The 124870-nt window shown below is 41.4% G+C and overlaps 2 protein-coding genes across 7 annotated transcripts; both read right to left on the bottom strand.

Annotated features, from left to right (window-relative positions):
• Positions 1-6034: 6034 nt before the first annotated feature.
• On the bottom strand, positions 6035-37511 carry LOC102097047 (potassium voltage-gated channel subfamily A member 5). 3 transcript variants are annotated; one of them, XM_065034346.1, is made up of 3 exons: positions 33318-37511; positions 9129-9257; positions 6035-6733 (listed from the first exon to the last, which is right to left on the bottom strand). In XM_065034346.1, the coding sequence occupies exon 1, from the start codon at positions 36750-36752 to the stop codon at positions 34821-34823; it is 1932 nt and encodes a 643-aa protein (XP_064890418.1). In that variant the 5' UTR covers positions 36753-37511; the 3' UTR covers positions 6035-6733; positions 9129-9257; positions 33318-34820. The 3 variants fall into 3 exon arrangements, with proteins under 3 accessions (XP_064890418.1, XP_021154119.2, XP_064890410.1); XM_021298444.2 differs by lacking the exon at positions 9129-9257; XM_065034338.1 differs by having other exon boundaries at positions 9129-37511.
• A 252-nt stretch (positions 37512-37763) lies between these two features.
• LOC102095164 (very long chain fatty acid elongase 4) lies at positions 37764-69517 on the bottom strand. Of its 4 annotated transcripts, XR_010466944.1 has the most exons (10): positions 55698-69485; positions 54689-54808; positions 54063-54128; positions 52218-52405; positions 51053-51133; positions 50133-50192; positions 48629-48743; positions 47740-47867; positions 45578-46357; positions 37765-40431 (listed from the first exon to the last, which is right to left on the bottom strand). XR_010466944.1 is itself a non-coding variant. In XM_065034361.1 (9 exons), the coding sequence occupies exons 2-9, from the start codon at positions 54693-54695 to the stop codon at positions 46187-46189; spliced, it is 816 nt and encodes a 271-aa protein (XP_064890433.1). In that variant the 5' UTR covers positions 54696-54808; positions 55698-69485; the 3' UTR covers positions 37764-46186. The 4 variants fall into 4 exon arrangements, 3 of the variants coding, with proteins under 3 accessions (XP_064890433.1, XP_064890443.1, XP_064890449.1); XM_065034361.1 differs by having other exon boundaries at positions 37764-46357; XM_065034371.1 differs by having other exon boundaries at positions 37764-46357; positions 50133-50189; positions 55698-69483.
• Between the last annotated feature and the right edge of the window lie 55353 nt (positions 69518-124870).

Consider the following 124870-nt stretch of genomic DNA (forward strand, 5'->3'; position numbering starts at 1 on the left):
ATTGAAATAAACTCATGGGATATTGGAGTAACAAATTGTGTGAGAATTCTCCACTGACAGATGGGATTTTTTTTCCCCGCAGTCTTATTTGTGACTCTCTGATGAGCTGTTTATACGGATAGCTCAGCCCCAAACTCTTGCAGATGATTGTAAAGCTTGAGGGAGCTTCTGTTTGTAACCCCATAGCCATGATATGCCCCTGCCTATCTCAGTCACGTGGATCTTTTTCTGTTACTCATATTTGGGCAACTTCTGAAACATAAAAGTTCTTTCAAAATGACTACAATAATCCTCCTACTGAACAGTTACCTGACAATCCATGTTAATAAGTCATTATAACCTCTAGCTCTACAAAAAGCTGAATCACAGAAATATGTGAAGAAAAACAGGTTTCTAAGTACTTTGGTGAGTTCACTTGAAAGTGAATAGCAGATACCTGGCAATTTGGTCAGCTTTGCATCCTTTTTACACTTCAGGAGAATGCTCTTCTCAAAATGGCATTTTGCATTTCTTCTTTCAGTTGTTTAAATTAATCCAAATTACTGGTAATCCTTCAAGAGGTCTGTAACCCCTATGCAGCTGAAGACTGATAGCTGTGATCCATTTGTAAGATAGTTCTTTGCTACATATAAATAGTACCGAAGCTGCTGCAACCCCTTTAGTTCCCAAAGGCTGCTTAGCTTATTCCTCACTCCTTGACACTTCTCTAGCAGCCTTACTGGAGCTTCAGAGTCACTGTTAGATTGAAGAGTTGCCTGTGGCACAAAAGCAAGTGCTCTCCCGTGCTTCCTAAGCAAGAAGGGAAGCAGCCACTCACACTTCATTAACTAGTGGAGTACGCATCTGTTTCTAATTTCCGCACTAGCATGCATTTCACTGATGAGTGGGAATAGGGCAGACCCCAGGATTACCAGAGGAAAAATAATTCCTGCTTTCTGACCTCTTTTCTCCCCAAGCTACTTTAAGTTTTATTCACTATGGATAGAAACTAAAGGGCCTTAACTCTGCCAGGACTCAGCATGGCCCAATAAAATACTTAACTTAGTCTCTCCTTCCCCCGGTTGATAGAAAGGGGAATAAGGGGTCTTTCTCACTAGAAGACCCCTCTGCCACAGCACTGATTCTTCCACTGCCAAAGTAGACCAAATTTTGCTAGTCACATGCAAAAAAGCTCCCACATGGCCATAATTCTCACAGTCCATTAACTTAGCTTGACTCAAAACACCAGGTTCAACTCTAGTCTGAAAGGCATTTTTGAACCCAGAAGCTTGTGAGCACAGAGCTCCTCTGCTTTGACTTTATGGCTGAGACAGGTTCAGGATCTGGGCAAAAGACTTCAACCTGCAAATGAAGTAGGATACTCACTGCAGAACAGGACCTGTCAGTTTCTGCAGCTAGGAAGATCGCCCTGACCCCATCCAGCACCAAATACAAGTTTTCCTCCTTTGCCTTCTGCAAATCACACAAGTGGGGCGCCCCTCTGGAGCCAACAAAGAGAGCTGCTGTGGCTGCAGCTGCTGCTGCTACTACTGCTATCTATGAGGGAGGAAGGGAGAGGGAGCAGTGAGTGGAAAGAGACTGGCACAAGCAGAGTAGCTTTTTCTGCAAGCAAAAGCTCTCCAGCTGGGGCTGCGTGGGAGGGAGCAGAGATTCTGCCAGCAAGCAGAAAGGTGGAGGGCTCGTCGTGATGTGGTTTTGTTTTTTTTAAACACAAGTTAATTTTATTCTCCTATAGTCCCTTCCTCACGTAGAGCTCTTGAAGATAAGAGTCCACAGCACTTCAAACCATGTTAAGGAGAGGTTACCCAACTGGGCAGACAGGGACTTTATCAACAACCTCAAGCATTTTAAATCCACAAGGAACAGCCCACCCAATAGCATCCCCTCCTTATCATCAACAAAATATATTTGGTCATTATCAGATTTCTCATTCTAAGGCAATTCCTAGTGTCCTATATTTGTGTCCTACAGAACTAGAAAGTATATGGGGCTAGATGCATAAGAGACAGAAAAATGACAGCTGAGATCCTTTCAAAGTTGTGGATATCTAACATGATTTCAAGGGGGGTGGGATATGAAGAAAGAATCATAAAAATACTCCAAATAAATAAAACTCCTTATGCTTCATTCCCACCTTCAGTTTGTCTACACTCAATGAGCAGAGATGACAGCAGCTTCAACTCAAGGGCACTGCATTAGTATTTTCTGCCCACATCTGCTGTACCCAGGCTAAAATGCCTCAAGGCTTGCCCCAGCTGTATGTCCCTCACAGTGCAGTTAATATGCTGAAAGGCACTGTGTTGGCCTAATACTCTTGTTTACACATGTTTCTGCTGTATTCTATTTTCTGCATGCCTTTGCTGTAACCTTATTTACCAGCCTTTCGGCCCCAAAGGTAAAAAACCAAAATGAGATACCAAGAACAAAAAAAGAAAAGGTGGGAGACTCACAGGAATGCCCTTGCTCATCTCACGTAGGCAGTAATACAGTCTTTCACCACTGCCCTTGCTGCCACGTGACAAATTGCGCCTCTGTAGCAAGTATTTCCTGAGTTCTGCCTGTTTTTCCAACTGGGCAGCACAAAGTAGAGGGATTTGTGGAGTGACAGTTAATTCAGATAATTGTATTTTCCTGCTGCCTGTGTAACGGAAATGCCAGAGCTCCGGGGGCAGAGGATTCCACGTGCGCTTGCATGCCTTATGTAGTGCACCGTATGCCCGCAGCTGCCCTTCTCTAGTCCCATCTGTTGGAAATTGATGTTGATTTTGCTCATCTTGCCTCCTAAAAAACCCAGCAATAATAATGAATGAACTTAGTGTTCAGTAAAGTGTTGGCAGCTGATTCAGCCGGGCATATTGCAGGCATGCGCTCTGCAAGGTTTCTTTGCTGCAAACACAATCATAAGTCTGTGGATGTGAATGCTATGATCAAACACCCTGTCATAGCCAGGCCTTTGCACCACACTGGCCCCTTTGGATTTCAGTTTATCACCTTATGTATTATTAGGAGACTTTTCTGTTGTGTTTCCTGCCTACCTTGGACTTTTTCCTGTGATTATAGGCACAAAGCCCAAGCAAAGGGCTAGGAGCTGGTTAGGGTCAGTCAGCTTCTAAACAAACCCCCTTTTTCAGGTTGCAGGTGTTTTCATCTAAACTGAATTTTTGTTGTAAATTAAGAGCTGATAAATAGAATCAAAGTGATTTGATTAAACTAGTCTGAAATATAAGTTTTTTAAACCATTAATATATTTGCTGTTTTAGCTTTTCATCCCAGCCCAAAGTGGAAAGCATTCTCAGGATCTCCTAATACTCAAAGAATGAGTAAGCCCAGTTCAGCTACCTATGTGCTTAGATCCTGGCATGCAACATCACAGGCTTTCAAGTTTATTATGGAAATATTGATCCATGTAGATGTACAGGTCCTACTAGAGCAGCCCACATAGGTAAGATCATAGTTTTTACATTATTATTTGTTGTTATCCTTTGCCTGAAGGTTTTTTTCCTTGATCAAGATATTCTTTACTAGAGAAAAACAAAATCTACTTCATCCTATGGCAGACATTTAAGGAGGAATGTCAGAATCAGAACACATATCCTCCTGTCTCCAGTCAATCAGTTTTAGGGGACTTCCTGAAATAGGGGCTGCACCCTATGATAACTGTTTCTTTTTCAAGATTTTTATTCAGGCTGTGCTTTGCTGGTTTTACTACACCAGAAAGTAAACACAAAGTCCTGGCTGGGTTTTTTACCAGAAGAACAGTGCAAGAAAGGTAGGAAAAGAAAGGCCATTTGCCATACTTAATAAAGCAATTTGTGAAAGCAAACAAGTTACTCCAGGAGGTTGAAACTTGTTTTGTGTCCTCTAATAATGGCAAGAAAAAGTTAGAAAGAAATTAATGAACACGGTTTTCACAGAACAGCAGTAATACTTGGCCTAAATGAATTATGTCCTGTAACTATTAACCCTAATTACAAGTGAGCCCCAGCTGTTTGTTTACATAAATATATCTTGTTACTGATTGGAGATGTCTAGATGTGTATACTATATCTCCAAGATGTAACAGCTGTCAGAAGCTGTCATTTGTATGTACAGGAGAAAATATGACCACAGTCAACAGTGCAGTGAGGAAGATATCTCTTGGTGTAGGTAAGTCTATAGAGTCAGATTAGTCACCTACCATCATGACCACTGTCATCTCTCATAGTCCTCAGACATCTCATTGGAGGTCCTGTTGCCCTTTCCTTGTGGCAAGTATCCTACAGAGTAAAAGACTGAATTGGTTCAGACTTCATTCCATTTAAATGAGGCACTTTTCAATTTATATGATTTAAAATCCTGAACACAGGCTTGGCATGCAGCATTAAATGGACAAAGATGGGAAATGCCTTTCCTCCTTGAATATTTTGTAAATAACTGTATTTGATGGAGTTTTACCTGCAGCAAGGACATGTTCCCAACATATTGAAACTCATAGAAAATTTCCTGTTGACTTCACTAAACTTTGGAGACCCAAAGGAATATTAGAGCAGCAAAGAGCTACTGTTGTAAAATGGCCTCAAGTTTCTCCTGGCAGTTAACATCTTATAACAAATATGCCAAGAAAAACTGAATTTCCACAAAGCAGAAGAGACATTGGATGGTTTCATGTCCTTGCTCTGAGGGATTTTAATGTCTATGAATGCTCATAGCCCACAGAAGTTTGATAAGTTCACTCTAAGATCAAAGCCTATTTCCAGACTCTCAAAAATCTATTCATTAAAGCCTCAGTCCTGCATCTATTTATGCATGTGTGCAGTCTGTTTATGTCATCTAGGGCTACACTTAAGCACAAAATTGAGCATCTTGCTAGATCTACCCACTACAAAAGAAAAGCAGAGAAAATCATGGGAGATGTAAGGAACCTGAATATCTACATGGCAAGGATGAAGGTCAACCAGTTAAAAGCCTCAGGCTCGCATCAGCTCATAGATTCCCCAGGTCAAGTTACTCTTTTCTTTTCCGTACTAGTGAAAAATACAAATTCATTTAAGAAGGATGTGCTTCATATAAACAAGGTTTTTAAATGCAGCTGAGCTCTCAGGTTTTCAGAACGCATACATCAGAAGAGCTCCACTAATGTCAAAGAACCTAGGCTAGTTCATGCCAGCTGAGAATCTGCCTTAAGGTCCTACACCATTCAGTTCATAAAGAGCATAGGAAAGTAGTGTCCTCACACAAATTTCTCAGAGCCTTCTCTTTTGTGTTAACTTCAAATGACGGAGCAAAACAGCTGCCATCCCTTGGATCCGCTGCTGTGGTGCTCATTAGGTTCATACACTGAACTGCCATTCATCAAAAGACATTGTTTTTGTCTGTGCTCAGTCTCAAATGTAGGGTCCATGAACAAGTCAGTAGAATGTGGATTCTCACAGAAGTTTTAGGTACTGTACTCAAATTAGTATTTCTTAGCTTCCAATGAGAGCCAGATCCTTGTAACTCATCTAATATATCTGCTCTCACAAAGAAAATGCATGTTAGTCCATTCAATGTAACCCAAGCCTTTGCTGTTCCAGGTCAGTGGCAGGTCTCCTGGTCTTCCTTAATCATACAGTGACTGGCAGCTCGGAAAGGTTAAGCTAGCACTCCTTAGAAACTTGCATATTTTGTGACAGAGGACATATTGCAGTCATTTATTTATCCCTGAGGTGCAGTGTCATAAATTCAAGTGCAGCCTGATGATATGGGTAACACTTCATTGGCTCACATGGCTAATATCTGTTCTAAACTTAGGCATGGTGAAAACTGAAATAAAGAACATACTTCTTTATGGAACAGAAAAACTTTTCAAGTCCAAATAGCCTTATGAAGAATTGTTTCTGGGCTGAGCTTACTGCTCATTGGTAATTTTTTCACCATCTCAGATCCTACATCAAAAAAATTTCAGGCTGTGACAGATGTAGATTAAATAAAAACACAGATTAACCCATTTATAATTATCAGTCATTATTATTCAAAAACTGTTATAATTGTTACACACATCTGATATGGTTCTGCAGAATGGGGGCAGAATTTTATTGAGTTATAGATGGGAAAAAGGCATAGAAAATACAGGTAATGCACATTTTTGAAAGAGCAATATAAACATAAACATAAAAATGTTCAAGTCAAAGTCACATGAAAAAACAGACTAAACTTCAGATGCATTCTAGACTTGTATGTACAGCTTTTTTATGCTAAAAGTAGAAATACGAACTCCAGAGATGCAACACATCTCAAGAATACAAAATAAATAAACAAAGATGAATGCCAATAATAGAAAAAGAACAAACACTTGAATCTTCTTCCAGAATGATGACAAATTTTGGTAAGTAAGAACAATAGCAGAAGATACCCAATATATGACAAGAACTCATTTATTTCCAAACAAAATCTCAAGTAGTAAAGTCTTCTTGTGCCTGGGAGTAAGTTCAAAGCATTTAAACTTTTATAGAACCCCTGCACACTCCTTATGTGGTGCTAAACAATTACTCTATGAGAGAAATCTCCAAGCAGAACAGATTTTCAACAATTTGAATGAAGACATCCAATTCACTGAGAACATATGCTTGATTGGGTCATCATAGTAATTTATCCAGGAAAAAAATTTTTGGCAACTTCTAACCCAAGGTGACTTGACAACAAGGAATGAATGGATTTGGTTTCAGTCTCTGCAGCAGTGTCTTCCTAATGGTCATTATCTGCAGGAGTCAGACTTCTGTAATGCAAAAAGCTATAGTAAGTATCAAGAGCAAATCATTAGGCTCCACACTCTGGTACAGAATTATGGCTTAGAACCAAGTGAAAGATGCACCACTGTTTCACTTTCCTTTGAAGGGCAGTAATATTAATTCAGTAGACACCAAGCAGCATCAGTGCTTTTCCTGCTGGTAATGTCTTCTTCATCAATTTGTTTGCATAACCATATATCCTAGAGAAAAACAGTATTGTTTCCACTCTTACAGTTATTGTAAATTAGATTTTTATGGTAGGCTTTTCTCTCCAGAAAAAAAAATAGGTCAGTTCCCCTGCAGTAATATACACAATCCAGGACCTACGTTTCTGCTTGCAATGAATTCACTGAATGCAACAACCCCTTCAAGCTGGGTGTTTGCACATATAACTGACCATATCAACTGGTCAAATGACTGTTTGCAATGGACAGCTTTCCCCTGACTTCAGAGCTGAACCGAGGCCTAAATACTTAAGCCTTTTTCTACTTCCAATCTCCCTCTCTGGAAATATGGACCATAAATATCCTGTCCCAGGAGATTAGCCTTGGAACTTTATTGAGCTTAAAGTTACGTTCAAACAATGTCCTAATAAAAACAGTGGCTATTGAATAGTAAATAAAATGTGTTCCAAGGACATCAAATGGTGATTACAACTTCCATTTTTGTATAACCTCAAAAAAATTTTTCTTTACGTATTGGAAAATAAAAAGACTTGATACACGAGAATAATTTAAACAGATTGAAATATGAATGTAAAAACTAAAAGATTGCTTAAAAACAGTATTTTAAAAACAGAAAAGCTATTCCCAAGTAGCTTCCCAGGCAGCCTCTGTAAGACAAAATAGGAAAAAAAAAAAAAAAAAGAAAAAAAAAAAAAGAAGAAGAAATAAAGAAATAAAGAAAAAAAAAAAGATAAAATAAAATGGATTTTTTCAAAGTTGTTTCAAATTAGTGGGATCAAAGAAATTGATTTCAACAGGGTCTGAAAGGGAGCAAGGAGTTTCCAGACAAAAATTGCATACCTAAACCATACTACATTGCACACACACCTACCTTAAATCAAGTGACCTTAAATTGATCGTGATTAAACGACGTCTTTTTCCAGTGTGTGCAAATGTCTCACTTCATCAGGCAGCACTGGAAGGGCAAAGAGGAGGGAGAGCCCTACAAAGATTTGTCACTGGCATTCTGAGTGCTGTAGCACGGGAAACAAGCAGCCACCTCACTACTTGTCAGAAAATGTTGCCCTGTCATTTGTTTGTATGTTCCCCAGTTTTGGCGAAGTTCTCCACAGTACTGACAAAACCCTACAGTGATTTACATTAAAAAAAAAATAAAAATAAAAATAAGCATATTGAAACCCATTTGAAAGATTTTTAACTGAATCCATGTGAAATAAACATTTCTCCCCACTCCCAAATAACAAAGAGCCAGCTTCTATCAAAAGAGCTGTCCATATGCTAATCTGCAGTGAAGACTCAGTGCCAAAGCTGGCACCCTTTGAAGTTAGGAAAAGCTCCTGCTGTCTTTATGATGCCCAGATTCCTGAATGAATTGAAAAATAACATGGTAATAGGCTTCCTAAGCTGCAAATAGCTCTCTGAAGATCACTGACTTGCTCCAGTGATTATAGCAGATGTCAAGGTGACAGGGTTAGATGCTTTAACTGAAATACTTCAAACTAGCTGAGCTGAAAACAATAGCTCCCTAGAAGGGCTTCTGATTTTGCTGAGAGTGATCTCAGAATGAAGTTCAGCCAGGACAGAATGGCAGATTTGAGGAGAAAAATAGAGACTCACATTTCAAAATAAAATACCTGGCTTTTCTTTTGATTTTACTGATTATACTTTTTCTACTTTTTTTTTTTTTTTTCCTACTGAACCACGTTAGCTAGAATCAAGGTTGCATTCTATGTCAGTTTTTCACAGTATTTTTATACTGGGCGAAGAAAGAAAAAAGGAAGGTTGGGAAAAGAAAAAGACTTTAAAAGAGACATAATTTCAATTTTTAATAAATAAATACGTTCATTTGATGTTAAATTAACTGAACTTGATGTTTTCACATAAAATGTAAGAAATATGAATGTTTGTCAGAAGTGGCATCTTGATACTCTTTGATTATACATTTTCTAGTGCAGCAACTTCTTGATTAAGAATTTTCAGCCAACTTAAAGATACAAGTATTAGAAGTCCCTGCAATCTGGCATCCTGAGCCATAATCTTTCAGAGTAGCATAGAGAGATCTGTTTTGAGCAGTAGGGCATCCATGGTATAACATAGTAGTATATGTAATACAAGCTAGGATAACACAGGGTAAGAGATTAATAATCTGCATCATACCGTGCTCTGTTATTTTTATCCTGCTGTTTCTTTCACTCACCATCTCATGACTCACACCCTCCCCACACAGGAATTTCTGTCTCAGTCTCGTGGCTCACTGGTGTGTTACGGAAGATGATGTTGTGGAAAGCCATCTGGAGAATAGTGCTACTGCATGAGCTCCAGGTCACTTTTAAAAACAAAGAGAGACAACATCACTTACTGATTTATCGCACAACTGCTCTGACTACTGTAGCCGCTTTAGCAAACTGTCCTCAATGTTTCTGAGGGTTGCAGTTCTTCCTGTTTTTACAGCCTTGGTGACATAGCTGGATTATAAAGTGGTGAAAGTGCTTCAAGTTACAGATAGTCACGTGGAAAGCTGACACTGCACCAGCCATTAGAAAAATTACAGGACTTATTCTGCGAGGTGATAAAGGGCTCTTGTGAGACAGGCTAATGAAATTCAGCATCAGTAAAAGAGCTGTTCCTTACACATGTCTTCATTAACTTTATCACCTCGGGGATATCATCTTCAATGCTACACTAGACAAACCATCAAGAATCTCTGCTCCATGAAGCCAAACCAAGGTTACCTGATATGGGATGAAAAGGCCAGATATACAAGAGGAATTTAAATGCTTAAATTCTTACTAACTGCATGCATAGCTGCTATGATCCAAAATGTAGAACATCAAAATCACAGTTCAGTCTGCTGCTGTATAATCCTGGACTCAGTGGACTCCGTTTCCCAAGTGCCTGCACTCTGGCCTCTGTTTAAATCCAAAAGTAGCATGGAGTTCACTGGTGAGGAACCTAAACTCTACTACAACCCAGAAATAGGGGTGATTGAAGGAAGCATAATTATTTTCTTTTACCTCCTAGTTTAATTTTAAGAGCACTTGCTCAAGAATCTAAATTCCTTCCTTTGTCTGCCTGTTTCTGAACTTTTATCTCCGTCTTCCTGAGCGCATTTTCTAACCAGGCAGTAGACAAGATCACAGAGGGTTCAGTCTTTATATGAACAAGCAAATATTCCCTAGGCTAGAGAGAGTGCTTCAATACCATTTGAATCAGCAATTGGACACCATATCATACTTAAAAAAATATTCTTACCAGGAAATAACTAGTAAATGTCAGGCTAGAAGGTCATGTTTTCTCCTTTTTTGCCCTGTCACTTCAAAAAATGAACTTCATTGGAAGAAGTCAAAGAAGTCTTGTCCAAAGAATATCTACATCTTGCCAAAAAAGAAAGGCATTTATGTGGCAGAAAGGGAATAACATCCTAACTCAGGGATGAGAATTCCACTCAGTAGCAAGATTCCTCTTACACAGGTAGTGGAGCAATGAGCTCTCCAGGGACCATAGTGTGTATCTACCCAAAGTAATCTGCCTTTTCTCTGAGAAGGTAGGTAGGAGTCATCTTGGTTCTAGAGCAAGGTCAGCAGAAGGATCATTCATGCTCCATTGTGTTAATCCAGTTTTCACAGAAAAGTGCACCAAAGGATCTCAACTAGCCCTTCATCTCATGTTTTAAATCCCCTGGCCTCCTGCTTTTCTGTTCTATCAAATCTGGTTATACAGGTAACACTGGAAATATAAAGCATGTTTTATTTCTGTGACTGTTTTGTTCTCCAAATTTGTCTTGTGGCAAACTCTCTATCCTGTCACCTCAGCTCAAGTCCTTCATGTGGATTTCTCTTGGTGACTCCGAGAATAGTGCATGAGTCTTTTGTTGGTGAAGAGGCCTAGTACAATAGTGAAACTTTGCTGCTCAGCATCCAGATGCCAGCTCAAGTCACCCATCACATCGTCTGCTTTTTCTTCTTGTTCATTCCCAACATAACTGGCTGCCTGGAGGGCAGCAGATGTGCACAAGAGAGAAGGAAGAGTGAAGGCTTGCATATCCACACCACATTCAAATGTCATGTCTTCCCTGAATCCAAAGGGCAGAATCTTCCCCCAGTCCACCCTCAATCTAGAAATGTGACCTCAACACACCAGTCACGTCATTTCTCTCAGACAATTCATCCAGCTAGAGGACAAGCAATGCAAGAGCCTGAGGAGAGCCTGAGAAAGATGTGATTAGTGACCTGAAATGAGGCCTGTGCAAACTGCAGTAGAAGCTTCCACTAGAATCTCTTCCACCAGAGTCAGCACCTCAGGACAACAAATGCTGCTGTAGTTTGAAAGATGATTACCAAAAAAATAAAGAAAAAATAAAAAAAAAAAAGCTAAAGCTAAAGGGAATTGGAGCAGCCAGAGAAAATCTTGTTAAAGCAGCAGTGTCCTGCTGTGAGCAGCTGTGAGCTTTCTTGCTCCTTGGTACTACTGACTTAAACAACAAGTTTTTGCTTGTCAGACTCATATTAGCAGTCTTTTAGAGTAATGTAGTAATGTTTGTCCTGAGCTGTTGTCTCTTGTCCTGAATTTGTATTTGTCTGCAGCTGTTCCAAGCTGACTGTACAAATTCAGTGGAACTTTTACAATATCTTACTTCTCAGCTTTGTCTTATCATCCGAGAGGCACAAAAGGCCAGGAAAGCAAGTGCTCAGAATAGCCAGGAAACCACCTGAAAAATTCACATGAGATTGGTGTTGGGTCTCTGCACTTCCTTCCTTGTCTCCTACTTCCTCCCACTTGTGTTCTCCAAACACAAGGAAAGGAAGATGCAGTTAATTGTGCTCACTTGTAGTCAACTGGTATATGGAACAGAGCAAATAATAAAACGTTCTGAGTTGGAAGGGACCCACAAGGATCATTGAGTCCAACTCTTGTCCCTTCATAGGACAACCCCAAGATTCACACCATGTGTCTGAGGGTGTTGTCCAGTTGCTTCTTGAACACTGTCAGGCTTGAGGCCATGACACCTCCAAGGGGAGCCTGTTGCAGTGCTTCACCACCCTCTGGGTGAAGAAACTTTTCCTAATGTCCAACCTAAACCTTCCCCAGCACATCTTCCTGTCATTCACTTGGGTTCTGCCATTGGTTGCCAAAGAGAAGAGATCAGCACCTGCCTCTCCTCCTCCCCTTGTGAGGAAGCTGTAGCCATGATGAGGTCCCCCCTCAGTCTCCTCTTCTCCAGGCTGAACAAACCAAGTGACTTCAGCTGCTCCTCATACAGCTTCCCCTCTAAACCCTTCACCAATGTGACACATTTTCTTTGGAGGATATTTGGTCCTCAGAAGTGACATTTTTCATGGAAACATGCCTGTTTCAATTCAGAATTCTCTGAGAAAGGCTTTCTCAGTCCGATGGGAGAGAGGTTCTTTACTACCTCTAGCAGACAATGAATCACAGTTCCTACAAGCTCAAGCAGGTTGGTCTTGAAACATCTCTTTTTGATAGCTGCTTGTACATGTCTCATGGGCCACAAGGGTACTGTAGGCTGAAAGATCACATATCCTGGATGGTAATTGTATAATTTTTCTCTGGACCAGCCCAGGCATGTTGCTAACTGAAACAATGCAAAGAATGGTCTCATTTAATGTGACCTCACAAGATATCACTGAACACTATCAAACATACTGCAGAAGATCACAAAAGAGAAATTAAAAGGGAGGATTCCTGTGTCTTGCCATATTCCCAGATGCAGCAGCCAGGAGACCAAAGGCAGCTTGGCCTACACTATTCTTTGATACATGTTAGGTGCTGGATGGGATTGCTTGTAAGGAAAAAAAAAAAGTGCAACAGTAGAAACCTAACCCTTTAGCAGATATCCACTTGGAACTTTAAAGGGCCATTTCAAACCCCAGGTTGGCAGCATTCTGATTAAGAACTTGAACCTGAGAATCTAATGTTGTTTATAGACCTGAGACTCTCACGCTATGAAGTGTGCTATCATCTTTTCATCTCACACAAAAAATCAAATAGTTGGAGTTTATAGAGAAAGGGAAACAGAAATTATTGGGTGGGGAATACAGTACACAGTGAACAATAATGTGAAGTGTACAAGACTTTGGTCAGCTGCCTGTTAAATAGAGCAGCCCACATTTTTTTCTCACTGCTTCAAGCCTTCAGGAGGTTTCACTCATCTCTGATAGCCTGAGACATCAAGACCAACCCCATTCCCCTTCCTGATCATTCAATGAGAAGGTCAGTGAAGCTCTGATTCTCTGACTGTTGGTGTGTGTCAATACAGCCTTCTAGTTTGGATATTCACACCCTTACCTGAAAAAATGTCTTTTATCACTGTTAAGTCATAAAGCCACACAAGTAATTTTTTCTTCTGAACTCATCCCATTTTAATCTTGTCCCTGGGAAGTTTCACCCTTATCTGCTAGTGGATTTTCCAAACTCACTTTAAACAACATTTTTAAATTCTAGAAAAAAATAAAACTACCAAGATTTTCCTTTAGTGAATCAGAAAAAGGAGTTGGGACCTAAAAGGTAAACTAAATTCTAAAATATATGTAATCACTATAATTTACAGATAGCATTGATCACACAGCTTAGTATCTGTAGATTGCATCCCCTGTAACTGCATCTTCATGGCAAATAGAGGCCCGCCATTGGATATACATGATATCTGACACTGAAAACAACGAAGAAGGATGTTAGTTCCTTGCTTGGTGCATCACTCGAAAGCACTTAAAAGTTACTGATGCAAGATTAAAGTCTTAAAGATAAAACTGAATCTTTAAAGTGCAATAATTTTGCCTTGAACATCAAGCATAACCAGTTTCAAGACTGTACTATATTTGGAACAAGAATTAACAGGAAAGGAATCTGCAAAAAACAAACATCACTACTTGATATTTCAGCACCAGGCGTGTGAGATATTTCTCTATCTTACAAAGAGTTTCTGTCCTAAGAGGAAAGGATCATAATTTGTTTTGTTAAGAAACTAAAGGTAAGATTTGGCCTTCCCAGTATTAACTGATTTATGCAAATTTTGTACTTCTGAATGAATTACTTGCCAATCTCACTGCATTTTAAGTGAGATCAGCACCAGATGGAGAGCAAATGGACTTGCTTATTAAAGAGTTTTATCAAAAGAGTAACTCAGCAAATATACCTCTGAAACCCAGTATTGATATTGAAAAGTCTAACAAACTTTCCTAAGAATGTAGTTGATGCTGTGACAACTCAGTTTTAAGTTATTGACAGAGATCGGTATCCCCTCCTTGAACTGTGCTCTGCCTAAAATAGAAAACTGAGCTCAGTTCTGACCCCCGTGAAGTCAGTGGCATAACATCAAGTATCTTCAACTGCCTCGGGAATGGAACTATTGTTTTTAAGACAGACACTGGCAATTGCCTAAGCTGCACACTTTGACTGCCATGGTCAGGGTTAGATTAGCTCTTTCATTTCCATGCATGCAGTTTAATTAGATCCACCCTGATATGTTCAGTGATATGAGAGCAATCATTCTGAGGCATCACTTTTCCTCTGTTCCCGCTTCTACACAGGTTCTGTGAGGGCAGACTTTGTGAACTAGGAATGTATACCAGGAGCACATTCCCATCAGGAAAACACAGGGTTCTCTGAAATGGTCCTAAACTCCCTTAACATAATGTGGTATCAGGTCAGGATCCTGGTTCTGCATCTACCAGCTGCCTGTCTACAAAGGGAAATTCAGGCTGGCAAGGCGATGTTGAATCTGACAGCATATAACTTCAACAGGTGTTGCTAGAGCCCGTAGGAAGTGTTGTCTCTCTGAGCTTCACAGAGGCTGTAAAAACTAGTGGGACAGATTGATAAGGCAGCCTCGCTAACAGCTGTGGTAGTTGTACAAAGACCCAGGCCATTCACAATCAAAAAAGAGCAAAAGATTAAAACATGTTTCAGCAGAGTCCCACACACACAAGACACACAGTTTTACTCTCACTGCAACACTTGAACATCTCAGAAATAGGATTATTGCGCTCAGAAAAGCTAGGTCACACAGTGTCCAAAGGAGTCCTTAATCATCATAATAATCAGTTCCTCTTAATTTAAAGTGCTCAATAGCCTAGCTTGGCCTCCTAAAATTTGCAGAAACAACTAGATCAACACAAAAGGACACTTATAGGAATATCCAGATCATCCAGAATTATAAACTACAAAAAATAAAAACATGGAATAGACTGCTATTCCAGATCTCTTTTCAAATACTTTGTACTAGTGTGGCATGTTCTGATGCTACATCAGGCCTTTAAATATCAGTTCATTACTTACAGCCCCTCAGATAAGTTTTCTTAAGGAAAGTCCAAAAGTCTCATTTGCCTCAAATTCCTTCGACCTTCTGCAGCTCAGTTTTTTCCAAGTTAAGCATTACTTACTGACAATGACACCCAGCCTTATATGACGCCACGTGATACCTTTCTAGAGAGCACAGAAACAGACCGAATCATAATTTAGGCTCAGATCTGAGCGTGAATAATAATTACCTCATTCCCACCCTTTTTCAAAGTGTGTTGTCTGTGATTTTTTCACTAGTTCAGAACACAGCCCAGACCGAATGCTACTCCTTCCAGCCAGCAGTGGGAAAGTTTACTGAAAGCAGCAGCAGTTCTATTCGATCCTACATCTGCTGAAGCCAGTTGCAATTTTTCCATTCAATTCTACAGTGGAAGAAAAGGCCTTCAGAGTCCAAACACAACTTGAATCAAATAAGGGTGGAGCAGGCATCTCTCCAGCCCAAGTTCCAGTCATCAGCGTGTTTTGCAGCTAAAAATGGTAAAGTTTTTTCATACCTTATAAGATTAAGTTACTCTTCATTCAATACCCACAAAATTTGATACGAGCTATGATATATCTGCATATTGAGCAGCACAGGTCATTCTCCATGCTATTTGTACTTCATCATGGGTGATGAACAATTGCCTTCCAACACCCTCTGATGACAAAAGGAATTTAGCACCTAAAAAAATATTGCTCAGCATCTTGTTGAATTGTGCTCATTGTGTATAGAAAATTGTAGAGATGGCATGTCTGATTTCCAAAGACTTTCAGTGTATTTCCTGACTTCCCAGATGAGATTTTAAAATGGGGATTATCTACCTATGGAAAAAACGTCTTTATTGCAGTTAGTCCCTGCACATTCATTCTCATTTAAAATAATAAAGATCAAATCTGGTTTAGTATTCTGAAATGAATTAAGTTACACTTAAGTCTGGCCTACTTTATTCAAAACATGATTCTTTACAGAGGGCTATGTTCCATTTCAAGTCATCACACTTCAGATCTAGTGGGTTTTGTTGGTTTTGTTTGTTTGTATGTTTGTTTGTTTGTTTTGATTCAGGCTAGGCTTCTGAAGTGTTCCCATGAAGACGAAGCCTTACAGCTTTAGAAACATCCTATCTTCAACTCTGGTCTTTCTCTACACCAAGAAAATTGCTGTAAATTCCTGATTGTAAAGCCTGAAGAGCCATAGGAATATCCCTGTTACATACAATGCATTTTCCTCAAACAAATGCAGCTGCACCAAAATACATCAAAATTCTGCAACGGAAACTGCAAGAGGATTCTCAGAACATACATATACTGTGTCAATGCCCCAGATAACACTTCTGTTCTCAAATACCTTACGATTTATCACCTATGGGTTATAAAAAATTGTAAGGCTCAACTATTTGGGGATTTGCCTTTTTCTTTCTGGAAAATACGCTTTTGTAAGATATTCCTTGCTTTTAGCCTGTGTGCTTATAGCATTATTTTGAAAAGCCACCAGGCAGATGGTCCCCAAATGTGAGTTAATAACTTGTGGGTAGCTTTTGAGGAAGCTTTTTGAAATCTCTTCATGCAAAATGATTTTGCAAACTGCATGCATGCCATTCTTTGGCTGTTCTAGCAAACTATTTCAAAATGGCCAAGAGAAAATGGCAGATTATTATGTTCTATTTGTTTTGCAGCAGACTGTTACATTTAGTTTGCAGCAGTAAAAGAATGTGAAGGGAAACCAAATAATGCACAAGGCTTATACTGAAGATTTGTCTAGAACATGGAAGTTCTCACTAGCTACAAGGCCAGGATGTTTGGACCTCCGCCCACCTTCTGCAGCTCTTCTACAGCATTTCTTACCATTCAAAATAAGGCTGCCTTTTGACAGAGCAGGATAGACTGAGTATTCAACAATCATGAGTCAGACTTCATAGTGCCATAAGATTAATATAAAAATCAGATTTCAAATGTGGGGGTCTTCCTGTTCACCTTTGGCTTGTTAGAGATACTATGTTTTTCACCTGGTGTAAACTTAGAAATAAACCTAGTGTCTGATCTGGTGAGCATCTCCCAGTGTTTTTGAACAGATTTCATGAGAAATCCATCATTATACTGATGTCAAAATGCTGCAGTCTTTCTTAACAATGGCAGCAGGTAAAATGCCTTCTAATCCCTACACGGATTAGTCTGTATGTGAACCAATCAAGTTTAACTGCCCTGCCTCCTGGATGATCCATAACTTTAGAAAATAGAGTAGAAAAACAGAAAATATAACACTTTCGGTTGGAAAGGACCTACCAGTGATCATCTGGTCCAACTGCCTTGGTGACAACCAATGATAAGACAAGGGGCAATGGGTACAAACTGGAACACAGGAGGTTCCACTTAAATGTGAGAAGAAACTTCTTCACAGTGAGTGTGACGGAGCACTATAACAGGCTGCCCAGGGAGGTTGTGGAGTCTCCTTCTTTAGAGACATTCAAAACCCACCTGGACACATTCCTGTGTAACCTCATCTATGTGTTCCTGCTCCGGCAGGGGGATTGGACTAGATGATTTTTCAAGGTCCCTTCTAATCCCTAACATTCTGTGATTCTGTGATTCTGTGATTCTGTGATTCTGTGATTCTGTGATTCTGTGATTCTGTGCCTGAGCCTTTCAGAGCTGACTGAAAGCTAAAGCGTTTTGTTAAGGGCATTGTCCAAATGCCTCTTAAACACTGACAGGCTGGGGGCATTGACCACCCCTTTAGCCAGTCTCCCTCTCAGTAAAGAAATGTTTCCTAATTTCAAGTCTGAACCTCACTTGGCACAGCTTTGAATCATTCCCACATGTCCTGTCACTGGATACCGAGAAGAAGAGCTCAGCACCTCCCCTTTCCACATCCCTCCTCTGGAAGCCGTAGAGAGTCATGAGGTCACCCTTCAGCCCCATTTTCTCCAATCTAGACAAACCGGAGTCCTTGTCCACTCCTCATAGGACATGATTTCTAGCCCTTCCACCAGCTTTGTTGCCCTCTTCTGGATGCATTCAAAGACCTTTGCATCTCTTTTGAATGGTGGGGCCCAGAACTGCACGCAGTGGTCAAGGTGAGGCCACATCAACACTGAATACAGCAGGATAATCGCCTCTTTTGACAGGCTGGTTATGCTGTGCTTGATGCACCCCAGGGTGCTGTTTGCCCTCTTGGCTGCCAGGGCACATACCACTGACTCATATTGAGCATGCTGTTGACCAGCACCCTCAGGTGCCTTTCTTCAAGGCTCCTCTCCAGCTGTTCCTCTCCCAATTTATACTTGTGTCTGGCATTATTCTGTCCCATGTGCAGAATCCAGCATTTTGACTTGTTACATTCAATCCCACTGATCATTTCCCAAGGCTCCAATCTATCTGGATTCCTCTGCAAGGCCTCTTGTCCCTCAAGAGAGTCAACAGCACCTCCCAGATTGGTCTCATCAGCAAACTTACTAATGGTGCATTCAACTTCTGCATTCAGATCCTTGACAGAACTGCCCCTAGAATTCAACCCTGAGGAAAAAGAACCTTGCCTCAAGGTATTAAAAAAATCAGCTAAGAGCTCCAAGTTGATAGTAACAGCAAGTGAATTTCTTCTTCAAGCACAACCAAACTTCCTACCGTAAGGGACCAGGAAATAACACTTCCTTCAGGAAAGAGCCAAAATCTGGATGATAAAGAACAAACTCCAAGGTGTACTTTCTTCTCAGAAATCAGTAATTGCTGGTACATATGTATCTATATTAAAACAAACAAGCAAACAAACACAAACAAACATCAACAACAAAAACACAAACAAAATAAAACAAAAACAAACACAAACAAACAAGAAAATCACAGCTGCTTCACTGCTTACAGCTGTCATGAGGAGAGGCTGAGAGAACCAACACACAAGGACTGTTAGCCACATTTCTTATGGCATCATTTGAAGGGCCTCATCCACAGCATCAGTAATGAACACAGTATAAGAATCTAAATAAAACAGATTGCATTGGCTAGACCAGAAGGGTGAAGACTAGTGATCAGAGCAACAAACATGTTTGCAGATAACACAGAAAAGTGCAGGTAATAGCTATCTCACTAGAGAGCAGTAAACTGATGGCTATTTTGGCTAGTTGTACCTTACAGCTTCGTTTTAGCTTGACTGCAAAATGTGGGCAAAAAGTGTGACTGCATGTCCTTATAATTAAAGTACTAGCCTCCCCATCAGGAAATGTGCCGTCTCTTCTGCACCCCAGCACTGTGTGATCCTGGGAAAGTTGTTTAGAGCTCAGTTATGTTTTTCAGGTCGGGTCTTAAACACAGCATAGTAACGTGCTTTGCTTTGCTTTTCTTCCTGCCCATTCTCAAATCAGGCCAGAAAGTCCTATAGCAAATGCCACTGGTGAGTATTATAGGCACAGATAGTTGGTTAGTGAGTAGCAAAGAATCAACCAACTCTTTGCAGAGTGCTTTATGCTTAGAAAAGTGAATAGAATGAGCTATTACTCAGCTCCAGAGAAGCAAAGGAGCTGCAGCTAGTATAGCTGCTGTGCAGGGATGCTAAGGGGCATGCAAGACAATCTACTTAAACTCAGACTACTTAAAGTCTGAAAGTAAAGGTTCAGTCTTCTTGTAAACTCTTCCATCCCTTCCTCCTGCTCCTCCAAGCTCACCACTGCAATGCAGCGGGAAAGGGCATGAGCTTTAATTTCAAGATTTTGTTTCCTCAACTTGTAAAACACCAGGATGGCATGAGATGGACCATGACAAACCTGACCTCAAAGTCTCTGAAATCAAGAGGGGTCTCTCTCCCTGCCCCGCTCTCCAATTACTACAGACTTTAGAACAAGTTAGAAGCCTGAAAAATGTTCTGAAAGTACTGCTAGAAGGAAGGAACTGTCTCAATATGCAAGCCACTATTCACCTTATTTCTAAGCACAACACTGTTTCTCACTGTTATTCTGTAAATCCCATCTAATCAATTTTTGCTACACTTCAGAGAAGTCATCTGTGAACATACCCTGGTTGATGGTGCATTTCATTCACCATCTCTTTCCTGTTTTGATAAACAATTTAGGAGACCTCATGCCACAGTTTTCCCTAAGAGAAGTAGTATTAATTCAGTTCTTTCCTTCTCCCATGCAGTCAGCTACCTTTACAGAAGCTGTAAAAAAAATATTTTCTTGAAGGCTCATGTCCTTTTGCCAAATTTGCTTGAAAACAGCCAACAAGCAAAAGTTACTGATAAACAAAAGAGCGACTAAAAAACCTTTGTTTCCTTTGGAAACCACAAAACCCTCCTCCAGATGAATCAGAGTGAATCCAGTTGAGTTCAACATACTGTTTTCTGTAAGCTGGTATAATCTATTTCTGTGGTGCTCCACGCAGCAGTTACAATCCCACCAGCAAATGATGTGTGAAAACAACTGTATGTAAACCTCGTGCTAAGACCACCACTAAGCCACAGTGTCCCTGTGTAGGGAGCCATTCAGAAAATAAACCAGTCTAGGGAGCCCAGCCAAGGCCAGAATATGCACTTCATAGCACATGGGTTGGTGTATCCAGCACCAGGCACAGCCCCATCCACTTGGCCTTGTCAACACATGAGAGTAAGGAAAACAGAAGAGAGGTGATGATGAGAAGTGAGAAGGTTTAGATTGGATATCAGGAAAAATTTCTTCACTAAAAGGGTTGTCAGGCACTGGAAGAGGCTGCCCAGGGAAGTGGTTGAGTCATCATCCCTAGAGATGTTTAAAAGATATGTAGATGAGGTTCTTATGGACACGGTTTAGTGGTGGATTTGGCAGTGCTAGGTTAACCATTGGACTCAATGATCTTAAAAGTCTTTTCCAACCAAAATGATTCCATTATAATGATTCTATGAGAGACTGCTGATTCTGCAAAAGAGAGATAGTGTTGAGAGAATGATGGCATGCAAGACCATGCTGTAATCAAGCATTTTGCCATTCATCAGGGGACCACAGAGGGACAGCTGCATGCAATATGCCTATTGAAGCACAGGGAGAGCTGCTGCTCCTATTGAGCACTGACCCATGGGGCAATTCAGCAGATTCTACTTCTCCCAGAGGCATACTGGGCTCAGCACTGAGCTCAGCTGGAGCTGCAAGGCCCTGCCACTCACTGAGCACTGTTTTGCCTCAGTGAAAAGCACCAGCTCCTGGCTCCAGGCTCCTACTGAGATCCAAATTCAACAGAGCCAGCAACTCAGCAGGAGCTGGCTGTAGCCCTGGATATAGACATGGCCAATCTGTTCCCAACGAGCACAGATATTGCACTCGTAGAGCATGTCCTGCACTGGTTTAACCCCTGTACAATGTCCTGCACTGGTTTAACTCCCTGTTCACTTAGCATGGTCTGCTTCTCTTCAAGGAAGAGCAGTACTTGACCTGCACTGTATGAAAGCCTTCTATCTGTTAACAAGACATTTGCTCTGATGAGGCAGTTAAAATGCGCATACTACAAAGCCTATAAAAATTATTGACATTCATAGCACCATTAATCAGCTGCACTTAGCCTCCAAATTCCACAATCTCGCTGTGAAATGGAAAGCTGCAGGCTTGATTCACTGCAAATCAGATCAGCTCTACCCTATTTTGTCTCAGTCACGTCAGCACCAAACTGGAAGGAACAGCCATGGATCAGGCAAGAGATTTGTCTGAACCACTTTGTTTTGTTACCCTCACAGTTAAACCTTGCAAAATCCATTTTTTGCCAAGATATTTTGTTGTATTTGTTCCTCCCTTTGGGAAAGATGCTAATTGTCTGGTTTTTGTCTGGTCAGAAAGAGGAATTGAATATTGCCTGAAGGAGTCACAGCCTGGTGGAATTCATTCCTGCCCTTTCCTTAAATTAAGAAGGCATGGGTTGCACACACCTGAGTAGAGACACTTCATGAGTAAGTCTTCTTTTTAGTAAAGGTACCTGGCTCATGTTTCCTATTCAAGAGAGACTAAAGCTTTACAGAATCAGCGGTTGGCAGCACTCCCAGGATATTTTTCCATTCGCACACATTTCTAAAAATGTCAACGCCAGTCCAACCATTCTCATCTGGGAAGCCTGACATCACATGTACATTAGCCCCCCCCAAAAAACAAAAACAAAACCAGAAAAACCTTAAAATGCAAGCCCCTTCTAAAAAGGAAAACAAATTCAAAGTATGTTACATTGGCTCCTGCCTCTGAGCTCTGTGCAAATAACCAGAGGAAATTTTGCAGTGTGATTTCACACCCATGACAATTCAATTAGAAAATCAGATGAGGGAACAGTATGGGTTTCACTGATGAGAAGTGGATGGTACGTAAGATTCTTATTCAGGCCTGATTCCTGTATGTTTAGGTTCGTTACCCAACAGCAGACAAAAATTCCCAGGCAGGGCCTTAAGTGCCATGCTTTCTTTGCAGTCCTAGAATTAAAACCAGAGGGCTAAACAACACTACATCTGACTGTGGGAGTGCTTCTCCAGGGAGGAAGCACTTTGGCTTGAGCATTTTGTTCCAGTCATCGGTCTCCAATTATTTTCTCTTCCAAATTTGGGCCCTTCACACACCTTCCCAGCATCACCTGCTTTGACTGAGAAAATAGTATAGATAAACAAGACATGCTACGCTACCATTTTGCAAGCTGAGTTCAGGCAATAAGAAATATTGTTTCCACACTCTCTTCTCCCCACAGCACATGCTGTCAGCATGCTATCACTGTAAGAGAGATCACTATTTAATTTGGTCTGTCAAGACTCAAGGAAAAGAAAGGATATGCTGCTGCCCTCAAGTCTATCTGAGTAGGATTCTTGGAATGGAACAAAAGTTGACTTCAGTACGACTAATCCATAATTACAGAGTAAACACAGAGCAGGATGTGCTCCTGAAATATTTTCTATACATATTTCACTGTCCGTGAATGCTGCAGTAACGACTTTACGACTTCTCTCTGTAGGGAAAATTAATAGAAGGACCCCCTCCCCTTACTGCCTCCAATTATGATTTTGTTCTTTTATGTCCAAGATGTGTCTGGCTCTTGAATTATCCTTTTGCATTCTTGCAAATCTAAATGCTTTTTACATGTCCATTTTAAGTATGTATGCTGCCTCTAAATTACTGAATAATACATATATATGACAGACATAACTTTTAACCTCACTTTTGAAAAAGTCTTTAAAGACTGATAACCTGATGTAAAAGGTTTCATCAGACTTTCCAAGTGGTGGACCTCAGCATTCCAGACCCCAAGTTCAGGTGGTCTTTGCTAAAGACCCCTAAGACTTGACAGCCACATTAAGCTACTTGCCCGTTCATCTGCTGGAAGAAGCTACCTCCATAGCAGAAATTCCTCAGCCATCAAGTTCTATTGTCCAGAACATTTTCCATTATCAAACAGGCCTTCAGTAATCAGAAGTCATATCCTGCCACTCCTATTGAAGGATGACAACCTCTGTCAGAGGAGTGAGACAAAGGAGAAAACAGAGCCAATAGGAGAAGGACTGTGTTCACTGGAAGATCATATGGGATGCTTCCGTATAAAAAAAGTAAAAATTGAAAGCCACTGATAGGTTCATTTGTCCCTAGTGGTCTCTTCAGAGGGACTTGCTTCTCACCCACTTTTTGGGGTGGTTGGCAGCATTAATATCTAATATTATTGCAACTGAGCTGCAAATATAGTGTCAGAAAATATTTCAAGTGGAAGTTTACTTCTAGACATGCACTCTTCTCAGTCTATCTGAACTCATGTTCTAGTCCCTGGGGATCACACCAGAGCTGGCATATAAATTCACCTTGAATTTACAGAAGAATTCTAGTGGTGATCCACTTCCTGCCCATGCTGGGTGGTCCATGGTTCTACAGCACTAGAAGCAGTAATACAGTTACACACACCTGGAATAGTTTTGCTTCCAGTGTTACATCCAAGATCACAGTATTTTGTAAGGGAAGCCTGGTCATACTTTCAGATGAGTCCCTACTTGCATGCACCTTTTTCTGAGGATATCTCAATGGATTTAGAAATGTAAAAGCCATTTGGAAGCCAACAATGTTCAGAAAGTACAGATTTGTTTTGACTTCTAGTGATTCCCCTTTCAGGTCGCAACTACTTTAGGACCAAATTATGCTTTTAGCATATATGCAAAGGGAAGAACTCTTAACCCCAGAAGGGCCTTGTCCATGTCAGGTACAGGCCAGGCAAACATCTGCATAAAATAATTTACAAGAGGTTGACTACCTCTTTTGGAATGAGGCTGGCTTCAGTGAGATCTCTGCAGGTCTCATCCTACCTGAACTTCTTTGCATACAGTTAGGAGTGTCTCCCCACTCATTTCCTTGTTTGTTTGTTTGATTTGGTTTTTAATTTCCAGTTATTTTCTAGTGAAGCCTGACAGATAGCAAGAACAGAGGATGCTCTTGGCCACCAGGGCCTCAACCATATACCAGTTTCTAAGCAGAATTACAAGATGCAGTGACTGAAACACAAGGTATAGCCTACACTACGGTTGTGCAAACAGGAAAATCAGTCAGTTTAAAACCAAGCAACTGCTCTCACTGTCAGATTCGCTTGTGCTCCTCCATTTGCACTTAGAAAAGTCAGGGGTTTGTGTAGTGACTCTTAGTATGGTTGCATATACATGAGCTCAGGTGGAAGCAGAATTAGATGAGAACATATTTCTGCAGAAATAATTGTGCTCAATGAATAGATACTGATTATTGTTTAAGGTAAGAAAGTACCAGTCAGGGAAATGTGTAAAGCTTTTCAGATACTCCAAGAAATTGCCTGAGGGCAAGATGCCATATAGCATCAAAGCAAGTCACACTTCTCAGCCCTAAGTGTGAACTGAGCAATGTCTACCCTTGTCAGCTAAGCACTTTGAGGGAACGTTCCCAGGCAATTAATCACAATCAGCTATCCTGTTGAAGGCTTCTGGTCACACTTGTAAATCTGTACCACAGAGCTCTCTCCCAAATACTTCCTAGGCACAATCTGGGAATCAGCAGAGGCCAGGAACTCAGCCCATTAGGCAGTCTGCCTCCAGCCACCTTGTTCTGGAGGAAGAGTCTAACAGTATGAACCCAGGCTGTTGCATGCCAATTGGCCTCAGTACCAGAGAATGGTCCTGGGCACATTTCATTTTCTAATACAGATGCAGTCAATATCAAGCTCCTTATTAAGAACAGAACCTACATCATTTTTCACTAGAAAGAAGCACTGCAAATTCCATTTTGAAATGCACAGTGTTTCCAGGTCTTCCGGAGGGATTGCTCTCTCATGCTTCAAAATTCTATGCTCCTCAGTCTCTGCTCTGCTATCAGTACGCATCACTGAGATCCTTCTTACATACCCTGGTATTCTTCCAGGACCTGCTTAAGATGGTTTCAATCCAGAATGGCAAGAACTCTTTCTCTCCAGATTGAAATACCTTGGCTACAGAGTTTTTACCTACAGAGAAGTTTGGGGCATCTCTAAATAGTCAACATACTGACAGCAGAGTCACTGAAGTTAGCATCCTAACCCAAAAAATGGGTCATTTAGAGATACTCTGTGTGAAAAGTAGGTTATTGGAACCTGACTGAAATTTTGCTATTTACTGTGACTTACTCCACGAGGCCTGCAGGAAGGTGCCAGTAGATCCACACTTCAGCACACTCTCTTAAAGACAGATACGCCTATCCTTTCTTTCAAAGCACTGAACAGACTTTTAAAACATGATCCTGAGAGATATTGAGATATTGTGTAGGTATTTTGCCCAGTAGCTGAAACAACACTGGGAGCCACCATGCCTTTCCTAGGCAAATGTCCTGATATCTCAGGTACAGACTCCTGGTCTTCCCTTTGCTTCTTATTTGGCTCCTTCAAAGCACAGTGGCTAAGCTTTATCTAGAGGGTATTCCTTCCCAGGGCAATCTTTGTCACCCTCTAGACAGATTGTTTCTTCACATCAGTTGTCTTGCATGGCCAGAATTTCTTAGCACATTAAAGATTATATTTCCTAATTGAAACATTCCTAGAGTTAATTGCATAATACCAAAATAATAACAACAACATGTATTTTCACATTAACCTTTCTTGTCTTTAAGTAAGCCTCTTATGGAGTACTGCCTTGAAAATTATAGTGTTTTCTGAACTAAGTAACTTATAAAATCTGCTCTGCAAATTCACATTAAAGCCTTTCCTCAATTACACCCCCTCAGATTTTCAAATCAGTTTAAACAAGACAGAAAAAAATTATAAGACTACACTGCTTAAATAATTCAAATAATTTTCATCTGTCGGCACCCCCACACACACCTCCAATCACATGCATTTCTACTTAGAGTTTAACAGGGACTAGAGAGAGGAAGAGGAGGTGAAAGAAGTTTTAAATTTGTTGAACTTCCTTGAAAGAATTAAGTATTGTCAAATGTAGCTAATCTCTACTAACTCTGAAGGGAGCGAAGAAAACCCTAGCATGGATTTCTGAGTTTTTTACGAAGTGCTAGGACATCACGATTGAAGTGCAACCACACCAAAGAAGGAATTTTAATGTTACCAATCTCTGATCCCTATACATACTGCAGAGCCTTAGATAGCTATGCTGCCAACCTAGTATATTCAAATTGCACCACTTCCTCCAGTATCTTCATACAAACTGAAACCCTGAATATGAGAATTTATCATGCAACTGATTTCTCATGAGAGGAGCTGCAAGGTTTCATTGTACTCCTCACCTACAGGAAACAGACCACACAGAAACCACCACTGCCTAGTCTGGGTTGGAGATGTGATCTGACAGAAGAGACTGTATATTTCAAGAATATTTATCTCCAAACTGACTTTGTAAGAAAACTGGAGAAGGGTAGAATTACTGCTGTGCTGAGAGGGGAATTTTATGGATTTCCATCCAAGGTGGCTTCTCTGAAACTGAAGAGAGGCAGCTCTGGAATGCCCAGCACTATTCACATCTACTACATGCAGCAGCAGGACAGCTCTGCCACTTACTGCTTTGCAGAAATGACTGCTACCACTGTCGCATATATTGTGTGATAAAAGCAAAAGGAGAAAGTGAACAACGAGGTACTAATCCAAAGGGCAAGAGCCAGGGTTATCCAAGAACAAAATAACTAGAGTTGGAAGAGAAGACAAAAATGCAAATCACTCCTATTTTCAGAAACAATTCTTCATCTTGGATCTACATCTTCTCAGATAATATCAGTGAAGACCAGGGAACCCCGAATCTAAGTCATTACTCATGTGAGAAGGACTGCAATGGGTGACATAAATTACAGAGGAAAAAACAACACAGAATGCTAGAAAAAAAAATTATCTTCAGCTATGTAAAGCTGTTTCCCACAAGATCACAAATGACCATCTCCACAGCACACTGAAACACAGAAATGAGATATACATTTCTTTTTTCTTTTTTTTTTTTTTTGGTCTTCTGCATGTCAGAAAAGTGTTACAACCTACAACCTGCACTGATTTATTTGAAAACATCCTTCTGGTGACAGTGAACATGAGTGAATTACTAATGCAGAATTTGCAGATTAACTTTGGTAAATTCTAAATTCTATCTGGAAAATTATTAATGCTGCAGTAATCGTATAGCCTATGTATGCTGGGAAGCCCGTGCTCTAATGGAAACACTTTGTTGCCAGCTAAGAAGGTTATGGATTTGACTACTAGACAGGTATTTCTGAAATCAGGTAAATTCACTGAAAATTCAAAGTAACATCATTCCATCGGAAAGGGTAACCTCATTTTCACATCACAGCAAGTCAAATAAGGAGAAATCCACTGAAAACAAAGGATGTTGCATCTCTTTCAGAACAACGGAAACAAGATTGCAGACAGAGCCACTGGATTTAACAGCACTGTTTTGGATTCACCCAGACATCAACAAGAAAAAATTCAGGTATCTGTCCCTAGCACAAAGTTCTTAAAGAAAGCCCCAAAGCTGGCAATGTAATGCTAGTCGTAAGTTGGACAACCTGTTCATTGTCCACCAAAGTGGGATTTTAGGGTGCGGAATAGCAAACTCTTAGCTGAGTCAGATCCATCACATTGGCAAAACCATGTAATTACCTTGCAGAGGGCAGCTGAGCTGTAAATTCAATGGAAAGTGGCACAAAGCCTCGTACAAGCATGGAATCAAGTCCCACGCCTTTACAGCAGTGGGGAACAAAACAAAATTAGTGCTGATACTGTGGTGAGAATCTGGAGCTGTAGCTACTGTGTTCCATCCTTAGGTGATTTCAACACAGCAATGCTAACTATACAAATATGTTTACTTGCAGTACTTATGAAGAGAAAAAAGGGGGTTCATGTCATCAGTTGGTATTACTAATAAAAGAAAAAACATGCTTCCATGTAAACAAGCCGTCTTCCAGACACTGTTTCACAATAGCTCTGGGACTGTCTCTGGTTCTGTCTTTTTCAGCCCTGGCAAAAATACACTACAGATACCTGGGAATCAAAAAATACCAAATAAGAACACTACATTACTAGATTACAGAAGTGAGAAATCACTTCAATATATATGCTAATTGTGTATGAATGCTGTTCTTTAAACAAGTTGATATTTATCTTTACAGCTTCTAATTCCAAGAAATTATTTAGCCATATTGCTATGAGCTTTACTTTTTTCTTATTCCAATTAACATAAAGCTTTTTAATTAATATGATCTTAATGATACCATACCCACATGTTTCACCATGTTTCATCATACAAATATGGAGGTTGTTCTGGTCAACGGACCCACAGGTAGCTACTGGAGAATTTCTGTGCTTGTTCATACTGTGAGTTGACATGCTGACATCAGACAGCATGACCCAGGTTCACTGAAGAGTATCAGCAGCCTTAGGTCCCAAATTAAGGCAAGAGCAACAGAAATTTAACAAGCTGACAAGGAGAACTGGGGAGCAATTAATGCATACAGCAAGAAAGTGAAAAATAACCAAAACCAAACAAACAACAAACCAAACCCACAACTTACAAAGGCTACAAATACACTAAAATACACTAAATGCCATGTTCTAAAATATTTTGTGGTGCTGAATATTATGTAAGCCTTCACAAAATGATTTTGGAACAATGATTTTGACTGGTTTTAGGTGAACTTTTTGTAAATAACTTTTTTATTTCATTTTTTTTTATATTTTTGTAACTTAAGAAGTTAGCTTACAGAGGGAGATTACTTGAAACTGCACCAAAGGCAGGCAGATGATGTTAAAGCTTTATCTCACAGATCCCTTGCTGCCCCACTGTCCTGAACAGGATCAACCTCACTATTAGTGGGGTCTCTCCAGTACACTGACTACTGTACTGTACCGATCCCATCAATGGCCAAGTAGCCAGGCCAAAGTCTTGAGTAGGTCTTTAAAGCCCTCTTTTTATTATTCCCTTAGCATGGCAGCAATCTGCTTGCAGACCCCTGCCAAATTTCACTACTGATCATGACATCTTGTCAAATGACCTGAACAAGCCTCAGCCAGGTAGCTACATTCCTCACTATGACTAAGCGGCGTTGTTGCATCTCGCTAAACGGTTTTACCTCAGAACTAGCTTCAATGATACTTCTCAGAAGCGTAAGGCTTTTTGTGTACATGTATATCTTCTGTGAGACTGAAAGTGCACTGATATTTGCTTTGTAACCTAATTAGAGGTGAATGGCAGTGCGTGAAGAAGGGTAGATACTTCAGAGCACTGCTCAGTGTACCGCAAATGAAGAGGGCCCATCACCACTACCACAATAGCGGTGTTTGCAGCACAAGAGGCGAGGGAACAGCCAGCAGAAGTGCCGTTTTCTTCTTACAGAGTCCAAATAAAAACACATATAAGAGGGATTTGTTTGTGCTGCTCAAAGCAGCATTAACTCTCCCTCGGCGTTCAGTGACCCCACCAGATGGGTCACAGTACACAGATGCTGGCACACAGCCCTTGCCTGCAGAGCCACCAAGAGCCATGCAAGAGACCAAAAAGAAGTCCACAGAGTGAATCTCTGTCCTTCCTTCCCTCCCTCCATAAAATCACTTTTTAGATATGCAAGTCCAGCCAAACCCACTCATTTCTGTGCCTTTGCTAGTCCTCTCCCCTTTAAAAGGCTCAGTCTTCCCTTCCACAGCCTTTGCTTTACTATGTTTGTATATAGAAGATTGTACTATTGTTCATAAAGTGCTAGGAGATGAATGATGTTATATAACTGCTAGTTACTGTTTTATCATTTTTTTAGAATGATGGAAAAGTAAAATGGGAACATAGACTCCCCTTGGGGACAGGCTGAGCAAACTAAAGTTACGTTACTGGTGATCAAAAAGAATATGCACTTCAGCATCCCCAAAATGAAAGAATGGAAGGGTAATGCATTTCAGTACATACTGTCTCATACAAAGTGACAAGCCATTAATAACTATGGCATATAGGCATGTGTGGCATGAGAAATCTTCCGTGATGTAGTTCCTAGTCACAAGAGTTTGTTGTCTTTTTTCTTTTTTACATTTGCAATAATTTGCTATTCATTAAGCTCTGATATCTTGTGGCTTTTGATATTCCAAAGAGATTTCATTCAGCTGGCTTTTCATTCCAGGTCAGCTAACATAAAATCAATAATGATTTGGACAGATTTCATTCTTGTAATGAGCCTAGAAATGGCATACACAGCCTAAACTCTCTCCCTGATTCACATTTAAAGGAGCTTCCTGAGTGATTTGGTTCTCTCATATTCTTTTGTGGCAGAAATTTGCATTGGCATGCGTCAAGGCTTCTGCACTGTTTTTATCCCAGGCACAGATACATGCTGCCTGCTGAACTCAATGAAGCTTCTCAACACTGAAATCGGTTACACCACAAGCAGGTTCTCACTGCTGAAAAGTGCAACTATACACTCATCCAAGCCGAAGTTGCAATTCTTCATGCAGACAATCCCGGTATTCAAGTTTGCAACTGATCGTGTCAAGAGGACTGTTCTGATGAGCAGGAACCAGCTCTCTTTCTATAGTAGGAATCTCATGTTCTGATTGCAGTGTCCTGCAGCACCACTGGTTTTCAGGCTCACAAACTGTGCTATGTACCTAAAAATCTGCACCAAAGTGCAGTGGTTTCAGCAGGGTATGTAGTTCATCTTTAACAATCACAAAGATCTAGACTGCAAAGATCTTGTACATCTATAATACCTGCTGAATGATGCTTCACTTAAATATGTGCTTAAAGCTGAGCCCATGATAAGTGCTTTGCTGAATTTTCATCTAACCCTGTTTCTGGACATATTAGTGCCTGGCAGTAACCTGTCTCATTAGAAAGCAAATCCTTTACTGCTCTGTAAGACAATAGAAATTACACATCCATGTAAAGAAGGTGTCAAAGTTGAGTTTGCCTGATCTGTGCTTGACAAGCTTGTTAAAAAGCCAAGCCAAACAATATTTTCAACTATATTTTCAGACTAATTGGTTTTCTTTTTATTGGCAAGTTCTGTTGTTTTATTATGGAAAACGCAGCATGTTCAAACTGAAGGTCAAGGAATTATTTGACAAACTTGCATACAGCCCTTTGCAGCAATCAGGGAACTTTGCTCTCACAGAGCTTGAGCTCGATGGGGACAAATCCTACTTTCAGCTATAGCAGGACACACATGCTAGAATCCAGAGCTGATTTGCAGACTGGCTCCAGTGGGAAGTTAAAGCCCCCTAGCACCTTGCAAGACCAAGTCTTGTGGTATTTCTGCAAACATAAAGTGAGGTTCAACATGCAGTTGTGATAACCTAACAGTTCACTGCCACTGAAGGGTGAAGATTCCACTCTTCCCCGTCTCCTCACTTCCCCACACCACCAACCTTCCCCATCCCTTCCTCACAGTGGCTCTGGCACCCACTTGCTTTCCAACACACAAACTGACAGAGGAGTATCTACTTTGTTGCTGTGTTGGGATTTTCTGCCAGATTAGTGAGTTCAAGCAGCTCCTGGAAGAGAAGGCAGCACTGGTACATGTACTTGCACAAGGACAGAACCACTTCAGTTTATGCAACAAAAGGGCACACAATGGGAGGAAGAAAACTGAGAAGGAAGGAGGAAGACAAGTGCTTCTCTTTTGATCAGCAATGGGCTTCTAAGATCAGCTAAGCCCACTCCCCACAGCCCTGATCTGCTTTCACCTGCATCAGTTTTACACCAGTGTTACTCCACTAATTGCAACAATTACCATTATGTAATTCATACCATTAGCATACAGAAGTCCTGGCCATAAGCCGGGTTTCACTGCTAAACAAGGGACTGTATATACACATTGCGCACAGCCCCCCCATCCCCCCCCCCCCCAAAGCTGACAGTCTAATTCAGCACAATGTGCAAATGGAAGAGCAAACTATGGAAGATAAAAGCCGTCAGGAAGGTGAGGGTAGTAGAGGAAGACAGAACCAAAATTTGATCCTGAAAGACTCACTGAATTGTCAGGTAAGTCAGATGGATGTAATCACTGAAAGTAAATCAAACTATTTGCCTTAGTAAAAAGCTTCACTCTAAGTCCAATAAGGATCTAGATAGATCTCAGCATGTGCAACAGACAATTACACCACTTCTTTCTTTCATTTTAGACTCAGTCTCACTAAAGGGCTAATTCTGCACTTCACTTTGATGCAAAAACCCTCACTAAGGCAAACAGATCTGCTCGAGTCTGGAGTGCCACTGGACTGGGCACTTTGTCTTGTTGCAGACAGTTTCTCAGCATATTACAGCATAATTCTCCATCTAAACAAACAAGAAAATCAATCAAGAAATCAACATTTAAAATTAATGTGAAAGATCCTGTTCTCTATTATCAGATTCAATTTCCTTCCTCCTCACCCCTGGGTTTTATGGTGAGCTTTGTGACAGTTCTTTATACCTAACATGAAAAATACTACTTGCTTGGCACTTACCATGCCTGTTCCACTGGATAGGAAGGAAAAATATAATGCATTTGCCATTACCTTTAAAGAGCATGGTAACAGACAAGTAATTTGTGTCTGAATGAATGTCAAAGTGCTGTTTTACAAAGCTGATTTAAATGTATCACATTGCATATACCTGAGATACTTGCATAAATTATAATCCTGATTTAATATTTACTTAGTTGCATAAGAAAATTTGTTAGAAACAAACCTTGAGTGTTGACAATCAAGACTTCTTTCTCTGCTACTCTTGCTGTGCCACTGTATGTGGTAAAGGCATGAAACATCCCTCAGCAATAAAACAGAAGTTTGAGGGGAAAACAGAAATGTTCTTTGCAAGAAAAACAGTAATACAGCTCTTTGATTTAAAGATGCAACTCTGTGTCAGTCTTCACTAGTAAGCTGTACAGTGCTGTGTTATCAGGATGAAGAGAACGTGTCACTTGTCTTTCAACATCTTAACTGTAAAATCCACAGCACTGAAACGGTTTTGTTTGGAAATAAAGAAAAACAAGGATGTTTTTTGATCAAAGGTGATGCTTTCCATCTGAGTCCAAGATATAAGCCACGCAATGGTTATTTAAGTAGCACGGCATGCCATGCTGGACTCTAAGTGCCATCCGTCTCCCATCTATGATAATTAAAAACAGTGAACTGTGTACACAAATGGTATGGATACATAAAGGTGACTGATATACATGTCAAAGTAATCTGGAGTGTACAATGAAAACAATTTTGTAGATATTGCACTCATATTCTATTTTGTTGTTAATCTGTCCATTCCCTAACGCTTTTGATCTGTTGTGCACTTGGATCGAACCAGTAACAGCTGACAATATTTTTTTCTTTTGGTCTCAAAACTATAATGAAGGTATAAAACTGTAAAACTACCAAAAAAAAAAAAAAAAAAAAAAAGCTGCACATACATTTTTTGACTGGGGACAGCAAGCATAGGACTGAATCATTTAGAAATTCTGAAACAGTAAGGTAATTAATAAAATTATTTATAAAGAAGTATATCTACATTATTTAATAATTTAAGGCTCACAAGAAACTAACATATTGATGACAATAGAAGTTTTCTGCTACAGGGTTAAAAGCACCAAATTCACTTCACATACTAGATAACGACATCTGTACTGATCACAAGTGGAAAACTCTGAAAGTGCTGATCTGCTAATGTTCCTAGTGCTTTAATGATGTCGTATTTCCCAGGAATAAGAAATTCCCTTTTGACCATAAATACAGTTATACAGGTATAAAATATGTTGGAATAATTTCAGTTTGAAACTACAGTACAAAAAACTTCAACCTCCCTCCCCCCCAATCCATTCATTCTCCACACACTCATCCCCCAACTCTTTAATACTAAACTTGGAGCAACTGAATTGGTTACAAATGACTCATTTAAAACGAACAACCATTTGCTAAAATAAGTTTCTACAAATTACATTTTGCACTGTCATAATTTACCAGCTCCTGCATCATGGAGCGTAGCTTATTCTTAGTCTATTTTAAAAATAGGTGACCCTTTGTGTCATGGAAAAAGAACATAAAAACATGTATTCCTGGAGGACTGCTCAGGACAGTGATCAATTTATAAAATATAGCCTAATTTAAAAAACTAACTGGTACCAAAAAGAGCAGTTATAGTAGCAAGTTTCTGACACCAGCAAATCCTTCTGCATCCCTGAACTCTAACTCTGTCTTCTCCTTACAGGTCTGTTTCCCTATTGGTGTCCAGACAGAGAGCATAGAGGGATTTTCTGAGATCTACGTTACTTTTAGCTTTGATATTGGTTTTCTCTAAGGAACTGGTGCCATTGTTGAACCCCTCACTGTTTTCCAAGTGCACAACAGATTTGTTCAAAGAGTTTCTACTTAATCTTCTCTTTACATCTCCCCCTGCTGTGCTGCCCTGAGCACTACTGTGTTCATCTTTGAGAATAGGTTGCTCTTCATGATCAGTCTCTCGGTGGTAGAAGTAGTTGAAGTTGGATACAATGACAGGGACAGGCAGGGCAATGGTGAGCACACCTGCGATGGCACACAAGGAACCCACAATCTTGCCACCCACAGTGACAGGTCGCATATCCCCATAGCCCACAGTGGTCATGGTTACCACTGCCCACCAGAAAGCATCAGGGATGCTGGAGAAATGAGACTCAGGGTCATCGGCCTCAGCGAAGTAGACAGCACTGGAGAAGAGGATCACCCCAATAAAGAGGAAGAAGATGAGGAGGCCCAGCTCTCTCATACTGGCTTTCAACGTCTGTCCCAAGATCTGTAGCCCCTTGGAGTGCCTCGAAAGCTTGAAGATCCTGAAGACTCTGACCAGGCGGATGACTCTGAGGATGGCCAGGGACATGGCTTGCTGCTGTCCCCCACCCCCATTGCTACCACCAGCCCCAGGCTGCTGCTGCTCATGGGCCAACTCAGTGCCCAGGGTGATGAAGTAGGGGATGATGGCCACGATGTCAATGATGTTCATGATGTTGCGGGAGAACTCAGGCTTGCTGGGACAGGCAAAGAAGCGGACAAGGAGCTCAAAGGTGAACCAGATCACACAGGTAGTCTCAATGATGAAGAAGGGGTCAGTGAGGCTACTGGGTGGCTGCATGGCTGGGGAGTCCCCGGTTGTGCCATTCAAACCTCCACTTTGTGGAGGAAGAGGCACAGGCATCTCCCTCTCATCCCTGAATTCTGGTAGGGTCTCCAAGCAGAAAGTGATAATGGAGATAAGGATGACCAGCACAGAGACGATGGCAATGGCCCGGGCTGAGCTGGAGCTCTCAGGGTACTCAAAGATGAGCCAGACCTGGCGTTGAAACTCGTTGCGGGGCAGGGGCTTCTCTTCCTCTTTGATGAAGCCCTCGTCCTCCCGGAAGCGCTCCATGGCCTCCTCACCCAGCTGGTAGAAGCGGATCTCATCGGCGAAGACATCAATGGAGACATTGACAGGCCGGCGGAGCTTGCCCCCTGACTGGTAGAAGTAAAGGATCCCATCGAAGCTGGGCCGGTTGCGGTCGAAGAAGTACTCATTGCGGAGCGGGTCGAAGTACCGCATACGCTTATCCGGGTCACCCAGCAGAGTGTCGGGGAACTGGTTGAGGGTGCCCAGCTGGGTCTCGAAGCGCAGCCCCGAGATGTTGATCAGCACCCGCTGGTGGTGCATGGCGCCCCGGTTGGCCGCTGCCGTCGCCGCCGCCTCCTCCTCCTCCTCGCTGGCCGCCGCCATGGCCATGCCCCGCCGGTGTCCCCCTTCCTCCGGGGGTCCCATCTCCACCCCCGCACCGGGGCGCGGGGCGCGCGGCGGCGGTTGGGGCGGCAGGGGGGCTCCGTGCGCTGCCGCCCCGCCGCTGGGGCTGCCCGCGCTGCCGCTGCGGCGCCTCCCGCCGCCTCTCTGGGGGACCGGCGGGGGCCGCTCCCGCTCCTCGTCCGCCGGCAGCGGCGGCGGTAGCGGGGTGCCCTCCTTGCCGTCGCTCAGCCGCGGCGCGGCGGCGGCGGAGCCGGCGATGTGGAGCAAGTCGCCCCGCCACCGGGCCCGAGCGCTGCCGCCGCCGCTGCTGCTGCCGGCCGCGGCATCCTCGCTGCCCGCGATGGCCGTGGCGCCGCCGTTCTCCAAAGTCACCAGCGCGATCTCCATGGGCAGCGGCGGCAGGAGGCTGGCGCGTCTGAGGCGGCGGGCATGCTGCGCTCGCCTCCCCGCCGCCGCCGGCCACCTCCGGGCGGCCGCCCTGCCCTGCCCTGCCCTGCCCGCCTCCGCCTCACTGCGCGGCGGCGCGGGGCCGAGCGCGGCCCGGGGGAGCCTCCTGGGGACCCGGATATGAACGAGCGATCATTATATTATGGTCACTTGACGTCAAAAAGGATTCCTTCTCCTCCGCGCCCCCATGCAGGCAATGGCAGCCTCCCTCGGGCACCGGGATCCCGCATCCTCCCCCGCCCCGCCCCGCCGCGCCCCGCCTCGCGTGGGGTGCTCCGCATCGGGGCAGGGACACGCTCGGTGAAGCGGATCTCAGCCCTCGGAAGCGGGACGGCCCCCGGTGGTACCCACAGGTGCCCACAGGTGCCGTCGGACCGCCGCGCCGAGGGGTGGTTTTCGGCAGGGGCCGCACGGAGACCGCTCCTGAGACAGGGCAAAAGGGGTGGCGCGGCCGCGGGGACACCAGTGGCCGGGTGGGGGGGGCCGGGTCGCTCTCCGTCCCTTGGGGCGCGGTGGACACCGCCCGCTTCCCGGCCCGCCCGGGGTCGGCCCCCCGCCGCGCAGCCCCCGCCCCTGCCGCAGCAGGGGATTACGGTGCGGCCCCCACGCGTGGATTACTCGGTAAAGGGATTCCGCACAGGGAGGGCTCCGGCTGTAAACCCCCATTCACCTATAATGAAAATCATAATCGTAAACCCCGGGGATTCCTGGCGCCTCTTAGCATATCCCCCCCCCCCCCCCCCCCCGCCTCCTCCCAGCGTAATGAGAACAAAGGAAGGGATTGGGTATTTTTTTTTCCGCTTTGCTTTGCTCTCCCCCTTCCTCCCCTCAGTTTATCATGGAATTGGTGCAGCTCCAGAAGGTGCTTCCTAAACCAGCAGACGACAAGGTTTCTGCCAGGCTGCCTTCACATTTGCCTTCACAAACGGGACCGTACTTTCCCTTTCATGCACAAGGCTGATACATTTAATAGATGTACATTTTATTAGAGAAAAGGAATTGAAGCAGCTTTACACAATGCCTTCAGTTACAGTTTAGTAATACAATCAATGCTAAGATCTTATTTTCTATATTCAAACCATGGACTCATCTATTCTAGTCAAGATCTAGAGTGAAATATACTAAATATATATACAAATACTCTAGGATGAAAATTTATACATATATATACACCACCCTGACCTTGGGGAGTTTCTGGGTTTCTCACAAAATTAAATTAAGTGAAAAACTATTTTGCCTTCCAGTTGGCATCCCTGAAGTGACATTTTTACTGAATCCTTATGGTGGTACTCACAGCTCCATTGAATAGTTTACCTAGATTCACTGAGATTAGTGGGTTTTCACTTAATTTAAAACATCACCTCTGCCTACGAAATATGCTTGAAGATAATAAAAACAGTGCCAAAATACAAAACTGTAATTATATTAAATAGTTACTGTAAGTGATGATTTGCCCATGACATGTTCTATAATGTACCTCTGAGAACCGAGCACAGAATCGCTTCACCTGTGCGGGTGAAGTAAAGGACCACTTTACTCACACAAGTAATTTGTAGAAGCAAAATTACAGGTAAGTTTTCTAGAACAGCCATTTGAAAATAACAGCCCTTTGATTCACAATTATTTAATTGAATAATGTATCAAACCCGCAAACTGTTGTATAATACCCTTTAGGACTAGCACACTCTGCAATAAATACAGGCATACCTGAGCGCCCCGACATATAACAGCTGATTTGTTACCAATGCATGTCAAGGATTATAACCAGAGGAAAGGCTTGCACAATGGAAAATTATTCTGTTTTTCCAGTTCTGTCAGCTCCTTTAAAGAAAGATATTCTCCCTCCAAATCTTGCCTCAAGAATAATAATTTATTTCAAGAGAAAATATCCCTAGTTAAGTTAATCTAGATCTCCTGTAGGCAATGTCAGTCAAAATTAATACCTTGCACCCTATGAACTGTGGTGTTTGACCATCTGTCATGGAGGCACCTGAAAACCACTCTAAGCAAATGTAAGCTTAAACCAGCTTTGATTTGGAACTGAAACCAAAGAACAGACCGAAACCCTACAACAGAAACCAATATAAGCCAGGGGGTAATTCAAAATCTATCAGCACCCTGGCAACACTTAATAAACTGCATGCTTGATGTACCAGTTGGGGATATTATTACCATACAACCACAAAAGACTGATGATCCACAGCGTGTTCTCACTCACTCAAAAGAGAAGCCTCTCTCACTCAAGGCTACCCAGAATAAATAATCACTTGTCCAGAGGTGGGACCAAGGACTCATTCGAGGATATATCCAGAAGAAATAATCGCTCACCAAGGAGAAAGTGGGGACACACAATCCTGTTAAGTCTCCTTAGATGGCATCCCCAGTCTAAGGGTAGAGCTCTGATAACAGTCCTGATGCTCTGAGAAGACCACTTCAAGCGGGTCTTCAGCAGGGGTGCCATTTATAGCTTGGTTTGATCTGACTGTGGCAATAATGAGCACGGTCCAGAAGCTTCTCTGGGCCTGGGCACTTTGTTGGCTGAGGACCCTGACTATTGACTAAGCTCCTCCTTTATCCCCCAGCTGGGGAGGAGGTGAACATCACTGTTCAGTGTGCCCCCAGGGGAGGGGACATAATGGTCGGCATCCACCAAGGTGCATAAGGGAGGATGGCCACAGTGGGGCACAAAAGGTGCTAAAGAGCCACCAGTTGCCCTATTGAAAGCTCTGGACCTCATCAGGGTGTGTTCAACTGCCGCACCACCACAACAAATACCTTCGGAGTCTGCTCAGTGAGCATGTCCCTTTCATAGGGCCAGTCACAGGCATCCACTGACACTCAGCTGTGCTTCATATGCATATAACCAGTAACACAACAGAAAACAGATAACTTGCCAGCACCTGTGCCTGCTCACTCACCTCTGTACTTTTTTATATTCACCGTGCTGGTCCTGTGTGTGCCCTCCTTCCTACCTGTAAAAGTCCCTTCCAGGGATCTTTTCCCACAAGGGTCACGTTTAGCCTTTACTCGCAATCACCATTCGTTTATGTGACCTGCTATTGCATTACAGGAGTCCACACAGGCTCTGGGAACAAACCCCAGCCTTCTAGAGGGACATACACATGCCATCCATCACAGATCTCCCCTTTTCAAGCATCCCTCTTAAAAAAAAAAAAAAACAAACACATCCATTCCCAACCTTTTTCCTACTCTTCCCTTCTCAACCCTAGAGGCACTTTCAAAAATTTCCTTATGCAGTAAGTATCCTCAGGACTGTGGTAGCCAGCCTTCTGGAGACACAGTCTAGGGGGGCTGACTGTGGGCACTGTGCAGAGTGGAAGAAGGTGCACAGAGGGCTCATAAACTTGCTGCTTCTCAAGGGGTTGTATCCATTCTCCTGCTTCTACATCAACAACAGGGAGCAGCACTTCTTTGACGCCTGGGAGAGATTATGCTGAGTTTAAATTCCCCCTTTATTAAAATCCAAGTTTCTAGCCCTTCTTAATGTTGTGTTGCAGTGTTCACATCCTGTATTTGCAGGCAGATGCGATTATGCTAAAGTGCAGGAAAAAATATAGACTTGTCCACATTCATCCTTCTGAATGCCTCTCTGAAAAGCCTATGAAGAAAACGTACATTATTAATTGATATGGCAGGAAAATACAGCTGCTCTGTATAGTGGATGTTCTATATAGCTACTTCGCAGCTTTAACAATTCTGAGAATCTAGTATGGTATCTGTATATGTGGATACAAAGGAATAGAGGAGAAAGGAGTGAGGAGGTGATGTTAAAGGGGAAGAACATCTACTCCAAAAAGGGAATTTACAAAAGGCAGTTCTTATTCAGCATCCCTGGTTTTCTGAGTGTGGTGAAAAGACTCTGAACACTTTTTGAAGAGCAGCAGTCCTACCAGAAGAATGCCCAGGTACTGGAGAGAAAAGATGACATGCAGAATAGTGGGACATATCAAGTGCTGACATGTGCTACTAATGTTTTAAGCAGGTGCTCCCTGACAAAGAATTTACTTGTCCCCATACTTGTGATTTAACAAAAAGTATTTTCTACCCTGAGCAGATGCACACATGTAATCAGTCCCATCCATTCCAGCACATCCACACCAAACCTTACAATTCTCTCCAGCTCCCACTGGCACTCAGTTCTTCTAATCCAGTTATAATGCCTGTTGTCATCCCCTCTGACTGGAATGTGTATTTTTTTTTTCCCACATCTGGTCCACACAGCATTAGTTGCTTATTCTGCAGCCTCATTTGCAGGTTTTCTCCCACAGCTGTAAATGGGACTCCCCTGGTTAGGCAACATCAAGGGACTGCCTAAATGTGGTACTTCTAAGATTCCTTACTTTACCAGCTAGCACCTATTGAGAGTCTCACGCAAGTTTTGCAGAAGAAGAAACACTGTGTAAGCTAGAGATTCTCTTATCTTCCACCTGAAGGCAGATCTGTGTCACAAACATTACTTTACCAACCCCTCCATGAGGAGAAGAAAAGCACCATACCCTCATGCTCTGTACAGCATCATGCCATGGACATGAATAATACATGTCCATGCTCAGACCTGTGTAATCATGTATGTCACATATGAGGCTTCTTTAACTGCCTTCCAACTGCCTTCCATCAGCATTTTTAGCTTTTCACTAGCCTCCCCCTGCTTTTGGATGCTGGGACAGATGCAACTGCCTGATTCAGGCTGTCATGGGTTAATGAGCAGCACCCAAACATGCCATTATGCAGCAGGAATGGCAGTGATGTGACTGCTGGGAGCTGTCATTCGGTGGGACACTGCCACAGAACAAAATGAGTGACCCATTACATATGGGGCCTCGCATGTTAAGGAGCAAGCCATGGGGGTAGCCTGCAGAGGCTGCATTCATCTACCTCCCCACAGACACACTGAACATGCTCTGGAATACCTGACTACAGACACCTTGGGCACCTCTTTTCACAAATATTCCTGCTTGGGCCATCCCTATTACTGACAGTGACTGTGGAGCTGCAGCCTCACCAAATTAAATATGCGATGCTGAAATGTGGAGAGACATACACCAGCATCTAGAGGCTTGATCTGCCCACAGCGCTTTCACTCACTGGTGGCAGGACTAGACATGTCTGCTTTTGACACCTTTGATGGCGACAGTGACCCCACAGTTGTGCCTTATTGCTCTACATGCGTGAACACTTTTTCTTCTCCATGTGTTGAGCAAATAACATTCCCATCGTGGCAGATGGTGAGGAAGTCAGTCTCAAGCCCAGAAGAAACCAAAGGGGTTAAAAGCAAATCTGTGCCTCCTCCACTTGGTTAATTCCCCAGCAGTCTGATCCTGTGTTGAGATGATTCAGGCCAGAGAGAGAGACTGCCACAGTCCCCAAGGGAGACCTCAGAGAAAAGACTCTTATTTCCTGTTCAGGAGGATTAAGTATAAGGCCATTGACAAATCACAGTAAACATCTGGATGTGAGCACTCCATCTCTCAAGGTCTAATCCATGAAGTTATTAATTAATGAATTCAGCAAATTCACACTGTTCTATATATAGGGTCAGCTGATCTTTTTTAGTGTTTGGCTTGGAGGTGTTTTACATCTGGATCAACAGATTTTTATTTATTGTACAAAGTAAACTACTGTATTCTAGTGTTGCTTAATTAATTGTTTAGAGTAATTATTCTGCCGTTTTTAAAAACCATACACTGCCATATTTTCTGGTAGTATCTATATATAAATCCAGTACTTAAAACCCAGCTATGTTCCTGCATTTTATATTGTTTTGCAATTTTAAGTCCAGGTTCCTCTGGAAACTTACTATCACACACTAATGGAAAAAACATGTAATTGATTTTCTTTTCTGCATTTTATTTTGATTAAAATGAGAATCCCTGTCGTTTATCTTCAGAGAGAAAGTAAGCATTGAGTAAATGGTCTGGTTAATTCAAAAGTAATTTGATCAGAACATCCATAATTTACATTGACTTGAATAGTAGGAAAGATGCTGAGCACTAATGATATCAAGCTTATTCATTTAAAGAGACTACTTGCATTATGCTTTACATCTTGTGAATGTGAACTACTCTGAGAACACATAATGACACACATTTTATAACGGGGAGACCTGCACACAATTCTCCCCCTAAAAGTCATGTATTAAGCTCAAATAACACTACAATCTGCTCAAATGCTAAGGAGGCCATGTAGCTGAGTGCACTGTTTTTTCACACAGCTGTGCCATTTTGTTTCCAGTGCAATCTGCAGGCTTTGTCGTTGATATTGGTGGAATCAGCTTTTGGCCCAGAGGTTTTTATAAATCCAGCTGTGACAGGATATTTTCACTTCACCCTCAAAGCTTTGGATGCTGCCAGACAGCATGAATCATCCAAACTTGCAATGTATAATTTCCAGTCTTTTTGACCTAACAGTGCATTATCCTGGTGTAATCCTTAACTCGAGGGATGTGTTCTTAAAGGGGAAATCTCATTCTGTGCTTTTATTCTCTTTGAAATTGCAGGAGCATGTACCTCTACTCTCAGGTTTTTGCTTCTGTCACAACAGGATGCCCCAAGTGGACAGTGAAAACTGTGATATCCCGTTATAAAACAAAAGAATGAAGACAAGTGAGTGCAGTCGAAAGGAGGAAAGAATCAAGACCTGCAGAGCCACACAGATATATCTATGCAATTTTATCCTCACTGCTAGTGCAAGTACACTCACAAATGGATTCTGTTTACATCAATGCTTTTGTAATGGCTGTACTCGATACCATCCAAAGCACAGTGTTTCTGGGCAAACTTGATTCCTGCTTATTACCCAACTGAAAATACTTCATTTTCACCCTATGGCCATATGACAAAAAGCTCTTACCAGTTCAAAAGTGCAAGATCAGGCCGCTCACTCGGGCTGTGAGGAAGAGGGACAGTAATAGATAGATCAAAGGTTGCATGTCTGGGACAAATAGTTATGGTGGTGTGTGAATTAGGTGATCAGCCACTTATTTCAAGTTATCTGCAGGCAAATTGTTACCAGTGGTGTGGCCAGTCACAGTCCAGAATCCATTGATATAAGATCTCTTATACACAGACACAAAATTCATAGGCTACTTAAAAAAAGTTAAATGACATGTTTACTAATTTATCTGTCTTTCAAAGCAGTGGATTTGCAGAAACATTGGATTAATCTCATCCAAATTTCCTTCTAATTTCTAATTTTTAAGCAGTCAAGAATTATGAATGAATCAAGGAAAATCAAAATATGTGATGCTTACTCTGGTATAAAGTTATTAGTGAAGCCCTTGAAATTAGTACCTACAACCTTAAGAAGTTTATGTGAGGGGAAACTGAAGTTGAGACCTACCCATGATCCCCTCACATACAGGGAAAAGAGCTAAATTCATTAGGTTTCTTTGTAAGCACAGCTAATTTGTCCAGCTGGAGGAAAGTATGCTGTACCTTGAAACTAGGGGCCCAAATGTACTGATGGTTTAAGCAGGATAAAGCCATAAGGGCATCATTAAATGGACAGGAGTAATGAAATGACTTTACTTCCACTAAGTCTTCAATGCTGAGGTGGCCTCTGGGGAAACCCTCAACATGAATAAAGTGTGTTAGATACACGGCATATTTTTTTTTCCTGCCTTACAAAATAAAGGATAGATGACCCACCCAGAGGCTTATTATTTAAAGCTTTAACAAAAGTAGCATTCTAGTAAACAGGAGTACTATTTATATTTTAAGCAGCATGGAGAAATATTTGGATTGAAGAAAAACAGCTAGCACATAGATAGATGTGAAATAAGCCTTGCCTTGCTTTTCATACTCACCAGTGAAAATGAGAAGAGAGACTATATGAACACAGACTGACAATGAACAAGTTGCATTTATTTTGCATTGCCACTAAACTCCAGGTTTGTATGGAGCATAAAGTTTTTTTTTGTGTGCACCAATTTGCCAGGTTGAGGCTAGCATCTAATCCTCTGGACATTCCTAGAGGAGTTAAAACTTCTTTACTTTTGAGGTGAATTTGTCTTGGCAGTGGTAAGTCATCCAATTCAATAATTCTAATATTCTCCTTCAAGAGTTTTATGTTTCAACTGTGAACGAATCACTGCTTCATAATAATAGTTCTAATCAACAAAGGTAGACTGCAGTATATAAACACCACATTTTAGTCTAAAACCTGAATTTAGCATTTTCAAAGCACTACCATATCAAAACTTTAACAGTATTTAACTGTCTGTAGATGAATATAAGTGCCAAAAACTATTTGCAGTTGATTTAAGACCAAAAAAGGAGCCAATAAGTGATATGATAAAGGTAATGGAGCTATGCAGCTTTACACTAGCCAACAAATTTTTATTTTATTTTATTTTATTTTATTTTATTTTATTTTATTTTATTTTATTTATTTTATTTTATTTTATTTTATTTTATTTTATTTTATTTTATTTTATTTTATTTTATTTTATATTAATACTTGGATAAGTTGGTAGTGGAGAAGGTTGCTTATTGTGAGGTAAAACTTAATCTTTGATGAGAAGGAAAATTTTCAAATGATGATAATAATAATAACAACAACAACGAATTGGAGGAAAGAAGTTATTAATAGGGAACCTCAATCTATTATTTCTATTTAAAAAACAGCATCTATAAGGAGCAATGCCAAGTAGTTTTCATGCATTAAAAGTTCTCTATTGTTATGTAAGAAACAAAAGACAAACAAGTATTCCAGAAAATGGTACATGATGATAACTACTGCATTACCTTCTTACTTAGAAACTTAGTTTCCTTCATGTTTATGCTGATATAAAGTTAGAACATCAGAGCCGTACAGCTGTCATTCACCTCAGTCCCAGTGGGAGCTTTCTGAGCAGGAAAGGCTGCGATGCAGTGCATAGGTGAGTGCCTCCTGCAGTACCAGTGAGTTCCTGGCTGCTACTGTTACCTGAGCACTGCTTTCAGTCTGGAGGTACCTGACGCTGCCTGATCTAGAAGGATAAGCTGAGATAGTCTTATGAATGCAAAGAAACCCTCTGTTATCCTACAAAATGAGCCATGGTTGGATGCTAGACCTTGCAAACTGAGCTAACAGACAGAAGGAAAGGAGGAGATCTTCTGATGCTTATCTCACAAAGGCCGCTACGTTGATGACTACTTGGCTTGGCAATTAAATGTGCTCCTCAATACCTTAATCCCTGAGTTTATATCATCACTCTTTTCTTCCTAACTTGAAATATTTGAAGGCAACCATGACTCTGCATACAAGAGCCTCACACATAGTCCAGAAATAAGTTTTCTTCATGCAACCATGTTACAAGCAGTAGAGAATGTGCAAGTTCATCAGACCATGCTGACTCTCCTCTTTGATTTTCTTTAAGTTAGTTTCTCCTTCTTTCCCCTAGTGTAAGTCCAATAGTAGAAGTGTAGGAAGAGAGCAATGAGGCTGAGGATGTAGAGGAAGACTGCAATGTTGAAGCCATCGGGGAATGGGCATTCGGCGAAGAGGTTGTAGGAAGAATGAACAGCAATGGCTACAAACTGGCACTGGAAGAAGGGGAAGAAAGAAGCAGCCAGGTTAGGGATCCTACATGAGACATACCCCAACTGATCATTTGGTCCATTATAAAGAGTATCACCACATACAGTGTCCTTAGGCCAGAGTACCACCTGCTTGCCTCTCCTGATATCCCTGAAAAACTTGTCTTTCAAGCCCAACAGTTTTCCCAACATGAAAGGCTGTAATGTGTCTACCAAACATTGAGACTTGCCCACAGCTGCAAGGAGCAGGTTTGGAATCCAGCCCTTCCCGCCTAGGAGCAGACTATTGCCCTTGTGCCACTTCTCTGCCATGGGCCAGTAGCTGAAATCTTGGAACATGGAAAATGAACATGGGACACTCCTTCTTTTCCCTCATGGCAATCAGATTATTACACTCATAACAATTTTGATTTGCATTTTAGGTAACAGAGAAGAAGTACAGATGCTACTTTTATTCATTTAGACATTAATCCTTTTTATTATTATTATTTTTTGCTAAGTCACCTATCTCAATATCCTGAAGCAATGAGTTCTACCTACTGAAATTATGTTAAATAAAAACTGATTTTCTTTGTTACATTTTGCATTAAAAATACCTTTTCATTCATGAAATGCTTTCTTGTTCTGCTTTCACCATTCAGGATAAATAAAATTCTCAACTAGCCTTCAGTACATCACTGTTTTACATGTACTCTAACCCTTCTTCCTTTTCTCTGGTAACTGCATACTTTTTGTTTGCAAAACCTCTCTTTGTGTGGAATTAACTCTCCCACATGCTTAACTATAATTGTTGTCCTTGTCTGGAACATTGCTTTTATGCCGTGTCTTTGACCAACCATAGGGTTGTCAGGACTTGTCACCTCTCCAGAGAGGAGGAAAAGAAAACCCAGAGGGATTCTCTACAGAAAGAGTAAAACATACTTAACTCCCCACTGTTTGTCTGCAGTTAGACATATTTTTCCTTTTTGAAAAAACAGAATGAAGGCTGCCCAATCTCCTGCCCTGGTGAGAATCCAAAGTTTTCCCAAGCTACTGCCCCACACCTCTCAAAATCAAGCTGTGTTTTCAGACCTCCAAAGGGCTTTCATATACGACAGAAAAGGGAGAAGTTTAATTTTTATTTTTTCTTTCTCCTTTCCATTACAAAGATGGGGGCTTATTAGTTGATGTGTTCACTGAAGTCCTCTTGCTAGTTTTCTGAGTACCATTCAGAGCTGGTCACCAACCAGTGCACTTCTCACAGTGGTACATGAGGACACCTAAGGACAAGGTGATTTCCATAAGCAGCCAACAGAAAGATTTGAGCAAGGCAGGAGACAGAGACAGACAGGAGAGGCCATCACACCCAAGACACAGGAGTGCAAAGATGAACACATGGAATTAATTACCAGCTGCATGATGGTTAGGTAACGCTTCCACCATAGGTAACGATGCATCTGTGGTCCCAGGCTGGCCAGGGCATAATAGCCGTACATGAAGATGTGTACGAAGGAGTTTAGCATCCCAATAAAGAAGGCTGAGGGGTAAAGAACTCAGAATGAACAAGACACACAAACCATTCAAGACTAATTCTGTGGTGATTTCACAGCCACTATAATGATGGTTTCAAAATACATCGTATATCTCCTATGCATGAACCTTCAATCCAGACTCTGCCTAGGAAGCATGTCATATTCTCCTTTCTTCTCTCAGCATATATCCATCCTATATCTAGTGTTCAGAGAAGAACTTCAAAGGCAGAAAATTCTTGATCTTCTGACCTAAGCATTTCATACCATTTTCATTTCAAGGCCATGTTGCCAAAAGGGCTTCCCAAAAATTAATACCTCAGAATCTTGTACAGGGCCTACCTATAGTGGTCTAGTACTCTGTGTCAACTTCATAGGCTTCTCTTTGGTGGACCAAGATGGAGAAGCAGTCAGGATACAGACCCGAAAGGAATGAAGACCAGGCAGAGCAGGAGAGCCAGAACCTGGGCTGAATGGGGACTGACAGAGCCACTGGTCTGGGTGGAGATACAAACAGACCTTGTACAGGATGTTATTGTTTCTGTTTGGACAAGAAATGACTGGCACATTCTTGTTCTGGATGAGGCAGTGAATATAGCAGCCTAAACAGCCCAAAGAGCTGAGCAGATGGTAACAACTGAAATGCACACATTTTTCACACTTTCGGAAACAGGTGAGCTTCCTACCTGCCAGTCAGCCCATCTGCACTGTTTATGCTGTCTCCACAACAGAAGAAAAACAGAAACACAAGGTGTTTATGGAAGCATACCTTGTCCTCCAGGCACATATTTGACCCCCGACCACCAGTTGAACAGCATAGTCCCATGGTGGTACACATGCAGAAAAGTCACCTGTTCTTGTTTCTTGCGCAGGATAAAAAAAACCTGGAAGAAGCCAGACAAAGGAAAAACTTAAGTTGATGTGTTTAGACAAAAGATTTTACATAAAAGTGATGAGAACAATTAACTGTGATTTTGAATCTCCTAAATCTATTTCCTCTGCTGCAGATAAAAACTGGTGAAATTCAATACGTGCAATAGATCTTATATTATTTGGAATGGGGAAAAACTGGAGGGTAGAATTTGGTCCATAGAGCCCCAACTATTTTTATCTTGTATTCAGGTCCCAAGGCCGAAAGAGGACACATTTGAGTCTCTGACTGAACTTCCATGTAATTTGCAGGTCCTTGGGTCTGCTCCTTTTCAGGACATAGGTTAGATGTTTATTGGTACCAGAGAATGATCCAAAGAAAGGTGCTGCGTGGAATGCCCAAACCCTTCTGGAATTTGTATTAGTAAAGATAATTATTTTGTCACATGAACATGTGTCATGTCACTGTATTTCAGCGTGCACTCACACAAAAAGTGAATTTGTTTTTCAGGGACTCAGGACTGACAAAAAGCTGCTTTTGTTGCTGATGAAAACAGAGAGAAAATTGGTCAAGCCACTGGCAATAGGCCTAGGAGGGCTCCGCATGCTGATTCACTTTTCAGACAGTGTGTTTTCAACTTATCCACCAAAGAGCACTAGATTGTGGAATCTTAAACAAACCAGGATACAACTTATTCCTGGTGAACAAGCAGAGAAATGGGATTCCCTTGTTATTTCAGTCAGCTATTTATAATATAGGAGGAGACCTGAAGACAAGCTATAAGATGGCACTGTCTTCAGGTGAACTTTCAATTACCCGTGAGACACAAACCTTTAACCCCCAACTCTGGGAAAACCTGCAGCGGCAAAAATATCAGGACATGTACATTCACAGTTTCTTTACTGCCCAGCTAATCACTATTATTCAGTTAGACAGGCAATGGCAGATCCTGTCTGGCAGCCTTAACTAACTGCTGGCTATGATTTTGGGGGACAGAGCAATAGCCACAGAGAAAGCTTCTCCCCTAGCTCTGTGGATAGGAGGGAATGCCCACCAGCAGGAAGGGTGCCAGGGAGTGAATGCACACAGCTACTGGGACAGACACGGGCAAAGGGGAGGGCAGAGATTTTTTTTTTTTCTGGAAAGGAGCTTTTGAGGAAGCCTGGCAGTATGGTACCCAGTAGTGGTGCTGGACTCATGCAGGTCAAATGCTGTTTCAGCCTTATTCTCACAAACAGGCAGAGCAGAACAAATGAAAACAGAATTTACTGAAAAGCATCAACCAAATCAACACAGGATCAACCGAGGACATTAGCTTTTGGCATCTTGCCCCTTTCTGACAAGGAAGTGATTTATTTACAGCAACCAGTCCCGCTATGGAGCCGAGCTGAGCCCTCCTTACCGTATCAAGCAGCTCGATGACTTTGGAGAAGAAGAACCACCAACACACTCTTGCCATCTGCTGGGCATCACAGGGAAACGCTGTTAGACCTCAGAGCAAAATCACTTCTCAGTCTCACTGCCTGAGATTTTCAACTATGCATTGTGTGAACACTGCCCACATGGGATCAACAGCAAAAGAGGAAATCTAAGGGGCTCTTTTAGGACAGATGTTTGTTTGTTTGTTTGTTTGATCTGGAGGTGGAATGGCATTCAGGGTTGCCTTGACAGGTTAGGTGATTGGTTTGCTAAGTTGCTTGCTCTTTGCCAGGACAAGGATGAGCTGCTCAGAAACTGTTTCTAGCCTGATGGCAATTTCTGAAAAATTGAAAAGCTAATATACATTCTTGCATCTGCTCGAAGCCTGATTATATCTGGAAGTAAAGCATAATAGCTCTGAAATAAAAAAGAAAAAAAAATCCTGCAGTATTTTGGAAAGCTGAAGCCGAAGGGACCCACCCACCCTGTGATGACCAGACAAGGAAGAGTTTCATACAAATCCCTCTGGTAAAAGAAATGTTGAGTAAGATTTATATCCTGCAAAGCTGAGGATATAAAAATTGGCTTTCTCACTGATAGTGATCAGTCAGAATCTTTATATAGTCAATGGAAAGAGTCACACATATTTCAGAGGTAATTCGCAATATCTATACTAGACATATATCTTCAGGTTGTAGGACCACCCTCCCTCCAGTGATCAGAGAGGGCTGTGTTGACTGAGATAATTAATTTGTAGAGAAATAAAGTAAAGTGAAATAGTTTTACGAGCAGAAAACTGGAGCAAAAGCCTTCCTAGGCATGCAAATTGCTATTTATGAGCAAAACAATCTGCATACCCATGGGAGGAGCAGAGCCCCAGGCAAGCTTTGTATAGAACTGTACCCTCATTCCTAGTTCGCTTCGGCTGTAATCCACTGGCTGGCACAGGTAGCTGTAGTTGGCCAAGACTGAAGTTACCAGAAACTGAAAAAAAAAAGAAAAGCAATAGAGATCCATTTTCTGTTCAATGCCATCTGTTCAAAAATGATGTACATATTAATGCTAAGGTAATAGGGTCTCAATCTAGTACTCACTGACAGAAAATCCAAGCAATCTATACAGTTGAACAAATAGCAAAACAAAATACTTCACATCCTCATTGGAATCTGAAAAATTGGGCTGGGTGTGTTTGTACCTCTTCATGTAATCACTGGAGTGCTCCAAAATGCTTCAGTGGGAACAGTGAAATCTAGGTTTCAGAATCTCTCTCAAAATACAATGTTCCTTTGCAAAGATCCCATACCATTTTGTTTTGGTGGTTACATTTGCCTGTTAACTGGAAAACCAAAAACTCGACCAAGTAACCAGTATAACTGAACAACCAAGCGCAGATCGAGTAGCACTTGCTAAAAAAAAAAAGAAAAAAAAAAGTAATTTGCTTTAACTAAGTGTAACAATTGTGTTATAAACTTTAAGGGCAAGTTTGTTGACATCAAAATGTTTTCCAGACCTATTTCAGGCCTTGAAGAGTTTTCAGTGGCAGCTTACGTAAACTAGGGAAAGGCTTCTATTCTGGAAAGGCTTGTGCATTGAGAACAAGCAGTAAACAGTATCATCAATACTCTCAGCAGCAGGAAGCTGCAGTGTGCTTGGCACTCTTGGAGAGGACTGCATAAGTCTAGAAAAGCGGTTCTTATTCTCAGAGATGGTTGCCTCACCAGCCAGACCTGAGGCAAAATGAGGAGGTTCCACAACTCTGTGTCTACCAAGGAGATCTCAACTTTCAACTCGGTCATTCAGGAACCTTCCAATGCTATTTTTATGACTGAGAGCAAGACTGAGAAATGTGAGGAAATGAGAGTAAGTTTGAGAAACAGAAGGAAATAAGGTATGCTTTAGAAATAACACTTTCAACAGGGCAATACTCCTTCTCTCGTGGCAAAACATAGACATGTGCAAATCGGCTCCCACTCCTTTCATTGGAGTCCATCAGCAAAAGCTGTTGAAATGGCTCTGACTTTCAGACACTTCCCAGATGCTTACCTAGGCTCCAATCTTGTCTCCTCACCTCGTAAAACATGTAGCTTGATAATGTCATCATGGCTAGATTGTAGGCAATCAGTAGGCCTCGCAGCTTCAGTGGTTTCCGATGACACATGTAGAAGGGTCCCAGAGCCACGACAAAAAGGTAAGAGGCAAAGAGAAACGTGACTGGAAGTGGAGAGTGGACCAGAAACCATGAGTCTGTCCTTGGATCTGAAAAGCAAAACACACAGCCAAAGCTGGCACATCCCATACACAGTATGGCAGATATATTTAATTACTTCCCCTCAGCATGCTCTTTGCAGCTTGCTCTCTGGCAAAAAGAAAATTGGTATCTCATGTGTTTGTACAAAGCAGTACCACAGTCCTTCTCCTACCCTGGAGCTCCATGTGCCAATTTCTGCTCAAAGACACCGCATTCAGGTTGGGAGCGTAGTACTAGCAAGCTGCTCTGCTCAGCACCAGTCTTCTGCAGCACAGCAGTCAACAGACCTTGCCTGTCACGAGCTGGAGCCCTCACCACAGGCTGCAAGACTGTCCCACACACTGGTGAAAGAAGTAGTTCAAGACACATGCAGTAGGGATGCGCAAAACAAAACCAAGAGTTCTTGGATTTTCAGGAGTGGAAATCTTTACAAATAAGTGATAAAATAACTTCAGACACTGGTGCTGTTTCCTTCCTGCCCCACAATGCTCAGGACACCTGAAATTCTGCATCCCTCCATTTTTATATTTATAGGGTGGACTCTCTTGAAAGCATGCCATTTCACTGGAAAATGACAAAACACTTCTCCCTGCTAAAACTGCTCTTAAGTCCTACAGGAAAGGGAATCTCAACATATTGTCTGTCATGCCAGCTCCTCCTAATACTGCCTCATCCCTGACCCACAGAAATGCAGGATACATTATATCTGCAAAGAAAATCCAGTTCCCATCCATGCTTTCCTCTTCTATTCCCATTGTGGTCATTGATCTGCTAAACTCCCTCAGCATCTTCTTTTGCTTCCTTACCTGCCAGTCCCAAGTCCCAGACCCTTCTCACTGTTCTAGCCCCAGGAACCTTGCAGAAGTCCTCTGCTGAATTTTAGTCCTTGGCTAACTGGTGAGCCCATGGGCATCAGGGTATTTTTTTTTAAATGCCATCTGAGCCCACATGACTCTGCTAATTCATGTCCCTTCTAAACCTGCCAGTTCTTCACTATTCCTGTTATGGGCTATGTCGAGAGCTCTTTAATGTTCCACTTCCAGATTTAACAGTCCATCAGCAGTCCTGAATCCCAATTTAGACTCTCTTCTGAAATTCAAGTTCTGAAACATTTACAGCCTGAGCACCATGTCCGATGTCCTTCTCCCCATCAAAGCCACCACGCAGGCCTGCCATTCTACCTTCATGCCATTTTCTGGCTTTTCCTTGCATTTGAGGATCCAACAGAGCCCTGTGGGACCAAACTGGACCTGCAGACCTCCAGCTGTTGAAGATCTGAAGTCTCCTAACTGCAAAATATCAAATCTCAAACACTGAGGATTGGTTTCTGTCAATACTTCATTTGATAACAGGTTTTACTGGCATCCCTGAGCAAATATTGCTCATCATCCTGTCAGAGTCTGTTGTACATTGAACAGAAAGCTGCTGAGAGTTCCCAACTACAGACAGGGGAGATCCCCCATCCCTTCATTCCTTACTGTGATCCAGCTGAGAGTCCCTGAGATATATTTCAAGACTCAAGGAAAGTTTGTGATCATGGAGAAGTGAAAATCTGCCTAGTAAAAAAAGGTGATCTCATGTGAGGATCATATTCCTTCTAGGTTTGTTCTTCATGATCATGCTATTTATGTAGAAATACCTGTTTAAGAAGGCATCTCTACCTACCTCCACTTTCAAGGACCCAGTTGTAGAATTCCTTAGTTTTCTCCCAGGTTGAAGCCATCACAAGTTCTGGAAAGAAAATAAAATTAGCATGCCCAGGATCAGATTAACTCCATTTATCCTAGCCTTGATGAAGTCTTGAATAAGAAGGTTCCTTACACAAAAGCTCAGGACTACAGCTAATGAAAATAAAATAGTTTGCTCTCTGTAGAAATTGAAATTTTGGACCAGGATTAGAGTAATGTTTTAAATAGGAAAGAAGACAAACTGCTGTAACGATTAGCTGTTTAACTTCTATTTCCGGATTTTGATATTTTGTTGAAGTTTCACCTCTAAAAATATTATAAGTAGCTGCATGCAAAATACCAAAGCCAGAAGCTCTGTGTACCATGTTGGGAAATCCATCACATGATATTTTTTCTAAAGCAATGTAGGCACAGCATTCACGCAAGGACACACACCAGGTGGCATAACTGCATCCTTCTGCAGGCATTCCTGGAGATTCACAATGCTAACAGGCACTTTGGAATTATTTCAGTACTGCTGCAGCTCCAAAGATGTTAACTGAGCTATGGTAGTTATTTGGCTCTCCGAGGCCCAGTTTATATATTAAATTTGTTTTGACTTACCTTGCATGAATTCAATAATATAGTATATTAAAGTAGAATACTCATATATAATATGATGCTCCTCCTCTTCTCTTCTTTTCTTTAGCAGAGAGACCTTTTCGATGGCATTTGGAAGCTCACCTAGAAAACACTGCAGTTACTTTCAACTGCTAGTTCTCTTCATTAGCAAATACACAGGACCAGCTTTCTTCCACTTCCATCTCCTCCTGGTACTGAGGAAAGCATATTTTCACCTTTGACTTTGCATAGACTGCTGAGTATAAAAGCATCCATACCTCCTTTGGACCTGTCCCCTACTCTCCTGTGCTTGCTGGGTCCCTGCAGCACAATAGCTTATGCATTACACGGCAGAGGATACTGTAGTCTAATATAAAGCCTCTTATACTCGTATAAATGTGTTTTAAGGAGCGTTATGAATAGAAACAGTTTCTTAATACCCAGATCACATAGCTCCTGGAACTACAATTGCACAGAGCATGCCTGGCACTGTTTACTAACTGTACTTTTGACTTTACACATCAGGATAAAACCTTTTAAAATTAACAAGGCTTTGACGTACCCCAACTGTATACAGATTTACTCTGGAGAAACATAACAATCAACAAAACTTGCTATACCCACACCTCTGCAGACATCACAGCCTGACATGCAACTGCACACACAGCACTGTGTCAGTGACAGAAACATACTTGCACAAATTTCTCTCCTGCACAGAAGCCAAACCTCTTTTTGGTATGTTTTTCTGACACATATCTGGAGACCCTTAGCACACGCATGGCTGATACACATCCTGACACAGAGACACACGCCCTTGTAATCCACGCAGAATCTGCCAGCAGAGATTAGTCAGTGATTACCAGCTGGCTCAGAGTCAATCCGGCACAGATTTCATATGGTTACATGCGCTCAAACATTCCATACACATTCCAGTTCATTCCATTCCCTTTGCTTACTCCGAACCATCAGCCTGTAATGAATGGGAAAACCCAAGAATTGTGAACACACTTACCCCAGAGGTGCAGCCGGCTTCTAGCCTCCCTTTGTTCAGGGTTGTCCTCAGCTGTATGCTCCTTTCACTCTGGGCGGACGTGGCAAGCAGCAAAACAAGAAGCTGAGAGAGCATGTGTCATTAAGCAGACACTGTGCTCAGCTTTCTTCTCCGCAACTGAAGGTGAGTATGTCACCTGCTGGATCTCACACAGATGCGGTGGATCTTCACGCCTCTGAAGAATGTAGCACAATTCAGAGTTTCCCACTATAAAACCACTGTGAGCTGCAGGCACTGTGGTGTTGTCTTGTAACTTTGCCAGGGTGGAGGTTACATCACATACTCCTCCCCCTCCCTCTCTTGCCTCTCCCCACATGATTTATCAGATTAGGGGACTGAGAAGAGGAGGAAAACAAATGTGGAAGAGAACTGGGATTCCACAGGAGTGAACACTGACTTTTAGTGTCATGCTTGGGAGTCTGGCCAAGTAGGAATCAGGCCAACGTTTCTTCTGCAGGTTTCTTCAGGACACATCATGACAGCTTTTCAAACAGTAAAAGATGAGGAAACATCCCAGGACAAGACCCTGGAAAAAAGTCTGTTTGGAGCACTCCTTCAGTCCATCATAAGGAGCTGTCAACGAGCCTTTTGTGTGCTCAAAATAAGTCCAAATCACAAAAAGAGGGAGCACAGAACAGTGGGACCACCTACCCACTCACTCAGGGAAGGCAGAGCAAACTCAGCTGGAGTCACCCCCTCATGTCCAGACTCAATCCCTGGAGGAGTCACATTTACTATTTGTAAACATGCATGGAAAAATGTTGAGGGATTTGAAAGTGATACCAAGTTTCCCCCTCTGTCATCTCCAGCAACCACAGAATGGAAAAACACAGAGAGCCTTAGTTGTCAGTGGCTCAAGTCAGTAATTGCAGTATATGTGATGCAGTCCTGTGTGGAGGTACCAATGCAGAGCCACCAAGAAGTAACACAAAACCTGGTGATGGGGTTCTGCTTGGTCACCTGGGGTGTAGATATGCCCTCTTACTTTCCCAGTGGGTACAGTTTATTAGAAGAACTCTGAAAAAAGAGGGTAGCATCATATCTTGTACTACTGTGTTGTGTTTGTCACCAGATACGTGACAAGCAAAACACCAAAGATTAGCTTTTCAAAGCAGGATAATTAGACATACCATGTGATGGTAGTTTCTTGTTGATGCTGCTGGACAGTTACTGTGTTTCCATGACTGGTGGAAACTATGAAGGAAAGTAAACAGATACTTTTGGAAAAGGTTATGTAGGGTCTAGGCTTCGCATTTTGAAGGTCAGGAGGTCAGAAGAACAACTCAGTTTAGGAGAAGGTTTGACTGATCTTTGATGTCATATTCATTAGCGGGTTTGTTTTTTTGTTGTTTTTGCTTGGTTGTTTTTTGTTGTTTGTTTGGTTTTGGTTTTTGTTTGTTTGTGGGGTTTTTTGATTTTTTTTTTTGTTTTGTTTTTGGTCTTGTTTTAAATCCACTTTGTTTTTAACTCAGGTTCAGAGAGACAATAATTGTTAACTTTACATACCATTTTTTTTGCAGAGCTTCCTATAAAGGCCCTTTATAAGAAGTCTGTAATTGCTCACTAACTAACAGGTTTTGTTTCTAAAGTTTTGGTGTCCAAGTCCTTAAAAAGGTTCAGTGATTTATCAGTGTGAATCAATGGCAGTAATAAATCAGACCAGCCGTTTCTACCTGTGTTTTATGTGTAGATGGGACTGTATTTTATTAGTCCTCTCTGGCAACTTTAAGTAATTTTTGCTGAGCTATTTGTGTTGACGTGTGAGATTCAGAATTACAGACACATACTTTCCCATCAAAATTTTTTTCCCTGGTGAAAAAAATGCAGATGAAGTCAATTTTCACAAAAACATTTCATTTGGGCCAAAGTATTTTATTGTTCATGTAAACTGAAATAAAAAAAAAATACCATGAAGCATGTTCCATTTTTTAAAACCTGCCCTGTTCCTGAAGTATTCCCAGTGGTACTGTTGCAGATGTTCACTAGCACAGCTGGCAGATGGAGGCATGACATCAGTAACATGGTACTTTTACACTCCAAGAATGAGTGTCCTTTGATGGATGTCAGTACAGCTGTGAGGGCAACTCTGTGGGGACTCCACACAAGAGCCCTTGGGGCTTTCAGATTAATCAAAAACTCAGCAGAAAAAAAAAAAATTGCACCTTCACTGATTAGGGAAGCTCTGAATGCCAAAGGGAACTGGATTTTTCATTCAGTGACTTGTCAAGAAAAGAGGGTTTTGCAGCAACATAGATTACAGCCATAGTAGTAAGCAACTCAGTTATGTACAATATGTGACAAATCAGACAGGTCAGTGAGAGATTTAAAAGATTGTATGTTCCAGCTTTTTAAAAACCTGAATATCTCCTGCTTATAACATGGGTGTTTGCCACAAAATCATTGTCAATAACAAATATCAACAGTAAAATGATTCTGAGAGCTTCTAGATAATGCAGATCTTGTTATTTAGTCCTCTGATTGCTGTTCCACCCAAATGAAACTATTAAAAGCACAAATTAACAAAACAGACCTGTTTCAATACTTGGGAAAGACAAGGAGTAGTGGGCCAGATTCATCTGGATATCCAGGCTGTGTCATGCTGATGCTCTCAACATGCAACAAAGGCTTATTAGATTTGACAGGCCTGTGTGCTTTGTTTTTTCTATCTACACATCATATGAAGGAGATGTACTGTGGTTCACATCTGAAGTCCAAAACCTAATAGGTTCTAACCTCAGCTCTTGTAGCAATGCTCTTTGTAGCTGCGAGCAATGTAATTAACTCTCTGAGACCAAAAATACTTAGCCATCCAAAAAGTTTATTTTACTATAGATGAAATTGCTTGAAAAATGGCAACTGCTTCCTGCTGTTAATCAAGCTGTTACATCAAATTTAAGACCTATTTTTTACTTTTCCAATCTTTAAGACATTAGTATGTTATTATCTCAGTTACTCACTGAATCCAGGCCAAGCCCTCTAGGGCAGGTAATTCTCAGATTTGATTTCCCATTGAAGTTCACTTTCACAGTGAGCCATGCTCATACCACACCAGTACGCAAAACCAAACCTGCCTGAAAAAAAATGACTAAGTTTTCCAATCAAGCAAGCTGACTTTCTTCATCAGCTTCTAAACTGCAGGGATGCACGGGGTGATAGTGAAAGCAGTGAAAGACGAGATCTCTTCTTCAGTGGAACACATGCTTAAGTGATATCGCCAGCCTGCTAAAATTAATAAAACACTGAATAATAGCAGCAGGAATATCAGGCTGGATTATAGACTATCAAACCAGTTAAGGCACCACAACCTTAACTAGCAGTATACATTTTAAGATCTGAGGTGGCCAGATACCTTCTAAAACTTGCGTATACCTGGCCCTTGGAAAACCTGAATGACATCAAATCCACTTCATGTGCAGTTTAACTGAACCAAACCTCTCAAGTGTTTTGTGCATGCAGATATTCATATGTAGGGTTTGTTATGCAGGTATTTCAAATTACTTGTAACTTACGTATGAAACTCATGCCACCTGACCAGGGATGAAGTCCAAAAGAAGATGCACACCACCAGTTGGCAGTATATATCTCAGGTGGCCCTTTCCTGATCAGCTTCATCTGGCATGGAGGTTGCTGAAGGCATAGAAAGGCTTCAATAAGATGTAAATGTCATAGCTGCAAATGCCACAGCCCAGGAAGAAAGGCAAAAACCCCCGAATCTCTCATGCAGCTCATATCAACATCTGCACTTTTGCTGCACAAAGTCTACAGCCACTTATTGGATAACGTAAGTCTTAGGGTGAGTGTACCTAAGTTATGAGAAGTCCAAGGACAGGATCATACTGTTAGCACTACCAGCAGATGAAGCACTACTTTGCTCCTTGGCAAGACTGGCCCCCAAAGAAAACTCTGGACTTCTGGAATGGCATCTTCATGAGCATATTTGTTGAGGGAGGTCTATATAATCTCCCCTGCTCTCTACTCTTTAACAATCACATCAGATTTCAATTGTTAACAACAGAAATAAATAGCAGCTGTTTTTATGAGTACTCTCTCAACGGGTAACGTAATAATAGATGTTTTTACAGCAATAGAATTTCCTGCAGAATAATAATTGAATGACTCAGTTTGTTTTGCTAATATGAGATTACTAGCTCATATATTTTTTCTGGAGCAAATCAGTGATTTCAGGTGACAATCAACCATAATTAAAACACTCTGGTAACCTAACCAAACTTTTCAGTATGTTTGGGTCTAGTCCACAAAACTCTTGTGCATGAAAAAAATCCAAACATTTCTTTTTAGAGCAAACAGAAGCCCTTAAGATGCACAGTGAAGCAACTGAAGGAAGAAGCTCCTTTTGCCTCTCACACCATGCAAACAATTGCACAGATATTGGAAGGTTTAACACAGATCACAGGAAGAAAGGTTTTGTTAGAAGTACTGAGTAGCCTGTCACTATGCATAGGACTGGAAGTTTACAGCAGCTCTTGTGCACATTATGGCCTTAAAAAACCAGGATTTTAATTTTGCCAGCATAGATTTTTCAGTTCAATTATTCTGCATACAATATATGAAGCATACAATATATGAAGCATACTCTGTGATCTCAGAAAAGTCATTCAGCCACTCTGTGCCTCAATTTCCAAATCTATAAAACAGAAGGAACACTTGCCTATCTATCTCACAGGAGCGTGGTGAAGGTGACCTGCAGTTAGTGTACAGCCATATGAATCAAGTTGTGCCCATTTGGGTGCAAAACCAGGGCTCTACCTCTGGCTCTGAGGCTAGAATCTTTGTGATCTTGGGTAAGTGATTTCAGGTAGGAATCACCTTACAAGACACTTCAATTTAGGTGTCTAAATACAAGTGTATACATCTGATTTAGCTCCTGTTATACTTAGGGCAACTCTAAGGACTGATTCAGCTGCCCACACATAGGAACCTATGACATTCAGGGTACCTTAAGGTATCTCACCTCCAGTAGGTATCTCAGTAAGGTATCTCAGGCTCCAGTAGGCAAAAGACTCCTGCAGGTTCTGTGCCGAATCTGTGAGCTCCACATGGATATCAGAGCGATCGTAACGCATCTCCAGTGGCACTAGATACCTATGTAGTGGCATCTGAATTGAGTCTTCTTTGCTTCTACACCCATCTTTTGTCAGTCTGGACTACTTACTTGACCAGTTCTTTGAGGTAAGAATCTTCTCTCATTATGTGCTTTTTTGACCAAGCATCAGTCTTCGTTGTAGGAGTCTGAAACAGCCCTGTCTCCAAAAGCACATTGCCAAACAACTGCTAGGTCTAGAGAACTCAGAAACCTTTGACTTTCAACTCAAAATCTACTAACCATTCATCATGTCTTGAATCAGTATTGTTTCAAAATTGGACTATGATTGGTAAGAAATTAATTAATGCTGATCCCAAACACCATTCAAAAACCTCCCAGAAATGAGCTGAAAAATATGTCTTGACCAATCAGGTAATAACAGCCTCCTATTAAAAGAAACTAACAAAACCAACTAACCAAGCAAACAAAAAGAGCACTTGCAGCATTTAGGGGTAGTGATAACAAAGGTGGAACTGATGAGCTTTCATTTGGACATTAGGTTGGGGATTATCTCATCTAGTTTTACATGCCCAGTTTCAAACTGATGAATTCAGGACCTAGAAATAGTTACACAGAGAAATAGGATTTTCTAGTAACCTACTTATCTGCTGTAACTTTGATGTCAGTCTTAGAAAGGAGTTGCCCTCTGGACTTGCCCCTCACTTTTCATTTGTTATAGGAGTCACTGACAATGAACTCTGAATCAGGGCAGTAAAACTGGAAGGAAGAATCCCAACCCAGTGGATGCCAGGAGTATTGTTCTAGTCCTAGAGCTCTACAGAGCACACAGAATGAGCTAGCTTGTTCAAAGCCTCTGATATAAATAACATATGGGTCTCCAAAAGCAGACCTCCTAGTATTTACAATATACCTGAGCCATGGGTAGAACATATGTTTAATTGGTGCTGCAACTAGTGCAGTATCCACATAAGACTACAGTGCTGTGGCTGTCTGCTTTGGAATGATGACCCCTGTCTATTGTTTTTTTAATCCAAAATTAAGGTAATACAAAACCTTTATAAACCTCTCTCTTTGTAATACTTGAATGTTTGAGTTCTTTTGAGAATTTTCCTCTTCCATTTCATTCCCACACAAAACAATCAATGGCACTGAACTGAGAAATTAATTCTGACCAGCTGTTCCTATTGAAGGATAAGTACATAATAGTACTTACCACTGAGCATCCACTGCCATTGGAGAAGGGATTTTTTTTCCTGCCTGTACCCTACCTTCGGATATTTCTCCACTATGCACACATAGCTGATCAAACGTGCCAGTCACACTAGATGCTATTTCAGAGGCTGGAGAGAGATACAAATGGTACACAGATTTTGTGCAAGCCACCTACAAATAACTGGGGTTCCCATTATAGGAAAGAGGATGCTGTTGTAATTGAAATGCTGGCATTAGAAGCAAATAATGGGCATTCTGAATTACCACATCAACATCTGTCAGCCTCATAAGGATTCTGAAAGTCTAAGACATCTCTCCCTTTTCTTGTTCGCCTGGCAGATACCCATATCATCTTCCCAATGCAAAGATGTCTATACCAAATTGTCTTACCTAAATCTCTCTGTGATGCCAACGTATTTTCTTCCCCTTCTGTTTCAGCCCTACACCTGGAGAAACCTCCCCACAGAAATGGGTGTGGCTATTGTCTCACTCTTTTTCATCTTCAAATCTTTCACTCTAATTATGCCTGCAAATCGCTGGCATGTGGTGGTCAACAGGCAACTGCCAAACCAGGATGTCTCCCTAGCCCTTACCACTTCATTTTCCCATGTTGCTTACTCCTACCTTTATCCTGTCCATGTCTGCTAAACACTTGATTGTGTCTAACATGCAGATTGCAAGATCTGCAGGGTACAATTCCCCATGCAGTGACTATCAAAGTAATTATAGTAGCAATAAAAATTGAGGGTGCAAAATCCTCCTTCCTCCTTTAATGATCTATCTGCTCCCAGTGATCTGGAAGCCAAGTAGAACAGATATTTCTAGGAGCCAGAAAGAGAACAATTCAACTTTCCAACTTCTAATGGTGGATTGTGTAGACAATAGGTAGTACACAATGTTCTGATCTCTGTTCTTCTGATGCAATTAATGTTTGGAAAACAGCAGATACCTTCCTGAAATTGCCTTACATTTGCAATAGAAAAAAGATTCAGTTTTGTTATAGCATGTCCTTAATCTCTATCTGTGCATAGCCTATGTCAAATAGAAGACTTTGCTTTGAGTTAACATAACTCATAACAAAAGGAACAGTGATGTGAAATCTTTACTGAAGCAACACACCTTCCTTCAAACTGAAAGGGTAGCAACTTCCTGACTGGGAAGGACTTCATCTGGATTTCATGCACTGCCCTCACAGCAATGAAAACAACGTGGAAGATCACTGGGGAAAAAAAAATAAATATGCTATTCCCCCTCATTTTATAGCAGAAAAAGGATGCAGTTGTGACTCTAGACCTGACAGGTTCCTTAGGCTAATGGTGAATCAGTCAGTAACTAGCAAGGTCACATGCAGTCAAACGGCTGCAGAGCTGCACTGTGAAACTGAGTGACGTGAATCCTTTGTAACTCCCTGAGGTGTTATGAAGCTTAATTACTGTTTACATATGCTTGGAGATCTTCAGATAAAAGACAATATGTTCATGGGAAGCATCATTAATAGCACTGTTGCTGTTGGCTAGTACAGTCCTCATAAAGGTGACAACAAATTAGCCAGAGGAACACACAGGAATACTCTCTGCTCCTGCTGCAGTACACGCAATGGGAAACCTACTCGTTTCCTTTCCCCTGCAATAGCACTATGTACTAGGGAAAGTTAACCTAGCCTATAGCCAGAGGTCTTGTCATATTTGCAGGCTATAGGCCAAATCCTGAGTGATGATGTGGACTAGCAATCCTACTTTGGTAGCTCAGTACACTTCAAGCTGAAATATACTTCAGCCTTCCTTCCTGTCTTAACTACTGTAAGAAGTTTGCAACTGATCCATTTGGGACAGTACACATTCCTGGGCTTGCGGTTTTGTTCTTGTTGCCCTCCAGTGTGTTGGAACACAATTTTCTATACACCAGTATAAGAAGCACTCTTAATAACAGCATATACTCCTAACTGGAAGTCAACACACTACCCTTCTGTGAAGAAAATGCTTATCTCTGCCAAAGGAGAGACAATGCAGTACAAAGCAGACACTGACATTGGAATGAAAGACTGTTTCTGAGTATGCAGATCACATACCTTTGTCTCATCTGTTTGTTAAAAAATGGATGGTGTACAACTTGTTCCCTCCATGTCTAACACATCAAAGAAGCCTTTCAAATGACTTTCTGTCATGAGGAGATTTAGACAATTAAAACATGATATAATGACTGTAGAGCTAGCAATGGCCAAACTAATGATATAAAGAATCATAGGATGTCCTGAGTTGGAAGAGACCCATAAGGATCATCGAGTCCAACTCCTGTCCCTGCACATGACAACCCCACAGTTCACACCGTGTGTCTGAGGCTGTTGTCCAGTCTCCTCTTGAACACTGTCAGGCTTGGGGCCATGACTGACTCCCTGGAGAGCCTGTTCCAGTGCTCCAGCACTCTCTGGGTGAAGAACCTTTTCCTAATGTCCAAGCTAAACCTCCCCTGGCACATCTTCCTGACATTCCCTCGGGTTCTGTCATTGGTCACCAAAGAAAAGAGATCAGCGTCTGCCCCTCCTCCTCCCCTTGTGAGGAAGTTATAGCCACCCTGAGGTCTCCCCTCAGTCTCCTCCAGGCTGAACAAACCAAGTGACTTTAGCTGATCCTTACATGGCTTCCTCTCCAAACCCTTCACCAACTTTGTAGCAGCTAAAAAAAAGAGACCTGTTTTTGCAAAAAAGTGTTCACATCATTTATGGGCTTCCTTAAGACTAAAGAGATTGTGCACTCAGATTCTAAAACTATGCTGATGGTTGATAGTTCCACCTCTGTACTAAGTAGGTAAAGCAGAAGCACAGATTTAAAGGTTTCCTGCTGCTCCCTGCAAAATTGTATGCTAGGTATGCATTTAGGGCTCTCATAAGTGAAAGCATGTTGCCAGCATAATTAGTCATCAGGCTCGTTTGTGCAGTGCCATAATTGCCCTCCACATAATTCATCAGTAGGCCCCTCCCACCCCACTTACAAATAGATTCACTTCAGGATTTCACAGCCTCTCCTGCCCCGCCTTGTTCCCCAGGAGTAACAGCTTAACCAAACAACAGCTGCCACAGTAAAAGGTGATGAAGTCATGTGACATCAGGGTACTTGCAGTCATATTCTAGGAGGCTGGTGATACAGCAAGAGAATTTACTCAGCAGTGAAGGGCAGACAAGAAGGTTTCCACCCCTGTGAGAGGCACTGATTAGTCATAAGGGTGATAGACCAATTGTAGTCTTAAATTAACAGAATAGCCTGCCCCTCAGCAGTATCAGGGAATCAATTCTGTTCAGTTCCTTTTGTGTCAGTTAGATGGATTATCAGAGAGATCATGTAGATCTCAGGCAAACATTAATCCCCTGTGAGCTACCTGGAAGTCAGCCATAGATGCCAGGGCTCGGTTGTGGACCGGGGACTAATGCCAGTTATTTTATTATCTTTTTTTTTTTTTTTTCCATGTAGCCCGGAGCATTTATTCATGTCTCAGACATCACAGTCTCTTTTGCTGTACTTGGGAACATTAAGCAGCTGCATCTGCTGCAAAAACAATGTTTAAAAAGTTGGTGTGCGCCATCTTAGCAATAATGGCAGGATACCCTGCAACTGGGCTATTGGGCAAAACAAAGTAATTTTTTTAGCATAACCAAGTACTACTGAATAGTATGGTGGGGCTTTTCCCTTCTCCCACAGAATTTCCTGAACTGGCTATGATTTCATCTCACTGGAAAGAAGCTGAAGACATTAAACTTGTCTTTAAATATAGCTATGAACAGGTGTGTGAATATAGGTAACGTGAAGAGAGATTGTTTCCAAGCTTGTGGCTGCAGATTGCTAGAATTTAACTGTGGGTCATGTGTGGGAATGTTTGATAAATGTTGTTGCTATTTGTACCAAAATGGTACAAATCACATGTCACATAGACAGGATAGGGGAGCGTAACAGGGAAAGCCAAAAGAAAGCAATAAATGAGTGTCTGAAAGGATGAGCAGGTTCTTTTTTACTCTACCAGACAAACTTCAAGAACATAGATTCTTCCTCCCCTGCCTGATAAGGAGAGATAAAGAGAATCTAAAGCAATTTAAGCACAAGAGAATGCATCTTACAGTAACACATTAGCTTCCAAATATGACGTTCTGACTTAAATGCCTACCTCAACAGAATTTTACCTTCTTCTGCCATCACTTCTTTCATGGCCTGTGGTCATACAGAGATTTTGATGTAGATTCTGCTTATACATCCCCTTAGTCACTTGCCTTCCAGAAAGACCCTTTCCAGTCTGCGTAAGTTTTACTCCCCAGTTCTTTATTACCCAAATATAAGCATTCTAGTTGTTCCTTTCTGACGCCTCTCAAATTTGCCTAATTCTTCACTAAAATGCAATGACCGACGACGAATCCCATCATCCAATAAAGAACACTTAAGTGGAAAAAAGGGTGGAATAACTTATCTAACTTCAATCACTTCTGACACTCCTCACTTTTTTTACATATAGCACTCCTATCAGCAATGTTTAATAAACCATTAACTCCCTTAAAAATATAGTAAAATGCTAAGATTGAAGCATTCCTGGTTATACCATGTCAGTCCAGTCCACTACAGCCCACAGCTCTCAGTTATTCCTGTGTGAGCCAGCTGTGTTTATCTTCACTTTCTCACTGATATCACTCCTATAAAATGGGACTAAATTTCTTACAGGCAACCTGTGAGCCTTACCAGCTCACTGACGTTTATGTAGTATTTTGAGATTCTTCCATTTAGAGAGACTGTATAGCAACCACTGGCCTTGTTACTATCAGTGTTTAATATATGCAGGTATTCCTATCTCTGTTCTGCCAAGCAGACATAATTTTGCCCCACACTTTCAATCCTGTTTGAGCTTCATTATCACTTTCTGCTTAATACTATCCGAAACACAGGGATCATTACCTTTACATTCTCCAAATAATCACTCTTTCTGTTCTTCACCTGCAGTTCTCTGATCATTTGAACATAAGCTTGAGAAGAAAGAAAGTAGTAGAAATAGTACAGAAGTCTAGTCTTGGGAGGTATCAGTTCACATCATGTTTATCTCAGAAATGAAGCTATGTTTGAGAGTATTATCCTTATTAAGAGTGAAAATTTATGATTCACAAAAAACGCCCAAAACAAACCAACAAACAACCCTCTGGGTGCTGATTAATCACTGTCTTGTACTTTGTGCAGGACAAATAAATTTGTGCTGGGCACATGAAGTGTTAAATGCTACCAGATGAGGCTAGCAGGATGATGTGCTCCTTCACAAGGACTGAAAGGGAGATGCTGCTGGACAACTTACACCTGTAAATTTGTCAGGGAGTTGATACCAACCAGGCAATGGCCAGACTTTGAGATGTACTGGCAGGGTTCTGTGCACACACAGACCTGGCAGAAAAAGCAGTGGTAAGGCTTGAGCCTCAGTATATACAGTGTGGCGTGGATGTAACCTGCCAGATTCACAGGGAGGGCTTGCATTCTGCCTCTTCTGGCCACTGCAAATAGCCCTTGAAATTAATCAAGAGTAGAGCTATACACTATGTACTTTTCTCCTTTTTAACCTGGTTTACTTTATCATTGTGGTTTTCAGATTAACAGAAAATTGTCACTGACATTTCTGACCTCTGTAGAATTTCCATTTCCCTCAAGTGAGCAAACTAGCAGGCCAAATCTATAAACAGAAAGCATTATGCAATTTATTAAGATTGGAATACCTAGCATCAGGAATTGTTGCAGAGATAGATCCTAATATACATATTTTTTATTTCTACCACTAGAGGCCTGTAATGTGCTGTGTATTTGGCAAAAGCCATATTATCTGTCAGTGTTACAACAGTACTGTGAGTACAAATCTGCACAATATTTTTAAAGAAGTTTCTACATATTTAATTTCAACTTCTGAAGGTAGCTTTCTGACAATGACAGAACAGTTCAAACAAGCAACTATTCAGTGGTTTAATATGATCATAAGAGGGGACCCTTAATAATCAAATCAGATACTGTTTATGCATGTGAACACTTTCCTCAGACCTCTTTAAAACTCACTGACTGATCCCTTGTGGAATATTGTTTAGATTGGGATCTACTGAACAGATACCGAGACAGCTAGTTTCAATTTATGAATAGTTAGAAATTTAGGAATATTCACATCTGGTATGTTTGTGCATTTGATTTGAAGATACGGCATACCTGACATCTTCCATGTTGTTGGTAGTCTGAAAAAATAAAGTATCTTGCCTGTGCATGAAGGCTATACTTAATGCTATTAGAGAAATATCTTTTTCTTCTAAAATAGTCATAAGAGATGAATATTTCCTAAACAATAGTGCTGTTTACAATGTTTGGGTGTTTTGTTTTGGTTTTGGTTTTGTTTTACATGTTGATATGGCATTTTGATCATTCTGCTTTGCTCTGATAGTGCAAAATTCTCCTCGGGTATAAATAAAACTTGTATGTGGAGTTCAGAGGAACAACTGAGATCTCTGTAATTGAACCTCCATGGGTGAAAACTAACTGAGCATTTGGACTGGTGGTTTTCTACACCTGACATCCCCCAGGTTGTCACTCCAGGTCTAACAGTTACTCCCTTATGAGCTGGCCATAGGTACATGGGTAGAGCCACTGACATTTCACAATACTAATTTCAGGGCTCCTGCTTCATACTGAAGAGCACATTTCTTCACAAGTCACCACACAGCTTTCACTGGAAGTGTTTGCAGAGGAAGATGAGAGCTGGTAGCAGAAATCACTTCCTGAGATAAGATTCATCTCACCTAAGTTTACCCACCTCTAAGTTAGATGTCTTCAGCAAACCCTCAGCAAGTAGAGACATCCTAGTGTTATTAGGAGGTGAGTCACTGTGCCTATCTGTCAGATCTACCATAGGGTGGCATGAATCACCCCTTAGCAGTGCCTAGCTTTTTCTACTAGCACAAGGAAGAGCCTAAACAATTAACTCAGGCTTTATGCTGATGTATCAGATAGTTCAAATCAGGCTAAATGTCCATTTTGCTGCCTGCAGTCTTGTATATTGACAGCAGTACCAAAAATGCATGAGTCTGAAGCTCTCTGCTTAGGGGTCTGTGTGGTAATTTCTCTCTTTGAAACATAATGCAAAGCAAGCAAAGTCTAGTGTAAAGAAATTGAGTTTCTTTGGAGCCAGTGCTTCCTTCTCCTCTTCTGTGGGTGTAAATGACTACACAAAACATGGGAGAGTCAGATTTACCCACAACCCCTGGGCCAATGCTCTAACAGCCAAGTGAACATGAGTAAAAAGGCACGACTCAGAGATCCCCATAGCAGGTGCTGTGCTTCCCTGCTCTGCCCTGCCAATGTACATGGCACTGCCACCGTCCCTCTCTGAACAGAGAACGAATGTTCACCGCAGAGTCTGAGAGCAGAGAGGCAGTGATAAAGCAGAAGGAGGAGGGGGTCTGGGAGGTGGAAGCGCCTCCCTTGCCACCCAAGCCAAAGCCTGAAGGTGACTCATCCTCCCCTGCACCAGCTCTTGCACAGCTCCTGTAATAAGGAGCTTCATGCACAATTTTTCCCTTCCTTCCCTTCTCCCTTCCTTCCCTTAGAGGTGATCCAGAAAGACCTCCTTCTCTCTGTGAATGACTTCCCTCACATTCCCTCCTCCAAAAGTGGTCTTTTCTGCTTGGTCACTGCCGTATCCAAGCACTGTTATTATGCATTGCTCCAGGCACTGTACGAGCCTTTAGTTATTCACTGCAAAACTGCAGAGCAAACCTGACACGCTTGCTAGAATACGCACTCCAAGTTAGGTTCTCAGCAGATATAAACTGATGTGGCTCCAGAGAAAAGATGACCCCAGTGCTCACTTTGTGACTTGAGACAATAAATGCAAAATGCCCCTGTAAAGATTTTGAAAGCAGACTGGTTTTAAGTGGGTGCAGCTTTGCTGATTTTAAAACTGTGCTGCTTCTAATTCACACCAGCATGGGCATGTTCGATAACAGCTTCATTGTGTGCTTCAGTGCACAGCAAAACCCATCTTCCTACGCACAGAAAGGAGGTGTCTTCTAAAATTAAACGTCATTCTAGTTAGCATTGTAACATGCTGAATTTTCAAATTGAAATATGGAATATAAGCATATTGAAGAGCTGATAAACAAATCCTCAGGGCTGAAGCTTCAAATAGGAGAATACAGCAAAGCAGAATTTTGCTGCCTCTCCCCAGCTGTAGGTTTGGTGCAGTAACTCTAGGGAACAGGGACCAAGCCTCAGCATCACTGGCACCGTTCTGTATTTACTTTTTCTGACAACACAGAAGAGTCAGAGGACTTGGTGACCCTGGGAAGATAATCAGCTTCTAACTCCAGGAAATTCTCACCACAGGCAGCCAGTATTCCCTTTCTGGGGTTGCTAAAGAATACAAGCATCACTGGAGTCATCGGAGAGGCTAGCTTTCTCACTTTCTCAAGAGCACATCAGTAAGCTGATGCAAACATTGCAAAAAAGATGTGGAAGTACAGAACCATCCATTCTCAAATCCTAAAACAAGTCCTTTAGTCTAGTTGAGGCTGCCCTTTAGGCAAACAGCTTAGCTTTGCACACAAGAGACTAGCTCCCTCAGCTGCTCTGAACAGGTGTAGCTGGTCTGACGTCAGGGGAGACCAGCTGGGGCTCAGGTCAGACCTTTCTCCTGGGCCCATATGTTTCACAGGACACCAGTGCCATGTTGTTGCATTTTAAACAGTCACTCAACTCCTGTAATTAATAAAAAGCAAAACTAAACCTTCTGGCAATGGAGGCAGAACACCTCAGTGTGACTTAGTTGAGAATTGGTCCCCTCCCTACACAGCACTGAAAAAACATGAAGAGCCATCAGACAAAAGGCAGGTGATAAACAGTCCAGCAACCAGGGCCAGGGATGAAACCTGCCATCCCAAATTTGATTTTCATCACTAACTCTCCAGTATGCTTGTTTTAGCACTTCTGTAAAGCCCTTGCTTTCTCACAGGAGATGGATATTCACTCCAATATCCTTTAGACAAGTCAGCTCAAACCACCACTGAAAGATGCACAAGTATCACCCTCCCTGCTTCTGCCCACCTTCGTTGGGAGGGAAGGTGATCATGCTGTCTTGCTGGAGACTACTAGATTAAGCATTTGTACTCTGGAGACATTTCCTCATCCCCCAGTCTCTGTATAATAAACCAAGCCTTGAACATCAATTTTACGAATGGCTTCTAAATAACACAGATGACGAAAATACCTAGAATAGGCCAAAATTAGTTGCATTTTTGGGAATTCAAGCCCTTATTTTTTGCAATGGATTTTTGCCACCTCTGTAAAGTGTTTAAATTAGCAGTTGGATTAAACTGAGATCCTCAGGTAGTCATTATAGGGAGGCAGACACCTCTGGTGAGAACCCAGCTCAGATGAGTTCCGAGATGCCCTTTGCAGGTCCTTGTCTTTCCTCAGAGGCCACAGATGGGCAAGGAGTCATTAACCTATTTACAGTTCATAGTTATGCAGAATTAATTTAGATTGTAAACATGAAGGAATAAAGTGTCTGTTTCTAGAAGGGCTATCATAGCCATCTATATCTCAGCAGGTTTTCCTGTGGAGCCTGGACCTTCACTAAATAACAGGTTTGGATCAAAGCTGACTCATGCCTCACCAGTGCACAGTTAGCACTAGATTTATCTGTACCTGATTGTGCAGATATTTCCACAGGCTCCTGACCTGATACAGTGGGATATGTTTTGACTAAAACGTCCTTTTTGAAAAACAAAATGAACAAAAAAATAAACAACAAACCAGACTGAAATAGCAAAACATAAAGTGAAAGTTCAGCTTTAATAATTTTGTGTGAAAAATCCTCAGAAATTTTTAAAATTACTAGAACAACATTTGTCCAAGTGAAAAAGTGAAAATGTTGTTTCCCTAATTTTAGGATGACTGTGACCTTCAAATTTTATTTATAATTAACTTCATTTTAAAGTATTTAACACATTAGACAAGATCTGAATATAAATAAAATATTTCAGACTTTGCAAAATGCAATTATTCCAGCAGAGTCATGGACGTATTTCAGACTCATGAAACCCTAGCCAAAATATTCTGCTTAATCTATGTTGATTGTTATGAAGTCGCAGCAGGGGATATGCTGACGAGATAAAAGGAAAATAAAACAACAGTGAGAGTGGTGCAGTGCTGGAACAGATCCTCCAGACTTATGATGGAATCAGCATCCTTGGAGATTCTCAGACTTTGACTGGAGTGAAAAGCCACCTGTCATCAAGCAGGAAGGAAAGTTTGCAGATGAACAAGGGGTGTGCAACAGCTACCCATGTTCTGGAACATAAGTGTAGTCAGTGCTTAAAGGCTGCAAGCCAGGAATTACCAAATGTTTCTAACCCTAGATTAGCAAATTATTAAGGAAATAAAATAGCACAGACACTCAAGCAAACCCTGTCTTTTAAATGAAAAGAATTGACCACATCAAATTGCAGTTGTGTGAAGCATCAAGTCTTTCGGGAGCATCGTGTACCATTACCAGTGCTTAAAAAACATCTGTCAAATGCATGTTTTGTCATGACACTGATAATTTTAGTGTAAAGTATGATCGTTCACCTGCTTGACAAGAGAAAGTTGGTGGGACTCATAGGAAAAACAGACACATGTGTGCAAATACACTCACTCTTATTAAGTACATACATGAAGAGTGTTATTTAATAACAGAAGTTAATGCAGTAAAACATATGTACATGTGAAATAATGACAATTTTCTGCCCTCATTTAAATTTCTTAGCTTATGGATTTCTGGCACTTCCAAGCACTTGAAGGGGACATTCATGTGCTTTTAATAAGAGTCAGTCCTGTCTCTTGTTGCTATCTTAAATGCACAGGAAACATTTCCTCTGTGAATCCATATGGACCCTCTGTTGTAATTCTCTATGCATAGAAGATGACAATATTTCCTCTAAGAAATAATGAGCATCCTTATATGTCCTCACACTGCTATATCCTGTAGGATCCCCATGAGAATTTGTAGCAGCTTATTTATCATTTGTTAGTCTAACTCAAGGGGATTTTTAGTGTGAAAATAGTCCTTTGAACATGACAGTCTAGTGCACACCATGAGGGTTGCTCTGAGATGCAGGCCAAGATAAGCCTTCGGTGTTGCTGATATTTAGTTCAAGAACTTGGACTCAAAGACTGATAATTTTTTTAGTATTTCTTTAAATGATATCTATTAAAAACTGGAGAGGAAGGGGCTGTGAGAAATTTGCTCTTTTTAATAAAATCTTCTCTACGCCGCCATAGTACTCAAAGCAAGAGACTTACTAATGTTTACAACTCCAGAGTCAGCATTGTTAATTGAATTCATTGAGGCTGTGCTGATTTGCACCATCAGAGAATGTGACCCCAAAACATTGTGTTTAAATTCAATTACCCTCTCTGCTTTGTGTTTCTAAACAGCAGAATACTAATGAGAAACAAACTGCATGCCCCTCAACAGTCACAGAATATGGTGGCACAGACCAAGCTGTTTGGCTGTCTGTGCATGATCAGGAGCAGGAGACGAAGAGACAACATATACAGACTAAGTCTGTTTGCTGATGACAAACTGGAGGTAGATGGATGTCATAGAATCATTTCATTTGGAAGACACCCTCAGGATGATCGAGTCCAACCATAACCTAACCCTAGCACTAAACCATGTCTCTAAGAATCTCATCTAAACACTTTTTAAACACCTGAAGGGATGGTGACTCCGCCACTTCCCTGGGCAGCCTGTTCCAATGCCTGACAACCCTTTCCGTGAATAATTTTTTCCTAGTATCCAATCTAAACCTCCCCTGGCTCAACTTGAGGCTGTTTCCTTTTGTTCTACCACTTGTTATTTGGGAGAAGAGACCAACACTCTCCATGCTACAACCTCCTTTCAGGTAGTTGCAGACAGTGATAAGGTCTCCCCTCAGCCTCCTTTTCCCCAGGCTAAACAGCCCCAGTTCCCTCAGCTGCTGCTCATCAGACTTGTGCTCCAGGCCCCTCACCAGCTTTGTTGCCCTTCTCTGAACTCTCGCTAGTACCTCAATGTCTTTCTTATGAGGGGCCCAAAACTGAACACAGGATTCAAGGTGGGGCCTCACCAGCACAAAAGTACAGTGGCATGATCACTTATCTAGTCCTGCTGGCCACACTATTCATGATACAAGCCAGGATGCTGTTGGCCATTTTGGCCACCTGGGCACACTGCTGGCTCATATTTGGCTGGCACAACCTGCATATCTCCCCCAGTAGCATCACGCTAATCCCACCACCACTGCATCTTTTTACCAAGACACTTCCTCCTAATGGAACGCTTTAGGACACTGATATGGTATTTGTGCTGCAGTAGGACTCACAAGACAGTTCTGCTGTAGGAAGTAATGGTCCTCTTTTCTGTACATCTCTCTGGGACTCATCCCAGCAATTCAGTCTGTATGACAGTTTGCCCCTAGAGACTTAACAACCTATTGCCCTGCTTTAGACATCAACACATAACCTTCTGCCCACCCCACTTCCACGGGGTTTGCTGGCTGCCCATACATTCAACTGCTCTGCATAAAGCACAGTTAATTCCATGCATAGTGCCCTGTAATTCAGATGAATGCTGGTTCACCCTGGTACTGCTATTTGTTTTCACCTCAGAATTGCCTTCTTCCAAATTATTTCTATTGACTTGGTAATTTAACCCTGGTCTCCCTTCACATGATTATGTCAGTCCTAGAAACCTCAGTTGACTTTGTAACAGAACAGGTCCTCTTTTCTTGTTCAAGGGTGCTTTCTAGGGTGCTGTAAAATTCCTCACAAATTCTCCTGCACTGGAGGTATCACCTGGAGTATCACCAGATGTCACTCTGCTTGGATGCAGAATGCTGCAACACGCCATGCATTTTTCATGGTCACAAGCACAGAGAAGCAAGTTGCAATACCAATAAACTGCTTGCTCATTCCTCCTGCTGTCTGTTGTTCATAAGAAGGACAGAAGTCATAAGGTGCAGTTATAAGCAAAATATCGATGTCACGTTCCTATGTGATTCCTATCAAAACAGCATGGAAGAACTTTGTGGTCTTTGGGGCAGAACCTTAGAAGAACGGAAAGATCTATCTATATGTAGAAACTGAGACACAGGGTACCTTCCAGTTTTCAAGAGGAAACAGAATTTTAAGGTGTCAAAGGCATTTTATATGCAAGGGGTTTTCCACCCCCCAGTCCCTGGAATGAGCTCTGCTGAGAATGGCCAACTTGAAATGCTGCCTGAATCCTGCAGAAACAGAACAGGCCAAGCTGTCAGATGCTGAACCATTGGTAGTCATGCTCCCAGAATGGCCAACAGCTGCCACTTTGACAGGAATCCACCATTGTTTGGTGGTATTTACCTTCACAGGACAGACATTTTCTGCATCAGGGAAAGCAATTGAAGCTTTCAGAACTCTGTATGTATGTTTATTGCTTTTTTGTGTGTTCAAGAATTATTCATGTCACACCTTATACTCTGACTCAGCTTAATTAGCATTGAAAAGGTCATCTCACAGTAACTTAGGTAGATGAAGTACAAGATGTCTTAGACCATTACCCTTCCTTGCTATAGGAGGGAAAATCTAAGTACCTCTATGCTTGCACTTGACTAGGTTTTTGGTTCATGGAGATGCCCTTATATTGGCTGTCGTTGTTTAAGATATTGCTACCACTCATGCTGCAGTCAGAGGTTAGTTTCCCTGTGTCAGGGGAAACAGAAGTGAACATATGTTGGCTCTTTGGCTGTCATTGCATATATATGGTGTATTAGCTTAAAACATCAATCATACTTTGTTTAAGTGGTCAAAACAAAGGTGGCATGCAAAAGTGAGGCTTCTGTAAATTTTACAGCTTTACCTGTAGCCAGAAGAATAACATTCCAAAATAGTGCTTCTCTTTTTGTATGGCTATGCAATGTGTTTGAAAATGAGTAGAAATCACTGAATTAAATAGGAACACTGGCTCTCAAGCAGTGTGCTCTTGGACATATCAAATTTAGTAACGTGTATTTAATAGTATGCCATTAAGATGATGTTGAGTTGGCTTTAACCTCATAAATCACATATCTCATTGCATGACCTAAGTGGATTGTTCCAATTCTGTTTCAATATTATTTCATAGCCTAGGCAAAGATATCCCTATATAGAACAGACTACTTTTAATAGAGTTCAAGCCTATCTCCTACAAGTACAGCTTTGTCTACTATTTCTATGTCTCCTCTGGTACCTCTCAGATTCTGAAATGGCAAATGTGAGGTAACTATAATCAATTATTGTTTTTATTCTTGCTAGCAACAAAATTCATCATGGTTTTGCTGTCTATAGAGTGCCTGATCATCTTTCCCAGAACTAAGATTCTATGGAAGTGTTCAACCTCATTATTTAAGGATTCACTTCAGCATTAAATCCTAACTTTCAGTCAGTAAAACTCATTGTGGTTTGAGAAAAACTGAAAAAAATTACAGGAGATGAACTAGAGAGGGTGATCCACTGGTACTGGTATGGCAGGGGCCCCAGCCCCAGCCTAGTGCAGGGATCATAGTCAATAGATGCCTAGGAGGGCAAAGAGTACTTTGAATGGTAGCTATGTCCAACAGAATTATTCATTCTCTCAGCTCCAATGTTCCCCCATGTAGCATATGAGCGTGTTCACAGTTGTACTTCAGCCTTCCCAGGCAGCCCATCTCCATACTGAGAAACGGACAGATGATGAGGGAAGCAACAACCTGATGAAGAACGAGTGAAATGCCAATTGAGTGTCACTTGGCAAGTGCAGCACTCAAACAGTAAATCTAGTTTGCTGGCAAAGAGGATAACCGGTGCAAGCACATTGAAAGTTTGGCTGTTTCAAGTAGATGGGGGTCAGTTTGGTGGATAATTTGACTCAGTAGTGAACAGTCTCTCTTGGGCTGACTATGAAGGCAGGATGAATTCAGATCACGAAGGAAAGACTTGACACGCAAATTGCATGGATGTTGAAGACTGCAAAAGAACAGTGGAGAGAACCAGACACCTATTTTTACAGGCACAGCCTCAAGACACTAGCTGACGTGACATGATAGCTAGTGAATGCAACAGTTCTCCAGGGTCTTGACTCTAAAAGACTGAAGCTGACCCTCACTGTTTGGTCCAGTATGCCAAGGCAAGCAGGCTCACACAGCCACCTCTTTCACTTCTTCCCTTCTCCTAGAAACAAGGGTTTCCTAATGGTCTGAGGAGCACAATACACAAGCTTTCTGCCCTTTATTTCCTAGAGGAACTGGTTTTGATCAAGTGATTCTCATGTTTTTTGTGAGCACCTGTCCTCTGCCCTAAGAATAAGCTCTATACACATTTCAATAATTGCTTATGCAGTCCAGATTATTCCAGAAGGTTAAAATATGATAGGGGAAATACTGATAAAAGTATCCAATGCAAATGGGAGGCATTGGCTGGAGAAAGTCCAGGACCAGAAAAACTCCAGGACCAGAACAGCAGACTCAGGAAAGAGAAGGCTGCATAGAGCCCTGAGAGCAGAGTCACAGTCAATCTGTGTAAATGTCAGTGTTGTGCAGTTGCCTCTCAACGTGAACCTCATGATGGGATTGACGAGATCATGTCTGGGTTAAAGCAGAACAGTGCTTAGAGCAGGGGGTTTCTTGCCTCTGTGCTGGCTTTCCTTCATTGCATGATCTCATAACCATGTTTACCTCCAGAAGTTACCAGCAACACATTCCCTTAGAAACACCTCTCTCACATCTGTTTCCACCAGCACTCTCTTGAATTTCAGAAAGACTGCTCAAGGAAGACAGAAAAGCACTGGAAATTATTGTCCTCAGTGGTCCTGGGATGCAGCTTACCAAGTGTGTAAGCATGGCCAACTCTTGCATGCACAGCAATACATAGCTCAGTTGGGGCTAAACTCACTTTCTCTCAGTGTCTGCTGAACTGATGCTCACCTATAGCTCAGGATTGGATTGAAGCACGAGGGTGATGACACATGATTGGAGGCACTTCCAGTAGCACCTATACAAAAGAAAATTCAGAGAGGAACAACTGCCACCTACTGGAGCCACCTGTAGCAGTACAGTCACTGTGAATGTCACCTCTCTGCCATCATGGAGCACATTCAAAGCAGTTGGGGTTGCCACAGGTCAAAGAACACAGCAGCAAAAACAAGGCAAAGATAATCTGCCAGGTATTAGTGAAAAGATATGTGTAATAAAAGGTCAGCTAGTTCAGGAGAAGCCCCTTTGATGTTTTAGATCTGCCTGACATCTGAGAAGTCAGCTGCCTTATGGAGTTGGCAGCAGGAGCTGCTGTTTTTATCAGGCTCTTTTCCCTGTGCCTGCTGCATGCAAAACAAGGACATACTCAGCACTGCCAAACAGCCAGACCTGCCTTGAAAACCCTGCTTGTCAGGACAAGGGCATTTCAAGTCCTGCAGGACTAGTGCAGTCAGTGCTAGGGAGTCATGTTTTAACACAAAGAGCCCAGAGTTCATTGGTATTCCTGTTTCTCGGTCAGCCAACTTGTATGTCCCCTTCTCCAGCTAGGGCTGGCAAACAGCCCTACTGCTGGGCTGTTACTGCTCTGCCTCCCACCCATCAGCAGCTAGCACAGACCCAGCCTTGCTAGGGGGGTTAAATGCCTGAAGACTTTTGCTGGAGTCTGCATGTGGATCAGTATCACAGTATCACACAGTATCACAGTATGTTTGGGATTGGAAGGGACCTCAAAAGATCATCTAGTCCAATCCCCCTGCTGGAGCAGGAACGCCTAGGTGAGGTCGCACAGGAACATGTCCAGGCGGGTTCTGAATGTCTCCAGAGAAGGAGACTCCACAGCCTCCCTGGGCAGCCTGTTCCAGTGCTCTGTCACCCTCACTGAGAAGAAGTTTCTTCTCAAATTTAAGTGGAATCTCTTGTGTTCCAGTTTGAACCCATTACCCCTTGTCCTATTATTGTTTGCCACCGAGAAGAGCCTGGCTCCATCCTCATGGCACTCACCCTTTATATATTTATAAACATTAATGAGGTCCCCCCTTAGTCTCCTCTTCTCCAAACTAAAGAGACCCAGCTCCCTCAGCCTTTCTTCATAAGGGAGGTGCTCCACTCCCTTAATCATCTTCGTTGCCCTACGCTGGACCCTCTCCAGCAGTTCCCTGTCCTTCTTGAACTGAGGGGCCCAGAACTGTACACAATATTCCAGATGTGGTCTCACCAGGGCAGAGTAGAGAGGAAGGAGGACCTCTCTCGATCTACTAGCCACCCCCCTTCTAATACACCCCAGGATGCCATTGGCCTTCCTGGCCACAAGGGCACAGTGCTGGCTTATGGTCATCCTGTTGTCCACCAGGACCCCCAGGTCCCTTTCCTCTACACTGCTCTCTAATATGTAATTTCCCAACCTATACTGGAACCTGGGGTTGTTCCTGCCCAGATGCAGGACTCTACACTTTCCCTTGTTAAATTTCATTAGGTTGTTCCCCGCCCAACTCTCCAGCCTGTCCAGGTCCCGCTGGAACTGAGAAACAACGGGTGCCAGCCAGCTCAGAAAGTTATGTCCTTCAGAAGGAAGGTGGGGAGCAAAACCTTCGCAATCCTATTTTTTGGACCCATAGCACAGCCTTACTGCTTCTCACCAAGTCAAAGTCTAGCTTCAAGGAGTATGGGCTACATATAAACCAGTAAACTGTCAGTCTCAACATCTGACCTGGCTTTATTTAGTGACCACATCTTAACATGCTTTGGGTATGACTACTTGTATTTGGGGAGGGCATAAGGAGCACCTGAGTGCAAAGTTAATTCTTCATTAGAAAGACACTGGTTGGTTTCTCAGCTGGTAGAACAAAGAGAGACAGATGAAGCCCTAATATTTTATCTGAATAGAACTGGAGCCATGTACTTGCACGGAGAGGAAACGGTGCTGCCAAAAACTGCCAAGAAAAGGGCTTTGCTGTGCTTGGGTTTCTCTGAATTAGATCTGTTTGGCGATGTGGAGAGCAAGCTGCTGCTACAAAATCTTTCCTATCCAGAGAGCTCTTGGTAACATTTTCCTCATGGTTCCCAAGCTCCTCTGTCTCCCTTATTTTTGACAGAGGGTAAAGGAAAACTTTCACTTTGAAAAACAAATGCATTCTCACTTCACCCAGCTGCATCAATCCCAAGCCTTTTGCAAAATAAATCCTCTCTGAGGGACTTCACTTAAAACAGAAATCCACTGCCTTGTTCCTCTGGGTAAAGTGTTCCAGTCCTGCCCTGAGAGCTGCGTCACGGCTCATCTCAGGTCATTTCATGCGCAAAACCAGCATCTGCAAAGTCATCTAGACTTGGCTGTGCTCTGCTCTGCTGAACTGAAGCAGGTCCCTAGCTCCACAGCCACCAAAACAGCAGGGCAGCAGAGAGAACGGTGCACAGGGAATTGAGGCATCCCTGCCATGACCTTACAAAGTCAGTGAGCTCATGGTGGAAAGGAACCAGCCTCTCGCCCTTTCCTCTTTTGTAAGCCAGTCTCCTGTAGTGGGGCACAGCAAATGGCACCTGTCATGGGCTTCGTTTTCAGTTCCCCAGTTGCTTTGCTCCCTCTTCATCGCTGGTGGAGGACAGGAGAGGTTACTGGATCACCTGGTCATTTCCAGGTGTCATCATGCCCCTGACTACTATGACTTAATTATGGGAAGTGGATTTGGCCCAGTTCCAGAAGCCAAGGACTCAGGTCTGACATCAAACAATTTATCTCCCTGAAAACTCAGGTCATGGGCCTCTGCAGCACAGGCAAACACCTCTAGGTAGCTCAGACTACTAGCCCACTTCTGTCCCTTGGTCCTTAAGGGGCAACTTCACCTTATAGGATTTTCCAGGTAGGAACTTCTGAGCAGAGCCAGATCACTATGAAATAATCATCATGCACTCCTGAAAAATGAGCTAAAATGTCTTTTTATATAAACAAACAAACAAACAAAAAAAAAAAGGAAGGAGAAGAGGAAAACACTAATTGCATCTAGATTAACCCATGATGTCAGTATTGCACTGATAATTATGCCAAAGGTCTACTTTTTTAAAAAATAAAAAGAGGATATATTCTTTAATCCCTCACCTATTCTAACACAAACTAGGCTGAAAGGAATGTCTAGATAGGTGTGTGCAGCCATTTCACATACCTGTAACCCCCATATCTTGTGTCTATAGTACTCTCACGCTTACATAAGGGAGAGGGATGAAAATCTCTGAAGTGACAGCTGCAATAGAACAGATTACTTTTCCCCCTTCTCATACTGACATAGAGTTCCCATCTGCTAAACTGAGAACAATTTCACTTGAGAATTGCTGGTCTTACAGGATCTACTAAAAAGTCAGAGATGATTTTTTTTTTTGTCTGAGAAGCAGACAGAAGACTCCACATTAGCGAGCTGCACACTCCCCACCACTGGCAAAGGAACAAGGAGCTCAGGGGGTACATGACAGCATTAGACAAAAGAGCTGGAGAAAGCTACCCCTGCTGTGAGTGCAGGCATCGTTCCCACTGCAGGAAATGGAACACTAGGGCAAGGCTTTCTAGGGACACGAGGATTAGCCGGGACAGATAAAAATGGCAGTAACAGAGAATGAAATACAAGCCATTCATTGCAAATTTAATTCTTCTCTTAGTGATGCATGTCCTTTTCATTTGCAAAGCTGGTGCTGTCACCAAGGTCAACACAAATGTACTGTCAGCTGCTGGAAAGTAATGGAAAACTGAGCACTTCTGAATGTCCTCAGGATTTCTGATGGGTTCTGCAAAAGCACACAGGGCTTCATTTTCTTATCACAAACCCCACTTGTACAGCTAAAGAAATGTTATCTGTTTAGGGTAGAGAAGACATCCCCTCCATTAATCTGCTCTTCCCTCCCACCTGGCCCCAACCAAGAAAAGTTATGCCCATACAGTGCTAACACAGAGGGTTAGCTGGAATTTTTGAAGAGGTGAAGAACATTGCTCCACTGGTCCTCCTCTCCTAGGCTGAGATGACCTGGATTTGTTCTCTGTAGTCCACTCCTCACACTAAATCACAGAGTTGCTCCAGCCAGAGCAATACCCAGTCTCCAGCAGTGGTGTGTGCCACCTCTGCAGGCAGCTGTGGATCAAAAAGGTGGCAGAAGAGAATACTGGTAAAAAAGCACTTCTGAAGCTAGTCAGTTCTCTGAAATGTAAGAATATTGCTCTTGCATTGTCTGCCAGCACCATGGCACTGCAAAAATCATACTCTCTGTAGGCACGCTTCAGAACGGGTGGGTTTCACCATCTGTCTCCTGTGCACTGTAGAGAGCACAACAACTCACTCTGCACATGCTTTGGCATGCACCAGCAGATAGTAATGTCTTCAGCTCTGGCTCAGGGTGGGCAGATGCAAGCAAACAGGATTTATCAATTCATTGCTGTGTTGCTTAAGATTTGCATTGGTATAACTCCACTGAATTCCAGAGACCTAAGCTGCAGTAATACCTTACTGAATCTGCTGTTCCTTCACCTACACCCCCACACACACTTCCCACTCCAGCTACAGCTTTGACACAATGGCCTGTGGACAGGTGGGTTTACAAAGCAAAATGCTTTAAGAATGAAGGACTAGCAGAGGAGATGTCTTGGTGAAAGTTTCTTTCCCAGTGAAGCCACCTGTGTAACGTACTGGTAAACCACAGCATCAAAGACCAGTGATAACACTTAACACCCAGATAGTGATTTTTATCCACAGAACTCATTTCATCTTAGAGAAAAGGGCTAAAAGTGTTACCTGTAGTTATTGAATGGACCAAGGAGGGCAAACAACAGGACCCCTGACTCCCAAACAACCCATTTCATGCCTTATAGACAGTATAATTATTTATGAAAACCAACATAGAGCTGGGTTAAACGAGATGAAACTGGCCACTAGGTCTTCTTCTCTCCAATGTAATGTGAGCAGATGATGTCACAGATGTCATATTTACCGATACTGCCAATTTTTCTCTTAGCAACCCTGACAGTTACCAGGAAACAACAGGATATCAAAGCCAGTTGCCACACAACACCCACCTGCAAAAGAACAGGAGAAAGCTTATCTTGACTCTCCCATCACTTCATAGGTAAGGCAACATCTCTACTCAAGTCACAGAAATCCCAACAGTGTAAACCAGACCCAGTGTTCCTGCCACCTCTGGTCTAAAAAAGGCTTTGACCATCTGGACAGATCACCAGTAGGCTTGGTATTGCACTGCATCCTGCCACCTCCCAGGTGAGGTTGCGAGGGAGCAACATGAATGCTAGGGAGAGGTCACAGTTTCTTTAATGGCTGGTAAAGCAGGAACCTTGCAAAATACAGGATGGCAGAGATGTGTCAAGAAATCCAGAAACACCATTGCTGAAAACCAATACACAGAGGAGGAAAAAGGAACCTCATGCTTTGGCTCATTGGATGACACCACAGCATATTCTACAAAGAGCAATAGCAGGGAGAGGGCAAGAAGCATTTTCTTCTTTGTTGTTTACTTGGCACATTTCAGGTCTTGAACAATGCCACATAAACCTACAGGACTGTGTAAATTCTAATTTTGAAGGATCCACCATTCGGGCCATGGACTGAGAGTACCAACATCCCACACAAGTGGAGACAGGCAGATTGCTTCAAAATCATACAGGGGATTGTATACCTAGCCTGGCAGCTTGCAGTTTTCCATTGTTTCACAACAGGCACTAATTTTCTGTTCACTTACACACAAATGAAAAACACTAGACCATTTGGCTCCAACCAGCAGAGGGCACAAACATACACCTATACCTTCCAGTCCATTATATTAAAATTGTTAGCACATTTCAGAGACATCCATCACCATGGTCATTTATTATTTATCTAACTCTGGAAGGATATCAACCCCCAGCTGCAGCTGAGATCATCAGAGGCATTCTTCCTCCATCCTATCTGATTGAAGAGCAATGGAAATCCTGGCTGGGCTTTCTGACTGTGGGAACCATGCCAGTTGACCTCACTTGATGCATTCAACAACCCTATTTATGTAACCACACAGCCTTCCTCTGCCTTGGGGCAGTTGGCCAGGAAGCTGATGGGTAGTCTGGAATTACAGTAAATTTAGATATGAGGTATGATTTGTGTTAGGAACTGGGAGTGTCTTCTTATGGCTGAAAGAAGCAGACCTGTATGTTATTACCAAACCTATAAGGTTTACAAAGAATAATATTCCAGATGATCTCCAGAGAAATCAAAGTCTTAGATTTTCTAGAGAGACTAAGAACAAAGATCTAATTTAAATTCAATGAAAATGAATTTGCTGCTTCTCCTTGGTAAGTCCCAACCTGAACAGACAAACTCAACATTTAGCTTAAAACTCCAAATACCAAACAGGGGACAGTAGAACTGGCATTCATCTGGTGACTTGAGCTTTCTCTGATATTTAAGGCAGACTCAGTAAGGAAAAATTCTCTTAGTGAGAAAAATTCTTTAACAGATTCCTTGTGATTCACTGTGTTCCTTGCTCCATCTGTTTCTCTTGATATCCAATGTAGCTACACATTAACCTCACATTTTAAGAATGAATTATGAAGGCTACAGCCAGCTTTAGACTCTGCAGTGAAAAGGCTCCATAAGGCTAAGCTAAAAGAAGTTAACACTTCTAAGTGGTGTCTTTCAGCACAAACCTGTCAAACTCTCCCAGTAGTGCAACTCTGGAACACTAGCCTGTTTTAATACACAATAAGCTATGTCAACTGTTTGCATCTGCTGTGTTGCCATTTCTTGGCTTTTTCTTTATTTTCCCTTAATCCTTTCCACTTGTGAGCTAAACCTCAAGCCTGAGTCCCTCATTAGCCCTACAGTCACAAATTCCACCAGCTTGCACTGTTAGGAGCTACTGCCTCTTCCCATTGCACACCATTCACCTCTCATATATCCAAGCTCAGCTTGAAGTTCTCTCAGCCACTAGCAGCTGGAAGGTTCTGTGAAAACACTGGTCATTCTTTCTGGCCTTGAGTCAGTCAGTGCAAGTCAGGCCTGACACAAACTGTTGGAGAAAGAGAGGAGTTGTGGAGGTGCTTTGTGGCACACCACAACCCTCAGGAGATGTTGCACCAGGGGCAGAACGTTGCAGAAGACATTTTTTAACAGTCTCCTCTACTGCATGGGAGGTAACTGCTTCTAGCACAGCTCTGTCTATCTCGACCATCCTGTATTCTCCAGCCTGCTTCTTTACCTCATGGAAGCTCACAAGCCCCCTTCATTCCCAGCTATTGTGGGAGGCAATTCTGTGACATTCTGCACCAAAAAAATCTCATAGTTAGATGGATAATCCCAGATTAGAGCTCATCCTTAATTTTCAGAGGAAATATGCTGTCCATGGTACCACACAGTTCTCACCAACCCAGTCCAATTGAGCACAATGGAAAATCATACAGGAACCTTCATTTTCAAAGAAGATAGATTGGTAGCAAGTGGAAACAGATAGGCAAATTGTAGACATCCTTTCCCATCTCTGAATTACATTTGGAACAAGTTGAATTTCAGTAAGCAAAGTTTCAGTTGCGTATCAGTAAACAAAATGTAACTCGTGTCATTTGAGCTGCTATACAAATAGACCCACCAGACAAGTTCTTATTATCATTGATACTTGTGATATAGTAAATAATGGTGATATAGTAAATAATGAATTTTCACCTCTCTTAACTTGAGGCATTTGATATGGCCATCTAGGCTTCTAGAATTAATGAACAGAACCAGACTTCCAGGATGCATCTTATCTCCATCATAATGCAGAAACCTCCATTAGACAAGACAACCCATGCTTTTTGTTTCTGGATATCATGGGAGTTGAGATAGCTTGCTCAGAATTAAATCTCTGTGTCTTTGCTGTAGATGCCTACAGTTAAATGAGGCAAATCCTGTTTTGGTTGCCTCTGAGATTGTAAAGCAGTACTCTGATTAGCTTTGTATCTGTGGAGTTATAATTAAATGTTTAATGTATCTTGGCTCCTTGGAGACTTACGAATTTAAGGTTCTACCCAGGGCATTTTATATTTGACTTGTCTAATGCCCATCTTAAAAAAAAAAAAAAAAACAAATTAATTGCCACGATCAACTACTTAATAATAATTTGTGTAGGAGAAAGTATTTCTAAATCCTCATTTTAGATTAATGTCACTATTAATCTGCAGTTGCTTTTTCCTAACTCTTATAATACAATACAATTGTTATTGTTTTGGCAGCATCTTCCTTGAAACTCGAACCAACAAAGTACCCAGCTCTCGAAGAGAGCCTATTATCTGTCTGCCATCTCATCACAGCTGCTGCTCATGGATATTGATTATTAGCTAATTATCCAATTGACATCCTCTCAGTTTATTATTTTGTTAGAGTTTATCATGAGATCTGTCAGACAATCCAAAATGACTTAATTAGCATAGCACTAATAGTTGAAGACTTCAGATGAATAATAAAATACAAGACATAAATGTCTTATCACACATTCTTCCTACTTCCCTCCTGGTGTGACAATGCATGGTGGATGATGCCTCAGAAATCTGTTTCCCTTCTTCAGCCCAGAGACTGCATCTGATTGTAACTAATTTTGATAATGAAAACATTGCTAGAAATAAGGCTAGAAATCAAAAGAAACATCCTTGTTTACTGGTACTCTGAGAGTCAAACCAAACCAGTCCTTCAGTAATCTTGGAAGGTGTCAATTACAAGAGTCGACATCCTTGCAGCACTATTGTGCAAGTACATCTTCTTTATCTCCAGTGTGTTACTGGCTCAGCTTTGAGTGGATTTTCCTGATCAGGATAGCACCAGCTGGCCTATAAACTGGCCTTGTTCTCTCCTTAAAAAAACAAATGTATTTCATAGACATTACATTCGAGATATATCTCATTAGTTTTGAAATATTCAAAACACAAGCGGACTAGACGCTGACCACTCTGAACTAGATTTGAAGTTAGGCCTGTTTGAAATAGAGAGTTGGTCAAGATGATCTCCACAGGTCCCTTTTGAAGTAAACTTTACTATGAGGCTTTATGTCTGAGAGTTATTTATCATTTTACACATAGGCAAATGTGAGGTACTGCATCTGCAACAAGAGTAACTTCACAGGGCAGAATTAAGCAGCTTTTAAAATCAAGTGTCCTGGTGGACAAAAGCTAAACATGTGCCAGCACTGCATCCTTGCAGTGCTGAAGGTTAACTACCTAGCAACCAAGAAAGTGGAAAGCAGGTCAAGGAGATTGGCTTTTACTGTCTGTTCGCTGAATTGAGACTACTGTGTCTCATTTTGGGTTCCCCAGTTGTCATAGGTGAAAAAATAGCTGGCATTGTGAATCCTTACAGGCAGCAGATAATTTGTTGCGTGTGTGTGGGCAGGTGAACATCTGAAACTGGTTAGACTCAAGAGCAATTCTGCTACTTGCTAGTTGAAAGAAGAGGTGCCACTAAAAGTACGATTTTACATTAAGAAGCAGAGATCTTGGAAAGAACAAGATGAAGCTCTTGATTGGAGGAAAGATCCCAGAAGTGGTGGAAAATCCCAGAGAACAGATTGCTTAGTGGAGACTAATGCTCAGGGATGTCCAGGAATCTTGACCAGCAACCACTGAGACTGTCACATGCAAGGGGCTGCATAGCAGGAATTGACCTTCCCAGACCAGCAGTGACCTCCTGCCTGCTGGGAATCAAACTTTAGACTAGGGATTGCAGCACTGAGTTGAGGGGAGCAAGGAAGTGATAGAGTACATGAAATAATCAAGAAGAATAAGAGTTCTAATGTCATTGGTTATTAAATAAACCCCAGCTGAGGGATCTTGGTTTGCAGAAGAGAAGGTCTGAGGGATCTGATTGCTGCTTGTCACTACTTGTTGGCAGATTATAGATAAGAGGGAGACAGATCTCCTCAAAAGTGCATAGCAGATGATAAGCAACAGGCACAGATGGCAAAAAGTCAAATTTGACTTAGATATAAAGAAAAAAATCTTCCCCTGAGGATGGTTCAGCACTGAATCAGATTGCCCAGAGAGCTGTGGAAGAAGTATTCAAAGTTCAACTCGACAAGGCCCTGAGGCCCCCAGTTGAGCTCTGAGTTGGATCTCTGAAGCTCACCGTACTTTGAAAGGTGATGGTACCAGGTGACCTCTAAAGGTCCCCTCCAGCCCAAGTTACTATATGGTTCCATAGTAATTTGAATGTACAACCACCACACATAATATTGTAAATAAACTAAAATACAGATAATAAAATTAGACATAAAGCCTATGAGACATAAAATGTTATCAATAGGCTTAAAGCAGAAACTACAGCATACAAAGGATTTCTGTTCTCTATAACTGATGTCAGTACAACACTCTCGATAAAAGCCTGCATATCAGACCTTAGTGCACAGAAGATGCTTCTCCTTGTCTTCTCCCCAGCCCCACCTCAGCAGGGCACATTTGTCATACATGCCACACAGAGCTGATGTACACATGGCACGTTTGTAAAGATGTCCTACTTATCCCCGAGAAGGGATGGTTTTACACAAATACTATTATGCAACTTTAAATTAATTTACCCTTCAGGTTTGGGGATAACTATCTGCATAAAACATTTTCACTTGTTTGATTCAATATTCGACACAAACTACACTCTGCTTTGGCTTTGTGAAACAACCTCAGCCAGGTGTGATTAAGTTCAGTTCATAGATCAACAAACTTGAATCTGTCCACTCAGTGCACAATAGGGCAAAACTTTTGATGACACCCACCACAGAATTTTCTTTTTAAGTTTTGCTTTGATTTATTTATTTGGGCCAAACAGAATGAAATGAGCAATGCACTTTGAGTAACCTTGAGCTAGAAGAGTTGAAACAATTTCCAGAACTCTCAGGGTACAAATGAAGTACCACCCTGCCAGCAAGCTCTTTTTTCTCTAAACCAAGACAAAATCAGATTACAAGTTTCCTTACACAGTGAAACAAAAGCATAAAGGTTTGTCACTGAAAAGGTGGTGCAAGATACACAGTACTATGCAGACAAAATTCGATGTTGTATAATGAAGTTGGTACAGTTACTGGTTATCATAAAAGTTTTCTGGCATGACTAGCTTAACCAAGGCTCATGTGTAGCATACAAAGGAAAAAAAAAAAAGACCATAAAAGCTAAAACTACTTCTATTGTACATGGTTGCCAATATTTTAGTGCTAATAGAGATTTGCCTATTCATGCCAAGAGTGAATGTGGCCCAAGGTTTCCTTCAATGGTGAGTAATTTCTACCTATCACTAATTGTTACATGTGGGCAAATATGGACCAAGTTGTTCTCCAGAATGATTTTAATATGGTAGCATTTTTTCAGTCTACAGGAAGTACTATATATTTATTTGGCTTGAAGACTTTAAATGCCTTCTTTTGAAAGCAAGAGAACAGGGAAATGAGGTCTTCTGCAATGCAGACAGTGCATATTTGATTATCTCCCTTGGATTAAAGCTTGTTTTTTTCAATGAATACTTCCAAATTTGCTGTAAGCCATAGGTAGGTCCATACATATATACATATATAAGAACACATATACAGGCATCAAATAATTCAAGCAAGATTTAGAATACAAATACAATCCTCACTAACAAAATGGGAAGGTTTCAAAAGCAGAGTAGTTCTTTGCCCAGCTCCTTTTGAAACTGAAAGAGATTTTTCCCAGGTCAACTGTTGCTCTTTTTGGAACTTTTCTGATTAGACACTAATACAACCAAGAGAAAAACACACATTATTCAAATTTCTGGTAAAGATATATCAATAGATGAAACTTAATAGTCCCAAAATCACTGCTGGCATAAATGCCCATTAAGATTTTGGTTTCAGCAGAACTGTACTCCTCCACTTAAACTCTGCTTAACTAGTTAAGTCAGGTTATGTGTCAGCAGTATAAATCAAAGCACTCCTTGTGATGCTAAGCATGATGCCTGGACAGGACTGGCATAAGAGCAAGCCTCTTCTTCCTCTGGAAGGAGCTTTTAACACAGAAAAAAACTGTATCCAGTGAGAAAGCAAAAATCTGATTGAACAAACCATGTAAGCAATGAGTCCAAATCTTCTCTGGATAAAAGATCATTCTGAATGATATCATCACAATTTCATCTCAACATCAAGAAGGTAAACATCCTCAAAAATTGAAAGCTTTCCAGAAATGACTGAGCATTGTCAGTGTGTTTGTTGTTCAATCCTGAAAGTTTTGAGTCAGTCTAAGATGTAACCCTGGTGGCATCAATCACTCAGAATCAGTGACTACAGACGAGCAGGTATATGTGTGGAATAATCCCATGCTCTCTTATCATATGAGCCTATTTTGAAAATACTAATTACATACTTTTAAATGGGCCTGCTGCTGTAAGACTCACTGATGTTTTCCACTCTGCTTTTTAAGAGCTATTTGTAAGAGGTAGGGGTTTTTTTCTAGATAAAAAATGAATTTGCAGCCTGATTTAGATGACTAGCTTAACACTTATATTTCTTAAGGAAAATCATTTTGCACGGTAAAAAGTATAGAAGCTGAACTGTATAGAAGCTGAACTGGTGAAACATTGGGGTTTTTAATTTCTTTTCATCATTTATAGGAAAATGGACAAGAAATAAACTGTCTTTGAAGACATCCTTCTACTAAGAAATCTGGCACCTTGCTTTATTATTTTCTATTTAAATTACTTCCAATAAAGAGCAAAATCCTTTACAGGCAAGTATCAGTTCAGGGTACAGGGTTTTGACTAAGGTCAAGGTACTTGAACATTTTCAAAGGCACCTAACTCTAAATCAGTTAGATCTAAGAAATCCCTTAGAAGTCATCACTGGCTTGAAGCACCTGAGACTTCAGCTGTAATGGAACCTGGGCAGCTTGAAATCAAAACCTTTTTCTCTTTCACTGTTTTTTATGCTCTTGGATGCTTGAAACACTTTTGAAGACCAGTCTTACTGATGGGACTGATGCCATCAAAGGGCAACAGAGCCACTGGCCTTTCAGAAATGCATCCTTTATTTTCCCTCTTCCACAGTCACCTAACTACAAACTCAGGGCAGCAGCAGGTTAAGCCTGTACCCACAGACTGGGATAACTACAGCGATGTTTATCAGACACAGGGATTATACAGGGATGGTGGGCTTGACCAAGCCAAAACACCTTCTGATTCTCCCTGGTGAGTTCAGTCCAATGCAAAAAGCTCTGACCTAACCCTGAAAGCAAATGGGCAAGATTATCTGCTGCTGCCTAACACACACTGCATTTCATCCTTCCCTGTGCTTCAAAAGTACTCACAGTCCAGCAGCCCTGCACAGAGCAACAGCACTGTGCCCTTGTGGCCAGGAAGGCCAATGGCATCCTGGGGTGTATTAGAAGGGGGGTGGTTAGTAGGCCGAGAGAGGTTCTCCTGCCCCTCTACTCTGCCCTGGTGAGACCACATCTGGAATATTGTGTCCAGCTCTGGGCCCCTCAGTTCAAGAAGGACAGGGAACTGCTGGAGAGAGTCCAGTGCAGGGCAACCAAGATGATGAAGGGAGTGGAGCATCTCCCTTATGAGGAAAGGCTGAGGAAGCTGGGGCTCTTTAGCTTGGAGAAGAGTAGACTGAGGGGTGACCTCATTAATGTTTACAGATATATAAAGGGTGAGTGTCACAAGGATGGAACCAGGTTTTTCTCAGTGGCAAACAATGATAGGACAAGGGGTAATGGGTTCAAACTGGAACACAAGAGATTCCACTTAAATTTGAGAAGAAACTTCTTCTCAGTGAGGGTGACAGAACACTGGAACAGGCTGCCCAGGGGGGTTGTGGAGTCTCCTACTCTGGAGACATTCAAAACCCACCTAAACACATTCCTGTGTAACCTCATCTAGGTGTTCCTGCTCCAGTGGGGGGATTGGACTAGATGATCTTTTGAGGTCCCTTCCAATCCCTAACATTCTGTGATTCTGTGATTCTGTGAACAGTCTGCATAGACTCCAGTGAAATTACTAGTGCTATTCTGTTGTACAGAGGGTGGTGTATTAGCAACCTAGAACTCAAGTTATTTAAGCAAGGCAAGGGTGGAGTCTGATCTTCTGCTATTTTTTTTCTCATCTTCAGCAGGGTTACAGGAAAACAAGATCAGATGAAGACCATGAACACCCCTAGTTCAAATCCTGCAAGCCAGCAAAGTTATGGTACAGGAGAGGCAGAGGGGAACCATACCTTTCCAGATCAACAAGAGAAGCTACGAGCAGGACATATGTCAAGAAAACTGGTTTTCTTTCCCAGTCTCCAGAAGCCTTCCTTGGGAGGGAATGAAAACTGACCCCTTCTGTTGAGGGCAAGGGGACTCTGAAACCAGGATGTCAAATCCTCCCCTTTCCTGTTCAATAAAGACATTTTCAGAAGTCAAAGTCATAGTTTCCTCTCTCTTTTATGTGTTTATTACTCATGCAGGATGGTCAGGCATATGATAGTTTAACTCCCTTTATTTTTTTCCATCTAGCTGGCTTGTCACTCAAGGGGGTGATTAGTTCAGCAAATGAAAGAAGGACTGTACAATCTGCCTAAAGAGAGGTGATGGAAAATGTAATCTTTGCTGACAAGAGTAGCAAGACAAGGGTCACATATTGGTAGAAGTGATGAAAGGTCCTGTGGGTCTATTCAGTCTGGCCGTTGCTATGAGAGTGAAGAGATTTGCTGGACCTGAAGAATGGAGAGGACATAAATGCTGTTTTGTTCTGTATCAGTTACAGATTCTGGTCACTTGTGTAAGTTAATACTCTCTCAACTTCTTTTGGGCTCATTACAGCTCTTCCTATGTTACAGTTTGGCAGCATACTTCTGCCTCTCTTTCAACATGGAAAACAACATTGACTTCTGCCCCTAACACAGGCCCATGGTTGTAAAGGAGAGATTTTAATCTTTGAATTTGCATCAATGGTACTAACAGTTCCACTCAGGTAATTTGAGTTTCTCATCCATGTGGAACAGAAAGAAGATAAGATTATGATTTTTTAAGTTGACTGCATGGATTTATTTAGGGCCAGATTGTTCTGTGAGAGAGATGGGTAGAGAGGGTTAGCTGCATGTATTTGTATAGTCTCAAAATTACAGATATGTGTAGAAAGACCTAGGAACAATGCTTTTCATCTTAGACCAGCTATTCTTTATTAACAGATCTCTGTAAACAGCAAGTGTCTCCTAAGGGATGTGTGCAAATATGTACTATCATTTCTATCCTTTCTTAACATACAGGTGATAGGAGCATAGGTGATTCAATTATTAGAAATCTGTAAATCACTATTGTGCAGATAGTACTGCAATGAAACAGCCAATCAATTTCCATCTCAGTAAATTAATGCATGGAACAGATCATCCTGAGTGTCATCACCCATCACCTACAAGACAACCAAGCAATCAGGCCCAGTCAGAATAGGTATTATGAAAGGCAAGTGCTTCTTGACCAACCTGATCTCTTTCTGTGACAAGGTGGCCTGCTTAGTGGATGAGGGAAAGGCTGTGGATGTTGACTACCTAGACTTTGGTAAAGCCTTTGCCACTGTTTCCCATGGCATTCTGCTGGAGAAACTGGCAGCTCATGGCTTCAATGGGTGTGCTCTTTGATGGATAAAGAATTGGCTGGAGGGCTGGGCCCAAAGAGTTGTGGTGAATGGAGTCAAATTCAGTTGGTGGTCAGTCATGATTGGTTTTCCCCAGAGCTCATATTGGGGCCAGTTCTGTTTAATCTCTTTATCAATGATCTGGATGATGGTGTTGAGTGCAACCTCGGTAAATTTGCAGAGGACACCAAACTGGGTGGGAGTGTTGCTCTGCTGGAGAGATCTACTCTTTGCATGAAGAGGGTCCACAAGGGTCCATAGCTCAAGTGGTAGAACACTGGCCTAGTAGACCAGGGGTCATGTTCAAATCTCACTGGAGCCTGGGGGCTCTGTAGCCCCTGCAAAAGTCCTCAGTCTTGTCTTCCTGGTTTGGAAGGCTGGTGTCCCTTCAAGAAAGTAATCTTAGAGGCGCAGGAGCAAGCTGCCCTGTGCCAGGGGGTGAGCCACAGCTGGACAGAGAGCTGTGGTTGGAATTTAGGAATAAAAAAGAGAATTTGAAAGAATGAGCAAGAGGAATACAAGAATTCTGTGAAGTTATGCAGGGAGAAAATTAGAAGGGCCAAAGTCCAACTAGAGCTGAGCCTCTCTCTACCACTGTAAAAGGCAACAAGAACTACTTCTATACGTATACCAGCAACAAAAGGAGGGCTAAACACTGTGGATTACAGCCTGTGTGTTTGAGCAAGGTTGGGCTAGAAGCTTCCAGGTATCTCTTCCCACCTAAACCATGCCATGATTTATTTTACGCCACTGGATTTAATGAAGCTCCACTGGCATAATCCACAATAGCAACAGTTTCCCATGTTCTGAGAAGTTAAAGAGAATGTAACATTAGAGCAAGAACAGCTAGTGTGTCATCATGAACTTTGTAACAGCTGTTCCAGGTAAATACAGGGTATGCCTAATACTGCCAATTTCGTATTTCCCTAGAATTATAGAATCATAGAATGTCCTGAGTTGGAAGGGACTCACAGGATCATCGAGTCCATCCCTGCTCTGGAGTCCTCAACCCCCTTCTTATACCCGTCAGAATCTCTGCGTACATGAGAGTTCACCCCTAAAATTCACACAGGAGCACAATAGTTTGCTTTGTAAACATGACAAAGAAATATAGTTCACTCTGGTCCACACCCCTGAGCTTATGCCTATAAGCTGAAATAAATGCACCTCCCTCACCCTCATATGGCTATAATAACATCTCCAATAATATCCAGTAGAGCTAAGATATTTGGAGCTATACTTTCCCCTCCTCTGAACAATTCCAAGTTTCAATCAACCAGAAGATTTTGTAGTTTTGTACCATCTGTAAAGCATTTTCAGCCTGGAAAAAAAAAAAAAAAAAAAAAAAAAAATCAAATCTGTGAGTAATAGACATAATTCAACTTATTTTAACACTACCTGTAATACTGCTACTTTACCTTTTCATATTCATCGACCAAATGACAACAGACCGGGAAGCAAAATGAAACATGTTTCTGTATGTAGTATTTTGGCAAGGTGAGTAGGGTGAAATGTTTGTTTTCTAACCGTAAATATATTTTTTCCAGACAAAGACTCAAATTTTCTATTTTGACAAATTTTCTCTCAAAAATTTTATTTCCCCAATGTCCTCAAACAACAGTTGCTGAGGCAATTCTGCACAAATTTAGATGCTTTAATACAAAATGTTTTAGGATGTAGGGACCATACTTGAGGAGAAAATAGAATACTTTTTGGGTTAATCCAATGCAGTAGCATTTAAGAAAACAAACAAACAAACAAACAACAACAACAAAATAACATAAAGCAAAGCTAATATCACATGATAAACTTTTTGTAATATCACATGCTAAAATTTTTCTAAGTCCTCATTACAAGGCAAATCATCTTTCCTCACCAGTACTATGGCACAAGTGGGAAGGGCACCATGTTTCTCCTGTAAACAAATTAGAGCAGAAGTGGTTTAGCTTCAGACACACAGATGGAAGCCATCTATTCCTGAGTCTCTCTTGAATGACTAATGCAGTTCTGAAGGCCTTCAGACCTCAAAGAGGTAGCAGTACATAACATTTTACCTCATGCACTAGTATCTTTGGAGAACAGCATGAGTAATAGTGGTAGAATACACCCTTACTGAATGCTATTTCTCTCCAGGTGCCCATCTAACCCCTCTCAAATGTATCCCATTTGGAGTCATATTCTAGCCTGCAAACAACACAGCCCTTTTCCTACCAGTCAGGATTCTGCTGTTGAAGAAGCCTTCTTCACCTTTATACTGAAGGAATTAACTTGAGTTGAATACCTTTTAGTTGAGAAAAGAGAAAAATGTACATGCAGAGATATGTGCTTTATGTAGTCATAAAATCCAGTGCAGTAAAGTCTTGATTTCACATGGAAAGCAGATAAGGAAGCAATACCCAGAAAGGGTTTAAACACTTTATTAATAGACTTCCCAACTTTCTTTGGTGTTGTACAATTCTGGCCAGATGAACAGGTGCAGAAGTTCCTGCAAACTGGAGTCAGTAAGAGCCATGTTGGTGCATCCAGCAGCATCTGGATATTAAAAAGCACAGAGAGACGAGGGAAGGATGTATCTAGTGCAATCATCCATTTCACATAGGGCCAGCTCAAAACCTAGATTAGATTGTTCTGCTTTTCCAGTTGAGTTTTGAATGCCTGTAAGGATGCGTATTCTACCACCTTGGGGGACCTCCTTCAGTTTCTGAGTCCACCAGGAGAAGAGATAGATGGGCAGGGTCCATCCAGTAAGAGAAATTGCAGAAAAACTTAAGCAACTCTGCCCCTCCAAAGGAAGAAATTGAAGTACTTTGGGAAATAGTCTCTGCACAGAGGTGGGAACTGACTATGCTTCTGCACTCAGCTCCCATGCTCAGTCTTGTTGATCATTTACTGAACTAAATAGACAAAATGCTCATCACAGCAAGCAGGTATACTGAATGATTTCTCATATTTCACCTGTGTGTTCAGTCTGGATTTTCTCATCTAACTCTACCCCAAGCCTTATTTTGGGCTTTCTTTCACAAAATAATGCCAACACTTTTATTGATCTAAGTGTTTGTTGATGTGATTTTCTGTATCAAGATCCTGTGGAGACAACTAGAAAGCTTCACAGGCAATCATATACTAATGTCAACATCAATCAGCAAACACATTAGAAAACAAAACTTTTTCCAATATGTCAACATAATAAACAGTGATCACATTCTACTCAGTGGAGGCCACCAAGACTTGCTTGTACTGCCTGATGATTTCTGCATAACAGCTGCTTAAACCTACAGGAATCGTGCTGCCCTGTTTCTAAAGAAAGGAAACAAAGAACTGTGGGTATACAACTAAATAATCAGAAAAACAAATTCCCCCTCTTCTCAGGGACAAATGCACAGCCATATAATCTACAAAACAGATAAATCTAATTTCTAGTTTGTTTGAACTTTAACAGTATGGACCAAAATCCAGCAGCAAGCAGGCTAAGGCAATGAGTGTTGTTTGTGATGGAACAATGTCCATGCTTTGCTACAACTGAAACTAGATCAAGATTTCTCCATTTCAGACATGGCTGTTCTTGAGAAAAAGAAAAAGCTGCTTGCTAGTGAAAAAGCATACTCCAGAAGCTGCGCACCCAATTCTCCTTGCAAGTACAGTAGTGCACAGCAAGAGTCAGTCCATCACAGCTTCTAGAGTTACAATGATCTGTAAATGAAGTGAGTGGCATTCCCTTAATCTTTCTCTCTTATTCTGTCCTTTGAAAATCCAGCATCACCTGAATCCTGGAAAGGGAGAAGGTTGAACTTCATAATGGAGTGATATCCTACTTTGGCTCCAGTTGCAACTGTTTAAATACAAAGTTTATATATTATGAAGGCATGTTTTCCCCAGAGATCATGGCTCTGATGAAACAGCATGTTTATACTACCTGCAGTTTTGGTCCATTTTTTTTCAGATATTTTTACCCGTAGCCAAAGTATCCTGTTGGAATTTCACCCATGTAGCCACCAGTGTCCCTAACTAGCCTTCTTCCAACTTACTCTCTCTTCTTTTTTTTTTTTAATTGTTTGCCAGCATATTACACATTTCCACTGTCAGTTTCCTCCACTGAAATAAGCAATTGTTTCTCCATGATGCCATCATCATTCCCTGGTATGCAGTAGTCTAGGGAGCCTAAGAATTGCACTGGTAGTATGCAAATATTTCTTGCATTAAGAAAGATGAGAGTTCAGAAAGCTAAACTCCCTAGAACTGTCTCTATAGATTCAGCTCAGCATTTTATGTTTCAGATGTAAATATTCTAAAATCCAATTTCATTTTCTACCAAGATTTCTATGCAATATTGATATGCATAATGGATTTTCCTAGTATTGCTCAAAGAGGAGAGACTTTTTTCATATAGTGCCTAACAAAAAATGTTTTGATTCCCAAAGGTCTTTTGGTAATATGATAACATAAACAATAAAGACAAAATTTCCCTTTGGAGTTTTTCAATACAATATTACCCACCCACCCTGAGAATTCACACCATAACTCACTTTTTCCTTATACTGGTATCTAGGAGACAGAATATAGTAGTGACAGAATTTAAAACAAAAAGATAGATGATGCAGACATTTGTCATGCAGTCATTCTAGATGCTTGTTGCATGTCCTCATCCTAGCACCCTGCTTCCCAACATAACTCATTTGGTTTGAAATGCTTCCATTCTGCTGGAATATATATCCATCTATGGCATGAATCTTGATTGTTTTTAGAACAAACTATGCTTTGTTCATTTTAAAACATGGTTTTCTGTCCCACAAGACCTTATAAACCCATGGGCCTATCTCCACTGTCTGCAGTCTATGGTAGAACTGCAGCCTACTGTCTCTTCCAACCTGACTTTACTAGCATTCCCATTTTATGTTACTGCAGTATTTTTCCAGGGATCTCTCACAAATTCCTTCCCCACCACCACACACACACCTCTGTAGTACTTCCACATCTACACTTCTCAAGCATTCTACTTGTATTTCACAGTGTCTCCCAGTCACACCAGTATTCCCCAGTGTTCTCTCGGGAAACCTTCTCTGGAGACAACACAACCCTCACTGCCAGAGGCTGAGCACCTCTCAGCCATTCTTGTTGTCAACTTGCCAGAGAAAGGAGAAATGAGGAGAGAGCCTGTGTAGGGACTGAAAGGGAGCTGAGCAAACTATAGTCTGAAAAAGCCAGTGTTCCTACTTCCAAAAACTGTCTCTCTAAATAAATGTATGTATTTTACAAATACTATGTATGTAAACAAGTTTGAGCTTAATCTTCATCAAAAGGCAGAAGGCCCTATCCAACAAAGCTGTATTGATGGTTCCAAGGTTTCCAGACTAAACAAGTTCCTCTTGGTTCTCTCTCCAAGAAATTATGTCAGTACTATTGGACATGTTGCTTACAAGCAAACGCTGGAGGACAGGGTTGGCTCATCATCTGTCTCAGAATTCTGCACTGAAGTATCTCATCTGGTTCAGGTCTTGCAGGTGTCATGGTGGTAAGTCAGGCTAGTTTGACACACCTTAACTCACATACCCTCCCCCTAAACTCCTGAGCATTATAAAGAACTGAAAACAAAACCAAATCCCTCACCTTTTCTATTCAGGTGAGGATTCTAAAATTCAGGATTTTAGATCACTGAACGTGGGAAACACTATAATTCAGTGGGCCCATTTGCTCTTGCTGTTTCTGCTTGTATCACTGTTGGCTGGACCATGTGCTCTCAGGATTAAAACCAGTTGCTGTGTGCTCAGTTTCTGTTCAGTTGTTGCTTAAGCAGTGAAGACTCTAATTGATTTCTGTTTAAACGCATCTGTAACTAGCCAAAACACTGGTCAGTGAAGCACCAGACTATCTCCCTCAACAATCAAGAGCCACCTCCTATAGTACTGCTTGCCTCCTCCCAGTTTCTCTCTGAGGAAGTTCACATAATTTGTAGCCCAGCATATACTGGTTTCTTTTGTTGCCACAAGTCATTGTAAATGTAAACACTGAATCTCCTAATGCACCCCTGAAACATACTTATCTTGAGAATATTCATGATGTCAGTTATTGTCAGTGCATGCTGTCTTGTTTTTAGCTTTTTTTGAAATAGAAAAAACACAGTTAGTTCAGATCTCTAAAACTTATTATAGGAATATCCTGATAATTATCAGATGTGTTTACAGCAATGCTATTGGCTGGGCTATATATAATTGCAGTTGTACATTTCCACCTCTGCTTTTAGCAATGCTTTTGGATTTTCTTCTTCAAGAAAGAGATTTCATTGCTTCATGTTGGATATGTAGGATTACACAACCTGTCAAGAAGAATACTACTCCCAAAAGTCCATTGTCCAAGTGCTGAGGGACCCAAAAATTGTGAGAAGGGAGCACCTACACACTTTCAAATGTTCTGAGAAAACACAGTACGTTTTTCTGTTACTGGCAATCACTTATTCATAGTATTTAGAGCATAAAAAGGATCTAAAGTGTAGCAAATAGCTGTTTTAGAGGCACTGCTAAAATCAGTTATGTTCATGGTATAAAACAGACCAGAGGAAGGACACTAATCAGCCTACAGGCAAAATTAACATGTTAGGATGCCTACCTGAAACCCCAGCACCTGTGTGTATGGCCTGACCTTCCAGAGAGCTCTGCATTTGATGGTGTCACTTAAGTTGATAGGACTTGTGATTTTCAGGATCAAGATGTAAGAGTGACACCATCAGGGTGCTTTAGGTTAGAATACTGATAATTATTTGGAGTCCTCCACCTTGCCATTTCCCAACCCTTGCTTTTACTTCAGAGGAAAGCTTTGATAAAACAAGGATCATAGGGAAGTCTAACAAAATCCCAGACAAAGGAAGGCCATTGCAATTAAACACAATCCCACTTCGTAACTCATTATGTTTTCCCCAAGTAGATTATTGCTAATTTGAGATACAAGGAAACACAGCTGATGCTTACAAAAAAAAAAACTTTGCTCTTAAAGACACAGTGCCACAAACCACACAAAGACTAAGCCATGCTTTAGAAATAGCAATATAAATGGATAATTGGAGTAGCTGAATTTGACCCATGACTATAGCTTTCTTGAATGGTGCACAAGCCAACTAGCTATTGTAGGTTAAATGAATGGGTTGAAAGAAAGAATAGTAGAGAAGAAATATTTATTTTATTTGTTAAACATAAAAGTGGTATGACTGTTACTAGTATATTTTCTTAAGGTTACCCATGAAAAATTATGAAGACATATAACTCATGTCACCAGCATTTACAAATATACAACCCAGATGGCAAGAATAAAAGGAGTTTGAGCCAAGACGGTATCTCAAACAGTGTTTCAAACTTTACTAAACGCTGGTTTTAAAATTGTTGACTTTCTGGCATGAATGTCACAGCTTCAAAATAAGAACTGCAGACAGACACTTCCAGCTGTGGAATCAGCAAAAGCAAAACCAGCATACCACTTAATTGGAGTTTGTAGAAGATCATTTTTGAAGAGGCAGCTTGTGCCCCCTCACTGCAGACCAAATGTTCCACTCATTCCTCATCCAAATTTGAGATATAGATGAATTCATCTTCCTTACTCCCTGTTGTGTAGAACAGGTTGTTCACTAAGTGTAAAAGCCTTCTGGAGTCTTTATTAAGGAAAAACAAGGGACAGAATCTCACAATTAATAACGGTCAAAACCTGGAGTGACAACGACTGTGGCATGTCCTCGTAAGTTATTGCTTTTTCTTGCCCCTACACAACTCTGAAAATTGTGCTGTTTTTGTTTGCATGCTTTCCATCTCTTGTGAAAAGAGAAAGAAGGAATTTTCTACATGCGTTTGTTCCACCACGAAAGAGACCTGAGAAAAGTTGATATTCATATATTTGCTGTGTATTAGCATCCAAAAGTTTCACTCAGGATCAGTGTCTACTGGGCTTCTCTGTCAGCACAGAGGACTTCACCTTCAATACCATGCTCTTTACATCTTCAGGCCTTGATCCTGAAAAAGCTAGCGTAAATGTCTATAAAGCATACTCTTGTACTTAAACCATATGCATTAGGATTCTTAAGCACTCATCCTAGGACTTCAGAAACCTAAAGAGTGATGGAGAGATGCGAACAACATAACAGACAGAATTTTTACCTACCTATATAATAAACTGGAAACTTTTGCCCAGTGATCATAGCAGTACGAAATATGTGCCTACTACCTCCATCCATCTTTCAGGACACATTGACGAGGTTTTCCAGAAGAGAAGGATCTTGAGTAGAATCTTATGAAGAGTGACCCCAAGAGCTGGATTAAACTTACAAAGGATAAGACACAAAATTCAGTTTCCCTTCACTAAGCTTTTGCTGCATCCTTTCCCCCAAGAAGTCCAGCATGCATTTTCCCTTCCCATTTAAAGCAGAGATGAAGCACAGGAAAGCAGAGTGGTTCAGTTTTCACTCTTTGTATAGGTATAAGGATGCTGTCAGCATTCAGAAGACCATCCTCAGTAGCAGTAATTGCTGGGACAAGGCAAGCCATTTTTTTTAGAAGCTTCTAGGTTTTTAACATGATCCTCTTGCTCCTTTCCACTGACACAACAGTGACTAGAAGAAGGAATGACTCACACTGACTCCTCCGGGTCTGAGCAAGGAAAAAGAAGTGCAGAACAAGCCCATGACTCTCTTCCTCAGATAAAACAGTACAACTTCCAGGCAACCATCAGTACTTCTTCAGTGGGGGACAGCAGTATTTCCCACTACTTAAGAAAGTCTCTCTTTATTTATTCCATAACACAGCACCATCCTTTTCCCTAAGGCAGAGAGAAAAGGAAAAAGCCACTAACACAACTTCACATCTGTTACTGACATACCTTGAACACCATGAGGTTAGAGGATAAATGTTAGTTTATTTTCAGCATTGTCATAAGAAAAGGACATTTCTGAATGTCCCTGAGAAGTCCACCAGGAAAAAAGCTCCCACTGAAGCAAGCATATGGGAACTACTAAGCCTCAGAGCCTGGGAATGTTGAAGAAATACTGGTTTTCTATGGGGGCATTGAAATGACTGGGGAAGTAGGTGCCTGCGTTCATGTGTTGTATACGCTTTGGTAGACAGGGAATGACTGTACATAAATCTATTTGCTGGAAGCTCATCTTACATAACCAGTAACTCAGCAAGGTTTTTTTGTCACATACAGGAGCATCTCTCTGTCAAATCACATGCAACACCCATACACCTTTCAGCCCTGCTTGGAATAGTTTTGATCAGTATAAGACTAACTTTACTGGCTATGATGATGTATATGGACTTCACTTACTCAAACACATTTTTTAAGGATATCCCAATCCTTCATTACAAGATTAGTGCAAGCAATTATCCCAACGTCTTCATTCATCTACAATAATGCCACCTCATACACTGAAGTCACTAGTATAATTTGGTGATTGGCAGTAGCTTCATGCTCCAAAGGGCAGGAGTACAACTCGACCTAAGATGGTTAGAAAGCCAAGTTGCTCATTCATAGGCACTAAAACAAACCATTCCATCAAATAATGCTCAAACATACAAACCCTCAATTAGATACATAGGCTAGCCCACATGTCTACACTTAGACATATATTCCCTCTCATACACAGTGGCAGACATACGTCTTCTGCTCTTGTGGGTGCTTGTTACTATTACATTTCAAGGCACTAGTGGTCTTCCTTTCCACCCCCCTATATTTTATAAAAATACTCATTTGACTCATTTTTTTTTTAAGAAGTGCTCTCTTCCACCTCAATCTTCTGTATTTTTGATAAAGCACACAGCTCATCTTTCCCATTTTTTTTTGTTGGTGGACTCATTTCCATGGGGTTCTCCAGAAGGTCAGAGAACACCACCATCTTATGTCTCCCTTCTACTATCCCCATTTGAGTCCACAGTTCTTTCTTTCACATTTTCTTTTCATCCTTTTGTATTGGATTTGTGCTTGACGAGAAGCCAATGTTTACCACTACAGCATTCTTCTGAATCATGCAAAATGTGAGATCTAATATTAACACAGTTTATGACAAGGGAATAGGAGAACAGAGAAAACTATACTATGTTACCCTCTCCATCTCACCACCCACTCCATCTCAGGTCCTTCTGTGGCTCCAGTTAAAGTAGTAACTGAGCACTTTGGTATCTATCAGCTAGTGGATCTATCCTTAAAAGACTCCATGTAGCAATGCATTCATATATCTGTTAAAGTTACTGCCATGAACCATTAAATATGAGCCAAAAAAGGACTCTGATGTTTACAGCAAGACCAAAAAAAAAAAAAAAATTGCTTAAAACCTAAAAGATTATTCTAAAATACCATTCCATCATTGCATCACAGGCTCTTCAAATTCTACAGTTGTTTCAAATATTGTGCTCTATGGCTTTCCAGGAGCTTAACAGGTCATTTGGGCCTGCTCAGGGATACTGCAGTCTTTATAAGATGGAAAATTTGCATCAAACTCATATCTAATCTCTAACAGGTATTAGAAACTACGAGTAAGATTTGCTATGGTTATGTCAAGGACTGGAATCACTAAAACATATCAGCTAGTCATCTGAACTCCCATTATAATCACTGGAGTCAAACAGGCATTTCCACAACATGATCCATTATTGTAAGGTCAACATTTAAGGTTGTCAATGAATCACACACAACAATTCCTTTTCCTCTCAACTGACTATAAAGGGAACTTAGAGTGAGCCAAGTGCAGTGCTCACAAATGTCTAGGAAGGAGATCTTCCCCTTCTTCCCACGGCTGGTGTCTCTCCTCTCAGATGTGCTAATGTGAAAGGTTGTCTTACACATGCTGTAAAACCACCACAGTGCAAGAGGATCAAAGGTACAGTTTGCACGGATGCAAGAGAATTCAGCGTGAAGACAAAATAGATGGCTTTCAGCTCATTTAATTCCCATACCTGAATATACCTGGATGAGAAGCTGAGGAAGCTGATGTAGCTTTGTATTTGGTCCTGCTTTGCACATGAGACTATTAGAGAACACCAATGGTCCCTTCCAACCAAGATATCTCTGCAGTCCTATGAAACTGATACAAGGTCAGAGACTTGCAAGATTGGAATGTGAAAACAGTGTTACAGAAGTGATGACAAGGTGATGAGAATGTACCACCATTCATTGTGTGCCATAGCATGTTAGCTAGCTACAAAACAATAGAAAATATCAATATTAAGTAATATTAATAGATCTAATAGTTTATCACTAATTTGGACTCTGGCCCCATTATCATTCATAATACTGAACAGATGGCATTCACAAGGAACAGAAAACTGGAAACCCCAAAAGCGAAGTGAGAGTGGAGTGAAACCAAAGGGCATACCGAGGCTAAACTAGGAGTATGAAATATAAGCAAGATTAACATTTTTTCTGTTTTTTGTTCTCCCAACAACAGAATCAACATGACTTTGCTATCCTAGCCAACTCAGATTCTCAATTATTGTTTGTTACCTACATGCTATATACAAGTAACTTGCTACCTACATTGCATCTCTGTTTCTGTAGCTGGTTTTGTTTTTTTTTTTTTTCTTGGCAGCCTTTAAGGCAGAATCCAGTGAAAGTCACCAAGTGCCTCACAGATTATTTTAACAAGCATACAGCTGGATTCTGATATATTTAAGACTTAAGAATGCAAATGTGCAGTGGGAAGAAGGGAACTGGATAGCAGCAATTCTGAAGAATGATACTGAAAGCCAAAAGAGAAATACATAGAGCAACCAGTTTGATGATATTACCAAAATATCCTAGGCCAGATTGTATAGGAGCATATTACAGTCTAATCTGTTCTGAAAATAGAAAACAACAGAAAGATACTTAAGCTATACCCACCACTATCTACATCTTGCACCATTAGACGGTCACGAAGACTATCAAGTGATGAAAAATGAAAACAGTCACCAGCTCCAGGCGTATGGGATTCTTATAAGACAGACATGGCTTGGAGAGTTAAGATGAGGGACTACAACTAAAACTGATGGATTTAAGTAAAAAAGGAGAGAGAGACAGGTGTCAGAAATATCCTAATGGTAAGATCTAGAAAGTAACCTCTCCAAGGGGAAAGGGTAGAAGCTGCACCACATCAGCTATTTAAAAAGTCTGAGGAATACCCCGGAAGGAATTATCTCACATTGGTTGGGAGATGGACTCACTGGAGTAACCAGGTCTTTCCAATCCCCAGTTAATAAAATGCTATAATTTGGCATGTTTCCCTTAAGTACATCTATATAAGATGATAAAAAGCATCAGGTGGGAAGCCATAAGCCAGAACACTCAATTCTCAGCCCTAACTGGGCTAAGCAGAAATCCCTTGGCGGGTAACTGATTGCAGTAAATCAAACAGGAAGACCCAAAGAAAAGGACGAAATCCAGATCCTCTGAAGCTGTTCAGGTACTTTTCCCTGCACTGTTACAATTAGGGGAATTTGCAGGGTTGCCTGGACCAACCTACAAAGTTTTACAAGCTTCAAAAGCAAGAGAGAAGGAAGAAAAGCAAGAAAAAGAAAAGTGAAGGAGAAAAAAACAAGCTGACTGGCATCTTTCATGAGCTTATTGACTGAGACTGAAGTGAGGAGGAATGACACCATACTCTTTCAACCCTGCTCTCCAAGGGTACCTGCAGATCACTCAAGCCTTTCAGCCAAGGCCTTCACAGTGGCAAACTAAGACTCAGCTTCCCCCTTGTATGGGGTCAGACTTCACAGCATTTCCCATTTGCTAAAGACCTACAGCAAACTGTAACTGGAGAGTTCAAGTCTGAAATAAAAAGCTGCAACCAGTTCTTCACAATCCCTGTGGTTCAACTGGAAGCAGGTACTGGTGGTTACCCAATATAAAAAGCAGCCTACAAACTAGTCTTTTATTAAAACAAAGAAGAGATTTAAAGAGATGTCTAATACAGGGAGGTAGGTCATGCTGTTAATTATAGGATGATGATTACTATATTTTCACTATATTCCTGAACTTTATTTTTCATCAGTGACGACAGACTGAGTGATACAAGAGTCTTTTCAGGCTTCTGTCTATAATGCTGTACCGAACAATTCTGAGGAAATTCAGGAGTTAAATACCAAAACAGTCACCCTCACCAGAAGCTTTTTCCAGATTGGACCCTCTCTCACTACACTGAGAAGAAACTCACTGGGTTATTTTCACTATTAATCACAAAATGGCTGAAGTGAGCAGGGACCTCTGGAGGTCATCTGATCCAACTACCCTGCTCAAGCAAGGCCATCTACAGTTGGTTGTCCTGAACCGTGTCCAGGCAATTTTTGAGTATCTCAAAGAGCGGACACTCCACAACCTCCTTGGGCAATCTGTACCAGTTCTCAGTCACCCTCACAGTAAAACCAAAGTGTTTTCTGATGTACACGGGGAACTTTCTGTGTTTCAATTTGTGCCCATTGCTTCTGGTCCTGGCACCGGGCACCACTGAAAAAGTCTGGTTCCACCTCCTTTACTGGCTTCCATCAGATAGTTATACATATTGATAAGATCCCCATGAGACCTCTCTTCTCAAGAGTCCCAGCTCTCTCAGTTTTTCCTCACAGAAGATATGTTCCAGTCCCTTCATCATCTTCATGGCCCTCCACTGGACTCTCTCCAGCATGTCCATGTCCTTCTTATACTAGACACCCAGAACTGGAGACAATACTCCATGTGTGGCCTCACCACTGCTGAGCAGAGGGGAAGGAACACCTCCCTTGACCTGCTGGCAATGCTCAGGATACTTTTAGCCTTCTTCACTATAGGAGTACACTGTTGACTCATGTTTAGCCTGGTGTCTGCCAGCTCCTTTTCTGTCAAACCACTTTCCAGCCAGTCAGTCCCCAGCATGTACTGGTGCATGGGGTTGTTCCTCCCCAGGTACAGGACTTCACATGTCTCCTTACTGAACTTCACAAGGTTCCTGTCAGCCCATTTCTCCAGCCTGTAAAGGTCCCTCTGGATGGCAGCACTACCCCCTGGTATATCAGCCACTCTTCCCAGTTTTGTGTCATCTGCAGGCTTGCTGTGGTATACTCTGCACCATCATCCAGATCATTACTGGAGATGTTGAACAGGATTGGACCCAGTTACTGCTCATTACTGGCCTCCAACTCGACTTCATGTCGCTGATAAACACCCTCTGGGCCCAGCCATTCAGCCAGCTTTCAGTCCATCTTACTGTCTATTTATCTAGCCCATACTCTACCAGCTTTGCTGTGAGGATTTTATGGGAGACAGTATCAAAAGCCTTACTGAAGTGTAGGTAGACAATAGCCACTGCTCTTCCCTCATCTACGAACCCAGTCATTACATCACAGAAGGTTGTCAGGGTCAGTCAAGCATGATATCCCCTTGGTGAATCCACGCAGACTAGTCTTGATTATCTTCCTGTCCTTCCTGTCCCTGGAAATAGTTTCCAGGATTAGTTGTTCCATCACGTACCCACAGATCAAGGTGAGTGTGACTAGCCTGTAATTCCCTGGGTCCTCTTTCTTGACCACTAATGTGAGTGGGAAGAGTGTGATGCTACTCTTTTCAAGAAAAGAAAGCTGACAAGGATCTGGCATCTACACTGTGTTCCAAAGGCGGGATTGCTAGATCCAGCCATACAGAGAGCTGGCATAGCACACAACAACATTACGTTTCTAATCTGAGGACTTCAATGCCATATAAACAATGTACAGACTTCAGGTCAAACTTCCCCAAAAATGAATACTTTTCCCTCTACAGGAACAAAAATCTATGACAGAAAGGCATATAGCAGACTTCAGGAAAAAAGGAACTTTACACGCTGATTAGGTCAGAGTTGACAGGCTAACATACAAACAGAGAAGTATATAGGAAGGTAAATAATTAAGAAAAAGTATATTTCATTTAAGAGCTATGTCTTTTTTTGAAAGTGGCTGATCTGGAGTTTGAAATAAAAATCAGACTTCCCCCTGACTGCCTGCCTCCTTCCCCCATTACTTGTCAGTTTTCCTCAAAGTATTTGGACAGAACTGAACTCAAATAGTTGAATCAGCTACCAAATAAACATGTTTCATCCTTAGGATGAACTACTGCATCTTGTAATAATATTGAAGTCAAAGTCTATTCAGTGTAAGTATTATTAAGAATTTGTTAACATTCCTTTGGCTAAACTATTTACGGTCAGCTAAAAAAGTTTTCTTCAGTAAGAAGAGATTCTGGAAGAAACAAGCATTCTAAGTAGGCATCCTTTTCTTTCAAGTCTATCAGTTTAGGAGGCAAACACAGTGACAACAAAGAAAAGTATGTGACAGGGTTTCGTTGTTATTTTGTTTGTTTGAGTTTTTTTGTTTGGTTGTGGGGCTTTCATAGTTGTTGTTGTTTGGGTTTTGGTTTTTGTTGTTTTTTGTTTTGGTTTGTTGGGTTTTTTTTTAACTTATAACTCCAGACCTAACATATGCTTCAGGTGCCTGTATTAACAAATTCTGGCAGTAACTTACCAGCTGAAACAGATGCATTTCTTCAAATCCACTTGGAAATGTGCACATGATCATCTGCTGCTAGGAAAATATTATTTGCAAGGTGCAGCTACAAACAATTGCATAGCTATTTCTGCAGCATTATTGATTACCAAAGATGACAGCTTCATCCATCAAAGTAAGCAGAGTAAAGTGCTGCCCTATTTTCTGTTTGCACCAGAAGAATACCACTCAGCATTATCTAACTAGAATCATTATCTGACTGGCAGTAAGCAAGCTAGATAAATCATTTTTATTCCAAAGCTCATTAAAATGTGCTTGGAAGCATCTAATGCAATGCCCTTTCCCATCAGTGGAAAAACTTAGTACTTCATTGAAGAACCTTCATCAACATCAAGTTTTATTTTCCACATACCTCACTGCAAATCCAGTTTGCATAGCATAATTATGAGTGCTACTTTTACTGGTAAACACCTAAGCCGTAAAGTTTCAGTCACTCCTTCAGGAGAGAAATTATTCTCAACAACAGAAGTCAGGACTTGAATAAAAATTCAGTTACCTCTGAGGGGCTAATACTATTCATGGGCTTCAGCAGGTTCCCACTTACTTATACACAGAAAGGTTATGCTGCCGTCAACAGAAAAGAAAGCAGCAGGCTCCCCGCTTAAACAGATGCCTACAGCTGCCACTGCACAGAAAGGTTGCAGCAAAGGCAAAAGTAAAACAAAAATTGTTTTTATGATGCATTCACATTAACTGCAAAAACAACCTTTCCCAAGAAAACCCCAATTAAGTACTAGAGACAAACCAGATAATAAATGAAGCATTTATATGAATATTTCAGTTACCAATTCATTTCTATTGGCTGAAAATGGTGGTTTGTTTTTGGTGTGGTTTTGTTTGGTTTTGTTTGTTTGTTTGTTTGGGTTTTTTGTTTGGTTTTTGTTTGTTTGATTGTTTTGTTCTGTTTGTTTGTTTGTTTCGTTTTGATTTTGGTTTTGTTTTTTATTTCTCGGGTTTTGAGACCTTTCATTCCCAATGAACATTTAAAGAGGTACACAAAAAGCTTTAGGACATTTTCATCATTTTAATCACTTCTCCCAGAAGCTTGCAAATGGAGTGTCCTTCTGCACATCTTCTACCAATGTATGCACACACCAGTTCCCTTCTTCCAACAGAATTGCACACAAGTGTGAGTTGTTGCATGTTAGTTCAGCGCAGAAAGCCCAGAAGGAAGTGGTGACTTGGACTACCTGGACTCAGCATGTCAAAAGGGGTTGATTTTACTGGCTGGTGTCTACACACTACCTCTGTTACATCAATGAATTTATCATACGGATTTTGTGTGTTTGCTTTTGAGCAAAAGATAATGAAAGCATTTGCTTGGGGAAGAAAAACCACTATGTGCAATCTCTATAAATGGTCCATTTTCAGCCAATTCAACTTAATTTATAATTCATTTTAATTTATGATACAAGGAGCCTGTAATAAGCAAGTGGATATCAGTGAAAAAGTAAAATGACCATAATTAATCACTTAATACATCTTTACATGAAGTGGCAGAAGCATTCCTTTGACAGCCACTGCAGTTCTGTTAAAGCAATGAAAGCTGCTCAAGCTAAACCTATGCAGACAATGAAGTACAGTGCAGCAACACCTAAAGCAAGCTCCAGTCCCACACCAGCCCATGCACACTCCACCCCACACCTCGCAGCAGAAGTTACAGCTGGGACCTCACGTGAGCAGTACAATATTAGCTCACAGTCTGCCTGGGTAACTCCTGCCTCCCAGCTGCCATGGTGCTGTCCCCTTCCCACCCCGGGGCAGCACAACCCCCCTGTGCACAGGAAGAATTGCACTAGTTTTTGTTGCTCTGCCATGCACACAGTGCCTCAGCCGGGCAAGATCTCAGTCACCTTTAACCCATGTGAGACTGTACTACCATTTAAAGAATGGTCCTTACTGTTTGCCCAGCCCATATCTTTTGGTATCCCATTCTTCTCTTGCTCCCCCATTTTGCACCAGCACCACTAGTATTCTTACTGCACAATGATCAGATCAGCAGACTGATCAAGCTGAAAGCTCGCTTTCAGCCAAGCTCAGGTAGCTGATCTGAGTCATGGCACAGCTTCAAGAACACCTAAGTAGATATGGGCTTGTTGGGAACATTAGCTGAGTGCAGGCAGAAGAACTGCTTCTTTTGGCAGCAGATTGTAATTCAGTCAGGACAAGCTGACTGTGAAGCCACATTCTCAGTCAAACACTTCTTCTAACTCAGCTCAAACAGCTGTAGCCACAGAGAAATATACACTCAGGTAACAGGTTGCATATCTCCCTGGATCAAGGACCACATTTTCATGTATCTTTGCACTGCCCCAAGAACCAAAATGAAGCCCACCTCAAGTTACGTTCTTGAACCATCTCAGCTTTTAAACATTAGATTATTATAAACACCATCCTAAATCCATGCTGATCATGCCATGTCAGAATCCGACTTCCTCCTGTGCAGAAAACATGTTTCATATGTGTGTTTTACTCCTAAGCATACACTGTCCTCAATAACCAATAACTCGGTTCTTTTCCCTCTGAACCCTATTAGGGTTTTCTGCCATCTGCTACCTCTGTGACAGATGCTTGTGTAACTGACAGATCAAGCTAAATATAAGATATCAACACCCCCATATGCTCCAACTATTCCAAGTTTAGTACTCCTATTGTATGCAAGGCCTAAATATAGTAAGATAAAATGAAAATTTCTTTCATGTTGAAGTATTCTTCAGATTGATGACATCTCAGCACAAGGCCTCTAATACTTAACAGGGGAGAGATGGTATGTCATCTTCCAAGGGTGTTATTAGGAGATTAAAAGCATCATTTCCAACTCTGTAGCAATCCCCTCCCCCCAAACGAGGGTACAAAACCAGCATGCTATGGAAGCTCACTGCCAGAGAGCAGCACATTGTAGAAAACACCAGCTCAGCTTAGGAGAGGACTGTCATATTTTCTAGGCCTGTAGGCCAGGAGCAGATGTTCCCCATCTAGCTCAACAGAGAAAAGTTGGCCTCTTTTTCAAGGCTCCAGGGACCAACATGGGTAGAAAAACTGTTCTGTTCTCCTTCTCCAAAGCTACAAGGATCCTATGTCCTAACTGACAGTGAAATCAAAGAAAGAAAACCTTTGCAGACTGAAGAACACCCAGAAGCCACAAAAACTATTGTTTCTGTAGAGCTTTTCACCTTGAAATAACTCTAAGTGCTTTACTTACTGCAAGTAGTTGCCATTTTACCCACTACAGAAACCTAGCTACCCATCTGGTGAGAGATGGCAGCCTCTTAATAGGCTATCAGGTGAAAAAAATACTTTTAGCATGAAAGTGGAACATAGCAGTGACAAATAACATCATGGTGGGATGGGGAAGCACATATAATTATGGGAAATACGAATATCTACATTGAACTTCAGGCCAGTTGCTCTGACTTGAGAAGTCTGTTAACCACAAGGAGCTAAAACTGTCCTTTTTTATCTCATATGAAAAACAATGACAATGCAAATACTATGGTGTATTCTGGTACCATTGTAATGCACAGATGTAGGGCTGCACCCGATGAGACAAAGCTACCAATCCTATGACCTCTTCTGTCCAGGCTTCACTCAGCAAACAGGTTTCTGTTCAGGCGCGGTCTATTTCAAAATACAACTTCTTTTGTGAATTAAAGTGCAAGCCAAAAATTTCATGCTGTTTTTGCCATTCCACTTACTAAAAAAAAAAAAAAAAAGAAAAAAAAAAGAAAAAAAGACTAGCCTCTTCTGACTCCCTGCTTAAGCTTCAGTGAAGACAATGACTAAGCTTTGAGTGACTTCAGTGAGCTTTAGAGTACACCCCAAAAGGCTGAATACCTATCTCCAACAACAGAGTTGGCTAAAAAGCTAGATGTTATACACCATCAACCCGAAAACCCTCTCTTGCCTGCCTCATCCTTTTGTCCTTAAAACAAACCACAATCACACTGAATGAAACAGAGAGTACATTGTGCCTCTAAACTAAATTATGTCTCTTATTTTATTACAGCTTTCCCCTTTCTGCATTTTGATATAAGTTAACAAGCATGAAGACATCTATACCACTTTTCTATGAGTACTCTTATGCTCAAATCAGACTGTTGCTATGGAGCACGAAGAGCAAGGATTGCAGAAGCATGGAGAAGAAGCTGTGAGCCAAGAACCACCGGAACACAGACACTGCCCTCACCAGTCAAGGCACGGTGCTGTAGCACCTGAGCAGGGCCACCATACTGACAGCAACCAGTTCCATTGAAAGTTCCATGGGAAACAAGCTACCTAACACATAGTTTTGAGAACCATCTAGGGGAGACAAAGCCACCTGCAGTATACATCTAAAATCTATCCAAGAAAGCCAGTCAATAAGGCAGGACAGCAAAATGCAAAACTAGGTACAAGCGTATGTACAACATGAGTCAGACTGAGCCTAGTTGCCATTAGCCAGAGCTTACACGGAGATCGTGGGGCAACAGGTATCGGGTGTGCTGTGGAAGCCTCAGGTGAGGCTGATCAGGGTAATTAAGTCCTCTTAGTGCCCTCAGAATCATGACATCAAGCATGGAGGTAGCTGGAAATTGTAAACAAAAACAGAGAAAGGGGGAGCAAAATTCCTGTCTCATGTTCAACACATCAAAACCTTCAGATGGTTCATAGCTGTAGGATACAAACCCTATACTTCAGAGAGTCAACACAGAGGGAGACAGAAGATTCCAGAGAGCTTAAGACAGAGCTGCCAATTGCATGGGGGAAAAAGCTGGTCTGGACATAAAGCCAGATCAAACAGTAACTTGATAGCAGTGATCTCACAGGCAGCTGCTTGCTTGCTTTCTCTCCAGGTCGTTCAAACTACTTAATAGTTCCCAAACTGAAACAGCCCTGCTGTTGCATATATGACCTATCTCCAGCATGGGAACCTCACTCGGACATCTTGAAAGTTACCTGGACTTCAAACAATCAGCAGCTGGCCACTGTGCATGATGGAACATAACCCTAGTATTAGCAACACAAACATGTTCAAAGAATTTGGGCCCCAAAAATTACTAGGAAAAGGACATAAAAATGGCTTATCAAAAGACAACTGTTTTGAGAGATGGCCAGAGTTTCAACAAGTAAGATGTGAAAAGTATCATGCTTATGGTCCATTTAAGAAGGGAGGAAGAGGCCAACTGAAGTTCAGTGCTCTAGAGTATCTAAGTGATGTGCTGAGATAAATCATCACTGGAGAAACTCTTACTACAGGGTACCACAGTCAGAACAAAAGAGAATCACAGAATAACTTGGGGTGGAAGGGATGTCTGGAAAACTACTGTTGAATCCAAAGTAGGGCTAGATTCAAAATTAGTTTAGGTTGCTCAGGGCCCTGAGAACTTCTCTTATTTTGCAGTCTCCCAATGACATGACTTCCCAGTCAGGAAAAAGGATACGACTAGATATTCCAAATGGCCACCCTCTTTTGTGTGCTTCAGCATCAGGCACCCAGCTTGAGACATAGAGAGTGGAATTTTAATGCCTGTTCAACCCCACTCTCCTCTGAAGGTGCCAGGGGCAGCAAAGGGACAATATCAGGGTGAGAAGAGAAGATCATTAAAAAGTCTTTCTGCTAACACTATCAGAATAAACAGAGTGGCAAAAATCATTGACCTCACTTTGGACATTTTAACATAAATATTTATTTTTAGCCAATTAAAACCTACAGAATGTTTTTTTAAAAAAATAAGATTAGGTTTTTTTTGTTGTTGTTGTTGGTTTTGGTTGGTTGGTTGTTGTTTTTGTTGTTGTTGTTGTTGTTTCAGTTTGTTTGTTTGTTCGTTTCCAGGCAAGCTATCCTGCAGCAGTATCTGCTCTCTTCTAACTGATTTCACTTAATTGTTCAAACTGAATAATAAATATTTACTAGCATAAGGAAGTGGTGAAGATCACCACTGTCAAATCTCACACTGCTGTAACTCCATGGAAGGATTTCATCTCAGTGCAATTTCCCTATGAAAGCTCAAACTTTTCAGCAGGCAAAACAAGCTGTGAACATACTGTCAAGAAAACTTTTCAAAAGACGTTCTTCAGAGCAGTTACAGAACGCTGACGCAAATACTTGCGACAGCCTCACAGAATGTCATGCACAGCCAATATTTTTTTCCACTGGAAAATGCAGTTATTTGATCTGTTTCAGTAGCTTTACTGATGCATATATAAAACACAAATTCAGTAAAGGAATGCTCAGCTGTTCCTGGCATGAATAATTTTTAAGAAAACTGGGCCCTTTCCTTCTCCATGAATTTTGTTTTAAAGATTGTTTTTTCCTGCTTTGGAAAGAAAAACAGTCAGTCCAGGAAAATGTAGTTCTCACTCAGATCAGCATTTGGGTAACTTCTGCAGCATTTGGTCAGTAAGCACTTCTTATATATAGGTGTGAACCCAGGATTCACACTGGCACAACCATTGCCTGAGCTTCTCCAGGAGTGAGACGGGCTTCTGAATGGATGAGGAAAAACTTCACAGTGAGTTGTTTTTTTAAAGACTTTGCTTGTAATGCAACAATAATTGATACATTGTGGAATTTTAAATATCCAATTAGGACTTAGGACCAAACAGCAATTGTAGCAGGGGTCTACAGGGACCATGCACATAAATGAGATAAATCAGTTTGTGTTCCCATGGCAATGTTCTAAACAAGTCATTACAGTATGTCTATCGAATACTTCCAAGGACATTTATAAATGATCACAGGGAGAAATCTTTTGACTCAATGGATACAGCATCGCCTCCTTTCCATGTTCTTGTAATATCTCTATGGTATCTGGGTATCCTCACACTGCAAAATCAGAGACATGACTGCTGTCTGTAACCTCTTTCCCAGAATGACCATAAGAAAGCAGAAACCAGCTGCTTTTCCCCAAAGGAGCCCGAGTGGAAAAACACAAACATAAGGCTGATCAGCTCCCTGCATTGAAGAGCACAATTCAGAGACAGAGGCAGGGACAAAATGAGATGGCAAAGAAGGAAAGCACAGCCACTGGGACCGTGACAGAACTATGCTGAGCTGCTCTAGTTAAGCGATTTCCTGAATCAGGACCACTGGGCTCAGCCTTTTTCAGGCAAGGGTAAAATGCTGATTCCACAGGCAGTCAGAAGCATTTAAGCCCTCTCTAGTTGGAGGACAAGGTGAGGGTGGGATGAAAGGCTTTTGGCCATTCTGTGGTCCCAGCCATAGATGGGCTACACTGGCATTGCAGTCCTCTTTGTTGGGAATGCAAGGATATTTCACCTCCTTAGTTTGTGCCATCTCTGGATACCCTGGTGCATTCAAACTGGGTTTTCAAGAACCACACTCTCTTCCCAAAGACAAACGTCTCTCTACAATTTTAGTTCTGCCTGCTTTCTCTTCTTTCTCAGCTCAACATTTGTCAGAACTCCCACCAGAGCAGAGGTAACCACTGTTCCCTATACACACAAACACAACAGGGGTGAAATACCTGGTCCCAGGCCACAATTATTTCACTCGGCTCAGGAATACAAACTGCACATGCTGGAATAAAACTTTGAAGTTAGAAGAAAGTGGCAGCTTTTCCCGAGCTTATGAATATGGCAGAAAGCATTGACATACCTCTTTTATGTCATAAAACACTTCTCTTCCTTCATTGCTGCTACAATCCCTGGGCTGAAGTAGTTTGCACAAACTAAGCCACAGCCCCTCTGCACCAGAAGAGATTAGATGATGCTGTTAGGAAATATATACTGTCCTAGCCTACGTTCAAGCCTTAGCTTATTGAACTATTTGGTATACTGCTTCCTATAGAACTTGCTTAGCCACTGCTTACATAGAACCTGCTTAGCATAACCCACTTAGCATAAGTAAGCTTCAGGCTGCAAGCTGTGAACTTTTGAACTTTCTGCCTAGTTAAGTAAGAAAGGTCCCCAGAGTTTGTTCAAGCCAGAAGATAAGGGAGCTTTGATCGTCAGCAGAAGCTGCATCCCTAGCAATAAGTTAAGGAACGGAACAGCATGTCTGAAGACAAGAAACAGAAGAATGTGAGAACTTACTAATGTTTTGGCTATTGCCAAGGATGCTTTTCAACTTCTCAGGTTCAGATGCAAAATAGCAGCTGATGGGCAGCACTTAGATTGATGTCCAGGCTGGTCAGTGAAAGACAAACAACCATCTGCAGAGGTAAGAAATGGCTCACCTGGCAGAAATGAAGGAATCCAATGAAGAACAGGAATTCCTCAGACTCTAATTTTACAAGTGGCAGAAATTGACACAGGAGGGATGGGGAACTTAGATTGTAAGGATATAATTGCCCAGGGCTGCTTTTTCTTGGGGTACCTCTTTGGAGACACCCAGCTCAAGCTGCTCTCCATACTGCTGTACTTTTCAAATAAATTATTTAAGAGGAATTTCTGGAATTCACCCCGGAGAATCTGCTTTGGGAAACCTAGGGCAAATAAACAAGGAGTTGGGAGGAGACAGAGCTGGGACAGCTGACCTCAACTGACCAAAGACATATCCCATACCATAAAACATTGTGTTCAGCAATAAAAGCTAGGGAAAGAAGAAGGAAGGGGCTGACATTCAGAGTGATGACATTTGTCTTTCCAGGTAACCATTAGATGTGACAGAAATGTGCTTTCCTGGACATTACTGAACACCTGCCTGCCCATGGGAAGTAGTGAATTAATTCTTTATTTTCTTTGCTTGTGTGCAAAGCTTTTGCTTTACTTATTAAACTGTCTTTATCTCAACCTACGAGCTTTCTCACTTTCACCCCTCTGTTTCTCTCCCTTATCCCACTTGAGGGGGGGTGAGTGGCTGTGTGAGTCTGAGCTGGGACTAGACAATAACAAGAGGTCATCTAGACCAACCTCCTGCTTAGAGGAAGATTATTAGCAATGTTAAATCATATCAGCTGCAGCTTCATCTACCCAAATCTTCGAAATTTCAAAGGTAGGAGTTCCCAACACCTCTTTGGGTGACCCATTCAATTGCCAAACTACTCACCTGGTGACTTTTTTTTCTAATGTCCAATCTGAACCTCAGTAATATTACTGGAGGATTTTCCTCCATCTCAATACCATTCCTCTTTCAGATAGCTCCCGTCATTATCAATTAAACTCCCACACTAACACATACCACCTTGCCCTTACATTTTCAAATGTTTAAATAGGACATACATCTGTAATGCTCCTGTTAAATATGACCTAATTTGGTTCTAAGTTTAGTATTACCAGAAGGACAGTTTCAGGGCTGAGAATTTTATGGGTTTGTGATTCTGCAGTCATGTGTTTTTAAGAAATAGTTAGTATTCAAGTGCAACATTTTCAGTAAGACACTGAAGAATAGGAGGTTTCAAAAGGTGTTTCCAGGATATCACTGTTTTCCAGTGTTTCTAGGGTTCCAAAAATTACCAAGGACCATTTGGCCATCTCACATCAACTTGAATTTGTTATTGTTTCAGGCCAACCTGCATCACAGAACTCCCATGGAGTCTGCCAGGCACCTTCCAGAAACTAGACTATTAAGAGCATCGCAGATAGACCATGCAAAAAGTCAGGAGACCCGAGTACTGGGAGCATAAACTGCAATACCTGACCTTCCAAACGTGAAAGAAGCAAGCTGGGCAAGTCCTATCTCTGCATTCTCAATGGAAAACAATAATCAAAAGAAACCCGCAAACTGTGAGGATACAACTGCACTTGGTCACACTGTGCAGCTCCCCTTGAAGCAAGCAAGACCTGTAATTATGTACTCGCAGGAGAATATACCTCTGAGCTGATGCAGAGGTGCTTACAGCATAGTTTTACTTTAGAGGAAAAGAAGATCCAAACCACAAAATCCATGTTAGAAAGACTTGATTATATATTCTGACAGAAGAAAAACATGAATAGGCATAAGGAGGCAGAAGATGCAGTGTAGGCGATTCTCAGCAAAGCACTTAACAGTGTCTCAAAAATTATGCTTGAAATATAACTTGGACATAATAAATGTGTTGAAAACAAGTATAATTGTATAAATGAACAGTAGCAGTGGGCTGCACTGTATCAGAGAGCATTAACAACACATTGGGGGTGATAAGAGCTTCTTAATTACCTCAATGTAAATACTCAGATTTCAAAGGAGGAAAGTGGCTGCAGCTGGACAGCAAGAGGAAACAGAACGATAGACAGAAGCTATGAAATCCATCTTGGAAATCCCATGAGGTAACCACAAAATCTGATTCTTCACTGACCAGTACATCAAAACCACAGTTTTCAAAATAATTTGGTATAATAAGGAGATGAAAAATAGCCCCAGGAGATGAGGGGAGGGTCAGTTTGAATTTAGGAATGGCAGGTTGATACCGTCCCTGCAGCAGGCAGTGGCAAAACTCAATTCTGTGCTTCCTTGTACTGCTGTAACCAAGCTGCACATTCATACAGACTGAGAGTAAAAATAGCACCCCATCAACACAGCCATTGGAAACATTTCATGGAGTGGATATCAAATAAATTTAATTTCATGGAGTGGGTATCAAATAACAATGCAAAATATAGAGGAATGGTATCAAATAGCAATGCAAAATATAGAGGAATTGTAAACAGAAGCTAATAGTTTAAACGGGAGAAGGGTAGGGCTATTAGAAGAAAGTGTCAAGAGATCTGGGATTAGCAATATTCTCACAGGTTGTGCATAAACTCTGTTACACGATATGGCCAAGTTGCAAGTATCCCTTGCAGGGTTTGTCTACATGAAACTTTCTTAACAACGGGGAAATGTATGAGTGGGCAGAGATACCCACTTAACCAGGGAGCTCCAGAAACAGCTTTACAGCCACATCAGAAATGAAGTGCCCAGAAGTCAATGAACTAATTTAAGATGCAGCTTCTCTGCAGACATAAGGTCCATGTCTACATAGTGCTGCAAATAGCAACATGGTATGGATTCTCCAGCTGGCACTGTGTAGACATGCCGCACAGATATATAGAGAGACTGTACCTCAAGTTACTGCATTGATTTTGGGAATCATCTGTATCGAAAGCACAGCAGCAACCTGGAACAATTCCATTCAAGTGTGACAAAAAGACTTCAAGGGCTCTATTTATGAAGAAATTATTTCTGTCCATCAGTCTACCCTAATTTTATTCCCCCTTTTGCTTCCAGAGATCTACCCAGTCTCTCTCATATGGGAAGTAAAAAAGCTAAAGGAAGTGAAAGATAATTGTCATGCACTTGAAAGAGACAAAGAGCAGGGTGGGGAATTAACTGTCATACACTACAGGGAAAAGTTACAGTAAAAAGGTATTAGAAAAGAAAGAAAATTTAGGATGTCACACTTTCCAATGATTAAACCCTTTCTGAAAATATGTGAATGGCAAGGAAGATTGCCAGGCTTTTTTTGTCTCATATAAAACCAGCACAACTGGGAACTCAAACGTCCCATGGGCAGGGGATTGAATTTGGATCTTTAAATGAATCAGGAGTTACTCTTAGATGAGATGAAAATACTGTTTAGAATGGGTAAGCAGCAATTCATGAAGCAGTGCATTTCTTTATGCCTAATCACTATGCTGATGGTATTCCCATTGCTAGAAATTTATGGCTACATGCTATGTAAAGCCTGAAAAAGAGCAAAATAATAATAATTTAGATTGACTAAAAATTCTCAGTCAAAGCCTATTTCAGCAGAAAGGTGGAATAAAGGTGGATTAGCTTGTCTATAGAATGCTGAGGTTTTCAGACTTGTATTAGAGTCTCTAAGGCCCTTGGGATTTCTAAGTTTCAGTAGGAATAAGTGTTGCCTCTTACTGCGTCATGTAATGCAAACACAAGGCTTCCTTCAGCTGCCACCAGTTTTACCACAGAAGGGCTATGTCAACTGTTTTGGTCACATATCTATGGAATCAAGACTCCCCTGTTGACCCTCTAGTAAGTTATATTCTCTCTATGTCACAAGCTCTGTTATCTACCCCATAGCAAGCAGAGATGTAGCTGGGCTGGAGCTGGGAGAGGTGGTACCCTCTGGAGAAGCTGTGCCTGTGCTGCAGCAGGTCTCCACAATCTCATTCTTTGGGAGGGGAACAGGAAGCAGCAAATATGTTAAGAATCAGTTTCACAGGTGAGGACTTGTATAAACCAGGGTTCTCACTAGAATAAAATCAGAATAAAGTCTCCTAAATGTGTGAAGGGTGTGGGATTTTTTTGTTTTGTTTTTTGTTGTTGTTGTTGTTTTCAGCTCCCTCTCACCCTCAAAGAAAGGTAATTGTCAATAAGACTAGAAGTCAAAATTATTTTTGTGTTTAGGACTTTTCTTTTTTTTTCTTTTTTTTTTCTTTTTTTTTTCAGATAAACTTATCCTGACAGACAACATCAGAAATTTGAGGTGTTTTGCTGAAATTTTCTTGAGAAAAGAAAAAGCATCTACTTCAAGTCATGGTTTTGCATGTTTCAAAAAGCTTTCCAGCTAGTTATCCCTAGCTGAGATTTTTTATATTGTTGAAAGTAAGTAAACTGGGGAAAGTGAAAGCTCCTCTTGCTTCTACTTCAGCTGTTGGTTTGTGAAACCACCAATATTCCAGGAAGGGATGCTTTTAATCTTTTCCTTTAGGCCAAAGATTCATGTCTTTTCCTTACTTTGATCTGGTAAGCTGAGAAGTGAGCTCTGTGTGGTGATACAATCGTGTTTTGTGTGACTCCAGACCCCTTCTTTATTTTCTCTGACTCTTACACTCGCATCAGACCTTCTGCAACTGGATTAAAAAAAAAAAAAAAAAAAGAAAGAAAGAAAAAGAAAAAAGAAAAATAAAAAAGAGCACCCCTCCTTCCACTCCTCTGGAAATTAGATTTCAGGTCAAAAGATGCCCTAAATCAGAAGAATCTAAGCATCGTTTTTTCTTCTGATTCTGCAGAGACTGCTAGCCCCAGTTGAGGATGAAGCTCCCAGCCTATAACGTTGTTCATGTTCTCCTTCATAGATAACGATTGACTAAAATCAAGAAATAACTGGTTGACAACAGTGCATTCCAGTGCAGAGTTTGTCCCTTCTCTTTGTCTGGATTTTTACATGGCAGGATCTGCTTCATACTGCCATCGACTCACAGCAATATTTCCACTGTCTCCTTGGGCTATGAGGACTGTAGTTTTTCAGTGTTTGCCTGAATCTCACACAGCAGTCATCTGCAATTATGAAAAACAGCAAACACGAATAATTAAGACATTTCCAGGACATCTAAGCAGAGTCTTCCTTGGGATGTGTGCCTCACACAGCTATGGGTAGACTTGTGGTCTGCACCATCCATGTGATACCATGAGGGAAAGAACACCTTTACCTCTGTCTTAAGTCCAACTCAAGCAAGTTGGACCAAACAGTGTGGATGAAGGCATCCAAGTGATTTGACATTTTCAAAGGAAACAAGGGGCTTAAATATGACACCCTCTGTTCTGGTTCTATAATCAGCCTTGTAAAAATTGGGGAAGCACAACCAGTAGATTAACTCTGGCTGCGCGACAGCTTTAAATACTTCAAGTATCTGATGTCATTAAATTTACTTTAGTGTCTGACAACATTACACATACTGTGGCAGATTAGCCTGTGTCCTTAACCACCTCACTACCAATTTCTCCCAAATACGGTCCGATGCGAAGACATTTCAAATTTGATTGCACCGATGCGTCTTGACATGCTGTTTATGAATCACATGTTCCTGTTGTCTTCTCTAGTTCAGGCTCAGTGGCCAACCTCCATTTCTGCAATGCACTGCAGTCAGGAGTTCCTATAAAACTTTGACATAGAGGATATGGTTTTGTTAATGTGTAGTATTTTCCAACTCTGAGAATAGCAGAATTAAAAAAAAAAAAAAAAAAGTATGCTTATATATTCAAGTCTACTTATCTCAAACTTAAATTCTAAAGAATAATTAGTGTATATGTGTGTGCAGACTGAAAGGGTGGGAATGCTAGATGAATAACCTACACATCCATCTCCCCCCTCCTCTCTCCAACTTATTTTTGCTGCTGAAATCACCAGACCAATTTGCATCTACTGTAAACTGCAATAAATGATTGGAAATCAATGGATCTACGGCAGTTCCCATTACCTGAGAGTCTTATGCATTCAAGTTATAAATGTAGCAGGTTTTATTAGACTGCTGATCTACTGAAAGTCCAGTCCTGAGAAACTTTACTCCCAGAGGTAGCATCTTATTTTATTAATATTTATATATGCAAAACTACACAGAATAAACTCTATTTAAGTGAATTGAATCAGCATCAGATCAAATGGGTCTCCCTCATGTTAATAATTCCTTAAGAGACAAGAATCATGAAAGATTTTGCCTCCAGATTTTGCATTTTGGTTCTTGAGTTGGCCTTCCGAGAAAGAAATATATCCAAAAGAATATGTGTGTGTGTGTGTGTGTGTGTGTGTGTGTGTGTGTTCATACCTCTATATATCAAGAGTATTTCTCATTAATATAACTATCTGGTTAACTTTTGAAAGAGACGTTGAACCTCACCTCCTAAGCTTTAAAGCAGTCTCTGTGTACCAGAAATCAAGATGAGACTGCATATGAGAATATATATAATGTGACTAAGATGGTCCTATGTGTGTATTCACTGGGGTTCCTCTACTGACAGACAAACAGCTGGACTACCAGTCATATCAGCCAGAGACAGACTCCAAGCTACTAATCTGTCATGTTTGTGCAGAGACAAGCCTCCAAATGCCTCCATCTGAATGCATAGTTGCTTGTGATCACACTGTCCCACTTGTGATCACACATCCCACAGAGGATCAAAGGACTGGAGCATCTGCCATATGCTCTAGGAGAGGCTGAGAGAGCTGGGACTGTTCAGCCTGGAGAAGGAAAGGCTCAGAAGGACCTTACCAATATGTATAAACAACTGATGGGGGAGGGTGTAAAGAAGACAGAGACAACTCTTTTCAGTGGTACCTAGTGACAGGACAGAGTCAATGGGCACAAACTGATCACAATTTCTGCCTGAACATAAGGAAAACACTTATTTTAATGTGAAGGTGGCTGAACAGTGAAACATACTTCTCAAAGAGGTTGTAGAGTCTCCATGCTTAGAGTTATTCAAAACATGACCAGGGCCAGTCCTTTACAACTGGTTCTAGGAGACCTTGCTTGGAGCATGGGGGTTGGACTAAACGATCTTGAGAGGTCTCATCCAAACTCAGCATTTCTGTGTTTCTCTACTACAGCTGAGCAAAAAAATAATGACTTTCAATATCTGGACCAACACAAACGAAAACAGCACTGTTCCTCATCACTGGTTTTCCTGAGAACTACGCTTCTCTGAGAAAGGGTAAGTACCACAAACTATGGAAATATTTGCATATAGCATCAATGCTGAAAATGGGAACACAAGAGATGGTGATGAGGGGAAACAAGAGGAAAGGTGGGCAAGGACACAATGGCCTACACAACTGTTCTTTATACCACACCATTTCTTCACCCTCCTAAGAGGACAAAACTCTGTTGACTTCATGAGCCACCTAAGCAAATGTCCATGTGGCCAAGAGCTGTAAGTCAAGTACCATGTTTCTTGGAGAACTGCAAAGAAGGGGAGCACTGGGAATGGTTTCCAGTCGTCTCTCCTTTCCATTACTAAATGAAGATGGGCATGGCATTCGGTTTTGTTGTTTCTCAGAGCAAATGGTTACCCTGGTCATTTGTGTTGGAGAGTGTGTGTGTAGACATGGCTTTTTTATGTATCTATGCATCCTAGA

Source organism: Columba livia, chromosome 1 (assembly GCF_036013475.1).
Source record: "Columba livia isolate bColLiv1 breed racing homer chromosome 1, bColLiv1.pat.W.v2, whole genome shotgun sequence".
Classification (NCBI taxonomy): domain Eukaryota; kingdom Metazoa; phylum Chordata; class Aves; order Columbiformes; family Columbidae; genus Columba; species Columba livia.

Coding starts and splice junctions, on each gene's coding strand:
- LOC102097047 (XM_021298444.2), bottom strand. CDS start 36,752: ATGGAGATCGCGCTGGTGACTTTGGAGAACGGCGGCGCCACGGCCATC.
- LOC102095164 (XM_065034361.1), bottom strand. Junction 52,406..54,062: donor CTGGGTCCTTGAAAGTGGAG/GTAGGTAGAGAT, acceptor TTTGCTTTTCAG/ATCCAAGGACAGACTCATGG. Junction 51,134..52,217: donor CAAGCTACATGTTTTACGAG/GTGAGGAGACAA, acceptor TTTTTTTTTCAG/TTTCTGGTAACTTCAGTCTT.